Below are 144,179 nucleotides of genomic sequence, written 5' to 3'. Positions count from 1 at the left end.
ATATTACTCTTGAGATTGGAGACTATATTGCATGATACATAAAGAGGGTCCCAACTAAATATCCTCGTTCTTGAACTATGTCACCCCATAGGAATACTAGCTAGTGGATCCACGTAATTGCTATGTTTCATGTTTTGGTACTACCTTGGCAAGTAGTCCACCTTCTTTCGGTCTAGGGTTTTATGACACCGGATTCCACACTAGCTCATGTGGTCTATGTTTGTTAGGGCAAGATGTTCCCAAAAGGTAAAATGAATTAACGGACTTGAACTCTAACTTGGACAACGTAAGAGGTCTAGCTTAGTCTAGGTAGGGGTATGGGACTCTACTTAAATATTTCACCAGTTAGCCTTGAGGGGAGTCTTAGGAGGAGGTTCTTATATATGTGTATTTTATGATTATATATGATCTATATATGATGACCTTGGCACATTATTGATACTGTAGATTGATTAGTTCACTTATGAGTATGCTTTGGGTTATAATGTTAACATAAGATGAAATGTAAATCTACACGTATGTTATGTGAAGTTGGACATTGGTTATGGTTTCTTGTTGAGGCTACTTGATTGATTAAGGTTATAGGGCTTTGCTTGGTCATTGCACTTGTTGACTTGATAAGGGTTCATGAATAGTTGTCTTTCTTATGATGATATGATTGACCCTTATTCATTCTTGTGATGTTATTCCTTTATGATATGGTTGTACTAAATCATGGTTTCAAGTATGTTGGAATACGTATTATTAGTTGATTTAGTAAGCATGTTTGGTTGATTGATATGACTTTGCTTGGCTGTGTATTAGAATCCTAAAGGGGTAAAATGGCATGTTTTGACTAAAAGTCCCTTTTTAGCATGTTTTTCTTGTATATGTGTATAAGGTCTCATCCTTAGTACATGTGGAGTACTAGCCTAAGTTTCTTCCCCTTTTCCCAAACATTTTATGTTTCGATCATTGAAGAGTTTTGAAGGAGACATTGTTGAAGGCTTGTATTCTTCATTTTATCCAAGTAGGGTAAGTCCTCAACTTCAGAGGGCAATGCCACTATCTAGCTTACGGACTTGTGATTTGCTTGAAAACCCTTTCATTTCTTTGCTTTTGAATTGAGTACTATACTTTTAAATGACTTATATGTGGTCTTGTTGGATTGATGTAAGGGCTATGCTTATAATGTGATAATCGTTTAGATGGTATGAGATGAGACAATCTTTGAGACTATTTTTCTATCTTATATATGTGTATGTGCAATAAAAGTAGAAGGCTATGTAACCTTCCTATATGAAGGGTCTATGTATACTCAATACGACTATATATTATGTGTATGTAGAGGTCTATGTAAATATCCAAGTAGTTGTTATGAAAGTTTTAAATTTTTCCGCATTTTCAACCTATAAATTTAATGACATGAGACTAAGAGGCTAGTCTTAGTCCTTAAAAAGTACTACGCCGCCGGTTACTTCTGGGTGGGGAGAGGGTAACCCGGATGTGACGAACTTTTTATTAGAACATGAGGTTGAATATTGTTTAGTTATTTCACTCTCTCTCGCTGCCACGTCTATGTAGGTTTGTATTCATAATTGTGAAGGGATCCACAGTTATGAGTAGGAAGCTATATGATGTTTAGGAATCACTCTCTTTCTTGAAAATCTTATATCGTTCCATTAGAGTATACTTATGGTATGATTTTGTACTAATCCTATTGTTGTGCGTATAGGAAGCATGAACACTCGGAAAGAATGTGGCTCGAAGACATCAAGAGGAAATTGCCAATGCGGAAGCTCCTCAAAATGGTGAGAAAGTTCCTCCACTTGAAGAAGATTCTAATGTGGATCAAGCACCTGTCAATCCTCCTCTTTTGACAGATGATAATATAAGAACCACTATTCTTCAAATGGACCAAGCTATCACCAATCAAACACAAGAGGCCACGACTCAAGCCCAAGCTATGAAGGCTCAAGCAAATTGGTAGGTTGTTCCCCGTCCTCATCAACAAATCACTACTATCGCTTCCCGTCTAAGGGACTTCACTTGAATGAACCCTCCTACTTTGTACGGGTCTAAGGATGATGAATACCCCCAAGAATTAATCGATGAAGTCTCTAAAATACTTTTGGCTATGGGGTTTTCCACAAGTAAGAAGCATGATTTGTCAACATATCAACTCAAGGACGTGGCAGAAGCTTGATATGTGCAATGGAGGGATAATAGGCCATTAAGGGGTGGTCCAGTGACTTGGGAGATCTTTAAGGTGGCTTTTCTAAATCTGTTCTTTCCTAGAGAGATGAGGGAGGAAATAGTGGTGGAGTTCATTAACCTTCACAAAGGATGAAGGAGTGTCCATGAGTACTCTTTGGAATTCATTAAGTTTTCCAAATATGCTCCTTCTCTGGTCTCCGATCCTAGAGACAAAATGAGCCATTTTGTGACAGGGGTGTTAGAGGACTTATAAGAGGAGTGCCATTCGGGCATGCTACATGACAACATGAACATTTCCTGTCTTATGGTGCATGCAAGAAGGTTTGAGGAGGCAAGGGTTAAGCGAAAGAGTAGAGATGCTAAGAGAGCAAGATAATTTGATGGAGGTTCCTCAAAGAGTAGGCTTGAAATACAAGACAAGCCTATATTTAAGAAGTGGGTTTCAAATCAAGTCCCTTCCAAGTTCCTAAAAGTTAGTGGTGATAGGGTGTCTAACCCGAAATTCAAGAAGGGAAAAGGTAATAAATCACCAAATGAGAAGCCAACTTGTGGAAAGTGTTGTAAATACAATGGTGATTGCCTTAAGGGAACGGATAATTGCTTTAGTTGTGGCAAGAGTGGTCACAATATCAGAGATTGTCCAAACTTGAAGGGTCAATACAAGGTTAGTGGTCAAGCTCAAGCAAGTGGTTCCAATGATGCTCCAAAGAAGAACCGCTTCTATTCTCTCCACTCTAGGGGTGAGCAAGAGACTTCTCGCGATGTGGTGATCGGTATGTTGAAAGTCTTCTCTATTGATGTATATGCCTTACTTGATCTCAACGCTACTTTATCATTTGTTACCCATCTAGTAGCCAAAAAGTTTGATATTTTATGTGGTATTTTGCATGAACGTTTTATTGTGTCTACTCCTGTGGGTGAGTCGGTTGTTTGAAAAAGGGTGAATAGAAATTATCCAATAATGTTGCCCAATAGAGTTTCTTATGTTGACCTAGTATAACTCGATATGCTTGATTTTGATGTTATATTGGGTATGGATTGGTTGAATGCAGTTTTGCCTCTATTGATTATACGAAAGGAGTGGTGAGATTTTTATCTTCCCAAATGCACTCGTTGTTGAGTGGAAAGGTGGAAATTCTATTCTTAGAGTTCATATTATCTCTTGTCTAAAAGCATGTAAAATGATCTCGAAAGGTTGTCTATATCATATTGTAAGAGTCCAAGATCTAGACTCTGAAGTTCCTCCCATTAAGTCGGTCTCCGTAGTGAGTGAGTTTCCGGAGGTCTTTCGAAATGACCTTCCTAGTATTCCTCCCGAACGGGAAATTGACTTTGACATTGATTTGCTACCGAATACAAATCGGGTTTTATTCCTCCTTATTGGATGGCTGCGGCCGAGTTGAAGGAGTTAAAGGCTCAATTCAAGGATTTACTAGATAAGGGTTTCATAAGGCCTATTATTTCTTTATGGGGTGCTCCGGTTTTGTTTGTGAAGAAGAAGGATGGGTCCTTGATAATGTTTATTGATTACCGCCAACTCAACAAGGTCATTATTAAGAATAAGTACCCTCTCCCTTGGATTGATGACTTATTTGATCAACTCCATGGGGCGAGTTACTTTTCAAAAATTGACTTGAGATCGGGGTATCACCAACTTAGGGTGAGAGGTGAGGATGTACCAAAGACAGCCTTTGGGACTTGGTATGACACTATGAGTTCTTGGTAATGTCTTTTGGTCTCACTAATAAACCGGCGGTGTTTATGGACCTAATGATAGTATTTTGAAATTACCTAGATTCGTTTGTCATTGTCTTCACTGACGATATCTTGGTATATTCGAAAAATGAGGGTGATCATATGGGTCATTTGAGGGTGGTATTGCAAACCCTTAAAGAACACCAATTGTTTTACAAATATAGCAAGTGTAAGTTTTAGTTGAGGTCAGTGACATTTCATGGACACATCATCTCTAGTAAGGGAGTTCAGGTAGACCCAAGGAAAATGGAGGCGGTGAAAAATTGGCCTAGACCTTTGACTCCAACCGACCTTAGGAGTTTCTTGTGTTTAGCAGATTATTATCGGAGGTTCGTGGATGGTTTTGCGTCCATCGCATTTCCTTTGAATACTTTGACCCAAAAGAGTAAGAAATTTGAGTTGTCGGATGCATGCTAGAAAAGTATCCAATTGTTGAGAGATACTCTTACTTCCGCTCGGGTTTTTACTTTACCGGAGGGTACAAAGGGTTTTTTTGTATATTGTGATGCATCCCGAGTGGATTTGGAGTATGTCCTTATGAAACATAGGAAAGTGATAGCCTATGCCTCTAGGCAACTTAAGGTACATGAGAGAAACTATCCCACTCATGAACTTGAATTAGCGGCTGAGGTGTTTGCTTTGAAAATTTGGAGGCATTACTTGTATGGGGTTCATGTTGATGTTTTTACCGATAATAAGAGTCTCCAATATGTGTTTACCCAAAAAGAGATGAACCTCCGTCAAAGGAGGTGGTTAGAGTGTTTGAAAGATTATGATATGAGTGTCCTATATCACCTTGGCAAAGCTAATGTGGTGGCGGATTCCCTAAGTCGTATGACTATGGGTAGTGTATCTCACATTGATGAAGCTAAGAAAGACCTAGCAAAGGAAATTCAGAGGTTGGCTAGGTTGGGGGTGAGGTTGGAAAATTCTCCGAATGGGGGTGCTGTAGTTCATCATAACTCCGAGTCATTTTTAGGGGTTGAGGTGAAGTCCAAACAACACCTTGTTCTAACCTTAATGGAGTGAAAAAATCTTTTCTCGGCAAGTTGAATGAATCATTCTACTTAGTGGGGGGATGGTTTGTTAAAGTACCAAAGGATATTGTGTGTTCCCGATGTAAATGGGTTGAGGGATCGGATCCTAGAAGAAGACCATGGGTCTCGCTACTCAATTTACCCGGGTTCGCCAAAAATGTACCACGACCTAAGGGAGATATATTGGTGGGAAGGCTTAAAAAGTGACTTAGCGGAGTTTGTCACTAAGTGTCTGAATTGCCAACAACTAAAGGCCGAACATCAAAAGACGGGTGGCTTACTACAAGAGATCCAAATTCCTACTTGGAAGTGATAAAACATCAATATGGACTTCGTAGTAGGTCTATCTCGGACTCAAAAGTCATATGATTCCATATGGGTATTTGTGGATCGATTTACTAAGTCCGCTAACTTTATTCCCGTTAAGTCTACATATTCGGTGGAGGATTATGTAAGAATATTCCTAGATGAGATTGTGTGCCGTCATGGCATTCCGTTATCCATCATATCGGATCGGGGCGCACAATTCACATCTAAATTTTGGAGATCATTCCAAAAAGGGTTGGGTACTACGGTGAAGTTGAGCACCGGTTTTCATCCCGAAACGGATGGTCAAGCAGAGCGTACTATACAAACCCTTGAATATGTGCTTAGGGCATGAATTATTTATTTTATAGGGAATTGGGATAAAGATTTTCCTTTGGTGGAGTTTGCCTATAATAATAGTTTCCATTCATCCATTTCCATGGCTCCCTATGAAGTTTTGTATGGTAGGAGGTGTAGATCTCCAATTGGATGGTTTGAAGTGGGTGACCCATCGCTTCTTTGCCCCGAGTTAATTTGTAAGACTTTGGAAAAGGTTCATATACTAAGAAACCGGTTGAAAATGGCCTATAGTCGGCAAAAGTCTTATGCCGATCATAGGAGAAGGGACTTGGAGTTTCAAGAAGGTGATAAGCTGTATTTGAAAATTTCACTAATGAAAGGGGTGGTTCTATTTGGCAAGAAAGGGAAGTTGAGTCCTATTTATATGGGTCCCTATGAAATCTTGCAAAGGGGTGGTCAGGTTGCCTATGAATTGAAAGTTTCTAGTGAATTGGCTTCGGTTCATCCAGTTTTCCATGTTTCTATGTTGTAGAAGTGTATCGGTGATCCCGAGTCCATTCTTCCTATTGAGGGTCTTAGTGTTAAGTATAACCTCTCTTATGAGGAAGTTCCGTTTCAAATTCTTGATGGGCAAGTCAAGAAGTTAAGGAATAAAGAAGTGGGTTCCGTGAAGGTGTTATGGCAGAATCATCTCGTTGAGGGTGCAACATGGGAGGCCGAGGCCGACATGAACTACCGTTACCCTCTTTTTTTAATAATTAAGGTTAGTGATTCTTTTTAATAAAATAAATATGACCAGAAAGTGAAGTTTTTTGATTTTTGGGTGAAGTTTTGCAAAATGTGCATTTTTGATTACCTCAAAGGGAAGTTGCAGTGAAAATTGGTGCCTTAAAATATTTATTTTTTTCTTTTGTGTTTATTTGAGCTATGTTGTGGATTTTGGTATGGTGAGCATTTATGAAATGATATGTAGCATGTTGTTAAGTTGAACTTTATGCTATTTGACTCATGTAATATAAGATGAGCTCATAAGTGTTGTGAGAAGGAAATGTCTCATGATGAAGTGTTTTGAGCCTTATGTGTGAAAATTTGCTTTTAGAAAATTGCCTTGTTGAGATGATATGATTTAAGTTGATTTGATAATGTTGATTGGTTTGGCTGCTAGAATTGAGTCTATTTCTTTCTTTAAAAGAGTTTTGGTGTCATTCAGGGACGAATGTTCCTAAGGGGTGGATAATGTTACACCTTGATAATTCAAGACGTGTAAGATATAAGTACTGTTTTTAAGACCATTGTATTGAATAAAGGTCATTAAGGAAGTTTAAGAACCAAAACGTCCAAGAACGCCATGATGTCCGGGAAGTTGTATCAAAGGGATGCTAGTGTACCTTTGCCGATTTGACTATCTTTTAAGAGTTGAAAATGTAAAAAAATTGGTGGAAGGGAATATAATAGTTGTTTGAGTTGTTTCATGGTTGAAACGTTTGGGTAAGACTCCCCAAGGACCAACCAAAGGCCCTTGAGATGGACCCTTGCGTTTGAAGAAATATTGCCTGGGAAGTGAGCATCGACATGACCACCTAGAATCCGTGTGTGGACTGACAGTGCGTTGATGCAACCGTCGTACCGTACTTAGAAAATTTGAGGAAGGATCCCGGCTGCACAGTCTTTGAACTCATCGACAGAGTGCAGGACGGAGTGGTGAGGGTCCGTAAGTTCACGAACGGCCTGTTGGCGGGGTTACGCCTTTGAAGGGTGAGTTTCTTTCACATTTTTATATTAATTGATTTAATTGATTAAGTGGTTTAGGTGTTATTTAGGTATAAAGGGGATAATGATTAACTAACTTAAAACCCATAAAAAAGGCCCCAACCCCAATTAAACTAATTAGAACTTTAAAACACAAACTCTCTTCCTTCTTTTTTCTCTCTCTCTCTACTTGAACTCACCATTGAAGACTAGCAACGAGAAGGGTTTGGGGGCTTGAAAGGGGCGAATTCACCATCAAATGGTTATCCAATGTTAGGGTATGCGATCTAATTCACCTTTGATACTCTTTCCTCAAAGGGTTCCTTCAAAATGGATTTCAAAAGTTGAGTATTCTTATATGTTTCATCCAATTACAAAATTGAAGATATGGATTAAGTTTTTGATGGTTTTTTTATGTTATATTGAATATATTAACGTGTAATTTATCTTGATTATTGAAATTTTTGATGTTTTGGTCTAAATTGAAGAACATGATCCTCAATCCCTAACCCTAGGTTGTGATCTTTACCTATATTCTATTATGATCATTCAATTAACTTGGTTATTGATTAGATTACTATCCTATGGTGTTTTTATGAATAAATTAAGATGAATTATACGCCTATCATTCTAGTTCTTGAGATGTGATTTAGGTTATGAAGTATATTGTGAAATTAGCCTATGAATCTTGTCTTAAGCTATAATCTAGTGTTGAATTGTGTTATAGAGGTGCAATTGCCCTTGTTATCTTATTATTTATCGTTGTGTTATGATGTTACTCCCATAATTGGGTTTAATTATGGGTTGATGGTAAGACCTTGATGATGAACTACAAGGAGGACTTGGTAAGTCTAAGAATCTCTATCTTTACTTCCAATTGTAATTAGGTCATGATGTTACGTTAAAGTATTCCTTATACTAGGATGATAGGGTGGTATGATGTTGAATTGAAATGTCTTTACTATGATGTGACGTTGATTAAGGTGTACGTGATATAAATATGGTGAAAACTATCATTTTTCCTTGATATGCTATGAAATGCTAATGTGTTAACCTCACTTTTATGAATTGTGATGAAAGGACTTATACTCATACAATTCTTGTTGAGCTATTGATGATGATGATTATACAAGCGGTAGACCCTATGACCTAAACTAAGCTATGATTGATAATTAAAATATTAAAGACAATTCAAAAAGGGACTCTAGCTTAGCACTGAGCGAACTATATTGAGGAGTGTCCTTTCCCACCTAGGGAAGGTAGGAGCCCTAAATTACTCTAGAGATTGGAGACTATAATGCATGGCGCATAAAGAGGGTCCCAACTATATCTCCTAGTTCTTGAACTATGTTGCGCCCATAGGAATACTATCTAGTGGATCCACATATTTGCTGTGTTTTATATTTTGGTACTACCTTGCCAATTTGTCCACCTTATTTAAGTGTAGGGTTTTGTGACACCGGATTCCAGACTAGCTCATGCGGTCTATGTCGGTTACGGTAAGATGTTCCCAAAAGGTAAAATGAATTAAAGGACTTCAACTCTAACTTGGATAACCTAAGAGGTCTAGCTTAGTCTAGGTAGGGGTATGGGACTCTACCTAAACATTGCACTAGTTGGCCTTGAGGGGAGTCTTAGGAGGAGGTTCTTATATATGTTTAAGTTATGATGATATATACTATATATATGATGACCTTGGCACATTGTTAATACTATATGTTGATTATTTCACTTATAATTATGCTTTGGGTTATAATGTTAACATAAGATGAAATGAAAATCTAAACATTATGTTGTGAAGTTGGACATTGATTATGGTTTCTTGTTGAGGCTACTTGATTGAGTAAGGTTATGGGGCTTTGGTTGGTCATTGCACTTGTTGACTTGATAAGGATTCGAGTAGTTGTCTTTCTTATAATGATATGATTGACTATTATTCATTCTTGTGATGTTTTTCCTTGATGATAGGGTTGTAGTAAATCATGATTTAAAATTTGTTGGAATACGTACTATTTGTTGAGTTAGTAAGCCTGTTTGGTTGATTGATATGACTTTCTTGGATTTGTATTGGGTTTCTAAAGGGGTAAAATGGAATGTTTTGACGAACAGTCCCTTTTTAGTATGTCTTACTTGTATATGTGCATAAGGTTTCATACTTAGTACATGTGGAGTACTAACCCATTTTCTTCCCCTTTTCCCAAACATTATAGGTTCCGATCGTTGAAGAGTTTTGAAGGAGACATTATTGAAGGCTTGGATTCTTCATTTCATCCAAGTAGGATAGGTCCTCAACTTCTGAGGGCAATGCCACTATCTAGCTTATGAACTTTTTACGAGCTTAATGACTCTTTCATTTCATTCCATTTCAATTGAGTACTATACTTTTGTATGACCTATATGTGGTGTTGTTGGATTTATATAACCTCTATACCCATATTGTGATAATCGTTTAGATGGTATGAGATGAGACAATCTTTTAGACTCTTTTCCTATCTTATATATGTGTACGTGCAATAAAAGCAGAATGCTATATAACTTTCCTATATGAAGGGTCTATGTATACTCAATACGACTATATATTATGTGTATGTAGAGGTATATTTAAACCTCCAAGTAGTTGTAATGAAAGTTTTAAATTTTTCCGCATTCTTCAACCTATGAACGTAACGACATAAGACTAAGAGGCTAGTCTTAGTCCCTGAAAAGGACGACGACGACGATTACGTCTATGGGTTAAACCCGGATGTGAAAATGACTTTTGACTTCTAGATTCATAAGCTTACCACTAGGTTAAAGGTTTCACATAAAAGACTGTCTTAGCATCATTTAAGGTCTCAAGTCATTCATACATACAAGACTAAGAGGATTTAGCATCCTAAGTCAAGACATCTCATATTCACATTGATACATGCATCAAGTAAGGGACACAAGTCAACCAACAAAAGACACAACATACTTCACTTTAACACATATTACATGATATTCTAGAGGCACATAGAAATAACAATTATAATATTTAAGCCATCCTATACACTACCATATCATTATCAATATGACCATCATAGACGCACATAGTCAAGTAGGAATAACCATGCATCAACTTTAAGACTAAACACATAATGATATAGTCATAATCTAACATGATCACCTAAATAGCATGAAAAACATATATACTTTAACATTACTTATCATGTAGATAAAGATTATTTAACTTAACATAATCAACTACACAAATCATCAAAATACTTCAAGTAGTTGCCGACAAGGCCATGATCATCATATTACATAAAATAACGCCGACAAGGCCACATCAATTGCAAGTAAAGCACATTACACCACCACCATAAGTGAACCATAGCAACCACAACATAATTGAAGTCTAATTAACATAAAAATAAAAGGGAATTAGGGCCGTGTACCACCACTCCTCCCTCAACACTTCAATTAATACTCAATAGCATAAGGCTCTTATCCATGGCCATAACAAATAAATCAATACATTAACTCAATACTCAATGAAAATTTGTCAATTCACTATATATTCATCAATCTAATACAACCTAGATATCAATGCAATATAATTATCACATCAAACAACAGCCCATAAAAAACTACACTAGAATTCATAAGCATTAGGTCAATATAAGGTAACACATAAAGTAGTCAAAAACTAGGGTTCATCAATTGCACGGGTTAATAGGTTAATTCAATTAAAATCATCAAATTAATAAAAATTCAATCAATGTATAATTCTTAAAAACCTTTGCACGAACCCATGGATAGATCATGAAATTTTACAATTCAATGAAGCTAATTCTTCACTTTGATGAAGAATCTCCACTCAATTCTCCAATCCAAGACCTTCCTTGAATTTTTTTTTGCTCCAATGGAGTTCTAGAGAATTTCTAATGGAATTTGGGTTTTTATCTTGAAGAATGAAATATTCTAATTGTTTTAGGCTTATAAACATAATTAAAATACCACAAAGACCCTTAAGGAACAACCCTTTCTCTTATTTGGAAGTGGGGTGAATTTACAACTTCACCCCTTAAACTTATAGTGACTGCATGCAGGAACAGACCCATCGACGGAGGACCGTCGACGGTCCGTCCCTTGACCAACGGACCGTCCTGTTGGTCCCTAGTTGGAGATTGAGACTTGTCTTTGTCCCCTCCTTCCCCACGCCTAAGTATGCACCAACAAATCCCCACCTGCGGGGCGTCGATTTCCTCCGTAGGTTTGGGATGTCTTGGGCAGTCATGGCACTCATGAAGGGTCCTTCCTCGAGGACCTTTGGATGGTCCTTGGGGATTTTTCCTTGGACGTTTCCAACCCTAATATTCTCTTATACGAGTTTAGGACCTATTACATGAATTTCAGCAAAAACGAACACGTAAAACTCAACAAAACATGCCTAGACACACAAGGTCATTTCAAGCCAAACCTTTCGAACGTCTTGGACGTTTGACCGCCATACTTCACGAAACATGACACACACCCTATATATATCATAATAAGTCATTTAAGGACCTTATAGACTCAATAATCACATATAAACACATATATTACATATGAGATTCATAGGTGACTTAGTCGTCGAACGTCTTGGTCATCCCTTGACGTTTGACTTTGAATGAACCTAAACTCTTAGAAACTATCTCAATACCATATTTAAAACAATTTTCGGACATTATACACTCATGACAAACATTTTAGGAGCTATTTAACCTAATTCATTTTTGGGATTTTACATTCTCCCCCACTTGGACAACATTCATCCTCGAATGACACTTGCCACTCTCCGAAAACTTCCAAGAATAGAGATTCAATTAGAAACTCATGAACATACCATATAACATCTCATAAAATAAAACATCACGAGAAAATCGATTTCCACATAACCTAGAGACTCACAACACAACAAGAAACTAGAATAAATTCCATAACTCATCCTGTTATAAAACTCACATGCTTCATTCCAATCAGCAAAAAATCATTTTATATTCAATATCATGATCATATACATCAATTCTAACTACATTATAAAATTTTTAGACTAAACAATGAATTAGTCAAAATCTTAAATTTTTCACAGTGAGTAGACATCATTATAGTGAATTTTGTCAAATTTTCCAAAAATACAACTGTTAGCCAATTAATGATAGAAACATGTTCATATGCAATGTAGAACCACATAAACACATCCAACAACAAAATCATAAATTCATAAAATGCACAATGCAAGGAATCAAAGAAATTTAATTTCAACAAGACCCCTAAACACAATGCACATGCAACTTACTTCTATGACTTTCTACTGTCAAGCTTGAGTTGAATAGAGAAGACGAAACAATTAATCAAAACTCACCATACTCGCCAACCTAGAAGGAACTCATACACTAAAGAAACACAAGGACTTACTATCATTCCTCATCAGTCTTTGATCCTTTAGTCAGGAGTGCATAGAGACGCCTCTGATTTGTAGCATCTTCATTTGGAAAATTAGGAGCAACTTGATTACCCTATCTTTTTCTAGAAAAAATGGTAGGATAATCTCTCATCTTGTGTCCTTCTTTATCACAACCAAAGCAACTCGCGGTACCCTTTAGGCATTCTCCGTAGTGCCACTTTCCACATGTGACACATGTAGGTTTTCCATTTTGAGAACCACCTTATACCTCAAACTTCACCTTAGCACTCCTAGGTTCTTCAAGAGTTTGAGCCCTCTTCTTAAACCTAGATTTATCTTTGTCACTAAAACCGCTTCTCTTCATGTTTCTTGACATCCTCTTATGTTTGGACTCTTCAATTGATTGGGCGTACACCGCGAGTCTAGATAGGGTCATGTCATCATGTATCATGTACGTACGACATTCCTCCCTCACTAGATTATTGACGCCAGTCACAATTCTACTCATCTCATTCCTCGGATTAGACAAAAGGGTGGGGCATATCTAGATATAATTGAGAACTTCAAAGAGTATTCCTCGACACTAATATTTCTTTGATTGAGATTGATAAACTCCTCTACATTAACTTCCCTCCTCTCTTGGGGAATGTACTTTCCAAGAAAAGCTTCCTTAAATTCTTCCCACTGAATAGGACCCGACTCCACCGGCCTATTATCCTTCCATTGAGTGTACCACACATGCGAAACATCCCTCAATTAATATGAATCTAATTCCGCCTTCTCCCTAGATATAACCCCGACAACACTCAACACCTTGTATGCTCCATCATAGAACTCTTGGGGATCCTTTCCTACCTTAGAGCCAAGAAAGATAAGAGGATTCATCCTCACAAAATCTCTTAACCTAGAGGTTATAATGCTCTCCAAAACATTCACCCTAGGAACCATACTCAAATTCGCTTGAGTAGTCACGGCTCGGGCTGAAGCAATCAAAGCCTCTCTAATATAACTATTACTCAACTCTTGGGGAACCACCGGAACATCATTACCTTGACCTCCAATAGGGACTTGGTCACCTTGAGAACCTTGAGTTCCTTGAGGAACTTTCTCAAATTCCCCAACTTGAGGAGGAATCTCCTCATGTACATCCTTCTCTTCAACTCTGCTAGAAGGTGTCCTCCTCGTATTCATCATCCCAAAAATACAAGGAAAACTATAAGAAAAGAGTACTCATAACTTTTATTCTACGGAACTACATAGGAGTAGAAAAAACGGGAAATTCTATCGTCCTATAGCCTCTCTCCCATAGATGTGTCGTGACTCACTCCGATGGTCAAGACTCTACTAGCCGTGACTTGATGAGATTTTTTTATTCCTATGACTACTTTCATAATCTATGCTCTTATACAAAGTTTTCACATCCTGAAACCAAACCCTAGAAGTTAGGGACATATTCGGATTGCAACCGGCGTACTTGACCTCTCGGATGTCTTGTAGAAGTCCTTTCCATATATTTTATCGCATATACATAATGAAAAGTAGAGCGGAATTAAAACTTTTATCAAAACATTAGACTAACTTTAATATAATTTTTCATTAGAAATCATAGGAAATACTAAGTATCAATCTCATCAAACGTAGACACGAGAATACTTTGGGACACGGCCCATACTTTGGAATATAGAAATACTTAGTCTATTACAATACTTTGAAATAAAAGACATGTACGTATGACCTCGACTCAATTGAAAACATACTATAACTTTGATTAAATGGCTCTAGAACAAAGCTCTCCTTCACGATCCTTCTAAGTATTTTTTTATGCATAAAATCATGAAAACAGAAAGTTATTAGAAATATGCATCTTTTTACTTAAAATCATAACATTATAATAAGAACAACATTTAACACCTTAGAAACACATAATATAAAATTTAATCAATTTATATCTTTTGTAAACCAACTTTACAGTGACCTATATTCACTATACAATGAATTGCTTCACTGTTATAATGTAGTGCCTTCCCTTCCCTTTTGACACTTCCTAGCATGTAATTTTCCCGCTAAAAGCTATCCTAAGACTCACTTAATCAACACAAAGAGAGACCTCCCATACACCCTCTCTAAGTATGCCTAAATAATCCTCAAGACTACTTAGAATGACACACATACACCTTTCAAAAACACCAAATTACATAACATGTAAAATATGACATTTTCCTTACCTAGACTTTCAAAAGACTTACTAAGTAAATCAAGAAGATAAAATCAATGATTGACCTCTATCAGACAAACTAAATAATCTTTAAGACTACCTAAGGCTTATATTATGTCTACATAATCAACATCTTCCCTTACTATAGTCATCCTTAAGACTTATCTAGGTAAGATACGAAGTGATCATTCCTATGCCCCCTTCTTACCTTAACTAGATAACCCTTAAATATTCTAGGTAAGTACTTATTCATTTAATGTACTTTCTTAACCTAAGCGTTACATTAATTAGTTAATTTAAGACTCATTCATCACATAAAGACATTCAAGTAATGGTCTTGGACATGACCTAAGGACTCTAACTAACACCTTCAAATCCTATTGTGCAATGTCTAGATAGCGTCCCATCCCATATAATGAGAATAGGCAATAACCGACATACACCATTGTAGCAAAGCATGGAATACAGAGTTTTATCCTACTCCGTAGGGTGTTCTACTTGCAAATGGTAGAACTTGGACACATCCCATGTAGGCACATGGTTAAGGAATATGAAAGGCGTGATTTGTACTCTAGTCACATTCTTTAATTAGAACTACTTCCCGTACCATTGTCATGACCGGGGTCTAGACCCTAGTCAAAATCGGCGTCATTGACCTATTAGAGGTCGCAGACAAGCGTACATACCTCATCATTACATCGTACAGGTTAATTTTAGCGGAAAAGTTAAAAACCTTTGTTTGCTTTGAAGTACACATAGACTTCATAGTAAGAATTCCATTATATCAAATCAGTTCACAACAGCCATCTAATAATAAGATAATCCAATGAAGGAAATAGTTCATAACTGCATAAATATAAAGTTTCCAAAATGGCACCAATACGATGTCTGAAAAATAAGTAAGAAAGAAACGCTAGTGGAACAACCTCCACTAGCTCATGCCTATGTCTAAGTTGGAATATAATAGATAAGCATCCTCGAAAGCATGAGGTCCTACCAAGTTCAGATGAATGCTCCACGTCCGGATAGCTTCAGCGTAGTCTCGTAAGCTCTAGCGTCCACCTGCACCTGCACCTAAAAGTAAAGGGTTGTATGGGATTAGTACACACTTGTACTAAGTATGGGTGTACTCAATTACACACCATGGACATGCATGATTAAGAAGATATCTCTTCTAACGATATGATTTATGGAAATCCAAGTTAGTTGGACTTGCCAAATCAGATAAGGAAAGTCATGCTATGAGAGTAACATGTATCATCATTCTTTTCATACTGCACACAACAAATAACACACATAATTTAGCACATCCATATGTCATATATCATTCGTTCATATGCCGTGAGACCTTGGAATAACGGACTTAACATTAGGACTTCCCAAACGAGGGCTCAACATATGGGACCCCAATAAGGGAGCCTTCTTTAGCAAACACAAAGTCTGCTTCATTTATTCATACGTACTTCATATTTTTCATTCATTTATATACCTAGGATGTTATTTAGTACTCGCTTCGGGTTCACTGTGCAATGACCAAGAATGACCAAGTGTCATTATTTGAGTCTAGTTCACCTCTTGATTATCCTGTCCAAACACCTTTGGTATCATTCATTTCATAGTGTACATTACATGAGCATGACCTCATTCTTTCTCTGGGAACTTTAACTTTAACCGACATAGATCATGTGAGCTCCATGAAATAAAGTTTCTACACCACACGGAAAAGAGGTGGAATCACCGGCCAAAGTGAAATCAATACATGCTAGCGTATATAGGGAATTGAACGCTTCTAGATCCCTATGTTGGCTGCAAAGTTTCAAAGACTAGAAGATATAAGGAGACCCATACCTGCCTTAATGAACAGTGTCATGTCATGAGATTTACACGAACCTCTGCCTTCCCAAAAGAAGAAATCGCGACTCATAGCCAGCCTATCGGTGCTTCATATAAAGTTCATTACATTCATCTCACAAATCATAGAAGTTGGGTTCTGGCATGAGGCATCATTGCTCATTAGATGATTTCTCATTTCAACATTAGTATTAAGCGTATATTAATGTCAATACTTTTATTAGAGTGTTTCTTAGAGACTGGTCTCTTTATTAGTTTTACACTCTCATAGGTGAGTATGGTTTTTGGTAACACTTATTTAGGCGCGTTTGAGATTGATCTCATCTTTCATATTAGCCTCTTATCATGTTTTCACCACATTCATTAACTTTAGCATATTATTTCTTCCTATCTACTCACCCCACTACGTGAATGTTCATCTCATCATATGCCAATGCACTTGGCCTTTTAGTGTATTTCACACTCTTACTTAACCCTCTTGGGATTACATCATCTCATCATGTACATCTTAGGTTCACTAACTTTTAAACGTACGCTTGACTTATGAACCCATACGTACAAGCCTTGAGGCTTCATTCATTATTCGTTTTAGTGACTTATACTTACCCAAGATTATATGGTAAAAGACTTATGTATTTTGTAAATATGCCAAGGTCTATATTTTAATTCCCATAGGCAGCATTCATTAAATATTTAATCACGTAAGACTTATGTATCAATATGAAATTGGGCAAGGGAACCCAATTTTTAATCCCTTGAGCAGCACTTAGTCTGATATTTCATTTGTTTTGGCTTCTATTTTAGGTTTGGGGACCCGAGGTCGATCCCCATTGCCCACACTTCTTTTTTTTCTTTTCATTGCTCTCTATTTTCGTTTGAGATCAGAAGGATGTGAGATCGATCCCCCACAACCTCATTTTATTTTTTTCTAATTTCTCCTACTTCACTCACATATCCTAGGGGTTGTGGGTTCGATCCCCACACTCCCCATTTTATTTTATTTTCCTTTTTCTTTAGTTTCTTCACCCAACCTTACCCCATTTCGAATCCCCCTCACCTCACATTAAATATTAAAATTTTCAGCAGCCTACATATAGTGAGGTCTCAGGTTCAATCCTTTATAACCTCACATATTTAAAGATGATTTTTAAATCTCCAATTACTCAAGTTACAAGCCGAACAAAATTTCAAGAAATCTGGAAATTTGATTACATTTTCCAATCCAATTTCTCTACATTTTATACGTTAGATTGTAGAACAATTTGAAGAGCATTTCGTACATTTTTAGGTGCATTTTTGTGGTTACATTTAGTCAAAAGTTTTCACTCTATTCAACAACCTAACACCTCATATGAACATCAAGAAATTTTTACAAGCATTTGCACATAAAATTCAACATGCCGTTTTCACACATCAATTTGTGACACGAGTTACGGCCTACACAATGCACACACATACTTTATCATATAACTTCGGACAGACATTATTATCAGTCACATAAATCCGAACATACATACATGAACATAATCATCACGAAATCACTTTACATCACTAAATTCTACCAGCACTCATACCTAACCTACAAGAATCGATGGGAGCTAGTGACAGGGACATGTAAATGGGAACATTCCTAGTTAGAATTCGACTGAATCTTAGGGGTCTCTTAGTAAAGGGATCAAGAGGAAAAAAACACATACTTTTTTCTTAGTTTAACACCTTTCAAACCTGATCTCAAGTGCTTCAAACTCCCACAAAAAACAAATGCTTCTTCAACAAAAATTCACGCGCAAACCGTTTGAAAAAAGATTGCGGTTTTCGTTTTTAGTTTAGTTTTTCTTTTGAGTTTTAGTGTACAAGTTCTTCAAGAGTGATGAACTTTAATTTTTACTCTTTTACTGATAATGAAGCGTGAGAATGAGAGTGGAGAATCGTGAGAACGAGAGTGGAGAGATGTTATAGTAAACTTAGGAGTATGAGTTTTAGGTAAGGACATAGTGAAACTAGGACTCTTTGTTATTTTAATTAAAAATCTGATTTTTAAGGATTAATTGACAAGGCTAAAATGCTCTTACATAAATCAAATAAATAAATACCAATTAATTCATTTTAAATGTTGCTCCCACCAAGGATCGAACCCGGGTGAAAACCTTCTCGCGAAAATGAGTCAATTGGGGTCAACCCTACCCGAATCGTCCACTCCTTATATTAATTAATTAATTAATTAATTAAATATTTAGGGTAATCACAATACTAACCTTATCTTGGAGAAGACCATTTTACCCTTATACTCTCCAAACATAAGATTACCCCTTTCAAGTCCGGTTAAAACTCATTCGGGTGAATCTCTTCAATTCGGGTTCCCTACATGGCTGGACCCAACCTTGCCTTGATAAACTAACTCACCAAGTTGGTTGGCTTGGCTGGTGCATATGTTTTGAGGTTTGGTTCCACGCGCATCAATCCGTGTGAACTCGGTCAAATCTAGGCATTCTTGGTATGCTTAGGCATTACTTAGCATAGTCAGTTTCGGGTTGTTACATTATCCCCCCATAGGAACATTCATCCCCGAATGACACTTCTAATTATCTAGAAAAATTCCAATCATATCATAAGATAAGTACTTTACACCGTCAAGCAATAGCAACAAAGAATAGAGGAGATAAAGAAACTTAGACTTAAGAGTAGGAAGTCTAACTTCAAGAGCTTAAAAGATGAGGATAGCGGGATATCATATCGGCCTTGGCCTCCCACGTAGCACCCTCAACAAGATGGTTCCTCCACAATACCTTAAATGTGGCAACCTCCTTGTTTCTTAGCCGCTTCACCTGCCTGTCTAAAATCTCAACAGGAACCTCCTATTAGGACAAGTCTTCATAAACCCCAAAACTTCAACATGAAGAATCGATGTTGGATCACCAAGGAACTTCTTTAAAATAGAGACATGAAAGACTGGATGAACAGAAACTAGTTCTGCAGGCAATGCCAACTCATAGGCCACCTCTCCCACACACTGTAGAATCTAGTATGGCCCATCGTACCTTGGATTCAACTTCACCTTCCTGCCAAACCTCATCACCCCCTTCATGCATGATATCTTACAGTAGACCTGGTCACCATCATAAAACTCTAAGGGTCGCTTCTTGTAATCAGCATAAGACTTCTGCCGACTGTAAGCTGTAGCCAACCTGTCCCTAATCATCCTGACCTTCTCTAAGGCCTCATGAATTATCTCTGGACCCAAAATGGATGACTCTCCAACCTCGATCCACCCAACTGTAGACCTACACCTCCTACCAATACAGTGCCTCAAACTGTGCCATCCCAATGCTTGAGTGATAGCTGTTATTATACGAGAACTCTAACAATAGCAGATGGTCGCCCTACCTACCTCTGAAGTCCATCATACACGCCCTCAACATGTTCTCCAATTTTTGAATGGTGCGCTCTGCCTGCCCATCTGTCTGAGGATGGAAAGCAGTACTGAGCTTTACCTGCGTGCCTAAGCTCTTCTGGAAGGATCTCCAGAAATGCAAAGTGAACTGAGATCCTTTATCCGAAATGATAGACAAAGGAATCCCATGCCACCTCATAATGTCATCAATGTAGAGTCTCACACAATCCTCGGCCCTGTAAGTAGACTTCACAAGGTTAAAGTTGGCAGACTTAGTCATCCTATCCACAATAACCCATATTGAGTCATGCTATCTCCTAGTCTTCGAATAACCAACCACAAAGTCCATTTTAATGGCCTCCCACTTCCAAGTTGATACCGTAATCATATTAGTGAGACTGCCAGGCTTAAGGTGCTTCGCCTTAACCTGCTGACAATTAGGCCACCAGGCCACATATTAAGCAATGTCCTTCTTCATGCCATCCCAACAGTAGACTTGCTTGAGGTCATGATACATCTTGGTGGAACCTGGATGTATCGAATACCTGGGACCATGAGCCTTTGCAACAATCTTGGTCGGCAAATCATCCACGTCTGGTACACAAAACCATAGCCTAGTACCTAAGTATGTTTTCACCTCCCAAAGCAAAGGACTCATTCATATTTATCATCACTGAGTCCTTCAACTCCGTCAACAAATTCTTGACTTCAACTACCAAGGATGATTCAGAACTAGGTTTTTCTGAAACACCCCCACTAGTAGAATCCATCAACCGCACACCCAGTCTGTGTACATCCTTCACCAAGTACTTCTTCCCATCATCAACGTGGGTTGTTTTCCCCATGCTCATCCTGCTAAAAGCATCAGCTACAACATTTGCCTTCCCTGGATGGTAGTGGACACTCATGTCATAGTCCTTTAGCACCTCCAACCATCTCCACTGACATAGATTCAACTCCCTCTGCGTGAACACATCATGGAGACTCTTGTGATCTGTGTACACATCAACATGCACCCCGTAAAAGTAGTGCCTCCACAACTTCAATGCAAACACCTCACTTGCCAACTCCAAGTCATGAGTGGGATAATTCTTCTCATGAACCTTGAGTTGTCTGGACTTATAGGATATCAATTTCCAACCCTGCATAAGAACACAACCCAAACCAACCTTAGATGCGTCACGAAAATAGTGTAATTCTCACCACATTAAGCCAATGTAAGCATTGGGGCTGAAGTGAGTCTGTCCTTGAGCTCATAGAAACTTTTCTCACAAAGCTCCGCCCATTCGAACTTGGATTTCTTCTTAGTCAAAGCTGTCAGTGGGGTAGCAATGGAAGAAAAACCCTCCACAAACCTGCGGTAGTAACTATCCAATCCAAGAAAGCTACAAATATCAATGGGAGTAAGAGGTCTTGGCCAGTTCTTAACAGCCTCAGTCTTTTAGGGGTCCATCTCCAAACCCTGAACGGACATAACATGACCTGGGAAGGTCACTTATCTAAGACAGAAATCACACTTGCTGAATTTGGCATAAAGTTGATGTTGTCTAAGAACGTGCAAGGTTAGTCTCAAATGTTGTTCATGCTCTTCGTTGGTCTTAGAGTAGATGACGATGTAATCAATGAATATGACAAAAGAATCAAGGTATTCACGAAAGACGCGGTTCATGAGTCCATAAATGCAGCTGGTGCATTAGTGAGACCAAATGACATGACTAGGAACTCATAATGACTTTAACAGCTACGAAAGGTTCTCTTTGGGATATCTTTATCCCTAACCCTATGTTGATGATACCCGGAACAAATATCAATCTTCGAGAAGAAAGTATACCCTTAGAGATGATCAAATAAGTCATCTATTATGTGAAGTGGATACTTGTTCTTTATAGTGACTTTGTTGAGATACCGATAATAGATACAAATCTAAGGGTTCCATCCTTCATTTTCACAAACAGCACTATAGCGCCCCAAGGGGATATACTCGGCTGGATGAAGCCCTTATCAGTGAGATCTTTTAACTGTAGTGTCAACTCTTTGAGTTCAGCTGTAGCCATTCTTTAGGGAGGAATTTAAATCAATTTGTTATCTGGATAGGCCGATACCAAAAGCAGACTCTCGAGGGGGAGGGACTCTAGGCAAATTATAGGGGAAAACTGTAACAACCTTAAAAATGGATATGCTATATAATGCTTATTGTGTCTACAATGCCTAAGATTAGACCGGGTTCACATGGATTGATGCGCGTAGAACAAGACCTCAGAACCTCTGCAAAAACCAAGCCAAATAACTTGGTGAGTTAGTTGAGCTAGGAAAGGTTGGATCAAGCTAGGCTAAGGGTAGTATAGTAATTACCCTAAATATTTAATTACTTATTTAATTAATATTGTGGAGGGGCATTTTGGGGAGAAAAGGCCGAAATTGACCTTTGAGCAAAATCTTGCTCCACCGGGGTTCGAACCTAGGTGGGAGCAACGATTTAATTTGATTATTTAATTTTGTGAATGAATTTAATATATTAATAACTAATGGCTGATTTATGAAAAAGGAAAATCAGATTTTTATTATTAATTATCAATTATTAATTATTTAACCTTATTTGACTAAGTCTTGCCTAAAGTCCTAGCCCTAAGGAAACACTCTCTCTCACATCTATCCACTCTCACGTTTATCTCCCTCTCTTTACCACTCTCTTTTACGGTCTCTGTGCTGAAAAAAACAGAAACCAAAAATCAATATAATTACAAAAACAAAAGATCTTCAAGAATGAAGAACTTACACACAAATTAAAAAAGAGAAGGAAATCCGAAAACGTAAAGCAAAACGTTATATTCTCGTTGGGTAAGGTGTTAGATTCGTTGGTTGACTTTTGGTTTGGGGTGGATATGGAAGAAAGTTGAAGTGTTGAATGACGTGAAATAAGGTATTGGTTTTCTTCCCTCTTGGTCCCTTTCCCAAGAGACCCTTAAGAGTCAGATGAATCTACTCAAAAACTAGGGTTGTTCCCCGTTGCATGTCACTGGCACTAGCTCCCTATGAGCTAAGGTTGTTATGACTTCTGGTAGATGATTTTTGGGCTGGTTGTGATTAGGTTTTTGAATGTGTACTTTGAATTATATAGTAATGAAGAGAATGTCTCCGAAAATGTGTTATATGTTGACTTGTGAGTGCACGTGTGTACTGTGACTTGGTCTCCGCTAAGAGCATGAAGTTTTGTATGATTAAATAGTTTTATTTAAAATGTATGAATATGTTAAAAACGTGATGTTCATATAAGTTCAAGGTTGCCGAATTAAATGAAAATTCTTAATTGAAAGTAATCTTAAAAATGCCCCTAGAGATCTCCCTAAACACTACTCAAAATATCTTGATGTTTAACGTGAAAGAGGGTGAGAAAATGGACTGCAAAAAGGTGATTAAATTCTAGAAAGTAACCATGAAAACTCACCTTATGATGCATTAGATTTTACACGAAATTTTATCCTAAATCTAACATCTAAAAGTTGAGAAAATGTAATGCAAAGAGGGTGAACAAATTTCCAATATTTTGAAATTTTTTCTTGGGAAGCTTACTGTAAAAAAAATCACGTTCTAAAATATTTTTTTTAAATGCTTGAGGTCAGTGGGTATCGAACCCAAGACCTCACCATATACACATCATAAAAAATTAAACAACATAATGTAGTATGGGGGATTCGAAATGGGGCAAAGCTCAAGTGAAAACTTAGGAGGAAAATGAAAGGAAATGAAGTGAGGCGTGTGGGGTTTGAACCTAAACCTCTTGGACAGATGAAGGATAGAGGAGAAGAATGAAATAAAGAAATAATAAAAATGAGGTATGTGGGGTTTGAACCCACAACCTATTGGCAGAATGAGAAGTTAAGGAGAAAATGTAAATTAAAATATGGTGAGGTTATGGCGATTTGAACCCTTAACCTCTTGGTAGATGAGATACTTAGGAGATAAATAAATGACAAAAAAATAGATGTGGTGAGTGGGGATTGAAGCCACAACCTCTTGAATAGATAAGAGAGTTAGGAGAAAAACAAAGAAGGAAAAATAGATGTAGTGAGTGGGGATTGAACCCACAACCTCTTGAATAGATGAGAGAGTTAGGAGAAAAATAAATGTGGTGAGTTTGAACCCACAACCTCTTGGATAGGTGAGAAATTTAAGAGATAATTTAAAAGAAAAAGAGTTAGCTTGTGGGGGATTGATCACACCACCTCCTCGACTTAAACAAAAAAGAGAGGAGAAAAAGAAAGGAAAATATTATGGGAGTGATGGGGATCGAACTAGGATCCCCCAAATATGAAAAATGCAATTATCAAGTTTACTATAAACTTAAGTGTTACTCAAGGGATTTGAAATCGGGTTCCCTTTCCCAATTTCGTATTGACACATAAGTCATATATAAATAAATACCTAATGAATGCTGCCTCTAAAGATCGAAATCAATATCTTGGCATACTTACAAGATGCATAAGTCTTGTACCACATAATCTTGGGAAATATGAATCTCTTAAATGAACTATGAATGAATCCTAATGGCTTGTGTGTATGGACTCATAAGTCAAGCATACGTTATAAAGAAACTGAACCTAAGATGTTATATGATGAATGATGAGAGACTAGAAGGGTTAAGTAAGAGTGTGAAACACACTAAAAGGCCAAGTGCATTGGCATATGATGAAAAGAACATTCACGTAAAGCGGTGAGTAATTATGAAGAGCTAATGTGCTAAAGTTAAAGAATGTGGTGAAAACATGATAAGAGGCTAAAGCGAAAGGTGAGTGGAATCTCAAATGATCCTAAGTAAATGTTACCAAGACGTACTCACCTATAAGAGTGTTAAGTTAAGGAAGAGCCCAGTCTCTATGAACACTCTAGTAAAAGTATTGAAGTTAATGCATACTTAATACTAATGATGAGATGATAAATCATCTAATGAGCTATGATGTCCTCATTCTAGAAGCCAACTTCCATGATGTAAGAGTTGAATGTAATGGAACTTTATATTAAGCACCGGTAGGCTAGTTATGAGTGGTGATGCCTGCCTTCGGGAAGGGCGGAGGTTCACGTAAATCTCATGACATGAGACTGTGTGTCATGCCCTGTATAGGTCTCCTTATCCCTCCTAGTCTTTGAAACTATATTGCGAATATAGGGATCTGGCAGGTTCGACTCCTTATATACGCTAGCATGTTCGGGTCACTCTGGCCAGTGATTCCACCTCTTTTCGGTGTGGGGCAGAACTGCATTTCATGATGCTCACTTGATCTATGCCGGTTAAGCTTAAAGTTCCCAAAGAAAGAATGAGGCCAACCTCAAAGAATATAGATAATGAAATGAACGATACCAAAGGTGTTAGGATAGGATAATCAAGAGGTGAGCTAGACTTAAATAATCACACTAGGTTATTCTTTGTCATTACGCAGCGAACCCAATGATAGTCTGAAACTACATCCTAGGTATGACTGGTGGTTGCACTAGTATGTGAAAGAATGAAAATGAAGTACGTATGAATGAATGAAGCACACTTTGTGTTTGCTAAAGAAGGCTCCTTAGTTGAGGTACCATATGTTGAGCCCTCATTTTCGGATGTCCTAATTTCAAGTCCATGATTCCAAGGTCTCATGGCATATGAAAGAATGATATGAACTATGTGATATGATACGTGCAATATGTTATGTGCTGTTTGCAAAATGATAGGTATGATGATGCATGTTACTCTCGTGGCATAATTTTCCTAATCCAAATTTGGCAAGTCCACTGACTTGATTTTTCATAATTCATATAGTTAGGAGAGAGCTCTTCTTAATCATGCATGTCCTTGGTGTGTTTTTTCTTATACCCTTACTTAGTACAAGTATGTACTAATCCAATACAACTCTATACTTTTAGGAGCAGGCATCAGTGGACGCTATAGCTTACGATACGATGCTGCAGCTATCCGGACGTGGAGCATTCATTTATATTTGGAAGGCCCTCATGATTTCGAGGATGTCTGCTGTTATAATACAACTTATATTTATGTTTTAGATAGTGGAGTATGTTCCACTTGCATTTCTTTCCCATATTATATCAGACATTGTATTGGTGGTCGTTTTGGCAAGTTCACGTTTAATGCATTATTGAACTATTTCTTTCATTTGATGATCTTAATGTAAGATGGTTGATCGTGAACACCTATTTTGTTAAGTAGAATATGTTTCATATGAAATAAGTAAACAAAAAGTTTATATTTTTCGCTAAAATTAACCTAGATGAAGTAACGATGACATATGTAGGATTGTCTGCGATCTCTAAGAGATCAACAACACCGATCTCATCTTGGTCTAGACTCTGGTCGTGACAAAGTTTGTATCAGAGCGCTAGGTTATATTACGAGGATAATAAGTTCATATCAACCACATTGAATTATTTCAAAGTCATGGTAAGGAAGTGCACCACTATCCTTAATTATTGACTGCATGATGCTTAGGAAAAATTCCCTTCTTCTGATCTTATCGTGCCTCTTGCTAATGTCTGATTTCTTGGTGTTACCTAAATTTCTAACATCAATTCTTATTTCTTTTCAGTAAATGAACAATAGAAGGAGCGATGGTCAGGGAGAGGATGAGTAGCTGCTGGGGGTAACCAAGTTCAACCACAGGCTCAGCCTAAAGGAGTGGCCAAGCCAGTGAACCAAGTTGGGTTGACTGATGCAGAGTTGCGGACCTCTATGGCTAAGATGGATCAAGACATCACTATGCATGCCCAGGCTATGACGACCATGGATAACATACAAGATGTTCAGTGGGAGAACCCACCCGTAAGTAGCATGGCAGACAGACTATGGGATTTTACGAGGATGAATCCTCCAATTTTCACAGTGTCCAAGACTTCAGAGGATCCCCATGAGTTTATAGATGAGGTACATAAGATCTTGGTGGCCATGAGGGCCACAGATACTAAGAAGGTTGAGCTGGCTTCCTATCAGCTCAAGGATGTTGCACAGTCTTGGTGCAAGATGTGGAAGGATAGCCGAGCTTTGGGCGGAGTTCCAATCACGTGGGAGCTGTTTAAGACAGCCTTCCTGGAGAGATTATTCCTAGGAAAATGAGGGAGGCCAAGGTTGAGTAATTTATAAACCTTAATTAGGAATCAGTGACAGTCAAGGAGTATTCTCTGAAGTTTGTGAAATTATCCAGGTATGCCACTTCCCTTATATCTAACAGCAGGGATGATATAAGTAGGTTCCTCACAGGAATCACAGGAGATCTGGAAGAGGAGTGTCGGGATGCGAAGCTCCACGATAACATGGACCTCTCTAGGTTGATATTGTATGTCCAGCAAGTAGAGGAAAGCCGGAAAAAGAGGGGCGTTCGTGATGTTAGGAGGCCTAAACCTTCTGATTATGAAGGTCCTAGTAATGGTGGCAATGGGAACAACTTCAGCGTCCGTGAGCAGTCCATATTAAAAAAGGGGCATCAGTGTTCGGGGAACTCTAACTTTCAGAGGAGTGCAGCACCTAGAGGAGGAAGACCCGAGAGACGGGCAATGGAGGTGATGTGCAGCGTCCTAGAAAGGACTTTGCCAAATTTGGCCGTGCTGACATTGGAGAGTTCAGACAAGGCACTAATGCCTGCTTCAGTTGCTGAAAGAACGGGCACGTGATCAAGGACCGCCCACAGAACAAGGGTTAGGCTATAGGTAATGCTCAGCCTAGGTCTTATCCACAGGGTGCAGCAGTAGCCGAGTCTCCTAAGAGGAACAGGTTCTACGCCCTGAAGGGCAGGGAGGAGCAGGGGAAGTCCGCTGATGTGGTCACAGGTATGCTGCAAGCATTCTCAAATTTTGTTTATGCCTTACTTGATTCAGGGTGTACTCTTTCCTTTGCAACTCCTTTGCTTACTCCCACTTTTGAAATATTGCCTGAATTTGGATGATCATATAGTGTTTAGTACACCTTTAGGAGATAATGTAAGAATTGATAGAGTATACAAGGATTGCCCTTTAGTTTTATGTGGTGAGACTATGTGCACAGACTTGGTTGAGTTACCAAAGAACGATTTTGATGTTATTCTTGGCATGGTCTAGCTTCATAGTTGTTATGCTTGTAAGGATTGCCGTAGTAGGGTTGTGAGATTTTGTTTCCCTAATGAAGTAGAGTTGGTCTTGGAGGGGTACAATTCGAGTGGTCCTAATCCGTTTTTTTCTAACCTTAAGTCCCATAAAATGACGTCCAAAGGATTATTGTGTTATCTTGTGAGCGTTAATGATTTAGATCATGATATTCATTCCGTAGACTAAGTGCCTGTAGTGAATGAGTTACCAAATGTGTTTCCTAATGATTTGCCTGGAGCTCCTCCCCCTCGAGGGATTGACTTTGGTATTGACTTAGAACTTGATACTAAACCAATTCCGATTCATCCTCACAGAATGGATCCACCTGAACTCAAAGAGTTGAAGCTGCATTTAAAGGATCTCACTGATAAGGGTTTCATTCAGCCGAGCATATCCTCTATGGGCGCTTAAGTGTTGTTTTTGAAAAAGAAAGATGGAAACCTTAGAATGTGTATCAATTATTGGCATCTAAACAAAGTTACTATCAAGAATAAGCATCCACTTCCTAGAATAGATGACTTGTTCGACCTACTACAAGGGTCTAGTTTCTTCTCGAAGATTGATTTTCGTTCAGGGTACCATTAGCTTAGGGTTAGGGATAAGGATATCCAAAAGACAACCTTTTGTACCTGTTACGGTCATTACGAGTTTCTAGTTATGTCATTTGGTCTCACTAATGCACCTGCTGCATTTATGGATCTCATGATCATATTCTTCCATTAATACCTTGACTCTTTCATCATAGTATTCATTGATGACATTCTTATCTACTCTAAGACCAAGGAAGAGCATGAACAACATTTGAGACTAACCTTGCAGGTACTTACACAACATCAGCTGTATGACAAATTCAACAAGTGTGAATTCTGGCATAGATCAGTGACCTTCCTGGGTCATGTTGTGTCCGACAAAGGTGTGGAGGTAGATCCCAGGAAGACTGAGGCTGTTAAGAACTGGCCAAAACTTCTTACTCCCACAGATATCCGTAGCTTCTTGGGATTGGCTGGTTATTATTGCAGGTTTGTGTAGGGTTTTTCTTCCATTGCTGCCCCACTCACAGCTTTGACAAAGAAGAAAGTCAAGCTTGAATGGGCGAAGACTTGTGAGAAGATTTTCCAGGAGCTAAAAGATAGACTCACTTCAGCCCAGTGCTTACTTTGCCTAAGTGTGGTGAGAATTACACTATTTATTGTGATGCATCTAGGGTATGTTTGGGTTGTGTTCTTATGCAGGGTGGTAAGGTGATAGCTTATGCGTCCAGAGGTTCATGAAAAGAATCATCCCACTCATGACCTGGAATTGGCAGCTGTGGTGTTTTGCACTGAAACTGTGGAGGTAGTACTTGTATGGAGTGCATGTGGATGTGTTCACAGACCACAAAGTCTCCTGTACGTATTCACACAGAGGGAGTTGAATGAACATCAGCGGAGGTGGTTGGAGTTGTTGAAGGACTATGACATGAATGTCCACTACGATCCAGGTAAGGCTAATGTTGTAGTGGATTCTTTGAGAAGGATGACCATGGGAAGTACAACCCATGTTGAGGGTGAGAAGAAGGAGTTGCTGAAATAAGTACACAAACTTGCCAGACTGGGTGTGCGGTTAGTTGACTCTTCTAGTGTGGGTGCTTCAGTTCATCCTAGTTCTGAATCATCGTTGGTAGTTGAAGTCAAGAAGGGTTAGCATCTTGATTCGGTGTTGATGGAGTCGAAGGACACAGTGTTGGTAATGATGAATGAGTCTTTTGTTTTGGGAGTTGACGTCGTACTTAGGTTCCAGGACAGGCTCTGTGTACCAGATGTGGATGATTTGCAGACCAAAATTGTTGCAGATGCCCATGGTTAAAAATATTTGATACGTCCAGGTTCAACAAAGATGTATCATGACATTAAGCTTGTCTATTGGTGGAATGGCATGAAGAAGGACATTACTGAATATGTAGGCAAGTGTCCTAATTGTCAACAGGTTAAGGCAGAACATCTTAAGCCTAGAAGTCTAACTCAGATGATTGACGGTTCAACTTGGAAGTGGGAGGACACTAATATGGACTTCGTGGTTGGACTTCCAAAAACTAGGAGACAACATGACTCCATATGGGTTATTGTAGATAGGATGACTAATTCTTCCCACGCTCTAAAATATTTTTTAAATGCTTGAGGTTAGTGGGGATTGAAACCATATACATGTAACAAAAAAATTAAATAATAAAATGTGGTAAGGGGGATTCGAAATGGGGTAAAGCTCAAGTGAAAAGTTAGGTGGAAAATCAAAGTAAATGAAGTGAGGCGTGTGGGGTTCGAACGCACAACCTCTTAGACGCATGAAGGAGAGAGGAGAAGAACTAATTAAAGAAATAATAAAAATGAGGTATGTGGGATTCAAACCCACAACCTCTTGGCAGAATGAGAAGTTAAGGAGAATATGTAAATTAAAATAAGGTGAGGTTGTGGGGATTCGAACCCACAACCTCTTGGCAGATGAGAGAGTTGGGAGAAAAATAAAGGAGAAAAAAATAGATGTGGTGAGTGAGGATTGAACCCACAACCTCTTGAATAGATGAGAGAGTTAGGAGAAAAATAAAGGAGGAAAAATAGATTTAGTGAGTGTGGATTGAACCCACAACCTCTTGAATAAATGACAGAGTTAGGAGAAAAATAAAGGAGGAAAAATAAATGTGGTGAGTGGGGATTGAACCCACAACCTCTTGGATAGGTGAGAAAGTTAAGATAAATTAAAAGAAAATGAATGAGCTTCTGGGGGATTGATCCCACAAACTCCTTGCCTTAAATGAATAAGAGAGGAGAAAAAGAAAGGAAATTATCATGGGAGTGATGGGGATCGAACTAGAGTCCCCCAAATCTGAAAAATGCAATTATCAAGTTTACTATAAGCTTAAGTGTTACTCAAGGGATTCCAAATCGGGTTTCCTAGCCCAACTCCGTATTGACACATAAGTCATATGTAAACAAATACTTAATGAATGCTGCCAAGATGCATAAGTCTTGTACCACATAATCTTGGGCAATATGAATCTCTTAAATGAACTATGAATGATGCCTCATGGCTTGTGTGTGTGGACTCATAAGTCCAGCATACGTTATAAAGAAACTGAACCTAAGATGTTATATGATGAATGATGAGAGCCCAGAAGTGTTAAGTAAGAGTGTGAAACACACTAAAAGGCCAAGTGCATTGACATATGATTAAAAGAACATTCACGTAAAGTGGTAAGTAATTATGAAGAGTTGATGTGCTAATGTTAAAGAATGTGGTGACAACATGATAAGAGGCAAAAGCATAAGGTGAAAGGAATCTCAAATGAGCCTAAGTAAATATTACGAAAACGTACTCACCTATAAGAGTGTTAAGTTAATGAAGAGACCAGTCTCTATGAACACTCTAATGAAAGTATTGAAGTTAATGCATACTTAATACTACTGATGAGATTAGAAATCATCTAATGAGGTATGATTTCATCATGCTAGAAGCCAGCTTCCATTATGTATGAGTTTAATGTAATGGAACTTTATACTAACCACCGATAGGCTAGCTACGAGTGGTGATGCCTTCCTACGGGAAGGGAGGTTGTTCACGTAAATATCATGATATGAGACTCTTTGGCATGCCGGGTATGATTCTCCGTATATGTTCCAGTCTTTTAACCTACACTGCCAATATAGATATCTAGCAGGGTTCGACTCCCTATATATGCTAGCATGTTTGGGTCACTCTGGCCGGTGAGGTGTGGGGCAGACACTGGATTTCATGATACTCACATGATCTATGTAGATTAAGGTTAAATTTCCCAAAGAAAGAATGAGGCAAGCCTCAAAGAATACACATAATGAAATGAACGTTACCAAAGGTGTTAGGATAGGATAATTAAGAGATGAGCCAGACTTAAGTAATGATACTAGGTTATTCATGGTCATTGCACAGTGAACAAGATGAGACTGTTAAACTACATCATAGGTATGATTGGTGGTTGCACTAGTATATGAAAGAATGAAAATGAAGTATGCATAAATGAATGAAACAGACTCTGTGTTCGCTAAAGAAGTCTCCCTAGTTGACGTCCCATATGTTGAGCCCTCATTTGGGGAAGTCCTAATGTCAAGTACATGATTCCAAGGTCTCATGGCATTAGAAAGAATGACATGAACTATTTGATATGATATGTGCAATATAATATGATGATGCATGTTATTCTCATTGCATGACTTTCCTAATCCGATTTGGCAAGTCCACTAACTTGACTTTCCATAAATCATATCGTTAGGAAAGAGCTCTTATTAATCATAGATGTATTTGGTGTGTGGTTGCATATACCCATACTTAGTTCAAGCGTGTACTAATCCCATACAACTCTATACTTTAAGGTGCAGGTCCAGGCGGACGCTAGAGCTTACGATACGATGTTGCAACTATCCGGACGTGGAGCATTATCCGAACATGGTAGGCCCTCATGCTTTCGAGGATGTTTTCTGTTGTAATCTAGCTTAGATGTAGGTTTTATCCAGTGGATTATATTCCACTAGAGTTTGTTTCCCATATTATTTCAGACATTGTATTGGTACTGTTTTGGCAAGTTTACGTTTAATGCATTACTGATCTATTTCTTACATTTGATGATCTTAATATTAGATGGTTGATTGTGAACGCCTATGATGTTAAGTAGAATATGTTTCATATGAAATAAGTAAACATAAAGTAAAAATTTTTCACTAAAATTGACCTAGATGAAGTAACGATGACGTAAGTAGGCTTATCTGCGATCTCTGAGAGATCAACGATGCCGGTCTCGTCTAGGGTCTAGACTCCGGTCGTGACAAAAATATCTTGGAACTCATTGACTACAGGCACAGAGTCTATGGAAGGAATGTTATGATCTAGAGCGTTGACACTCACAAGATGGCATAACAATCCCGTAGACATCATTTTATTAGTTTTTAGGTTCGAAATCAACGGACCTGAACGACTCGAATTGTACCCCTCCCAGACCATCTCTAATTCATTAGGGAAATGGAATCTCACAACCCTACTATGACAATCCATGAAGGCATAACATTTATGGAGCCAGTCCGTACCAAGTATAATATCGAAGTCATTCATGGGTAACTCAACATGGTCTACACACATAGTCTTACCACATATTACTATTGGGCAGTCTTTATTAACCCTATCAGCTCTCACATTTTCTCCTAAGGGAGTACTAACTACGATAGGATCATGCAATACCTTAGGTAGTGTTTCAAAAGTAAGAGCAAGCAAGGGAGTCACAAAAGAAAGCATAGAACATGGATCAAGTAAAGCATAAACAGTGGTTGAGAAGACTTGCATCATAACTCTGACCACATGAGCGGACTTCTTCTGCTCCTCCCTGCCCTTCAAGGCATAGAATTTGTTCCTCTTAGGAGGCTCAGCTGCACTAGCATTCTGGGGATTAAGCCTAGGCTGAGCAATACCTCCAGCCTTACCCCTATTCTGTGGACAGTCCATGACCATGTGTCCACTCTTTCCACAACTGAAGCAGGCATTTGTCCCTAGCCTGCACTCTCCACTATGAATACGGCCACACTTGCCACATTCCTTTCTGTGACGCTGCACATCACCTTCATTTCCCTTTTTGATCTCGGGTTTGCCTCTACTAGGTGATTCACTCCTCTTACAGTTAGAGTTCCCTGAACTCTGATGCGCCTTCATAAATCTGGGCTAATCACGAACTCCAAAAGTGCTCCTGCCACCACCCCTGCTGGAACATGTCTTGTATGAACGGTTAGGCCTCCTTACCTCACAGACTCTCCTCGTTTCCCTACTATCCTCAACTTGTTGGACATGCAGCATCAGCCTGGATAAGTAAATGATGTCATGGAGCATCGCAGCCTAACACTCTTCATCCAATTCCTCTGAGATCTCTGTAAGGAACCTGCTCATATCAACTCTGTTGTTCAACACAATAGAAGTGGCATACTTGGACAATTTAACGAATTTCAGGGAATACTCCCTGACAGTCATCGATCCCGACATAAGGTTGATGAACTCCTAAACCCTTAGCCTTTCTTATCTCTCTTGGGAAGAACCTCTCCATAAAGGCTGTCTTAAATAGCTCCCATGTGATCGCATCTCCGCCTAACGCCCTGTTATCCTGCCACATCTTGCACAAAGCCTGTGAAACATCCTTTAGCTGGTAAGAAGCCACCTTAGCTTTGTCAATCTCTGTGGCCCCCATTGCCATTAAAATCTTCTTGACCCCCTCCACGAACTCCTGAGGATCCTCTACAGTCTTAGATGTTGTAAAGATTAGAGGATTCATCCTCATAAAATCTCACAACCTTTTCGTCATGTTGTGGGTTGGAGGGTTCTCCCGTTGAACCTCCTGTCTGTTGGCCTGGGTCGTCATAAGCTGATCCTGCACTGTGATGGCTTGAGCCATCTGTCCGAAATTTGTCCCCACCTCAGCATCAGTCAACCAAGCTGGGTTAACTGGCATAACCACTCCTGCACCTGGAGCCTGGGATGGAACTTGGTTGCCCCCAGTAGCTGCTCCTACTCTTCCCCTACCAGCGTTCTCCCTTCTGTTCATTTTCTAAAAAAATAAAAATTGATGTTAGATATGCTCATAACACCAAGAAATCAGGCATTAAGGAAAGAAGGATAAGATTAGAAGAAGGAAAGTTTTCCTATACATCATGTAGTCTCTAATTCATGATAGTGGTGGACTTCACTACCATAACTTAGAAACTACCTGATGTGGTTGATGTGACCATTATTATCTTTGGAATTAAACCTAATGCTCTGATACCACGTTTGTCACGATCGGCGTGTAGACCCTAGTCAAAACCGGCATCGTTGACCTTTCAGAGGTCGCATACAAGCCTACATCCATCATTATTACATCGTATAGGTTAATTTTAGCGGAAAATTTAAAACTTTTTTTTCTTTGAAGTATTCATAGACTTCATAGTAAGAATTGCATTATATCACATCAATTTACAATAGCCATCTAATAATAACATTTTCAATTGAAAGAAATAGTCCATAACTTCATAAATATAAAGTTTCCAAAATGGCACCAATACGATGTCTGGAAAATAAGTAAGAAAGAAACGCTAGTGGAACACCATCCACTAGGTAATGCCTATGTGTAAGCAGGAATATAAGAGATAACCATCCTCAAAAAAATGAGGGCCTACCATGTCCGGATGAATGCTCCACGTCTGGATAGCTTCAGCATAGTCTCGTAAGCTCTAGCGTCCACCTTCATGTGCACTTAAAGTAAAGGGTTGTATGGGATTAGTACACACTTCTACTAAGTATGGGTGTATGCAAGTACACACCAAGGATATGCATGATTTAAGAAGACCTATCTCCTAACGATATGAGTTATGGAAATCCAAGTTAGTTGGACTTGCTAAATTTGATTAAGAAAGTCATGCTATGAGAGTAACATGCATCATCATTCTTTTCACATTGCACACAACACATAACACACATCATTTAGTACATACATATGTCATATATCATTCATTCGTATTTCGTGAGACCTTGGAATCACGGACTTAACAATAGGACTTCCCAAATGAGGGCTCAACATATGGGACCTTAATTAGGGAGCCTTGTTTAGCAAACACAGAGTCTACTCATTCATTCATATGTACTTAATTTTTTTCATTCATTTATATACCTAGGATGTTGTTTAGTAATCTCTTCGGGTTCACTGTGCAATGACCAAGAATGACCTAGTGTCATTACTTGAGTCTAGTTCACCTCTTGATTATCCTATCCAAACACCTTTGGTATCACTCATTTCATATTGTTCATTACATAAGGCTGGCCTCATTCTTTCTTTGGGAACTTCAACTTTAACCGACAAAGATCATGTTAGCTCCATGAAATCAAGTGTCTACGCCACACTGAAAAGAGGTGGATTCACCGGATAAAGTGAAACCAAAACATGCTAGCGTATAAACGGAATTGAACCCTGCTACATCCCTATGATGTATGCATTGGTTCAAAGACTAGGAGATATAAGGAGACCCATACCCGCCTAAATAGACAGTCTAATCTCATGAGATTTACATGAACCTTGACCTTCCCAAAAGAAGGAATCGCGAGTAATAGCTAGCCTATCGTCCTCCGAATAAAGCTCTATTACATTCATCTCACACATCATAGAAGCTGGCTTCCGGTATGAGGACATCATTGCTCATTAGATGATTCCTCATTTCATCATTAGTACTAAGTGTATATTAATCTGAAACTTTCATTAGAGTGTTTCTTAGAGACTGGTCTCTTTATTAGTTTTACACTCTCATAGGTGAGTATGGTTTTTGGTAACACTTATTAGGCTCATTTGATATTGATCTAGTCCTCTATATTAGCCTCTAATCATGTCGTCACCACATTCATTAACTTTAGTATATTATTTACTCACCCCATTACATGAATGTTCATCTCATCATATGCCAATTCACTTGGCCTTTTAGTGTATTTCAAACACTTACTTAACCCTCTTGGTATTACATCATTTCATCATATACCTCTTTATGTTCAATTAATTTTAAACGTACGCTGGACTTGTGAACCCATGTGTACAAGCCATGAGGCTTCATTCAATATTCATCTAAGTGAATTATACTTACCCAAGATTATATAGTACAAGACTTATGCATCTTGTAAATATGAAAAGGTCTCAATTTTGATTCCCATAGGCAGCATTCATTAAATATTTAATCACGTAAGACTTATGTATCAATATGGAATTGGGAAAGGGAACCCGATTTCGAATCCCTTGACCAACACTTAGTCTCATAATTAATTTGTTTTGGCTTAGATTTTCGGCTTGGGGACCCGAGGTCGATCCATAATGCCCACACTTTTTTTTTCTTTCCTCTCTATTTTCGTTTGAGATCAAGAGGATGTGGGATCGATCCTCCAAAACTTAATTTTATATTTCTCTAATTTTTATTAATTATCTCACCTATCCTAGGGGTTGTGGGTTCGATCCCCACACTCTTCACCCAACCTTAACCAATTTCGAATCCCCCTCACCTCACATTAAATATTATTTTTTTCAGCAGCCTACATATAGTGAGGTCTCAGGTTCAATCCTTAATGACCTCACATATTTAAAAATGATTTTTAAATCTCCAATTACTCATGTTACATAGCCGAACCAAATTTCCAGCAATTTGGAAATTTGATTACGTTGTCCAGTCCAATATCTCCACATTTTATACGTTAGATTGTAGGACAAATTAAAGAGCATTTCGTACATTTTTAGGTGCATTTTTTTGTGATTACATTTAGTCAAGAGTTTTCACTAAATTCAACAACATCACATCTCATATGAACATCACACCTCATATGAACATCACAAATTTTTTACGAGCATTTGCACATAAAATAAAAGGATTCAACATGCCGTTTTCACACTTCAATATGTGACACGAGTTACGGCCTACAACATGCACACACATACTTTATCACATAACTTTGGAAAGACATAATTATCAGTCACATAAATCCGAACATACATACATGAGCATAATCATCAAAAAAGTACTTTACGTTCCTAAATTCTACCAGCAATCATACCAACCTAAAACAATCGATGGGAGCTAGTTAAAGGGACATGCAAAGGGGAATATTCCTAGTTTTCGATTATAATTCGACTGAATTTTAGGGGTCTCTTGGGAAAGGGACCAAGACGAAGAAAACCCATACCTTTATCGTCGTTTAACACCTTTCAAACCTGATCTCAAGTGCTGCCAATTCCCACGAAAAATAAATGCTTCTCCAACAAAAGCTCACGCGCAAACCGTTTGAAAAAAAATTTGCTTTTCATTTTTAGTTTAGTTTTTCTTTTGAGTTTCAGTGTACAAGTTCTTCAAGAGTGATGAAGTTTAATTTTTGATCTTTTACTGATAATGAAGCGTGAGAATGAGAGTGGAGAATCGTGAGAATGAGAGTGGAGAGATGTTATAGTAAGGTTAGGAATAGGAGTTTTAGGTAAGGATTTCATCAAACTAGGACTCTTCGTTTTTTAAAATAATAATCTGACTTTCTAAGGTTTAAGTGACAGGACTAAAATTAACTTACTTAAATCAAATAATGAAATACGAATTAATTCAATTTAAATATTGCTTCCACCAAGGATCGAACCCGGGTGAAGCCCTTCTCTTGAAAATGAGTCAATTCGGGTCAACCCTACCCGAATTGTCCACTCCTTATATTAATTAATTAATTAATTAAATATTTAGGGTAATTACAGTACTACCCTTATCCTGTAAAATATAATTTTATCCCTAGACACTCCAAACCTAAGATTACCCCTTTCAAGTCCGGTTAAAACTCATCCGGGTGAATCTCTTCAATTCGGGTGCTCTACATGTTTGGACCCAAACTTGCCTAGGTAAACTAACTCACCAAGTTGGTTGTCTTGGACGGTAAATAGGTTCTGAGGTCTGGATCCACGCGCATCCAGCCGGGTGAACATAGTCTAATCTAGGCATTCAAGGTACGCTTAAGCATTACTTAGCATAGTAATTTTCGGGTTGTTACAACCATATTTACTCGGTGCTAGCCTTTGTTCTTATAGAGTAATTTACATTAAAGGTTCGTATAAAGGGGTTCCATATCTAGTTCGTAACCCAATCACATTTACCCTACCAAAGAAAGGTCCACTAGGGATACCATACAATGGCGACAAGAAGCTCATAATGACATTACCAAGGTCAGATTTGATGTCGTTCCACACAATCAACATTAAGTCTATTATTACTTTACTAGGACGATACAATTACGACTTTCGACTTAAACATTCATAATTTTACCACAAGGTTCAAGGTTTCACATAAAGGACTCTCTTAAAATTATTTAAGGTCTCACGTTATTCATACATACAAGTCTAAGAGGCTTTAGAATCCTAAGTCAAGACATCTCATATTCACATTCATGCATGCATCAAGTAAGGGACACAAGTCAACCAAGACAAGACACAACCTACTTCACTTTAACATATATTACATGTCATTTTAGAAGCACATAGAAATAACCATTATCCTCTTTAAGCGATCCTATACACTACCATATCATCATCAATATGACCATCATAGAATCACATAGTCAAGTAGGAATAACCATGCATCAACTCTAAGACTGAACACATAAAGACATAGTCATAATCTAACATGATCACCTAAAAAATAGCATCAATAGAAGAACACATATACTTTCACATTACTTATCATGTAGAGGAGATATTATCCAACTTCACAATATCAACTATACAAATCATCAAAATACTTCAAGTAGTTGCAAACAAGGCCATGATCATCGTATTACATATAATAACGCCGACAAGGCCACATCAATTGTAAGTAAAGCACATAACACCGCCACCATAAGTGGACCATACTAATCACAACATAATTGAAGTCTAATTAACATAAAATAAAAGGGAATTAGGTCAGCGTACCACCACTCCATACTCAACACTTCAATCTAAAACTAATCCATCCAATTCAATACCATAAGACCCTTACCCATGGCCATAACCAATAAAACAATGCATAAACTCAATAATCAATGAAACTAGGGTAATTAACTATATATTCATAAATATAGGACAACCTAGATATAAATTTAATATAATTATCACATTAATCGATAGCCCATAGAAAACTACACTAGAATTCATAAGCATTAAGTCAATATCAAGTAACCCATAAAGTAGTAAATACTAGGGTTCATGAATTTCATGGGTTTACATGTTAATTGAGTTAAATTCATCAAATTAATAACAATTCAATCAATATACAATGCTTAAAAACCTTTAATGCAAGAACCCATGGATAGCTCATGAAATTGGACAATTCATTTTTGAAAACATTTAGAAAACTTTTTTGAAAGTTGGGATCCTTGATGAATAGAGCTTCAAGGATCAAAAACCATACCTCAATGAAGATAATTTTTCACTTTGATGAAGAATCTCCACTCAATTCTCCAATCCAAGCCCTTCGTTGAGTTTCTGGCTCCAATAGAGTTCTAGAGAATTTCTAAGGGAATTTGGGTTTTGATTTTGTAGAAAGAAATATTCTAAGTGTTTTAGTCTTATAAACATATTTGAAATACCCAAAAGACCCTATATAAACCTCCCTTTATCTTATTTGGAAGTTTGTTGATTTTACAACTTCACCGCTTACACTTATAGTGACTACACGTACGAACAAAGCCATCGATGAAGGACCATCGACGACCCATCCTTTGACCAACGGACCATCATGTTGGTACGTAGTTGGGGGTGAGGCTGGTAGTTTGTCCCTCTTTCCTCACACCTAACTATGCACCAATGACTCCGCACCTACAGGCCGTGAACTGACCCACAGGCCCTCGATTGCCTCCGTAGGTTTGGGCAGTCTTTGCACTCATAAAGGGTCCTTCCTCAAGGACCCTTGGATGGTCCTTGGGGATATTTTCCGGACGTTTCAAACAAAAAAATTCTCGTATAAGAAATGATTACATTTTACATGAATTTCTTCAAGAAGAAACACGTAAAACTTGATGTAACATGCCTAGACACACAAGGTTGTTTCAAGGAAAACCTTTCGAATGTCATGGACGTTCTTGGACGTTTGACCTCCAAACTTCACAAAACCTGACAAACTGACTATATACACTATAGTAACTAATTTCTGGACCTTATAACCTCATGAATCACACATAAAAACATAAAACCATATATGAGGCATATATGTGACTTAGTCATCGAACGTCTTGGTCGTCCCTTAAAGTTTGACTTCCAATGAACCTAAAATCTTAGACACTACCTCAATACCATATATTAAACCATTTTAAGAATTTCTAAACTCATGACAAACATGTAATACTCTAGTTCACCTAAGTCATTTTCGCTATCTTACACAGGAGAGAGGGAAAAATCGACAAGCACCCGATATGAGTCTTAACTACATGGTTAACCATAATATTATAGGATTAATGGTTAACATATTTGTACCTCCATTGCCACTCAGTATTACATTTATTGTCACCAACATTTGATGCGAATTCTTACATCTAGAGTGTTGTTTGCTAGGCTACTATCTGAGTAACCATATGCTCATCTATGTAAATTCAACATTTGTATGTGTAATATGGGAAGATCAGATCTTGAAATGGAATATGGCTAGAGTGTTTCCAGTGTCATTGACTAGTGATGCATGCAGATGGTTATCTAAGCTACCTCATAACTCAACCACCACTTAGGACGAGCTACACCAAGTTTTGTTAGATAAATATTTTCCGGTGTCAAAGAAGATGTAGCTTAAGGAAAGAATCCACAATTTTGTGGATTGTATTGGAGAATCAATTAGTGATACATAGGAAAAATTCAACAGTTATATGAGAACTGTTCCAAATAATCAAACTAATGATAAATCACACAAGGAGTTCTTTTACTGAGGATTAAATGAAAATTGTAAAATGGTGTTTTAAACTATATATGGAGGATCTTACGACCTAAAACATTTATGCAAATAAGAGAGAAGCTCGAGAAGATAGGCAGAAACAATCGTCTACCACAAAGAGAACTTTTTCTATAAAGCCACAAAAAATCAATCCAATGTCTATATTCTTGAAGAGATTGCACAGTTGAGAACAAAGGTTGTCTTAGTTATGAAACATGTGAGTGGGAATGCAGAGAAAGTTAATGTAGTACATTATCAAAGTAGAGTTTCACCGCCTGATTAGAATATATACAAAGAAGATGCAAATTTTATGAATGATCAGACGGTGGTTTAAGGACAAATGCCCAAGCATATGATTAATAACGTTTCAAAGATACACCTCTAATTCTAAGCCTCAAAGATTTTTAATCAGTATATAACCCAACTAAATGAGTTGGGGTCGAATCAGACAGGGAGTGGTACGCATATAAGATTCGATTGGGTATTATAAACATGTTCAAATCAGTCATAGGATTAAAAATTATCGAATAAAAACATCATTCAAATCGGAGGTGACACGAATGTCAAAAAGGGGGGGTTTTGTTTTTATTATCGTTATCAAACAAAGGTAAATAGTAAAACTTAATAAGAAATGAGACGGGTTTTTAGGATGTGATTTGATTATAGGCCAATATAGACTGATGGGTTGCAACTATTAGTAAATCACTAGATATTAGTGAGCAAACTAGGCTATAGAGGAGGTAAACTTTCAGTTAAACAATTTACCCTGAACCAAGTTGATTTCTCCTGGACATCACTAAGCATTCAAAATGAGAACCACCCACACCTTAGTTGATTCACACTCTCGAGATGAATATGTGAAATTGGGTTTGGGATTCACTCTGTTGAGCTGAACTCAAGTCAACCAAATACTAACATACAATCAATTAATAAGTTTAGTTTTAAAACCACTCTCTCGAGCAAGCTAAACACATAACGGTAGAACTGCATTTACAACAACAATTCCTAAATTAAACCATAATTAAGGATTGAAATCACTTTTAAATAGCATTCAAACAAACAATTAACAACACTCATAAATTAAATCAACCCATAGTCACATAATCACACCCCAATAATTTGGGTTTTAGCTAGACATCATACAAATGTAAAAATAGTGATCAAATTGATTATCCATCGTCTAGGTAAGAGTAAATTTGTACTTACAAAGCTCCGATTCACAGAATCTCAAAGACCCACTTCCAATTTCTCAAAAGTTAAAAACTTCAATTCTTCATAGATTAGGAAAATCTAGAGAAAATTGTCTCTAGAGCTCAAAACATAATAATTGATTAGATAAGAACGATTCTCACGGTAAAATAAATCTTCAAAAAGGTATTTATAGTTGCACAAAATGTGCTGCGAAGAGTAACTGGAAGAAGTAAGTCGGGCTCACCGAACCACTTGGTGAGCCGTCCTTTGGCCACTTTTATTGCCCTTCTATCTTGGAATTTAACATCCTGAAGGTTCTGTAACATTGGGCGATCTAATATTGAATCGTGGAACTACTCGACAATAACCGATTTCTCCTTTCTCTAACTAACTTGTCTTCTTCACTAAGGGCTTGGCACACTAGAACTTTAGGCGGTCTAATTAGCCGATGGTAAATCAGTTAGCCCATCTCTTTTGGTTAGTCACCAATTTGTTCATTAGTTCACTGACTTGCCTTGTTGAATAATATTCAATTATGAGCATTGTCATTTTAATTGAGGTTAGTGCATTTTGGATATTTCCCTTATGGTTAGGCGTTTTCCAATGTGAAGTTTACAATTCTTTCCCTATTTTTATTAATTATTTTAAGTATTCATTTGTGCGTTGTTCCTTAACCTTCATAGCTGCAAATCATAAAAAAATCTTCAGAAGATGACATAATTAGGTATTGAGGAAACTAAATGTGTATCTAAAAAGGCCTCAAATGAGTTTAAATTTACCCCTCATCAACACCCCTAAATTAAAGTTCTGCTTGTCCCCAAGTAAATAAAGAACACAGTTAGTTCACCAAGGGTTTGTACAAGAGTTCTCACTAAGATTATGTAAAAGTGACACAACGAGAGTAATATCAAGAAAATGCATCACTCAATCATGATAAAAGAGCTTCAAATGATAACTTATCACTATCAATTTAAGATCAAGCTCACTATTGCTTCTTCTCTAGTGTAAAACCATATTTCGACACATGTATTAAAGTGCCCTCAAATAAAGAACGATTCCATGCTCTGACAAAGCAACTAAATAAAGAAGTTAGGAATTAATACAACTCTCACTCTCTAAAAAAGACATATATGCAAGATTCATCCCATAGGTTTACCCATATTTTTTAATTATCACACAAAATCTTGTTCATACAAGTATTTTAGAATTGTAATAGGGATGAGTGTAAATGTATGGTCAAATTCACTTAGTGACTTGACCTTTTCAAAGAACTGTTGCAATTATCTACATCTCTTCTCAATTTCTTACTATTCTCTTCACTTGAAGACTGAAATTTCAAATTGTCATTCAACTTATTGAATAACTGATGAGTGGTATATTTATATTCATTTGAAGCCTATGTAGTCCAACAATTAGAGTCCACAATGCCTAATTTTCCATATTCTAATAAACTTTTTATTATTTCCACCTATAAAGGCTGATTTGATTAACATTATCAAAGACACTTTATTTGATTCTAAGCATCAACATTGTTAGTCAGTATATAACCTAACTGAATGAGTTATGATCGAATCCCATAGGGAGCGGTACGTATTTTAGAATCAATTAAAAAGTATGAATATGATAAAAAATTTCATAGGAATAAACATTATCGAATAAAAACATGATTCAAATAAGGAAGTGACACAAGTGTCAAATAACAATGGGTGTTTTGGTATGAAATTATCAACTACAACAAATAACAAGGAATGTAATTCAATTATAGGCTAATTTATATAAATGGGTTATTGCAACTATTAAGCAACAAATATATATCACTGATTAAACTAGATATACTTGGGATATATTTTCTTTTGAACAATCTACCAAAATAAAGTCGGTTTCTCTCGAACACCAACAAGAAGCAAATAAGAACAACACGTGCTTTAGTCCATTCACTTTATCGAGCTAAATGTGTTGAAAAAGGATTTAGGATTCACTCTTACGGAGATCAATTTCATCTTTACAAAGGTCCAAATTGAAGAATCTCAAAGATCAACTTCTAATTTCTCAAAAATGGAAAAGTTTAATTCTTCAAAGCTAATGAAAACTTAGTCTTAGTACTTAGTGTTCAATGTCAAAGACAAAAGTACGATAGATTATGAAAATCCAAATCCAATAATGATAGAAAACTACATGTTCAAAAATGTATTTATAGTTGCCAAAAATATATTACGAATGACCATTCAGCGCAGTGGGTTGGGCTTGCCGATCAGTTCGACGGTCCACTCTTTGGTCAATTTCATCGTCTTTTTGTCTTTGGACTTAAGTATCCTCAAGTTCTTTAACTTTGGGAGATCTAACGCTGCATTACAGAATCACTTAGTGACACACAAAGTTCTCCTCTCTTTCAAACTTGATTTTCTCCTTCAAGGCTTGGTACACTGGAACTTTGGATGAGACAGTGGCGATTTGGCGACTCGTCAAAGGGACTTCTTTCTTCCTTCTTTCATCTCGCTTTATTTTATTTTGCAAAATATTATGCTTGTTCTTTAGTCTAAATACCTAGAAATCAAGGATTTTACATCAGCTATTGGCATATAATGGGAATTTGAGGATGCTAAATCTATCAAAATAAATCACTAAATGATTCCAAATCTATGACTCATCAACACCCCCAACATAAACTTTTGCTTGTACTAAAGTAAAACTCAAGTTCAGTAGTTCAAAAAGGATGTCTGAAGCAACACAAGAGTCAATCATGAATGCATAGAAAAAGACACAACTTACTCATGCAAGGATAAATTATGCTCTAAGAGATTGAAGTTGCGACTCACCATTACAAAAGATTCTCAAGCTCACAAGTAACAATACTTTCTTAAAAATGTAAATTCAAGCTCAACAAAAGTGCTCAAATGCCCTCAATCGAAGAATGATTCCATATTCACACACAATGGTTCAACAATTCATAGTTCCAGAATCTAAAACAACTCTCAAGCTCACAAAAATGAACATATGTTTGCCCTTATTTTCCAATAAATACTTGTTTCAACTCCCTCAACATGAAAAATGTCTTTTCAAGGCTTTTAACATGGTCGACTGTAAATGTGCGGTTATTTAAGCTTAGTGGGTGCTATCCTCATGAAATGTGGTATGAAAAATAATTTTCTTTCCTTTTCATCAACAATTTCATTCAGATTATCACCCCATTATTCATTTCCCCAAACCTTTGGACACCCTATTTCTTTTTCTAGCTTAATTTACCTTTTTCATTCTTTTTCTTCTTCTTTCTTCTTCTATTCTTTTTTTTGTATGGAGGGGTTCCATTGTTTTCAAGACCATAGGTAGAGGGGAATTTCTTCACGTTTCTTGATTAACCTTCTCTTTTCACCACACCCCTACATAGGCTTTTGTATTTTTGCCTAAGTTGGGTATTAAAACAAACCATATATCAGGAGGACTAAGGGTAAAGGGATAATGAAAGGTCACAATTTAATCAAGTTTCATCCAAGGAAAGTCTAAGTCTCTAAAGGTGTTTAAGAGAAGTTCACACACACACGAGGTAGGACACAAAAGAGGTATGATGTCAAATTGTTTCATTCTTTAAAATTGTTGCCTAAGATAATTTCAAAAGCTTGTATAACTTAGTCAACCGGACCAATAGGGAAAATTGTAGGTGTCATCACACATGGTTCACAGTAAGCTTATCGCACTAAGCATAGACACCAATGTAATAGAAGAATCCATACTTTTTGTAGTGTGTAATATTCATCACAAGAGACTCAATTTGATAATCGGCTAGTCATAATGAGATGTAAAAAGTTCACACATTGCATATGCAACTTCATTTGGCCTCATTGTAACTGCACATTCATTTTTGTTCGATAATAAACACTATGCAAATCATCAGTATTGATCAAGACTGATACTCAAATTTGTAGCGAACATCCACATTCAAACACAATAAACAGGTAACACAAAAGTTTCAAAAAGGGCAAAAAATTAGTTACATTATCCAAGCTCAAATATCCGCCAAATATTACAGAAGCTCAAATATCCACCAAAACAAGGCCAAAACACAATACCCAATAAATCTGAAAATATCAACAAAACCATAGGTAGGTAAGAGAGATAACTCACAGTACCACAAAACAAAAGTTATTTGTCCTCAAACACAAGAAAAATATCCAGAAGTCAATAAAAAGATAGAGATGGAGGTAAAAGGTCATGAGTGGGGAGGACCTCCTAGAAATAACGTGGCGTGCTTGACCGCTTGGAGGTCTTATACAAGCCCATAGATATTATTCATCGCATAGTCATAAAAATACCAGAAATTTTTAAACTTTTCACAGCACATCGTATTCTAGAACATCACTTCATATATATAAAATATCATAAATACATAATTGGACTCTAAGGATATTTTGCCATCTTAGACTCCACATCAGTAAATTAGAATAGGGACACAACCCTTAACAACATAAAATGATAATCTAAGTTATTACATAAACATCAATAACATCCTTGACATAATAAATCCTTGAATATGGAGGATCCTTTTTTGGAGCTTGGGGAACATCTATCAAGCTATTAACCTTAGGATACATCCTCTAGCGAATACCACTACACTTTTTGTAAAAAGATGAAGAAGAATGGTATTAGTACAAGGTGCACTAAGTATGACAAAAATGCAAAAACATGCATTTAAAGAGGACATTTAGTTAGAAACCATGCATCGTGTATTTTTAGTAAATTTCATGAATATTGATACTATAAGTACAATATAGCTCACATATATTTATACATTATTCATAATAACACCGAAATCCACTTATCTCATGTTGAGGCACATTCAATATATACAACACATTACCTCTCTTTTACCTTAAATTCTTTCCTTAAGAAACCCCCAAGTGGTACTTAGTACAATGTATCACCTTAAGGTCACCAAAGGTGGTCTTTCATAAATAGTTTTCATCAACACAACCATATATATTCATAAATTCATGAGTACATCATAGGAAACAAGTTCACATAAGAACAATCACCTAATACAACCCCCAAGTCACATTATTGCAATGTGTAGGTAGCATCCCATAATACTATTTACGCCAAGTGTCCCTAAGGAGTCACCCTAGACTAGGAACACTGTATTCAATAAGTCATAACACCTTCAATTATCACTATACATAAGACTACATACTTCGTAGAATCATATAAGGACTCATTCCATTACTACACATTTATCCATAACTCATTTAGTTCATATCATAGGTAAACAACCCTCACAACCCTTTCACAAGCTTACTTGTGCAATGTACACATGAAGTCCCACACCCCCTACCACATACCAAGGAAATTCAATTGGAAGCCATAATTGTAATTCACATTCATAGTCATAATTCATATCTTGGTATAGCAAAATTACTTCAACATGAATTAATACAAATCATACATAACATACGTCTTCATTTCATAAAGGTTCTAATCTTATCCTTTATTGAGGTTCACTTGTGCAATGGATGGGTAGGGTAAACTTCTCAAGGAGTTATGATTAGGGTTCATATTCTTATCTTAGTTAATTTCTTACTTTTGAGATATATAGACATCACCAATATAGACCATGTGAGCTACATGATATCCAGTGTTCTGCTCCCACACCAAAAAGAGAGTGTACTACTTTCCAAGGAAGAACCTTCAGACATCATAGCTATTCTAGTGGATCCACTAAGCTATGATCAACAACAGAATATTGTTACTACAAACTTTGACTTGCTAGAAATGGAGGTTTCCATCTCATGAGATAAAATCTATGTTGGAAAACTGAACTTTTTAAATGGGAAGGTTCTCTTGTGGGAAGCCGGAATAACTAACCTACTAGATGCTAAGCTCAAAGTCTCTTTTAAAATATTTTTAAGACTTCAATTAACATTAGTTCATAAGGTAGGCTCGGGACTTGCTCCCTCATACATCATATATCTCATGGTTTCTATGTTGAGAATGTCCTTTCATCATGGAACCCATATTATGTGAGAATGTACTTTAACATTATTCTACCATTCATACATTCATATGTGTGTGCATATATATATATATATATCTGTGTGTGTGTGTGTGAGAGAGAGAGAGAGAGAGAAGAGAGACCTATTTTCACATAAAACCTCTACGCACACATGCTTAGAATTCATTAATCATATAATTTACATGCACATTAGTAGAAAATGGTTCACATGAGAACTATCCTTTCCTTAGCACCATAATTCTATCCTACTCATAGATATGCACGAGGTGTGTGTGTACATTGGTCAACATGATCACGTAATGGCAACAATAAAGTATTTGAGGAAGACACCCTCTAAATATCACAACTTATGTACAACATCCCTCAAGTCTTAAGACACACACATATAGAGTATTAATGACCATATACTACACACACTAACATTATATCACAATAGAGAAGAACATACCTCTTATTAGAATAGAGACTCCTAACATGCATAAGATCCCATATTAATATAGGTGTCATATATGTAGGAGTCATGCTATAATGATATTGATCATCATTAACCATATAGATCCTACCTTACCCTAACATGATCATCCCTATACATACAGAATCATGCACAAACCTAGATCATTCAACAATAATTGAAGATTTTACATATCACTTCACATATGTGATCATCATAACCACACTTCACAAAAACTCAATTGCCTTCAAGGACATGATCATAACATATAAGTATATAGAAGAATGTAAATACCGCCACCATAAGTGGACCATACCAATCAACACAATTCAATATCCATTCTATGCTAAATTAATTAAATAGGTCAACTTACAAACTCTATAAGATATGATCAACATTAATCAATTCTCGAGAACTCATAATTAATTGATATATATAAGACTGGTTAAACAATGCACTACAATCTAATCACAATTGAATCATCATCTAATTAAGATCACAAGACCCACATTATATCATAAAGTGAGAGGTTAAGAGATCATGGATTCTTCATGGAATTGTATTGAAAATCATAATAAAATCATTGATTAATCATATATTCATCATTAGAATTATTTTGAAATCAATTTGACAATGAACCCATGACTAGATTTGTAGGATATAATTTTTGAACTTAGAATCATATTGGAAAACCTTTGAAAGAATTCCTTAGATGAATGGTTAACTAAGGATAAAGGGTTACCATAACTTAGAACAAGAGAACCCACAAAATTTGGAGAAGAAAGCACCAAAAATCCATCTCATTAGCTTGTTCTTGAGCTTTGTCTCCAATGGAGGTTTTGGGTGTTTCATATTTTGGAGGGAAGGTTTAATTTGAAGAATGAGTTCTAAATTACGTTTTAGGCTTATATATTAACTTAGATTTCCTAAAAACACCTAAACTAACCGCCCATATTTTAATTAGGACTGGGGTGAATTTCCCAATTAAACACTTAACTTGGATGGGTGCACGCAGATAGTGCATGTTCTAAATGACGACCCCAATGACAAAGAATCGATGGAGTGACCGTCCGTCCTGCATTCTATCATTTGGGGAAAGAGACTTTACCATATGGGGTATGATCTCCCATTCCTAAGTGTATATCAACGCCTCCAATAGATGGTCCGTTGACCAAACTATTGGACGTCTATTGCCACTACCTAGGAAGTCTTTTTGCCAACCTTTGTTTCTCAAGGAACCCTAGGGTGGTACTTGGAGAGTTGTGACCGGATGTTTAGACCCTAAATACGTTCATATATGTATTAGAAACCTATCTTATCAATTTGAACACCAAAAAACACGTAAAACACACTGGTGCTCTTAAAGGCTAACTTTCGAACGTCTTTGTCGTTCTTTGACGTTTGACTCCCAAACTATTTAAATCTACTATCACATGTTGTGAAACTATTAATTAACATGTTATTAACTCTTTAAGGCACATGTGAGGCTCTATATACCTTATTTCATTATGAGGGTCTTGCCAATATCCCCTACTTGGGAACATTCATCAACGAATGATACATTGAAATTTGTAGACACTTTCAAGAACTTAATGACCCATATAGAAGACAACAACATTCAACATATTATCATATAATAGTCAATGCACCAAACATGCAAGGAGGCACTAACTTCATTCTCTCATGCAATTAAAGCAACATAATCAAATATGGCCTACTCCTACAAACATTTTCATGTATGTATACTTCTTCATACTCATTGACATTTGGAGGAACTACCTTCTACAACTTTAGGCATGCTCATTATTTCATCATAAGCTCATACATACAATAGATTTGAAATGCACACGTAGGCATAATCCCCATTACAACTCATGACAAAATTAAGCAACCCATACTAGATATACTTCAAATCCCTTTTTCATGCAATAATGACCTTTCAAAACATGCATAAGACAGTGTCATTAAAAACATTCATAACATATGGAGAACATACCTCTTATATGCATATTCAAGAATCTCATCATGAACAAGTTACTTCAAAACTCTTTGGTTTCAACCTTGAGCAAGAATAGAAGGAAACTATAGGGACATCAACAACCATACTACACACATCATCATTGCCCACTTAAGGTAAACTCATTTAAGGCTTTTTGTAGTCCTCATCTTATGAGAAACCATGGGGTGAACATGCCTTCCTCTTTGTGAAGGGCCACCTATCATTGTCAAGCTCACTCGGTGCCAAGCTAAGTTCCCTTTTTGGAAAAGCCTTTATTAACAATACTTTCATATTAATAGGCTTAAGGAGATTAACCCCTCATATGCATAGCTCATAAGTTATTGAGGAGAATGTCCTTTCATCAACCTAACTCATGTGAGAATATCCTTTCACATGGACATAACCTATTCATAGAATAATCTAGTTTAGAGTAAAATTGAAAAACCATTCAAAGGACTCTACTTAGTAGATTATCATAACATGCTTCATTCACGCATTCATGTGTGTGTATGTGTACATATATGAGGAAACCTTTCACATAAACATATTTAGACACTACTTTTATTCTATTATATAATACTCCGGAAATCTAAAGCCTAATCTAGAGTCTAACATGAGATTATAAGAGTTGAAACACTGTTTTAAAGTCAAATATAATGTATATAAATCGTTTAAGAGGTCTTAGAATAAAAACGTCAAGGAACGTCCATGTCGTTTAGAAACTAGTTCAAGAGGTGCTTGTGTGACTTAGTCTATTTGACAAGGTTCTAAGTGTCCTAAAATGATGAAATTTTGTGGCAAGGTGTATAACACATATTAGAGTTGGTTTGTTGTCAAAAGGTTCAGGTACGGACTCCCAAGTACCAACCAAAGGGTCCTTGAGTAGGACCCTTGCATTTTGGTCAAAAAGCTGTCATTGAGGAAGTGTCTATCTACGTGTTGCAGGCGACAGGGTGTAGTTCAATCTTCGGGGAGTCAATTGCCTCCGTCAACCAACACTTATCCATTTTCCAAAATGGCCAATTTGACATCTCTAACCAAGACAACGGATGTACAGCACGGAGGAGGTCTTGGCTGTCGACTGACCTACGACCCGTAGTTTGGGGTCTCATAGGTCAGGTCAGTGGTTGCTGCCACGTCTTAAGGTTAGTTAAATTTATTAATTAACTATTTAGTGAATTAGTTAGGGTCTAATTAAGGTCTAATTAAGTTAGTTAATGATTTCTATAAGTACCCCAAACCTAGTTAAACTAAACCCAACTCTCATAATTCCTAAAATCCAATTGCTCTTCCTTCTCTCTTCTTTCTCTCTCCCAAAAAAAAGAACTCTATTCAAGGCTAGGTAAAGGTATAAGGAGTGAAATAAGGGGATTTTATTCATCATTCTCCATCAATTAACAACTTATGCGATTACATTCCCCAAAGGGTTCCTCCAAATTGATTTAAAAAAGAAGAGTTTTATATGTTTTTTTTTCTATTACGAAATTAATCCTCTAGTTAGATTTGTTTATGATTTATTTAGATAATTATGAGTATATTATGATGTATTGTAATCCAATTATTCTAGTTCTTCATTAATTAACCTAGGTTGTAAAGTAGATCATGAATTTTACCTAAGTCCCTAACTCTAGGTTATGAACTACTGTGAATTGTTGTGTAGTGATCCACTTTACTTCATTATTATGTTAATTACTATTGTTTGATGATATCAAACCAGTTGTTGGGTTGAATTAGAGGGTTTATGGTAAAACCTTGATGATGATGACTTGTGAAGGAGATTGGGGTAAGTCTTGTGATCTCAAACCTTTATTTCGATTATGATTACTTGTGTTTAGCGATGACGTTGTATTGAAATATACATTATGAAAATATTGATTAGGTTTTGTATGATATTGAATTTGAAATTTCTTTAAGTATGTGATTGTGAGATTATGCTTAAGATATATTCATATAAGGTTGGTGATGAAGTTCCTATGTGCCTTAGTATGATATAATTATGTTAATGTGCTAATCTCACATATGATGGTTGTAATGAAAGGTGTTCTCATGAAATTCCTATTGAGCTATGACTATGACTATATAAGGTATATACCCTATGACCTAAACTAATTTATGATTATTAATGAATGACATTTTCAAAGGGACTCTAGCTTAGCACCGATTGAACTAGAGTGAGGAGTGTCCCTTCCCACATGGGGAAGGTAGGATCAATAATGTATTCATGAGATTGGATACTTTAATTCATGTAGCATAAAGAGGTTCCAAACTCACTAGTATAAATTAGACTTACTACAATGCTTATGTAGCAACGGTTATACTATCGTAGCAATAGCTCACCTAATCTATGTAGTGAATAGACTTGATGTTTAGTGAAACAAGAAAAGAAAACACTTTGAAATTCAAGTTACACTAGAATATTTACGATTAAACTTGAAGTGGGTTTTGGTTAAACTTGAAGAGTATTTGGGGTTGAGTAAGACTCTAGATTCAAAACACTAATGCTTTCTGATTGTTTGTGCTTTATGTAAGCTAGTTTATTGTGACTAACGACTTTAGGATAAGCTTGATTCTTCTTGAATATGCCCTCTTTATCATTTAAGAGTTGCATTTTATTTATTGAAATGAATTTTATGGAAAACCTTTGAATGTATGGTTGTCAAATATTTATTTGTATTGCAGAAGATACAAAAGATATAAGAAGCCAGTTCTTTGATAAAGTAGAATTGTAGAAGAATCTGTTAGAAATCTTCATGTGTTCTCGTCTCAGTGTCACTGCCCCAAAAAGGTAATTCTTTTGACCTCAACTCTTTTTAGCCTGCATTTTGTTTTGATAATCTGAAGCTTATTGTTACCATTTCATCTCCTTCGCTCGAATGCTTATTTTCTTCTTTGATTTACTGCCGATGCCTAGTGATGTGCTGCTTCATTTGGAATCGAGTGCATATGATTATTAAAGGTATAAGTTATGCTCTTGTGTTATTTGTTGTTTTATTCGTGAGTGATATAGCTTCAATCATTGGTTCCGTCGAATGGTTTTAGTCAATTATATTAAAGAGTTATCTATTGATTTTATTTAAGTTTGGTTAGCATGGTTTCTAGTTTTCTGGTTGTTTTATTGTTCCTATAGTTCAGCTTGTGTGCTTGCTTCCTTTTACTTACCATATTAATTTGAGTAATTGTTTTTCTAAGTCCTGTGATATGTGGAGCTTCATTTTTCCTTTTTAACAAAGTCAGATTAGTTGAAAAAGTGAAATGGGAGGTTGTGACTATCCACCTAGTTGTTTATGCGGTATAGCAAGTATTTCTTTGAAGTGGGATGGGACTGATTTTATTGTTATGTTTTGTCTTTGGCATCCTTATATATAATTCTTCCTTTCTTCAATATTGTAAATTATTTGGCTTGATCATCGAGTAGTTTGTTTTGTGCTTTGTTCCCTGGAAATTTCACATTAGATCTATTGGCTCTTAATTGTCAAACGACGTAAGATATTGTTGACAGATACAGATATGTTCAATAATTATGACTTGAAAGAGATGTCATTTTTTCGAACAGTAGATCGACATAAATATCTAGACCTTGTGAGCCAGACTTCTCTAGATGCCTGCTAAGTGTCCATTTCATTTGAACTTCTGAGGGAGAAGGTCTCTTAGCTAAAAATATTAAAAATATACTTTAATACTCTCACAGAACCTTTTCCAACTAACCTGAGCCTGTATGGACACGACCTCTTTACCGCTCATTATTATCCAACAAGACTCTCTCCAGGGACTTCTGAAATATATTCTCGCTGTCTTACTCATTTATCCAACTAGTCCATATACCCATTAGTAGTGAATTGGGTTACATTGGTTTTGTTGTTAACCTCTAGGATTAGAATGGAAAGGTTATAGGAGTTATAAACAACAACAATGACTGTTACTATGCGATTGATGGAAAGAAATAGGAGAAAAGTTAGAGGAGATATGAACTTGTTAATTTTGGGTGTAAGGCAGAGGATCTGTAAAGAAGGAAGATAAAGGTTGGATTCTCGAGATGGTATTCAATGCATGCTTTTTTTATAGTTTAATGTCTGTATTTTGCAAGTCTATGTTTATATTTGCTTGATGAAAAAATACCATGTTTCCAATTGTTAGGTTGATGTGTTTTTTGGTACTTGCTGCTTGTATAAGTTGTATTGAGTGAATGATGTATGTGTTCCAACAAATAAAGTTCTGATTTATCAGTGAAGCTAAATGTGGTTTGGTTTCTTGTTTCTGTTGATTAAATATGTCTCTTTGTCTCCCTTTTTATATTTTCCCTTCTTATCTAAATTTTGCTTAATTTGGTTGGGGTTCTGATTTATTGATCTAATTTGCGACAGAAGTTATGAGACAACTGGATAGATATAAGAATTATCATATCTTATAATGATAGCGTTGAATCCTAAAATATACTTTATATGGTCTCAAAGTGGACTAGTGCAAACAAAGTTTAATAAGTAGATGCATAGATCAGTACATCTTCACTCTTTGTACGTAGTTCATGTGCTTTAAGATAATCTTCAATGACCTGTATATTATTAATAATAATGGTGAAACTATGCTTGGAACCAAATCTAACAATCGAGTGAAGTCATAAAGAGAGAGTAGCATAGATAGTGCTACAAGTGTAACATCACAATAGTTTACGATAAAAATATAATCTAGAAGTATAACTTCCAATTATAGCTCACAACATAATGCTAAATACATGCTTAGAATCAAATCTAAATAATTGAGTGAAGTATGAAAGAGGGTCAAATAACATTATAAAGTAATATCACAATAAACAATAAAGACTACAAAATATGACGAGCAAGGTTTCATAGGACAAGACACATTATCTCTAGTCATATACTAAAAAAGAGATAAGGATGAAACCACACTCTCTGGGATATGTCACTTCTAGCTTAATAACATTATCTGTATTCATATACTAAAATTAGTTTGTATGCGCAACCTTCTAGGTTAATCACTTATCAAGGCTGCCTAAGGATGTTACTCTACTTAATTCCCAAATCCTCCCATATCACACTCATCACAATGAAACATGAAATACTAATGATTAGATTAGTCCATAATAGTTTAATGTTATTTGAGTTAATTGAGTATATACATGTATGTCTTATATATAGAGTAATAACTTTGTAATTTATGATTACTATGAATCCATTAAGATTTTGCGAAAAATTTGCTAAATTATTTATATTTTTTCTAATTTTATGTAGGTGATAAAATAGAAAAAGGCGATGAAAGAAGTAGTGAAGAATGGACATAGAAGCTGAATTATTTATGTTTAACTTTATTTATGTTCTAAAAATGTTATATTTTTGAAGATTGAAAGTTGTGTGGTGCATGTGTTTCACAGTGTTTTTAATGCTATAAAAAGATTTGTTTGCTTTTATTGATATTAGAACCACGAATCTTGAATTCAAATTTTTGTAATGAATATTTATTCTCGTGAACGATTTATGTGGATTTTGTGCTATAAAATCACTTCAGAAGCTCAATAATATAATATTTTTGAAAGTGGACCAATAATATATATATATGTAGTAATAACTAAACTATAAATGTCGCAGAAGGTAAGAATGGTTGCAGTACCATGTAATAATCATTGAAATAGACATTCAACGACATTCTTGTAATTGTTTAAAACTGTTGCATTACCCTATAACAACTGCCACAATAGAAAGAAATAGTAGGTTGAATAGAAAGAAAAACTGTAGTCATAGCCTCAATTAAACTGATGCATAGACCATAACCATAATAATAGGACACTAACTGTTGGTAATTAATTCTAGTGAGAACCGTGACATAGGTCCATCTATGATTACAATTATATAAACTGTTGCACCAAACCGTAGCAACAGATCTATTACTAAGCAACATATTTTAGCAGTTGACGTAACCGTAGCCTTAGAACTATGACTACGGTAAGAATGTCTATTGCAACAGTAAATGAACCGTGACAGTAGATCAAATTCCAAGTAGTGACTATATCTCCTAGTTCTTGAACTATGTTGCCCCCATAGGAATACTAACTAGTGGATCCACGTAGATGCTATGTTCATGTTTTTGTACTACACTGTCAAGTAGTCCACCTTCCTTCGGTGTAGGGTTCCATGACACCGGATTCCACATTCGCTCATATTGTAAAATCCCAAGACCACACCAAAAAAGTTAGAGTACAATCTCAGATTGTAACCGGCATACTCGACCTCTCGGAGGTCTTATACAAGCCCTTTCGTATCATTAATTGCATAAACATACTGAAATGTAGTGCGGAATTAAAACTTTTCACAAAATATTTCATAGTCTTCAAAATCTCTTTCATATAAAAGTAATAGGAAATACTAAGTCTCAATCTCATCATATTAAGACACAAGAATACTTGGGACGCGACCCATACTTCAAAATACGAATATAGAAATACTTAGTCTATTACAATACTTTGAATGAAAACATAAAAGACATATATGCCCGCGAATAAAATGAGGACATACTTCAAATTCTCTTGTATGATCTTCTAAGGCCAAGTATTCACTTCTCAAAGATGTTCACCTACAAAGAACTATATAGATAGATAAAAGCATAGAGTTAGTACAACCACATGTACTAAGTATGGCTTTATGCATAAAAATAATTAAAACGGATATTTATTGAAAAATATGAATCTTTTCATTTAAAAGTCATATTATAATAATAAAAACAATATTTAACAAGTTATAAACACATAAGGAAACATTTAAACAACAAATCATAATTTTTAACTCATTTAACTGTGAGGTGCATTCACTGTACAGTGACTAAATTTACTGTTATGATGAATTGATTAAACCTCACTTTAGACACCCTTTAGCATGTAATCTTCTCACTCTAAGCTATCCTAAGATTCACTTAAGTCACAGAAAGAGAGACCGCCCATACACCCTCTGTATATGTGCCTAAAAGACCATTAGGATTACTTAGAATGAGTAACATATACACTTAAAAGACATCAAACATCAACGTATAGGTGATATGACATTCTCCTTCCAAAGGCTATCAAAAGACTTACTCAAGTAAATCAAAAAGATAATGTCCATAATTACCTCTTCATGATTACCTAACTAATCCTTAAGACTACCTAAGGCTTAGATAATGTCCACAAAATCAACCAACTTCCCTAACTAGAGTCATCCTGAAGACATCCAAAGATAATTCATGAGGAGATCATCCTTTATGCCCTTTTGATACATTAGCTAACGGATCTTTAAGTCATTCTAGATTAGGTACCCATTTATTTACATACTACTAAACATAAGTCGTTAGTTCATTAGTTCATTAAGACTCATACATCACATAAAGGACATTGAAATATTGGTCTGGGAAAAGACCTCGGAACTCCAAGTAACACCTTCAAAGTCTATTGTGCAATGTCTAAATAGTGTCCCATACCACCACCTAAACCTCATAAACTTCTCCAATGCTAATAGTTATTCAACATGATGAGAATATGTAATAACTGATATAGACTATGATCGCAAGACATTGAAACCGAAGTTGTATCCTACTCCGATGAGGTTGTTCTACTTGCCAATGGTAGAACTTAGACACATCACATGTAGGCACATGGTTAAGGAATATGAAGGGCATACTTTGCAATCTAGTCTCATACTTAACTATAACTACTTTCCCTTACCATACTCACTCGGTACTAGCGTTAGTTCTCATAGATCAATTCTCATTCAGGTTCATATAAATGGGTCACATATCTAGTTAATGACCCAATTACATTCAACCAACTAAAGCAAGGTCCACTAGGGCATATTTCATTATGGATACAAGAAGCTCATCGCTATTTTCCGAAGGTATGATATGATGTCGTTCCATACAATAAACCTTATGTCCATAACTCATTACATGAAGGATACGATTACGGCTAACTACTTCACGATTTATAACCTTACCGCTTCGTTTAAGGTTCCACATAAATGACCTTCGTATCATCATGAAAGGTCTCACATATATTCATTTATTCAAGACTAAGAACCTTTAGGTTCCTAAGTCAAGACATAACATATTCACATAAGAATCAAGTAAGGGACCCAAGTCTACCTAAACAAAACACAACATACTTCTATTTAAAACAAATTGACTATTTTCCTTTGGTCTCTTAGGAATGACCCTTAACCTTATTTAGTCAACCTATTCATTACCTTAACATTATCTACCTAACCATTTTAGACTCATGTAGCCAATTTTGGATAAACTATGTATCAACTCTAAGACAACACACTTAACACATAGCCATAACATAATATAATTAACTATATAGTATCAATAGCCTAACACATACTTTCACATATAGGTATATATGATCACACATCATCAAATCAACTACAAAAATATCCATATAAGTTAAAGTAGTGCCGACAAAGCCATGATCATCAATATTCTTGAAAGTAACGACAACAAGGCCACATTAATTCACATAGCACCGCCACCAAAGGTGGAAAAGACCAATCATTGCATAATTACAGTACAAATAAAATCAAAATAAAGGAAAAGGGGCATCATACCTCCACTCCATCATCAACACTTCAATTCAATGCTAAATTACTCAATTCGATAACACAAGACCATTACCCAAGGCCATAACCAACAATTCAACATAAAAACTACGATGATCAATAAACTAGGTTAATTAGATATAAATTCATCAATCTAATACAACCTAGATATTAATTTACTACAATTATTACATCAATGAATAGCCCACATAAAACAACATAAGAATTCGTCAACATTAGATCAATATCAAGTAATCCAAACTTAGTCAAAAACTAGGGTTCATCCAATTCATGGTTTCATAGGTAATTTAGATTCAAATAATCAATACAATATCAATTAGATCATAATTCAATGTTTAGAAATCATTTATGTAAGAACCCATGGTAGAATCATGAAATTGGACAATTCAACTTTAGAAAACATCTTGAGAGTTTGGATCCTTGATAAAATAAGTTTCAAGGATCAAAAGACATACCTCAAGGATGATAGTTCTTCACTTTGATGAAGAATTTCCACTCAAAACGTTACCTCCAAAGTTTTCTTCAATTTGGACTTAAATGGAGTCTTTGGGACTTCTTAAGGGATTTTGGGGTTTTGATTTGGAAGAATGAGATATTCTAAGTGTTAAACACTTATATACACATTTAAAATACCCAATATACCCCTAAATAAACCTCGAATACATCCATTTAGAAGTGGGGTGAATTTACAATTCACCCCTTGACTTGGCAGCAGACCTGCACGCAAAGAGAGCTTCCACTGACGACTACCCGCGACGGGGAGTTACCCCACTGACGGGTCGTGCTGGCAACCGTCAGTGGGTTCAGAGACTTGAACAGTCTCTCTTCCTTTACCCAGGACAAGTCTCCATCGAGGAAACCCATTTATGGGGCGTCAATAGGCCTACGAGCCGTCGACTACTCCGTCGTTTTTATAGATGTTGAGGTTGAGTAAGGGTGGCGGAGCTTGAAGAGCGAAGCGAGCCGCGCTAGCCTAGCAACGTTTTTCAGCAGCAAGCTATCTTGGGCAGCCTTGCCAACAGGTTTGGGTCCTTCCTCAAGGACACTTTGATGGTCCTTGGGGATAATTTCCCGGAATTTTCCAACCCAGATACAATATTCTATGAGTTTAACACCTCTCACATAAATTCATAAAAAACTAACACATAAAACTGGATGAAATATGCCTAGACGCACAAGGTCACCTCAAGGCATATCTTTTTCGAACGTCATGGACATCTTGGACATTTCACCTCCAAACTTCATGAAACTTGACACACTGCCTATAAATCATATAATAATTCATTTAATAACCTTAAAACCTCATGAATCACAGATAAGCATATAGAACCATATTACGAGGCACATAGGTGACTTATTCATCGAACGTCTTGGTCGTCCCTTGATGTTTGACTTCCAACACACCTAATACTTTAGCTACGGCCTCTATACAATATATGATACATATTTAGGACCTTATAACATCAATACCAACATTTTATGCTCTATTTAACCAAGGTTACTTTCTGGGTCTTACACATATGGTCTATGTCGATTAAGGCAACATGTTTCCGAAAGTAAAATGAAGTAATAAAGTGGACTCTAACAAGGATGACTTGAGGGTTTTGACTTAGTATAGGCAGGGTATGGGACTCTACCTATATATTGTACTAGTTATCCTTGAGTGAAATCTTATAAGGATGTTCCTATATGTTTACACACTTATAAATGTAAATGATATGTATATGTTGATCTTACATGTTAATGACTCTATGTGATGTTGGTTTCAGTTATGAACATGTGATTAGCCTCTATTTCTAAGGTATGATGATGTTTACACTTAATGATATAATATGTGAAGTTGAGCATTGCTTATGCTTCTTATTGAGTTTACTTGGTTGATTTAGGTTATGGGGCCTTACTAGGCATTGCACAAGTGGACTTAATAGGGGTGTATGAGTGATGGTCTTTCTTTTTTTATGATGTTATGAACTCTTATTCATGATTGTGGATATTATAAAATGATGATAGAATTATTTTTAGTATGTTCTTAATCATGTTGAAATGCATGTTACTTGACTAGGCTTAGTGTTGTTGGTCTTGTGATGTACATGGTCTTGACTTCATAAAGATGTACTATTGACTTGTATTTGTTCTTGATTGTGCATAAGGTATTTCCAATGTAAAGTAGCATGCTTTAATGAAATACCCCTTTTTAGCATGAAATTTATGTTGTATGTTCATATGGTCCTATACTTACTACAAGTGATGTGCTAACCCCGTTTCCCCCATTTTCCCCCAACATTTTAGGTTTTGGTCGTCGAAGGGTTGGTGAAGATATTTGAAGAAGACTTGGATACTAATTTTCCATGTTGGGTAGGTCCTCACCATTTCTAGGACAATGCCACATTCAATGTATGAAGGCCCAAATGAATATGGATTTTGGATCTCTATTACCTCAACATGCTAACAATATGGCCTATCGTTTGACAGACTTTACTAGGATGAACTGACCTATGTTCTTGGGGTTGAAGTCAGATGATGACCGAAGATTATATTGATGTGGTATATAAGATTCTCTATTCTATTAGTGTGACTTCAATTGAGAAGGACGAGTTGGCGGCCTATCAACTCAATAAATGTGGCCCAAACATGGTATGTGCAATGGAGGGATAATAGGGCACTAAAGGGTGGCCTGGTGACTAAGGAGATCTTCAAGAAGTCTTTTCTTGATAGGTTATTTCCTAGAGAAATGAGGGAAGCTAAGGTAGAAGAATTCATTAACCATTGTCAAGGAGGTACGAGTGTACTTGACTACTCTTTGAAGTTTACTAAGTTTTCCAAGTATACTATAATCATGGTTTCAAACTCAATGGACGATATGAATCATATTCTGACTGGGTTGTCCGATGACTTGGCGGAAGAATGTCATTTGTCTATGCTTCATGATAATATGAATATATCTCGTCTCATGGTTTATGCTCAACAAGTCGAAAGAACTAGGTTAATGAGAAAGAGTAGGGAGTCCAAGAAGGCCAAGTCTTATGAAGGTGATTCCTCTAAGGGTAGGCTTGACATTCAAGCCAAGCCTAGGTTCAAGAAACGGTTTTCTAGTCAAGTTACCAAAAAATTTCCCAAGGCTCGTGATTGTAAGGTGTCTAACCCAATGTCTCAAAAAGGAACAGGTACTAGATCACCAAGCAAGAAGCCAACTTGTGGAAAGTGTGGCAAGAAACATTATTGTGATTCCCTTGTTGGGATAGACAATTGTATTGGGTGTTGAAAGAGTGGCCACAAGGTCAAGGATTTCCCAAATTTGAAGGACCAAAAAAAGGAAGTGTTCAAGTTAAAGCTAGTTGTTCTAATGTGGATGCTCCCAAGGAGAATCACTTTTATGCACTTCGTGTAGGGTGTGAGAAAGAGATTTCTCCTGATGTCGTGACATGTATTTTCAAGACTTATCTATTGATGTCTATGCTTTAATTGATCCGGTGCTACATTATCTTTTTTTACTCCCTTGATAGCTAGAAAGTTTGACATTTTACCCGATATCCTAAATGAACCTTTCATGGTAACTACCCCGATAGGTGAGTCGGTGGTTGAAAGAGGGTATATAGAAATTGTCCTATTACGTTGCCCAATGTAGTTACTTATGTTGAATTAGTAGAACTTGATATGGTCGATTTTGATGTCATCATAGGGATGGATTGGGTGCATGATTGTTTTTCTTTAATTGATTGTAGAACAACAATTGTCTAGTGCAACTTTCCAAATGAACCCATTTTAGAGTGGAAGCGGGGAATTCTATTCCTAGACGTCGTATCATATCTTGTCTTAAGGCTCTTAAAATGATCTTAAAAGGGTGTTTATATCATATTGTAAGAGTCAAAGACTTATACTTTGAAAATCCTCCCATTGAGTTAGTCCGTGTAGTAAAGGAATCTCCAGAGGTATTTCCTAATTATCTTTCCAAAATTCCTACCTAACAAGAAATTAATTTTGGTATTGATTTACTACCGGATACAAACTCCATTTCAATTCCTCCTTATCAGATGGCTCCGGCCGAATTGAAAGAGTTCAAGGCTAAAATCAAAGACTTAATAGACAAAGGCTTTATTAGACCTAGTATTTCTCCATGAGGTGCACCGGTGTTTTTTTATAGAAGAAGGATGGGTCCCTTAGAATTTGCATTGGTTACCGCCAACTAAATATAGTCACTATTAAGAATAAGTGTCCTCTTCTACGGATTGAGGACTTGTTTGATAAACTCCAAGGGGCAAGCTATTTTTCTAAGATTGACTTGAGATCGGGGTATCACAAACTTAGGGTGAAAGGTGAAGGCATACCAAAAATGGCATTTCGGACTAGATATGACCATTATGAGTTCTTAGTAATGTCCTTTGGTCTCACTAATACCCCGGTGGCATTTATGGACTTCATGAATAGGGTGTTTCGAAGTTACCTAGATTCATTTGTCATTGTCTTCATTGACTACATCTTGGTATATTCAAAAAATGAGTGTGAAAATATAGATCATTTAAGGGTGGTTTTGCAAGTGTTTAAGGAGAATCAATTGTTTGCCAAGTATAGCAAGTGTGATTTTTGGTTGAGGTAGGTGACATTTCTTGATCATATCATCTCTAGTGAGGGATTTGAGGTTCATCTAAGGAAAACCGAGGCAACCAGAATTGGTCTAGACCATTGACTCCAACCGACATTTAGAGTTTCTTGGATCTAGTGGGTTATTATAGGAGGTCTGTGGATGGTTGTGCATTCATTGCATCTCCCTTGACTTTTTTTACCTAAAAGAGTGTGAAATTTTAGTGGTCTGGGCATGTGGAAGAAGCTTATAAATCTTGAAAAGAAGGCTTACCTCTTCTCTGGTGTTGACTCTAACGGAGGGTACTAAGGGCTTCGTTGTATATTGTGATGCATCCCAAGTGGGCTTGGGGTTTGTGCTTATGAAGAATGGGAAAGCATTAGCGTATGCTTCTAGACAACTTACGCTGCATGAGAAGAATTATCTAACTCTTGTTCTTGAGTTAGAGGCTATTTTATTTGCCTTGAAAAAATGGAGGAATTATTTGTTTGATGTCCATGGTGATGTTTATACTGACCACAAGAGTCTCTAATATGTGTTTACTCAAAAGAAGTTAAATCTCCGACAATAAAGGTGGTTGAAATTATTGAAGAATTACAACAGGAGTGTTCTCTAGCATCCCGACAAGGGAAAATGTGGTTGTGGATGCTCTATGTCAAATGACCATGGGTAGTGTGTCTCATGTAGATGAATCCAAGAAAATCCTAATTAAAGATATTCATAGGTTCGCTAGATTGGGTGTTATATTGGAAGATTCTCCAAATGGTGGTCTTATACTCCATCATAACTCCGAATCGTCTTTAGTGGTTGAGGTGAAGCCAAAAAAACACCTTGATCAACCATTGATGGAGTTGAAAGAATCAGTTCTTGGTAAGCTTAATGAGTCATTCTCCTTGGGAGGGGATGGTGTCTTGAGGTATCAAGGAAGGTTGTATGTTACTATCGTTGATGACTTGAGAAACTGGATCAATGAGGCAGCTCATGGTTTGCGTTATTCCATTCTGACAAGTTCTACAAATATGTATCATGAATTTAGAGAAGTGTTTTGTGGGAATTCTTGGAAGAGACATAGCGGAATTTGTTGCAAAATGTCCAAATTGCAAACAAGTGAAAGCCGAAAGACAAAAGTAGTGTGGTTTACTCCAAGAAATTCAAGTTCAAACTTGGAAGTAGGAAAACGTAAATATGGATTCTATTGTATGTTTGCCTCTGACAAAAAAGCAACATGACTCCATATGGGTGGTTGTGGATAAGTTGACCAAATCTGCTCATTTTATTCCCGTCAAGTCCATATACTTGGCAGAGGATTATGAAAAAATCTTCATAAATGATATTGTGTGTTGCCACGGTATTTCGTTATCCATCATATCGGATATGGGTGCACAATTAACATCTAGATTTTGGAGATCATTCCAAAAAAGGTTGGGTACCAAGGTGAAGCTAAGCATCGCTTTTCATCCCCAAATGGATGGTCAAGCGACGCGTACTATTCAAACCCTTGAGGATATGCTGAAAGCCTATATAATGGAATTCAAGGGGAATTGAAATAACCACTTTCCATTAATTGAGTTATCCTATAACAATAGTTAACATTCATGTGTCTCTATGGCTCCTTATGAGGCCTTGTATTGTGGCAGATGTAGGTCTCTTATTTGATGGTTTGAAGTACGTAAGTCTTCACTTCTTGGTCCCGAATTTATTTATAAGAATTTGGAGAAGGTTTATGTATTAAGTAATAACTTGAAAAAAACCTATATATGTCAAAAGTCATATGACAACTATAGGAGAACAGAACTAGAGTTTGAAGAAGGTGATATGGTTTATGTAAGACCCCGAAATTGACTTTGGTGAAGCGAGAAGATAACAAGGTTTTCATGATGGTATAACGTCCTAAAATGGTCTATATTGTGTGTTTGAGGCAGTATCTAAGAGTTTAGGATCATTGGAAGTCCAACGTCAAGGGACGATCAAGAAGTTCGACGAGTAAGTCACCTATGTGCCTCATATGTGGTTTTATGTGTTTATGTGATTCATGAGGTTATATGGTTCTTAAAGGATTTATTATAGTTCATATAGGAAGTGTGTCATGTTTCGTGAAGTTTAGAGGTCAAACGTCCAAGAACGTCCATGACATTCGAAAGGTTTTCCTTGAAATGACTTTTTGTGTCTATGTTTGTTTTGTAGAGTTTTACGTGCTCATTTTGGATGAAACTCATGTGGTAGGTCCAAAACTCGTGTGCGGAAAAATTTCGATAGTAAACGTCGTGTACATATCATCAAAGGACCCACAAGGGGCCCTAAAGTAGGACTCCATGTTGGAGCTCAACAGTGCCATGCAGTGCCAATAGACGACCCAAATGATGACAAGTCGACTAGGCGACGGCCCTTTGATGAGTCTCATCGATGAAGCCCCTTGGACTGCAGGTTGAGGAGTTGCAGCTGTAACCCACGAGACCCCATTCACGGGGCATGGGTGAGACCACGGTCCGTCGATGCTGGCGTCGATGATGCTGTGTGTTTTCCAGCTAGTTTTCTGTTAACTTGAGGGGTGAAGATGTAAATTCACCAAAGCCCCGATAAGTCTTTGGACGGTTGTTTTGAGTGTTTATGGGTATTTTAAGAGTATATAAGTCATTAAACTCTCATTATAACCCTAACACCTAAATCAAAACAGATTCCCTCCAAAAGTTTCTTCAAAAACCTCCATGAGAGTTCAAGGTGAAAATGAAGCATAAAGATGGTTCTTCAATGGTGTTTATTCTTCAATTTTCATTGGGTTATACTAATAAGGTACGGGAGTTCTTCATTTAAAGCTTGATATCACCTTAGAGCCAATTTAAAAGATGATTTTCAAAGATTTCAAAAACAAGAAAAGTCCAATTTCTACTCTATGTCTTGGGTTCATTCATGAAACATTTTCAAACAATAAGATATGATGTTATTGATGTTAATTAATGTTTTACAATGAAATTCTCCATGAACCCTTCACCCTCACAAATCTAATTTGACTAAAATATGGGTTATATGATCATGCTTTGATACTGATGAATTCATGTGTAGATCGTTATGGGCTTTTGATTCATGTATATATTATGGTTAAATGGTTTCTATGCTGTTTCAATTGTGTAAATTGAATATCGTACATTATTAGATCTATTGAATATTAAGCTTATTGAATTGATATTGACTTAAGGTTTATGAATTCTAATATAGTTTTATATAGTCTTTTGATTAATATATTTATTATACTAAATTGATATCTAGGTTACATTAGATTGATGAATGTGTATTAATTGACCTAGTTTCATGAATATCGTTATAATTCTGTTGAATTGTTGGTTATGTCCATGGGTAAGGGCCTTGTGATGTTAGATTGGATGATTTAGCATTGAAATCGAAATGTTAAGATGTAGTGGGTGTATGCTGCCCTAATTCCTTTTATTTTATGTTAATTAGACTGTAATTATGTTGTGATTTGTATGGTCCACATATGGTGGCGGTGCTGTGTGAATTGGTGTGGCCTTATCGGCGTTACTTTATGCAATATGATGATCATGGCCTTGTCGGCACTAGTTGAAGTACTATGATATTTTGTGTAGTTGTTTTATGTGAATTATGAGTATACCTATCTATATGTAAAGTGATGTGAAACTATGTGTTCTTTCTATGTATGTTGGGAAATCATATAGACGATGACTATGTGCTTCTATGTGTAGTCTTAGGGTTGATGCATAGCTGTTCCTACTTGACTACATGAGTATATAATGGTTATATTGATGATGATATGGTAGTGTATAGCATGACTTAAATATGATAATTGTTTTTCCTAAGTGGCTTAAAGAATGATTGTATTATGAGTGAAAGTGGAGTATGTGGTGTATAGTCTTGGTTGACTTGTGTCCCTTGCTTGATGTATGTATAAAAGTGAATATGTGATGTGTTGAATTAGGATGATAAAGTGTCTTAGTCTTGAATGTATTAATGACATGTGATCTTGAATGATGTTATAAGGGTCGTTATGTGAAACCTTGAACCTAATGGTAAGGTTATAACTTTTGAAGTCGAAAGTCGTAATGGTATCTTACAATTAAAGGAATGATAGACTTAAGATTGATTGGATGGTACAACATCATATAAAACTTAGGAAAGTCATCATGAGATTCTTGTCGCAATTAAAAGGTAGCCCTAGTGGACCTCTTTGATAGGGAAAATGTGATTGGTTTATGAACTAGATATGGAACCCAATTGTATGAACCTTTAATTTTAATTACTTTATTAGAACGAAGGCTAGCAACGAGTGAGTATGGTAAGGGAAGTAGTTCTAGTTAAATATGAGACTAGATTACAAAGCATGCCTTTCATATTCCTTTACCATGTGCCTACATTGAATGTGTTGAAGTTCCACCATTGGCAAGTAGAACACCCTCATCATAGTAGGTTAGAACTGCGGATTCCATGATTTCTACCATGATCTATGTAGGTTATTTCCTATTCTCATCATATGGGATACCTACTCGCATTAGAGAAGTTCTATAAAGTTTAGGTGGTGGTATGGGACACTATCTAGAAATTGTACAATAGGTTTTGAAGGTGTTAGTGAGAGTTCGTAGGTCTTGTCCAAGACAATTACTTGAATGTCCTTTATGTGAAGAATGAGTCTTAAATGAACTAATGAATGTAATGAATTAAGTTAAGAAAGTATGTTAAATGAAGTAGTACTTATCTAGAGTATTTAAGGATTTTCTAGTTAAGGTGTGAAGGGGGCATAGGAATGGTCACTTATTATTTTACCTAGATAGGTCTTAAGAATGACTCTAGTTAGGAAAGTTGGTTGATTATGTGGACATTATCTAAGACTTAGTTAGACTTATGGATTACATAGGTAATCTGGAAAAGGTCAATCATGGACGTTATCTTTTTGATCTACTTAAGTAAGTCTTTTGATAGCCTTTGGAAGGAGATTGTTATACCATCCATGTGGTGATGTATTACGTGAGCATGATTCTATCCTAGGTAGTCTATAGGATCTCTTGAATATGTGTGTAATGGATTGTATGGGCGGTCACTTCAAAACTCATTCAAGTGAACCTTAGAATCACCTTTGGTAGGATGATCTCATGTTCATATGTTTGATGTCTTGTAAATGTATGTTGATCTTATTATGGATTTTCTTAAGGATCATTTAGGTGTGCTTAGAGAGGGTGTATGAGTGGTCTCGCTTTGTCTCAATTAAATGAGTCATAATATAGCTTTAAGAGAGGGAATTATATGCTAAAAGGTGTGTACAATGAAGCTAACAACCTTCACTGTACAGGAATTCACGGTAATAGTGAAGTAAATTAACTATATTGTTTTCCAAAAATGTGATAATTACTTAAATGATTTCTTATGTGTTTCTAAGTTGCTAAATGTTATTCTTATTCTTATAGTGTGATGTTTTAATTGAAATTCGTGAAAAACATGTTATTTACTAAATGTCCCTTTTTCATGTTTTTTGCATGGCCTCCATACTTACTACATCTAATATGTTAATCCCTTCTTTTCCCTTTTTGAATAAAGTGTAGGGAACTGGAAGTCTTGATGTGCCATAGAGGATGGATAGGTTTCTAAGGCTTGTAGATGAAGTATTGGTGAGTCCTCATCGAATCGAGGACAATATCCACATGCCTCTTATGTCATAGTCTTTATTTTATGTCTTGTATGAGATTAGTCCCAAGTGTTGTATACTCTAAAGTCTAGATGGTTCAAGTAGATGTTGTAAAGATTTAATGTTTTAAATGAAAGGCTTCCTCTTGTGTATTGTTTATGAAAGAGTTATTCGTGTGTGAAGAAAGTTAAAAATTTTACTCATTTTAGCATGTTTATCATGCAATGAATGATACAAGAGGCTTAGATGAGACTTCTTGAAGTCCCATTTTTTGTGTGAAGACACAAGAATGCGCTAACTTCTAGGTTGTACTTTTTGGTCCAGAGAAGCGTGGTATAAGAGCGTAAGGTTTAGGAAGTATCTTAGTTGTCTAGTGAACCACATCTATTCGAGTCTTGTTTATAATATGAAGCGCGCCACATTATAAATATGAGTCTATTAGGTACTAGGAAAAGTCTCACTTCTTCATTCATCTAATCATGCCTAAGAGCATTGTATATGGTGTGTTTCCCTTGTTTCCTTTATGTGTTGTAAGACCCCGAAAATGACTTGGGTGAACTAGATCCTAACATGTTGTTATTGATGGTCTAAGTTCCGAAATAGGTCTAATATGTGGTATAGAGGTAGTAGCTAAAGTATAAGGGGTATTGGAAGTCAAACGACACCGGACAACTAAGACGTTCGACGACTAAGTCACCTATGTGCCTCATATGTGGTTATATGTTTTGATGTGTGATACATGAGGTTTTAAGGTCGTTAAATGAGTTATTATAGCATGTATGATCAGCGTGTCGAGTTTCATGGAGTTTGGAGGTCAAACGTCAAATAATATCCATGACGTTCGAAAGATGCTAATTGAAATGACCTTGTGTGTCTAGGCATGTTTCATCGAGTTTTACGTGTTCGTTTTGGATGAATTTTATGTGAGATGTGTTTAACTTATAGAGGATCGTATTTGGGTTGGAAACATCTTGTAAATTATCCCTAAGGACAATCCAAGGGTCCTTGAGGAAGGACCTAAGTTGGTTGCCAAAACTGCCAAAAGGAAGTTCACCTATAGAAGCCAATTGCCGGACAGTAGCCTGGTCGAAGGACTGTGGCTGATGGGCGTGGGTAGATACCTATCCTGGGTGGCAAGTATACCTTTTGCAAGCTTCTGAACCCATCGACGTTTTCCAGCACGGACCGTAAGTGGGCATACGCCCTGTCGATGGGGAAGTCGTCTGTGGGCTATCCCTGCGTGCAGTTTCACTGCCAAGCTAGGGGTAAATTTGGCAACTCACCCCACTTCCAATAATAGACTTTGGAGGTTCCTAAGGTATATATTGGGTATTTTAAATGTGTATAGAAGTGTTAAACACTTAGAAGATTTCATTCTATCAAATCAAAACCACAAAATCCCTTAAGAAATAAAAGTCTCCATTGAAGTTCAAAATCAAGGAACAGATTGGAGGTGACATTTTGAGTATAAATTCTTCATCAAAGTGAATAATTAGCTTCATTAGGTATGGATATTGTTCCTTGAAACTCTCTTCATCAAGGAGCCTCAATTCTCAAGATGTTTTTAAAGTTTCTAAAGTTGAATTGTCCAATTTCATGACTCTACCATGGGTTCTTGCATTAATAATTTATAAACATTGAATAATGGTTTAATTGATGTTTTATTTATGATTTTAACCTAAATTACCTATGAACCCCTGAATCGGATGAACCCTAGTTTTTTACTAAGTTTTGATTACTTGATATTGATCTAATGTTGATGAATTCTTATGTAGTTTTATGTGGTCTATTCATTGATGTAACAATTGCAGTAAATAGATATGTAGGTAGTATTAGATTGATGAATTTAAATTGATTTGACCTAGTTCATTGATTATTGTAGCTTTTATGTTGAATTGTTAGTTATGGTCTTGGGTAAGGGTCTTGTGTTTTCTAATTGAGTAAATTGACTTTGGATTGAATCGTTGAGGATGATGTGGGGGTATACTGCCCTATTTTCTTTAGTTTGATGTTACTTATACTTTGATTCTATTGTGATTGGTATGGTCCACTTATGGTGGCGGTGTTATGTGTTTTACTTGCAATTGATGTGGCCTTGTCGGCGTTACTTCATGCAATATGATGATCTTGGCATTGTTGACAACTACTTGAACTAATATTACTATTTATGTAGTTTGATTATGTGAAGCATGACAATTTCTATCAGCATGTAGAGTCATATCTGTATTTTTCTATTCATGTTTTCTTAGGTGACGATGTTAGACTATGCCTTTTACATTTGGGTGAATAGTGTTAGGGTTGAGTTTTGGTTATTCATACATGGCTATATGAGTCTATGTTTATTACATTGATGATGTTATGTTAGTATATAAGATAATTTGAAGATGTTAGGGTTGTTTCTAGGTGCTTCTAGAATGACTTGCATTGTGATGTAAAAGTGAAGTATGTGGTGTGTTGTCTTGGTTGACTTGTGTCCCTAGCTTGATGTATATATGATTATTAATATGTGATGTCTTGATTTAGGGTTGTAGAAATCTTGGTCTTGAATGTATGAATGTCATGTGACCTTAAATGTACTTAAGATGGTCCTTTATGTGAAAACCTTGTCTTAGTGGAAAGGTTAATATTGTTGAAGTCGTAGGCCGTGATGGTATCCTTCAAAGTAAAATAGTGATAGACTTTAGGTTAATATGCTGGAACGGCATCATATTAATCCTTAGGAAAGTCTTCATGAGCTTCTTCTCGCAATTGTGAGGTAACCCTAGTAGACCTTATTTGGTAGGGTAAATGTTATTGGGTTATGAACTTGTTATGGAACCCTCTTATATGAACCTAATGTGTGAATTACTCTATGAGAAAGAAGTCTAGCACCGAGTGAGTATGGTAAGTGTATGTATTTCTACAAAAAGAGTGAGACTAGATTACAAAGTATGCCCTTCATATTCCTTAACCATGTGCCTACAGGGATGTGTCTAAGTTCTACCCTTCGCAAGTAGAACAACCTCATTGGAGTAGGATAGAACTCCAGATTAAATGTCTTTCTATAGTTGTCTATGTCGGTTATTGCCTATTCTCATTATATGGAAAACCTATTAGCATTAGAGAAGTTTATGAGGTTGAGGTGGTGATATGGGACACTATCTAGACATTGCACAATAGACTTTGAAGGTGTTATTTGGAGTTCCAAGGTCTTGTCTAAGACCAGTACTTGAAGTACTTTATGTGGTGTATGTGTCTTATAATGAACTAATGAACTAATGAATTATGTTAAGAAATATGTAAACGAATAAGTACCTAATCTAAATTGACTTAAGGATTCCTTAGCTAAAGTGTGAAGAGGGAATAAGCGATAATCTCTTCATGTCTCATCTTTAAAATTATTGTGGATTACTCTAGTTAGAGAAGATGTTTGGTGTTGTGGACATGATATAAGCCTTAGGTAGTCTTAAGGACTATTTAGGTAATCTTTAAGTAGGTCACTATGGACGTTATCTTTTTGATTTACTTAAGTAGGTCTCTTGATAGCCTTTGGAAGGAGAATGTCATATCATCTATGTGTTGGTATGATAAGTGAGAATAATTCTATTCTACAGAGTCTATAGGATCTCTTAAGTGTGTTTGTAAGGAATTGTATTGGCGGTCGCTTCATAACTCACTCAAGTGAGACATACAGTCACCTTTCCTAGAAAATCTTACCTTGATGTTTATGATGCTTCGTAACTATGTATGTGACTCATTATAAGTAATCTTAAGGGTCGTTTAGGCACATCTAGAGAGGGTGTATGGGAGGTCTCTCTTTGTGTGACTCAAGTGAATCTTAGGATAGTTTTTAGTGATGGAATTACATGCTTGAAGTTTGTTAATGGAAGGTAAAGTGATTTACTGTAACAATGAAGGAATTCATTGTACAGTGGTTCGAGTTCACTGGAAAGTGTTCTCTAAAAATGTTATATTTTGTTTTATTATTTTCCTATTTGTTTCTAAGTTTTTAAATGTTGTTTTTATGATTATAATATGATTTTTTAATGTAAAGATGCATATTTCTTATAAAAATCCATTTTCATGATTTTTATGCAAAATGTCATATTTAGTACATGTGGTTGAACTAATTCTATGCTTTTTATTTGTGTATATAGTTCTTGGTAGGTGAGGATCATTGAGAAGTGAAGACTTGGACCGTAGTATTCATTCAAGAGAAGTTTAAGTATGTCGTCACTTGACTCGAGGGCATATATGTCTTTTATGTTTTCATTCAAAGTATCTTAATACACTAAGTATTTCTATATTCGTAACTGAAGTATGGGCCGTGTCCCAAGTATTCTTGAGTCTTGAGATGATGAGATTGAGACTTAGTGTTTCCCATTACTTTTATATGAAAGAGTTTTTAAAGACTATGTTATGTTTTGTGAAAAGTTTTAATTCCGCACTACTTTTCAGTATCTTTAGGCGATGAATGATATGAAGGGTCTTGTATAAGACCTTCGAGAGGTCGAGTACGCCGGTTACAATCCAATATTGTACCCTAATTTCTAGGGTGTGGTCCTTGTATGTGACATGTGTTTGTCCCTTGAGGGTTACATTGTGAAGTTTGGGTTAAGGAAGAGAAAAGATGAGATGTAACTTGTTAGATGAGGTATGATAGAAGGTCGTTTTGATATTAGATTGGTTTGGTTACTTTTTGAAGTGTAGTTAAGTTAGAGAAGAATGGTAAGGTATATTGTTAGGAATGTGAAGGAGTGGTTGTTGACATAGTTAGAAGTTGTTTAAGACCCCAACTATAGAAAGGTAGGTGATGAGATTTGAAAGAGTAAAGGTGAGTTATCCTAGTAAGGGGGATGTAGTGGTTAGATGATGAGTCTTTTGGGAGTTTTTAGTCTCCATGAGGTAGACTTTGGTAAGAAAATATTAGTAAGGTTTAAGGTGCCATAAGGGAATTCCATGAAGTGGATGTTCTGATAACCTTAGAACGGGGTTCTCCTCAATGGGGAAGTTTGGTGAAGAGCATTGTTGTTGGGAGTAAAGTACCCTTAACCTTTCTTTATGTGTTTATTCAAGCCTAAAACAAAGAGTTCTTGCTAACTTGATTTTATAGAAGTTTTGTTGAAATTGAATTTCATTAACTTCTTGCATTGTGTATTTTGTGAAGCAATGATTATGTTGTAAGATTTGTTTATATGATGTACCTTACATATTAGCTTGTTTCTATCATGATTTACCTAAAGTTGCCTTTTTTAAAAATTGCAGAAATTCACAGTATAACACTGAAAGTTCACTGTGGAGATTTTCAAATTTTGATTAATTGATTCTTTTGTCTGAAGTTGATGTAATATGGTTTGAACTGATGTATATGAGTACGATATTTAATATAAAATGATTTTTAGCTATTTTGAATGAAGCATGTGAGTTTCATAGCATAATATGTTATATAATGTCTTCTAGTTTCTTGTTGTATTGTGAACCTCTTGATTTTTTAAGTTGATGTTTTCTTCTTGATTATGTGCTATATGATATTGTCATGAGTTTTCAAGTTGAGTCTCTACGCTTAGAAGTGTTCCAAGTGGGGGAGTTGTAAGACCCCAAAAATGACTTAGGTGAAGCTATAACCTAATATGGTTGTCGTGATTGTCTAAGGACATAAAATAGTTTATAATGTGGGTTTGAGGCAGTGTCTAAGAGTTTAGGTGCATTGGAAGTCAACGGTCAAGGGATAACCAAGACGTTAGACGACTAAGTCACTTGTGCCTTATATGTGGTTTTATGTGTTTATAAGTGATTCATGATGTTATAAGTTCCTTAAAGAAGTTATTATAGTGTCATATTTCGTGAAGTTTGGAGGTCAAACGTCCAAGAACATTCATGACGTTCCAAAGGTTTGCTTTTCAACGACCTTGCGTGTCTATGTATATTTCGTCGAGTTTTACGTGTTTGTTTTGGATAAAAATAATTTGGTAGGTACTAAAATTGTATGAATACATATTTGGGTTGGAAAAGTCCGGGTAAGACTCCACATAGGACCCACAACGGTCCCTAAAGGAGGACTCCCAACTTGGAGCTCAACATTAACAGGCAGTGCAAATAGACGACCCATACTACGGCTAGTTGACCAGGCGAAGGCCTGTCGATAGGTCTTGTCGATGGATATACTTGGACTGCAGGTTGAGTAATTTTAGGTGAAACCCGCAAGACCCCATCGATGGGGCGTGGATGAAACCACGGACTGTCGATGTTGGCGTCGATGGGTCTGTGTTTTTTCCTGCTAGTCCTCTGTTAAATTGATGGGTGAAGTTGTAAATTAACCCCAAGACCCAATAAGTGTTTGGAAGCTTTTTTTGAGTGCTTATGGGTATTTTAAGAGTATCTAAGTCATTAAAAACTCATTATAACCCTAACACCTAAATAAAAACACATTCCCTCTCAAAGTTTTTTCAAAAATCTCCATGAGAATTTATGGTGAAGGTGGAGCTTAAAGATGATTCTTCAATGGAGTTTATTCTTCAATTTTCATTGGGTTCTTCTAAAAGGTATGGGAGTTCTTCATGTAAGCCTTGCCATCACCTTAGATCCAATTTCAAAGATGATTTTCAAAGATTTCAAAAAGATGAAAAGTCCAATTTCTACTCTAAGTCTTGGGTTCTTGCATGAAACGTTTTGAAACAGTAAGATATGATGTTATGTATGTTTAATTTATGTTCTACAATGAAATTATCCATGAACCCTTGACCTTCACAATTCTCTCAGTTTGACTAAAATATGGGTTAAGTGACCATGCTTTTATATTGATGAATTCATGTGTAGATTGTATTGGGCTTTTGATTCATGTATAGATTATGGTTAACTAGTTTATAGGATGTTTCAATTTGGTCGATTGAATATTATTCATTCTTAGATCTATTGAATATTAAGCTAATTGAATTGATATTGACTTATTATTTATGAATTGTTTATGTAGTTTTATATAGGCTTTTTATTGATGTAGTGATTATAGTAAATTGATATCTAGGTTAAATTAGATTTATGAATGTGTTGTAAATTTACCTAGTTTCATGAATATGTTTATAATTATGTTAAACTGTTGGTTATGACCATGGGTAAGGGCCTTGTGATGTTGGATTGGATGATTTAGCCTTGAAATCGAAATGGTAAGATGGAGTGGGGGAGGGGGTATGCTTCCCTAATTCCTTTTATTTTATGTTAATTAGACTTTAATTATGTTGTGATTGGTATGGTCCACTTATGGTGGCGGTGCTATGTGAATTTATGTGGCCTTGTCAGCATCACTTTATGCAATATGATGATCATGGCCTTGTTGGCATTAGCTTAAGTACTATGATGTTTTATGTTAAGTATGTGTATATCTATATATATGTGAAGTAATGTGAAAGTATGTGTTCTTTCTATGTATGTTAGGAAATCATGTAGACGATGACTATGTGCTTCTATGTGTAGTCTTAGGGTTGATGCATAGTTGTTCCTACTTGACTATATGAGTCTATAATGGTTATATGGATGATGATATGGTAGTGTATAGGATGACTTAAATATGATAATTGTTATTCCTAAGTGTCTTAAAGAATGATTGTATAATGAGTTAAAGTGGAGTATGTGGTGTCTAGTCTTCGTTGACTTGTATCTCTTGCTTGATGTATGTACGAAAGTGAATATGTGATGCCTTGACTTAGGATGCCAAAGTCTCTTAGTATTTAGTGTATTAATGATATGTGACCATGAATGATGTTGAGAGGGTCTTTATATGAAACCTTGAACCTAGTGGTAAGGTTCTGAATTTTTAAGTCGAAAGTCGTAATGGTATCCTTCAAGTAAAAGAATGATGGACTTAAGGTTGATTGGCTGGATCGTCATCATATCAAACCTTAGGAAAGTTATCATGAGCTTCTTGTCGCCATTGGAAGGTAACCCTAGAGGAACTCTTTGGTAGGATAAATGTGATTGGGTATGAACTAGATATGGAACCCAATTGTATGATCCTTTAATGTGAATTACTCTATGAGAATGAAGGCTAGTAGCGAGTGAGTATGGTAAGGGAACTAGTTCTAGTAAAGCATAAGACTAGATTACAAAGCATGCCCTTCATATTCCTTAACCATGTGCCTATAGGGGATGTGTCCAAGTTCTACCATTGGCAAGTAGAACACCCTTATCGGAGTAGGTTAGCACTCCGGATTCTATGATTTGCTACTATGTTCTATGTCTATTATTGCCTATTCGCATCATTTGGGGTACCTACTAGAATTAGATAAGTTCTATGACGTTTAGGTGGTGGTATGGGATGCTAACTAGACATTGCACAATAGGCTTTGAAGGTGTTAGTGAGTGTCCCTAGGTCTTGTCCAAGACCATTAACTTAATGTCCTGTATGTGAAGAATGATTCTTAAATGAAATAATAAATGTATTGAATTAGGTTAAGAAAGCATTTTAAATAAAGTAGAACTTATCTAGAGTAGATAAGGGTTGTCTAGTTAAGATGTGAAGGGGGCATAGGAATGGTCACTGCTTATCTTACCTAGATAAGCCTTAAGAATGACTCTAGTTAGGGAAGTTTGTTGATTATGTGGACATGATCTAAGACTTTGTTAGTATTATGGATTACATAGGTAATGTTGAAGAGGTCAATCATATTCGTTATCTTTTTGATTTACTTAAGTAAGTCTTTTGATAGAATTTGGAAGGAGAATGTCATACTATCTATGTGTTGATGTACTGTGTGAGCATGATTCTATCCTAGGTAGTCTATTGGATCTCTTGAATGTGTGTGTAATGGATTGTATGGGCGGTCACTTCACAACTCACTCAAGTGACCTTAGAATCATCTTTGGTAGGACAATCTCAATTACATATGTTTGATGTCTTGTAATTTTAGGTTGATCTCCATATGGATTGTCGTAAGGATCATTTTGGTGTGTTTAGAGAGGGTGTATGGGCTGTCTCTCTTTCTCTCACTAAAGTGAGTCTTAGGACAACTTTAAGTGAGGTAATTATATGCTAAAAGGTGTGGAGAGTGAAGATAGGAAATTTCAATGTGCATTGAATGAATTTACTGTAAAAATTAATTAAGTTCAGTATAATGTTTTCCAAAAATGTGATAATTACATAAATGATTTCTTATGTGTTTCCAAGTTGCTAAATGTTGTTTTATGCTTATAGTATAATGTTTTAATAGAAATTCATGAAAAGCATGTTATTTACTAAATGTCCCTTTTTCATGGTTTTTTCATTGCTTCCATACTTAGTACATCTAATGTGCTAACCCATTCTTTTCCCCTTTTTACTTACGTGTAGATAATTGGAAGTCTTGATGTGCCATGGAGGATGGATAGGTTTCTAATGCTTGAAGACGAAGCATTGGTATGTCCTCATCGATTCGAGGACAATATGCACATGCCTCCAAAGTAATTGTCTTTATTTTATGTCTTGTATGGGATTAGTCCCAGGTGTTGTATACTCTAAAGTATAGATGGTTCAAGTAGATGTTTTAAAGATTTAATGTTTTAAATGAAAGTATTCCGCTTGTGTGTTGTTTATGAAAGAGTTCTTCGTGTGTGAAGAAACTTTCAATTTTTACTCATTTTAGTATTTTTTTTAACCATTAATGATACGAGAGTCTTAGATGAGACTTCTTGAAGTCCCATTTTCCGTATGATGACACAAGGTTGCGCTAACTTCTAGGGTGTACTTATGGGTCCTGACACTTTATCTAAATGTTTCACATATGAAAGGGGTGGCGAGATATGGCAAGAAAGGGAAATTGAGTCATCATTATGGGGGTCCCAATGAAATCTTGCAAATAGTTGTTAAGGTTGCATATGAGTTGAAGTTACCTACTGAATTGGCTTCGGTACATCCGATTTTCCATGTCTCCATGCTCAAAAAGTGTGTCGGTGATCCCGAGTCCATTGTTCCTTCAGAGGGTCTAGGTTTTCAACATAACTTCTCTTATGAGGAGGTTCCAGTTGCAATCCTTAATAAACAAGTAAAGAAGTTAAGGAATAAGTAGGTGGCTTCCATAAAGGTGTTATGGAAGAACCAGCTAGTTGAGGGTGCAACATGGGAGGCCGAGGAAGACATGAAGTCTCGTTACCCTCATCTATTTGATAACTAAGGTTATTTGTTCCTATTTATAGTGGAAATGATGAGTTTATTCCAACTTGCCTTGATTTTTTGTAAAATAGTGAATTTCATGCTTTATCACAGTAAGTTACAGTGAATTATGCCTATTTAAATGAAAGCTTACAATAAAATTCTCTTTGACTTGATTTGAACTTATGTGGTGTATTTTGAATATGTTGATATGTGTTAAAGAAAGCCTTGGCATAGAAAATGAGCATATAATGAATGTTTAACTCTTATTAGTTGGAAATAATGCTTTGAGTTGAATTGTGAAAAATGTCATGTGGTTATGTTGATTCGACTTATAACTCATGTGTTCACATATTGTTGTTGGTTGGGCTGCTACTCTTGAGTCTATTCCACCCTTTCAAAGAATTCTAGTGTCATTTGGGGACGAATGTTCCTAACGGAGGATATTGTAATACTCCGGAACTCTAAAGCCTAATCTAGATCCTAACATGAGAGCCTAAGAATTGAATCACTTTCTTAAAGTCATCTATAATGTATACGAGTTATTAAGGAGGTTTTATAATCAAAATGTTAAGGAACGTCATGACATTCGGAAACTAGTTCAAGAGGTGCTATTGTGCCTAATTTTATTAGACAAGGTTTTAAGGGTCAGAAAATGATGAAATTTTGTGGGAAAGTGTATAACACGTATTAGAGTCGGTTTATAGATGAACTTTCCAGGTACGACTCCCCAAGGACCATCCACCGAATCCTTGAGGAGGTTCTTTACATTTTTGTCAAAAAGCTATCATTTAGGCATTTTCTATGTATGTGTTGCAGGCAACGGGACATTGGTCAATCGATGGGGAATCGATTGCCTCTATCGACCAACAATTAGAATTTTGCAAAATGGCCAATTTGACAAGTCTCGGACCAAGACAATGGATATGCAACACGGAGGAGGGCATGGCTTTGACTTACCTATGACTCGTAGGTCGGGATCTCTGTCATGACCCGGAAGTACCCCCTACAAGTTAGGGCGGACCGTTGGGTCATGATCGGGCATACATGACCCTTTGGGGTCTTGTACTAGCCCTTTAAGTATCCTTCATTACATAAGATATGAAATGTATTGCGGAATTAAAACATTTCACGACATTTAATATAAAAAGGAATCTTTTATAAATACTAAGAAAGTCTCATCGTCACAAGCCATCTTAAAGACACGACATAAAAATCACAGGGACACGGCCCTTTACATTTGAAAGGGATATATAATATGAACTTATAAAAAGGTAAAACAATTACGAACAATGCACCCAAATATATGAGGAAATACTTTGTCTGGATAGAATATTTCCTAAGCTCTGCCTTCTAAACTTCTACCTTTCTTCCAAACCTATACATAGAGTATAGAAAAGTATGGGGTTAGAACAAATAATGTACTACGTATGACATATGCAAAAACATGCAAAAATTGACATTTTAGTATAAATATACTTTCATGACAATTGAGTAAAACATTCATGAATATAGAAGTAAAACAACATAATAATCATCATTTTACACTTAGAGAAGAAATTCCATAATTTTAATAGAAGAAGCATTTTACAGTAAGCTTTCAAAATTAACAATGAACGCTATTTGGACATTACAGTGAACTAATTCATTCCCAAAACAGTGAACTTCCAAGGCCAAGCAAGGAGAAAGTGAAATCATTTCCTTAGGAGTTTCCCTATATAAGGTTATCCTAAGATTCAGCAAGGAAAGACATAAGGAAGTGCACATATACCTCCTTCATTGAACAACAAAGTGATCCTCAAGACTACCCTTTTAAGCTTACTCACCTCGGGAGAACAAGCCCCCAATTAATGACAAGACATTAGAAGAACACTCAAGGAACACCCTTTCAGAATGCCTACATAGTGCAATGAGTAGATAGCGTCCCATACCACCACCTACCCTAAGTAGTACACTCTTTAGAAGGCTTAGCACCAAGACTCCCCTTTCGTAAGGTCTACATAGTGCAATGGATAGATAGCGCCCCATTCTACTACCTCCCTAAGAAGTACTTTCTTTTAGGAGACTTAGTTCATTCAATTCATATAAGACTCACAAAGACTCCCCTTTCGGAATTCTTACCTAGTGCATGGATAAATAGCATCCCATTCCACTACCTATTCTAAGTAGTACACTCTTTTAAAAGACTTAGCACTTTCATTACTTATGTGGGAGTTATATTAAATGACATAGACCATGAGAGCTAAATATGGAATACCGATATTTCCCTTATTGGAGAAGGGTCCCCTCACTTGCCTAGAGTGAGGTCTTACTTTTTAGATTTTACATTGATTTCCCAATAGCTACACCTACACTGGCGCATAGTTAAGGGATAAAGAGATTTCTACTAAGTAACTCATTCTTTACTTAGGAGGAGTACTCATCTCAAGAGGTACATTGGAATACAACTTCTCTACTCACGAAGTGTTACAACCCCTTCTTGATATCCTCTCGGTGCTAGACATAACACCCCACGGATTCTCAACATTATAAACTATATGTTATGTATAATTAGTGAAAACCACATCTCAACTCACGAAGGTTATTTATCCTCCAACCTATATTACAAAGCTCTTAGGATGTAGTGAGGTTGCTACAAAACACTTCATCTCATGTCACGAAGAGTGTTCACCCAAAAACTACCCTTTTTGACTTAATTTAGCTTCATTCATACATTCAAGTGTGAGTATGTGTGTACATGTGAGAATACCTTGCACCTAAGAATTATTTTATATACATTTAACTTATATACATGCTTAGCCATTTATTTTTCACATCAGACACTTTGACATGCTTCACATAGTCATATTAGTCTTTTAAGCAGACTCTCTAGCCTACTTCACATAATAATTTTATAAAGCACATTTTACAAGAACAACATCATTATAATTTTACTTCACATATTAATCCTCTAGGGACTCATTAATAATAAACAAGTAACTTCACATTCATACAATTGAAGTAAACACCACCACCAAGAAGGTGGACCATACCACTCAAGAGCATTTCAATATTAATGTTAAACCACAAAACAAAGTTACCCTTTTATCCAAGCTTCCATCACCTATAACATTTTACTAAACATTTCATCACAATATTGCCCTTAGGGCAGTATCTAAACAACAATATAAACCATAAGAAACCAAAGCTCAAAGATTACCAATTCATGCTCATTTAACTTATTCCTTAAGCCAAAATTTGATAAATAGAATTAACATGTTTTAATTGAAGTTTTAACATTTAAATCATCAACTAACATTACAAACATCATTTTTAAATCATTCAAAACGTTTTCATGCACGACTCATATTTAGAGTTTAATATAGAGAAAACTAGGGTTGGACACTTTTTTTTGAAAATCCATTCGATGGGACTCCTTGAATTGAAGAGTTTTCAGAATGTATACCAGACCTCACGTAGAATAAACCCCAATAATTTTTGACGAAGAAATTTACCACCAACATCCCTTTCTAGCTGTTATTGACTTCTAGTTTCAATGGAGACTTGAGAGAGAGTTTTAAGACATGGGGGTTGTGGGTTTTAGGAAATGGCTTCTAAAATTAGGTCTTAAGATTTGGAACTCTTTAATATATCTAAATAACCAAAAAACGACTTCCTAGATTAATAAAACAGTTGGGGTGAATTTACCAAAAACACCAATGAGAAAGGACAACTTTTTGGTAGGCTTTGAACGACGGATGTAACCAATGAACCGTCTGTCCAACAACGGTCCGTTGGTGGGTTTTTGTGGGTGCACACTTAGCTTTATTTGAGGTCTTTATAGCCTACCTTTCATGTCAAAATGATGGAGAAAGTCGACAGGCCGTTGGTTGGACCACTGGCCTTCGTTTGCTCTCGTTAGTGGACACTGCCGAGGCAGTTTTGGGTCCTTCTCTTGGGCCCTTCTCTAGGGCCCCTTATTGATCCTCGGTGGGGTCGTATCTAGAATTTAAAACCCTAAACATAGTATTATAGGTCATAGGAACATCTCACAAAAATTTCAATTAAAAATAACACGTAAAACTCCCTTAAACACATATAGACACATGAACACTTTCTAAGACACACCTTCCCAATGTCATGAACGTTCTTGGACCTCCAAACTTAACAAAACAGCACACACTGCCTAAGAACATCAATATAACTCATTTTAGCTATACATTAACTCAAGATGAAGCTCTAGTTCACCGTAATTCATTTTAGGGTGTTACATTCTCCCTCACATGGAACCACATTCGTCCTCGAATGACACTAAAATCTTTATGACCATTAAGGACTCCCTTAGCAACACATAAAACGTTACAATCATGATCAAACATTCATAATCAAAGAATCAACTAACAAGGAGCACAATCTCACACTTTCACTTACTTTGAATCATAAGCAACTTTTGCATCAACTTCACAATTTCAAAACTCACCGTTATCCTTCTTTTATAGAGGAACTACCTTATACAACATTAAACATGCTCATAAACATAATTTTTAAACACATTGAAACCATTGTTCATGAAAAATGCAATTTTCTCAAAATTTTGACTTCTTTACAGTGAACTCAATACATCACTGTGTCACTTTCTTAAAAATTCTATAATGCACCTTTGAAGTAACTTTAACAAGATGGCATGAAAATATGAGAGGAAAGACCATAATAACTTACTCCAAAGAGACTTGGTAAGTTATACTAAGTGCAATGTGAGAGTAGCATCCCATACTACCACTACCACTTAGTGACCTTTAAGGATTCTCTTGGTCTAAGTACACTACATTCAATTCTACTTAAGATTCATTATGCAAAACTTAGCTTTAACTTGCTTCTTTAACATTATACCTTAAGTCAATTAACTTCATATACAACACATGATAACTCGTACTATTATGCAAGACTCTTAACCATTACTAGACCACTAAGGATTTGGTCTCAAACTTGAATAAGAACAAAAGAAAAGATGAGGATATCAACTACCTTTGTACACACTCATCCTCCCCCACTAAGGGCAAATCCATATTCAAGGTCTCATACTTCAAAGTACCATTATACCTCTCACAAGGTAGGAACTCACACTACCCTTAACTTATGCACTTCAAGACTTAACATCAACCTTACAAGTTAACCATAACACTTTCCTCTTAGGACTGAAGCCTAGACAAAATCTCTCAAACATCACCTCATTCAACTCTAAGGCACCACTTAACTCAATCTCATGGAACCGAACTACCATACTAGGTATTCATACCACATTTCCTCCTTAGAGTAAACTTACACAAGAACTTCAACCCAATCATAAGAAGAACTATGAAACATTAATCACACAAGAGGGTTTCCCTCAACACCTACAAAATCTTCACATCCTCTCAACATTCATATAATTTACACCTTAAAGCATTTCTACCATCATTGAACATAATCACAAGATAGCTCATTGAACATAATACCTACCATGCTTCTAACTACATCCCCATAAAGTTTCTCATCACAATACTTACAACCTCATAAGTCACATAACAATAAATGACTTGACATCACAATTCTCAAAACTAACCTTTCATATCTACCCTTCTACCCACAAAACCTTCATAAGCATCAAAACTCACCCTTTTCTCTCCCTCAAACTTAAAAAACAACTCCCCTTCAAAGTAATCACATCTAGAAGACCACAGGACAAGGGAACATAAGAGAGAGAGACCTTATGGAGTTAAGTTCTATCGTACGATTCAAGAGTAATGAAGAAAGTGAAAATCTAACATACTATAGACTCTTGTCCATGGATGTGTCGCGACTCACACGAATGACCAAGACTCTACTAGACGTGGCCTTTACGACTTTTAGACCCTAATCTATTTTCCATAACCTTATGCTCTGATACCAACTCTTTCACCATACACAAGTACCCGCTAGAATTTAGGGAGGACCCTTGGGTCATGAAGAGACGTACTTGACCCTTCGTTGTCTTGTACAAGCTCTTTAACTATCGTTCATTACATAAGACATGAAATGTATTGCGGATTTAAACATTTTCAAGAATAATTTAATAAAAAAACATTTTTTTATGAAATACTAAGGATGTCTCATCGTCACAAGCCATCTTGCAGACACGACATAAAAATCATAGGGACTTGACCCTTTTACAGTGTTGAAAGGTATACATAATAAGAACTTATATAAAATTAAAAGAATAAAGAACTATGCCCTCGAATATATGAAGACATACTTTGTCTTGACAGAATCTTTCCCAAACTTTGCATTTTAAACATCAACCTTGCTTCCAAACCTACACTTAGTATAAAAAAGTATGGGGCTACTACGAATAATGTACTAAGTATGAAATATGCAAAAACATGCAGAAAAGAGACATTTTAGTATAAATACACTTTCATGCCAATTAAGTAAAACATTCATGAATATAGATGTAAAACAATAAAAGAATCATCATTTAACACTTACAGAAGAATTTCCATAATTTTAACAAAAGAAGCATCTTACAGCAAGCTTTAAAAATTTACAATGAACTATTATTTGACATAACAGTGAACTACTTCATTTCCAAAAGAAGTGAACTTCCAAGGCCAAGAAAGGAGGAAGTGAACTCATTTCCGTAGGAGTTTCCCTAACTATGGTTATCCTAAGATTCACCAAGGTAAGACAAGAAGGAAGTACACATATACCTCCTTCTATGCACATCGAAGTGACCCTCAAGACTACTCTTTTAGGCTTACTCACCTCGGAAGAACAAGCCCCCCACTAAATGAAAAGACATGAGAAGAACACAAAAGCAACACACCAAGACTTCCCTTTTGAAATGCCTACTTAGTGCAACGAGTAGATAGACTCCCATAACACCACCTACTCTAAGTATTATACTGCTTAGCTTCAAGACTCACCGTTTGGACTGTCTACTTAATGCTGGATAGATAGCGTCTCATTCCACTTTCTACCTGATGTAGTATGTTCTTTTAGGAGACATAGTTCATTCAATTCATGTAAGACTCACAAAGACTCCCCTTTAAGAATGCCTACCTAGTGCAATGGATAAATAACGTCCCATTCCACTACCTACCCTAAGTAGTACACTCTTTTAGAAGACTTAGCTCTTTCATTACTTTTGTGGGGGTTAGCTTAATTGACATAGACCATGATATATAAACATGGAATCCCGATACTTCCCTTAAGGGTCCCCTCTCTTTCCTAGAGTGATGTTTTACTTTAAGCTTTTATATGACTTATCCAATGCCTACACATATGCGGGCGCATAGTTAAGGGATAAGGAGATTGCCACTAAGTAACTCATTCTCTACTAATGTAAAGTACTCATCTCAAGACGTACATAGGAATAAAACATCTCAACTCATAAAGTATAACCACCCCTTCTTCATATCCTCTTTGTGCTAGACATAACTCCCCATGGATTCTCAACATTATAAACTATAGGTTATGGATAACTAGTGAGCACCACATCTAAATGCACGAAGGTCAGTCATCCTCCAACCTATCTTAGAAAGCTCTTAGGATGTAGTGAGGTTTCTACTAAGCACTTCATCTAAACTCACAAAGACTGTTCACCCCAAAAATACCCTATTTGACTTAACTTAGCATCATTCATTCATTCAAGTGTGTGTGTGTGTACATGTGAGCACACCTTGTACATAAGAATCATTTCATTTACATTTAACTTCTGTACATGCTTAGATCTTCATTCAATACATCACACACCTTAATATTCTTCACATAATCATATAATTCATTTAAGCATACTCTCTATCCTACTTCACATAACAACTTCATCAAGACCATTTAAGAAGAATAGAATATATATCATCTTACTTCACATATAAATACTTTACGGCCTCATTCAAAATAAACAAGTAACTTCACATTCATACAATTTAAGTAAAGACCTCCACCAAGAAGGTGGACCATACCACTCAATAGCATTTCGAAATTAAAGGTAAATAACATAACCAACTTACCCTTTAATCCAAGCTTCCATCACTTGTAACATTTTACTCAACATTTCATCATAATATGTACATCAGGGAAGTATCTTTAAAAAAATATCAACCATAAGAAACCAAAGCTCAAATCTACCATTTCATGCTCAATTAACCCATTCCTTAAGCCAAAATTTGATAAAACGATTTTCATATTTTCATTGAATTTTTATCATTCAAGTCATCAACCAACATCGAAAACATAATTTTTAAATATTTTAAAATGTTTTCATGCAAGACACATATTTAGAGTTGAATATAGAGAAAACAAGGGTTGGATACTTTTTTTTTCAAGATCCATTAGAAGGGACTCCATGAATGGAAGAGAGTTCAAGGATGGATACTATACCTCATATATAAGAAAGCCCAATTATTTTTGAAGAAGAAATTGACCACCAACAGCCCCTTCTAGCTCTTCTTGACTTCTAGTTTCCATCATGACTTGAGAGAGAGTTTAAAGTGAGAGGGGTTCTGGGTTTTAGGAAATGGAGTCTAAAATTAGGTCTTAAGATTTTGAAATCATACCTAAATAAACATAAAAATGACTTCCTAGGTTAAAAATGTCACGACCCGGTTCTGGAATCCCGGTCACAACCGGCGTCGTTGACTTCTCAGAGGTCGCAGACAAGCCTCATCTTGCATTCATCACATTCATCTAGTTAAATTAGCGGAAAATTTAAAACTTTTTATATGTATGAAGTATACATAGACTTCATATAATTATTAACTATATACATAATATATTAAGATCAACATAAGAGAACAACCATCTAACATAAATAATCAATTCAAAACTGCAGACGAATATATCATAAATAGTTTGCCAAACATGGCCTTATTACAAAGCTTCGAAATGATGGTGCGAAAGAAACGTTAGGGACAACATCCACTAGCTATGTCTAAAAAGAAGTCTAGAATAAATCTTTAGCATCATCGAAATCACGAGGACCTACCAAATGGTATGGAGAAACGCTGAAGTCCAAACCGCTGCAAGTGTCGTCAACTTGTCCTTTGACCTGCACCTAGAAAATTGAAAATAGTAGGGATTAGTACACCACTTGTACTAAGTATGGGTGTATTCACACATACACATAAGGCTATGTATGATCAAAGAAAGCTCTACCTAAAACAACATGCTATTTCTGGAAAGCCTAGTGACTAGACTTTCCTAAATCGTTAGATGTGAATTGTGGTATGAATATGATGTATTTTAATGAATTAAAAGCACACAACTCATTTTATATATAATTACAAAACATTAGTATTATCCACGTAATTTTAGAAAAACTCCGGCGAATATTTGAGATTTTAATCCTCTTAGGACGAGAGCTCCTCTTTGTACACTTAGATTATTTTTCACTCTTATTCTTCATCTTGTTGTGTAGTTCAATAAATACTTTGGTCCTATGTTTTAGTTTCAAGTTCAATGATTCGTTGTAGTCCCATACCGATAATGAATCGATGTAAGTAATCCAAGGACTAAGGATTGATTTCACTGCCTTATAGTGAGTCATTCTTTACACTATATATTCATTACCTTTCATAAGCAATTCTCTATTGATCATGCCATTAATTTCATTACTTTCATGTTTTTTTTAATATACATTTCATATGCACGAGACTTTGGAATCGTTGATGTAGCATAAGATATCTCAAGTGAGGGCCCAACATATGGGACCTCAACCTGAGGGCCTTCTTTAGCAAACACAAAGTCTGCTTCATTTGTTTATTCATACTTAACATTATTCGTTTAATTCATTCATAGGTTGATGTAAACACCAGATATACCTAGGATAAAGTTTAAGACTCTCATCGGGATCATGAAGTGCAATGACCAAGAATGACCTAATGCCATTACTTGAATTTGATTTCACCTCCTGATTGTCTTGCACAAACACCTTCGGTATCTTTCATTTCATTATCTTTCATACATTGAGGAACTCCAACCTTAACCAACATAGATCATGTGAGCATCATGAAATCTAGTGTCTACCCCACACTGAAAAGAGGTGGAATCACCGGCCAATGTGACCCAAAACATGCTAGCGTACATGGGAATTGAAACCCGCCAGATCCCTATATTGGCATTATAGGTTCGAAGACTAGGAGATATAAGGAGACCTATACATGGCATGCCGGACAGTCTCATATCATGAGAGTTAGGCAAAACCTCCGCCCTTCCCGAAAGAAGGCATCACCGCTCATAGCTTGCCTATCGGTGCTCAGTATGAAGTTCCATTTCATTCAACTCATACGTCATGGAAGCTTGCTTCTAGTATGAGGACATCATAGCTCAATAGATGATTTCTCATCTCATCATTAGTATTAAGTATACATAAGTCTCAATACTTTCATTACAGTGTACATAGAGACTGATCTCTTCATTATCATTACACTCTCACAGGTGCAAACATTTTAGTAAAATTTACTTAGGCTCATTTGAGATTTCTATCATCTTCCACATTAGCCTCTTATCATGTTGTGACCACATTCATTGACATTAGCACATTTGTTTTCATAATTACTCACCCCTGTACGTGAATGTTCATTTCTTCTTTATCCTCAAGTATTGACTAAAGCATTATGGAGGCTTGCTTCTAGATTGAGATTTACTTACTCTATGATTATTGGTCATCCTTACTTTACATTTATGAGATGTGAATTTTCCCTAAATATTATCTTTTTTTGTTAATGAGACTGGCTCACACCTTCATACGTGAGTATTCTTTTAACATAGTAGCTTAGGTGTAAGTGAGACTTGTCTCACTTCCTTTAACACTCCATTCTGGTAACTTAATTACTCTAGACCCCTTTAATTATGTTATAACTCAGGCTACTTACTTACTTTAGTGTAGTTGATTCATATCATCGTTTATGGACGATGAGCACGTCATTCAATGAATTTCAAAGAGTTTCATGAGTTCATATGTCATTCTTTTGGAGCATGTTGAGAGTTGTCCCAATGAGTGGCATGCCCTTGATTATGGTTTCATTGAATTAGTTTAGAAGTACTTATAATATCATTTGATACTCCAACTACACAAGATTGGCATATGATTAGTATTGGCCTCAACCTTGAATATTAAACTACGTAACCATTTTTGTTGGCATGTGACAATTCTATGTATGTTCTCATTTAAATTTAATATATATGAACCATTAGCCAATATTTTTATTATTTAACATAATATAATAGAAATTTACATACATCACTTTTAGACAATGTATTGTTAGCCATTTTATTGGCATACGATTAGTATTGGCATAAACAATTGGGCATAGATTTCATTACTATTTTAGTCGGCATAAGCCAATTTTCTTGTGCAACATGCTTAAGTTTTTATACATTAAACATTAGCCAATCTTTTACTTATTTAGAGATAACATTATAGAAAATATCCATTTAAATTTAGAACAATGTTTTTCTTAGCCATTTTATTGAAATAAGACAAACCTTCACTCAAATTATTATTTCACAAAAAATCTTGTTTAGCTTACATTATAACATAACTTTAGGCATAATGTTTTTTTTTAACATCTTGGACAGCATCGTATTAGCATTTTATGAATATATCATCTTTATAACGTCATATTAACAGCAAGTGTGCACTACAGACCGTAACATCTTCATACAGAACATTTCCGGACATATCTTTAACATAGTATCATTCTTTTAATTCACACAATAACACTTAGCATCAAACCAGTCCAATAAATAGATTCATTCAATCATTATTTAATCAAATACACATTAAGATAAGCTAGCACCACATACCAACAACATGATTTCTATCCTATTCAACATTGAAATAGTAACAAGGATACTAGGGAAAGGAGTTCAACAAGAATGAGGAGAAATAACCCTAGTTTTCAAGATCTTTGAATTATTCGAAATAAACTTCTCTTGGAGAAAGATGTCCAGGAGAGAAACCCATACCTTAAGTAGAACTTAATCTACGAATACCCCTCCTAAGTTGACTAAGCATAGGAGAATGTTGACATGACCGAAAATCTGAAATTTTGGTGTTTACTATGGTTTTGGTAAACATTTTGACTTTATATTATTTAATTAAATCCTTAATTAAATTAATTTAGGGACCTAGGGTAAGTACTAAAGTACCCCTAAGTCATTGAAATCATAATCAACCCTTTAGGCACATCCGAGGTTAAGTACTAGGATGTTTCTTGCATTATACTAGGTTAGCATAAGAATTTCGGGTTGACCCCTTTAATTTAATTATTTAAATGGATAATTTAATTAATTAAGTTACTTAGGGTAATTACTAAAGCAACCTTAAGTCTTTATAACAATAACTAGTCCTTTGGACTATTCTAGGTTAAATACTAGGTTGTCTTTCCTGTCTCAACCGAAATCTTGAAACTTCTTTGTGATTTAGGTTTTTACCCTTTAAATTAATTAATTAAGATTCTAAATTAATTAATTAATATCCTAGGGTACTTAATAAAGTATCCATAAGTTGTTAGGACCTTAACTAACACTTTGGACCATCCTGGGTTAGATACTAGGTTGTCCATTTCTTGTCTTAACCCAAATGTGAAAATTTCCTTTGTAGTTTTGGTTTTATCCCTTCTAAATTAATCAATTAATTTTTTAAATAAATTAATTAGGTAACGTAGGGGAATTTTTAAAGTACCACTTAGTTTACAAGAACATAACTAATATTTTGGACCATCCTAGGTTAGGTACTAGGTTGTCTCTTTAACTAGTACTAGGTTAGTGTCAACCCGCTTTTGGTCCTAGGTTGTCGGGTGCACTAGTGGGTCCATTTCTGTTAGTCATAGATTAGTTAGCTATTTGTGGAAGTAGGTTAAAGTCTAAAATTTTTTAGGAAGTTAGGCCCTACATGGACCCTTATGCACGTTTTTGTCCCCTTAACTACCCTAACTGAATTCGGTTTGGGTGGTCCCCTCCTTTGGTGCTTCTACACATGTCTTGAACATGTGTTTGCACATGGGTTGGTTGTACTTTCCTAACTAACTACTATTTATGGTTCCATTGGGAATGTTTACTTATTGTCCCAATGATCCTCACTATTTCCTTGGGTACTACTTACTCTACATGATCATTTTAATTGATCATGTGACATGGTATCTAGGCTTGACACTTGGATGCCTCATACCTTTTTGTGTGTTAAAGGACAAAACATTTTAGTTTAGGGTCTTCATTGAAGGTACATTTATTGAACATTAATCTTTGATTGGGGTATGACAACCCAAAAAATATATTTCTTATTCGTATATACAAAATTGGCTACTATCCATTAGCCAATTTTTCTAAACTATGCCCAATATTTCTCAATATTGGGCCTTGAGGTGCCTATGTACCCCTAATAGGATATCCTAAGGTCATATTGGCTTTTGATTAGACATATTATTTTCCAGAATGTTACATTATCCCCCCCTTAGGAACATTCGTCCCCGAATGACACTCAATATATCATTTAAACAAAGAGGGTGACTTAGTTTGTCGTACTTAAACGTTTCTCTTTTGTGAATATCTAATTCACACTTATTTGGATGATGCATATGATTCAAGATTATTTGATGATTTTTATTTTGATTGAAGAATTTCATTCTCAATCACACTTAACTTAATGCACATCACTAATCATGCAACACAGGAAAGATGTCCATGCTGCACAAAAACAGCACATGAAATGCAAACATAACTTCATTTTAACTCACATAGTGCTATTATAAGACATACAATTAGTAACCTATTACACCAAATCGACTGAAGCACTTAAACTTAGAGTTTCTTAACATAAATTTTACTTAGGAAGAGTATATATAACCTCTTAGATAAAAATATCGTGGCCTTAAGATTTGAACCTATTGACGCCCAAATTAATATCAAAGGGACTTGCCACTATGCCATCTATCTCTCTACATACCCCTTCGGCCTTAGGCCACTGTCTCCCATTGGAGTACTAAACTAGAAACTGTTCATGTAAGATCTCAGGAAGTAAGTCAAATTGATTAGCCACAAAAAGAAGTTACCATAGACAAGGTAGATCCTTGATTTAACAATGCATAAATAGGAAAGGAGGAGACAAACAACTGACCATTATCCACATCAGTGGACTTCTTTTGTTGCTCTCTTCCTTTCAATGCATAGAACCGGTTTCTCTTGGGGGGTTCGGCTACAAAATTTGGCCGAGGCTGAGCATCTGCGTTGGCCTATTAGATTTGAACCACGCCCTTCTCATGTTAGCCCAACATATTTTGAAGTTGAAGCCTTACTACCATGTTACTATAGTCTATTATAGCATAACACTTATGAAGCAAATCCATGTCTAAGCCATATTCTTGAGTTGATATGCAGCCAACTTAGCCTTCTCCTCCTTATCAATACTCATTGCAGGCTTTTAGACATTACCATGCATTCACCTCGATGCAAACAACCACATTCACCACACGTCTTTCGTCCACGTTGGGCATTTCCATTGTGGCCCCTTCCTGGGAAGTCCAGATCTTGAGCCTGACGCCTTAGACCACTTGACCATCTTAATTATTGTGTGTATTCTTCTACGTATTCACACAATAAGGAAGTTAGATACTTATAATTACACAAAAGCTCTAGATAGCACGATAAAGTGTTTAATAAGGGAGAATTTCCTAACATCGCGTAGTCTGTAAGTCATGATTGTGGCGCGCTTCACAACCATAAGTTAGAATCTACGTAACGTGGTTGTGTTGAGCTTTAGATCCTTGGTAATTTAACCTCATGCTCTGATACCAAGTTTTTCACGACCCGAATTCTGGAATCTGGATCACAACCGGTGTAGTTGACCTCTCAGAGATCGCATACAAGCCTCATCTTGCATTCATCGCATTCAGCTAGTTAAATTTGCGGAAAATTTAAAACATTTTATATGTATGAAGTATACATAGACTACATATAATTATTAATTAGATATCACATACTAATCTCAACATAAGAGAACAACAATCTAACATAAAGAATCAATTCAAAACTGAAAATGAATATATCATAAATAGTTTGCCAAACATGGCCTAATTACAAAGCTTCAAAATGAAGGTGCGAAATAAACTCTAGGCACAACATCCACTAGATATGTATATAACTAAGGCTAGACTAAATCTATAGCATCCTCAAAATCACGAGGACCTAACAAATGGCTTGGAGAAACGCTGAAGTCCAAACTGCTGCAGGTGTCGTCAACCTGTCCTTTGACATGTACCTCAAAAAATAGTATATATTAGGGGTTAGTACACCACTTGTACTAAGTATGGGTGTATGTAAACATACACAAAAGGCTATGCATGATCAAAGAAAGCTCTTCCTAAAAAACCATGCTATTTAGGGAAATCCTCGTCACTAGACTTTCCTAAATCCATAGATGTGAATTGTTGTATGAATATGATGTATTTTAATGTATTCAAAGAACACAAATCATTTTCTATATGATTATAATACATTAGTATCATCCACATAATTTTTGAACAACTCGGGCGAAGATTTGAGATTTTGATCCTCTTAGGACGAGAGCTCCTCTTTGTACACTTAGATTATTTTTCAGTATTTTTCTTCTTCTTATTGTGTACTTCAATAACTCCTTTGGTCGTATGTTTTACTTACAAGTGCAATGATTCATTGTAGTCCCATACCCATAATGAATCGATGCAAGTAATCCAAGGACTAAGGAATGATTTCCCTGGCTTATAGTGAGTCATTCTTCACATTATCTATTCATAACCTTTCATATGCGATTCTCTATTGATCATGCCATTTATTTCATTAATTTCATGTTTTATATTTTATACATTTAATATACATGAGACTTTTGAATCGTTGATGTAGAGTAAGACATCTCAAGTAAGGGCCTAACATATGGGACCTTAACCTGAGGGACTTTTTTAGCAAACACAGAGTCTTCTTCATTCGCTCATTTGTACTTAACATTACTCATTTCATTCATTCGTAGGCTGATGTAAACACCAACTATACCTAGGATGAAGATTAAGACTCTCATCGGGATCATGAAGTGTAATGACCAAGAATGACCTTATGTCATTACTTGAATCTGATTTCACCTCCTGATTGTCCTGCACAAACACCTTTGATATCGTTCATTTCATTATCTTTCATACATTGAGGAACTCCAACATTAACCGACATAGGTCATGTGAGCATCATGAAATCCAGTGTCTACCCCACACTGAAGAGAGGTGGCATCACCGGCCAAAGTGACCCAAAACATGCTAGCGTACATGGGAATTGAACCCTGCCAGATCCCTATATTGGCAGTATAGGTTCGAAGCCATGGATATATAAGTAGACGAAAACCCGGCATGCCGGACAGTCTCATCTCATGAGAGTTACATGAACCTCCACCCTTACCGAAAGAAGGCATCACCGCTCATAGCTAGCCTTTCGGTGCTCAATTTAAAGTTTAATTTCATTCAACTCATACGTCATGGAAGCTGGCTTCTAGTGTGAGGACATCATAGCTTAATAGATGATTTCTCATCTCATCATTAGTATTAAGTATACATCAGTCTCAATACTTTCATTAGAGTGTACATAGAGATTGGTCTCTTCATTATCTGTAAACTCTCATAGGTGAGTATGTTTTGGTAAAATTTACTTAGGCTCATTTGAGATTGATCTCATCTTTAAAATTAGCCTCTTATCATGTTTTCATTACATTTATTGACATTAGCACATTTGCTTATCATAATTACTAACCTTTTTACGTGAATGTTCATTTCTTATTTATGTTCTAGTATTGACTTAAGCATTATGAACGCTTGCTTCTAGGTTGAGATTTACATACTCTATTGATGACTGGTCATCCTTACTTTACATTGATGAAATGTGAATTTTCCGTACATATCATCCTTTGTTGTTAATGAGACTAGCTCACACCTTCGTACACTTTCATACATGAGTATTCTTTTAACATAGTAGCTTAGGTGTAAGTGAGACTTGTCTCACTTCCTTTAACACTCCATTCTGGTAAATTACTTACTTTAGACCCCTTTAATTATGTTATAACTCACGTTACTTACTTACTTTAGTGTAGTAGATTCATATCATCGTTTATGGACGATGAGCACTTTATTCAATGAGTTTCATGAGTTCATATGTCATTCTTTTAGAGCATGTTGGGAGTTGTCCCAATGAGTGGCATGCCCTTGATTATACATTCTTTGATTAGTTTAGAAGTGCTTATATTATCATTTGATACTCTAACTACACAAGATTAGCATATGATTAGTATTGGCCTCAACCTATGAATATTAAACTACATAAACATTTTTGTTGGCATGTGCCAATTCTACGTATGTTCATATTTAAATTTAATATGTATGAACCATTACCCAATCGTTTAATTATTTAACATAATATTATAGCCATTTACATACATCACTTTTAGACAATGTATTGTTAGCAATTTTATTGGCATACGATTAGTATTGGAATAAACAATTGGGCACAAATTTCATAACCATATTTGTTGGCATAAACCAATTTTCATGTGCAACATGCTTAAGTTTTTATGCATTAAACATTAGCCAATCTTTTAATTATTTAGAGATAACATTATAGCAAATTCACATTTAAATTTTGAACAATGTTTTAATTAGCCATTTTATTGACATAAGACAAACATTTACTCAAATTATAATTTCACGGAGATCCTTTTTAGCTAACCTTATAACATAACTTTAGGCATAACGTTTTTTTAAACATCTTGGACAGAATCATATTAGAATTTGATTAATATATCATCTTTATAACGTCGTATTAATAGCAAGTGTGCACAACAGACCGTAACATCTTCATATAACATTTTCGGACATATCTTTAACATAGTACTTTTAATTCTCACAATAACACTTAGCATCAAACGAGACCAATTAATAGATTCATTCAATCATTATTTAATAAAATACACATTAACATCATCCAGAAAAACATACAAACAACATGATTTCTAACCTATTAAACATTGAATTCGTAACAAGGATACTAGGGAAAGGAGTTCAACAAGAATGACGAGAAACAACCCTAGTTTTCAAGATCTTTGAATCATTCGAAAGAAAGTTCTCTTGGAGAATGATGTCCAGGGGAGAAACCCATACCTTAAGAAGAACTATATCTACGAAGACCACCTTGAATGAACCTTGAAGAAACCTGGAAAATCGTCTAAGATATTTTCTATTTTTTTCTTGCGTTTTTTCACTGTTTTTCTTACTCTTATTTTCTGGTTTTAGTCGTGTATTTGTTTGAGATTGAACATGGTTTTTTGGTTTACGAACTGATATTGACTTATTCAACTCAGGGTTTAATAATTTAATTAAATTAATTAATTAACTAATTACTAAAAAACCCATCCTAAGTTGACTAAGCATAGGAGAATGTTGACTTAACCGAAAATCTAAATTTTTTGTGTTGACTATAGTTTAGGTAAACATTTTGAATTTATATTAAATAATAAAATCCTTAATTTAATTAAATTAGGGACATATGGTAAGTACTAAAGTACCCCCTAGTCATTGGAACCATAATCAACCATTTAGGAACATCCAAGGTTAAGTACTAGGATGTTTCTTGCATTATACTAGGATAGCATAATAATTTCGGTTTGACCCCTTTAATTCAATTAAATAAATGTATAATTTTATTAATTAAGTAACCTAGTATAATTACTAAAGCACCCTTAAGTCGTTATAACCATAAGTAATCCTATGGACTATCCTAGGTTAATTACTAGGTTGTCTTTTTCTTGACTCAATTGAAATCTTTGTCACTTCTTTGTGATTTCAGTTTTGACCCTTAAAATTAATTAATTAATGTGCTAAATTAATTAATTAAGTAGTACAGGGTACTTACTAAAGTATCCCTAAGTTGTTAGGACCATAACTAACTCTTTGGACCATCCTAGGTTAGGTACTAGGTGTTCACTTTCTTGTCTTAACCCAAATCTGAAAATTTCTTTTGTAGTTTTTCTTTTATCCCTATTAAATTAATTAATTAATTTGATAAATAAATTAATTAGGTAACCTAGGGTAATTACTAAATTACCACTTATTTTACAGGACCGTAACTAACATTTTGGACCATCCTTGGTTAGGTACTAGGTTGTCTCTTTAACTAGTACAAGGTTAGTGTCAACCCGGTTTTGGTCCTAGGTTGTCGGGTGCACTAGTGGGTCCATTTCAGTTAGTTCTAGATTTGTTATTGGGTCAGTAGGTTAGAGTCTAAAATTGGTTAGGAAGTTAGGACCCACATGTAGTGGTCCCTTATCCACGTTTTTGTCCCCTTAACTATCCTAAGCAATTTCGGTTAGTGTGGTCCCCTCTTTTCATGCTTCTTCACATGTCTTGCACATGTAATTGCATATGGTTTGGTTTTACTTTCCTAACTAACTATTATTTATGGTTCCTTTTGTAATGTTTACTTAGTGTCCCAAGGATCCTCACTATGTTCTTGGGCCCTGCTTACTCTACATGATCATTTTAATTGATCATGTGACATGGTATCAGGCTTGACACTTGGATGCCTCATACCTTTTTGTGAGTTAAAGGAAAAAGCATTTTAGTTTAGGGCCTTCATTGCAGGTACATTTATTGAACATCAATCTTCGATTGGGGTATGACAGCCCCAAAAGTATATTTCTGATTCGTATATAGAAAATTGGCTAATATCCCTTAGCCAATTTTCCCATACTATGCCCAATATTTCTCAATATTGGGCATTGGGTGACTATGTACCCCTAATAGGCTATCGTAAGGCTTACTGGCTTTTCATTAGACATATGATTTTCCTAAATGTTACACATAAAAAACTTGGGGTGAATTTACCAAACACCCCAAGTTATTACAGGAAAAGACAGCTTTTTGCAGGCTTCAAACGACGAATGTAAGCAACAGTCCGTTGATGGGGTTTCGTGGGTGTACACTTAGCTTCATTTTGGGCCTAGCTAGCCGAAATTTCAGGTCCAAATGATTGGGCATGTCGACGGCCGCTGGTTAGACTGTTGGCTGTCGTTTGCCCTCGTTGGAGGACGCTTCCAAGGAAGTTTTGGGTCCTTCTCTAGGGCCCATTGTTGGTCCTAGGTGGTTCGTACCAAGACATTAAACCCCTAAACATAGTTTTCTAGGTCTTATCAACATCCCACACAAATTTTGATTAAAACAAACATGTAAAACTCACTCAAACACATAAAGACACATGAACACTTTTGAAGACACACCTTTCGAACATCATGGATGTTCTTGGACGTTTTATCTCCAAACTTCACCAAACATCACAAACTGCTTAATAACATCAATATAACTCATTTTAACTTAAAATTAACTTAATAAACATTCACGAAGCTCTAGTTCACCTTAGTTTGTTTTATGGTGTTACAGTCTCGTAGGTCAGGTCATTGGTTAATTGATTTGTTAGGGGTCAAGGGAGGCCTAATTAAGTTAATGACATCTATAATTAACCCAAACCTAATTAAAGTTAATCCAAATCTCATAATTCCCAAAACCCAATTGCTCTTCCTTCTCTCGTCTTTCTCACTCACAAAAAGAAGAACTGCATTGAAGGCCATCCCAAGATCTAAGAGATGCAATAAGGGGAATTTCTTCATCATTCTCCATCAATTAAAAATTGATGATATCCCTTTCACCTTTTGGATTCCTTTCCCCAAAGGGTTCCTCTAAATTGATTTCGATAAGAAGAGCTTTAGATGGGTTTTCTTCTATTACGAAATTGATCCTCTAATTATCCTTGTTTATGATTTCTTTAGATAATTATGAGGATATTATCATGTATTGTAATATAATTGTTCTATCTTTTGATTAATTAACCTAAGTTTGAAGTATATTATCAATTTGACCTAAGTCTCTAAGCCTAGTTTATAAACTAGTGGTGAGTTATTCTGTAGTGATTCAATTGACTTCATTATTGTGTTAATTATTATTGTGTGATGTTATTACACCCGTTTTTATGTTGAATTGGAGGGTTGATGGTAAAACCTTGATGATGGCTTGTGAAGAAGATTGGGGTAACTATTGTGATGTCAAACCTTTATTCCAATTATGATTACTTGTACTTAGAGATGAAGTTGTATTGAAGTATACCTTATGATAAATATTTATTAGGGTTGGTATGATGTTGAATTGAAATGTGTTGAATTATCTGATTGTGAGATTAAGCTTAAGATGTAATTATATAAGGTTGGTGATGAAGTACCTATGTGCCTTACAATGATATAATGATTTTCATGTTCTAATTTCACATATGAGGGTTGTAATGAAAGGTATTCTCATGCAATTCCTATTGTTCTATGACTATCACTATATAAGGGTTAGACCCTATGACCTAAACTAAGTTATGATTATTAATTAAAGTCATTTCAAAAGGGACTCTAGCTTAGCACTGAGTGAACTAGAGTGAGGAGTGAACCTTTCACACCGTGAAGGTAGGATGACTAATGTACTCAGGAGATTGGAGACTATAATGCATGTAGCATAAACAGGGTCCCAACTATATATCCTTGTTCTTGAACTATGTTGCCCACATAGGAATACTAGTTAGTGGATCCATATCAATGCTATGTTCATGTTTGGGTACTACCTTGGCAAGAAGTCCACCTTCCTTCAGTGTAGGGTTCAATGACAAGGAATTCCATATTGGCTAATGTGGTGTAAGTCAGTTATAGAAAGATGTTCCCAAAAGTAAATTAAAGTAATAAAGTGGAATCTAACTAGGATGACTTGAGGGGTTTGACTTTGTCTAGGTAGGGGTATGGGACTCTGTCACGACCGTTATCTAGACCCAGACGAGACCGGCGTCATTGACCTCTCAAAAGTCACAGAGAAGCCTACATACGTGATCCTTACTTAATCTAGTTTAAATTTAGCGGAAAATTTGACATTTATGTTTTGTAATATGCATGTAAGTCATTCTCCTTAAATTCATATACGTTCCTCATCAACTATCTAACATTAAGAACATCTAATGAAAGAAATAGTTCAATACTGCATTAAGTGTAAACTTGATAAAAGGGCACCAATACCATGTCTTAAATAAAACGGGAAAGTAATGCTAGTGGAACATACTCCACTAGCTCAATCCTATAACTAAGCTAGAATATAATGGGCAAGCGTCGTGAAATGCATGATGGACAACTCCGGATGAATGCTCCACGTCCAGATAGCTTCAGCGTCGATCTGTATTCTCTAACGTCCACCTGTACCTGACCTAAAAATGTAGAGTTGTATGAGATTAGTACATACTTGTACTAAGTATGGGTATATGCAAGCGGACACCAAGGACATGCATGAGTAAGATAACTCTTTCCTAACAACATGATTTATGAAAAGTCGAGTCAGTTGACTTGCCAAATTGGGATTGGGAAAGTCAGGGGACTTGCCAAATTTTTATTAGGAAAGTCAGGGAACTTGCCAAATTTGAATTAGGAAAGTCAGGGGACTTGCCAAATTTGGTTAAGGAAAGTCATGTCATGAGAGCAACATACATCATCATACTTATCATTTTGCAAACAACACATTACATATTGCACATATCATATCGCATAGTTCATACCATTCTTTCCTATGCCATGAGACCTTGGGATCATGGACTTGACATTAGGACTTCCCAAAATGAGGGCTCAACATATGGGACCTCAACTAGGGAGACTTCTTCAGGAAACACAGAGTCTGCTTCATTCATGTATATGTACTTCATTTCATTCATTCATAATCTAGACTAAACACTAGCCATACCTAGGATATAGTTTAAGACTCTCATCGAGTTTGTTGTGCAACGATCAAGAATAACCTAGTGTCATTACTTGAGTCTATCTCACTTCTTGATTATCATATCCTAACACCTTTGGTATCGTTCATATAATTATGTGCATCATTTGAGGCTGGCCTCATTCATTCATTTGTGAACTTTAACTTTAATCGAAATAGATCATGTGAGCATCATAAATCCAGTGTCTATCCCACACTGAAAAGAGGTGGAATCACCGGCCAATATGACCCAAAACATGTTAGTGTATATGAGGAATTGAACCCTGCTAGATCCCAATTTTGGCAGTATAGGTTCAAAGACCAGCAGATATAGGGAGACCCATACCCGGTATGGCGGACAGACTCATCTAATGAGAGTTACGTGAACCTCTTCCCTTCCCGAAAGAAGGAATCACCACTCATATCTAGCCTATCGTTGCTCAGTGATAAAGTTCCATTACGTTCAACTCATAGGTCATAGAAGCTAGCACTAGTATGAGGACATCATATCTCAATAGATGATTTCTCATCTCATCATTAGTATTAAGTATACATTATTCTCAATACTTTCGTTACAGTGTTCATAGAGACTGGTCTCTTCTTTAGCTTTACACTCTCATAGTTGAGTACGTTTTGGTAACATTTACTTAGGCTCATTTTCGATTGCTCTCATCTTTCACATTAGCCTCTTATCATGTTGTCAGCACATTCATTAGCTTTAGCATATTTGCTCTTCATAATTACTCAACCCTTATTACCTAAATATTCATTTTATCATATACCAATGCACATGGCCATTTATTGTGTTTCACACTTTTACTTGACCCTTCAAGGGTTTCATCATTTCGTTACATACATCTTAGGTTCACTAACTTTGCACGTATGCTAGACTTCTGTGTCTATACATACAAGCCATGAGGCTTCAATCATAGTTCGTTTAAGTAATTCATATCTTCCTAAGATTATGTGGTACAATACTTATGCATCTTGTAAGTATGCCAAGATCTCGATTTCGATCTATGTAGGCAACATTACTTTTGAACATTTATTCACATATGAATTATGTATCAATACGGAATTTAGTCAAGGGGACCCGATTTCGAATCCCTTGGACAACACTCAGTTTTTTTTATTTTGGTTTGATCCACACGGCTTAGGGACCCAAGATCGAGCCCCAAAGCCTTTATTTAATTTTTCCCTTGATTTCTCTCCATATTTTTCGTTCATTGGGACTGAGAGGATGTGGAATTTAACCCCCACAACCTCATTTCCTTTTTTTTTAATTCTATCCTTCTTGGCAGAGATTGTGTGGGATCGAACCCCCACAGCCCCACTTTAATTTTCTCCTTAAATTCCTTTTATTATGACAAGAGGTGGTTGGTACGATTCCCACATGCCTCAACTTTTATTTTTATTTTAATTCTTCCTTATGTCTGATGAGAGGTTGTGGGTTCGAACCCAACACCTCTCATTTTTATTTTTTCATTATCTTTTTCTTGTTTTGGTCATGGCACACGGGTTCGAATCCGACATGACACATTCTTTTTCTATCACTTTATTTCTATGATTTTTAATATGGTGAGGTCACGGGTTCGATTCTCAGTGACCTCATTTGTTTAAAATTTATATTATATACCATGAAACACCACTTTGCTTGGTCGAAACTCATCAACAAGATGCTGGAAATTATGTTCGTTTTTCAGCCCATTTTCATGCACGTTTACACGGTAGTTCTTAGGGTGATTCTTGGATAATTTAGTACATCATTAGGAGCATTTTCATGTATTCATTTATCTAGTAGTTTCAATTAAAATCAGCCACCTAATACTTCATATGAACATCACGATTTATTCAAGTTTGTGCACGTAAGAATACAACCATAACATGTCATTTTCGAACTTCAAACCAAGAGTATATGTCACGGCTACACATTGTACACACATAAACACATAGTTTAGGAAAGTATGCTTAATATTCAAATAACTCCGAACGTACATACATGAACATAATCATCACGAAAACACATTACATCCCTAATTTCTACCAGAAAACATACATAACCTACAAATAAATGGGATCTAGTGATAGAGACATGCAACGGTGAACAACTTTAGTTTTTGGAATAGATTCATCTGAGGCTTAAGGGTCTCTTGGGAAAGGGAACAAGAGTAAGAAGACACATACCTTTTCATCCTTTACAACAATCCACAATCACACATCCTAACCCACGCCCAAACCTCTCTTCCGAGCATTGATTGTTGTTCACATGTGAAGTTCTTTACGTGTAATGCTTAGGCATACGAATGTTTCTTTTTATTTTGATGGATGCAGAGAAGAATATGTTTAGAACAGTAGGATTATTTTATTTTTCTGTTTTTGAATGGTAAAGTAAACTAAACATGTTGTAGGAGTAATATAAAGAATTAAGGAGTGGGCATGAAGCACACTCCTAGTGGGAGTCATGTGCCCCTTTTTGCGGGAATTGTTGTTGACGTATTCAACACAATTAAAATGATAAAATCAGATTATAAAAAATATATTAAGTTATTATAAGACCCTCCTTATTTTAATTAATTTTATTCAATTAATTTGTGCCTCATTATGCCTCCAACTCGGCTGGAACCCGAGTGTGGAGGTAAGGTCAATCTCGGGTTTTACCACCTAGATTTAACTTATTTTTACTAATTAATAACTTTATTTAATTAATAAAATATAAGACTAGGGTAATTAATATACTAGCCCTAGCCCCAAAATTACCTTTATACCCTAGAACCCTTAAAACCTAGGACTAACCCTCTATGTCCTGTTAAGACTCATGCGGGTGAATCCTATTATTCGGGTACACTAAATGGCAGGACCCAACCTTTCCTAGCTCAACAAACTCCGCAAGTTAGTTCGCTTTGATGTTGCAAGGGTTCAGAGGTCTTGTTCTACGCACATAAATCCGTGTGAACCCGGTCTAGTTGTAGGCATTCTAGACACATTAAGCATTACTTAGAATATCCATTTTTAGGGTTGTTATATTATCACCCCCTTAAAAACATTCGTCCCCGAATGACCCTACTAACTATCTAGCACAATGCCAATCATAACATAATATTAATCACTATGTTAAGTCAAGCAATAACAACAATGAATGGTGAGATAAGGAAACTTCGACTTAAGAGTAGGGAATCTAACCTCAAGGGCATAAAAGATGAGGGTAGTGGGATGTCATATCGTCCTCGGCCTCCCACGTAGAACACTCAACAAGATAATTCCTGCACAATAGCTTTACTGTGGCAATCTCCTTGTCCTCAGCAGCTTGATCTGTTTGTCTAAAATATCAACAGGTACCTCCTCATAGGACAAGTCTTCTTTGACACCCAAACCGTCAATAGGTTAAATCGATGATGGATCTCCTAGTCACTTCTTCAACATAGAGACATGAAAAGCTGGACGAATAAAAGCTATCTCCGCAGGGAATGAAAACTCATAGGCTACCTCACCCACACGCTGTAGGATCTCATATGGCACAACATTACCTCGAACTCAACTTCCCCTTCCTGACAAACCTCAACACCCCCTTCATAGGTGATATATTTAAATAGACCTGGTCACTGACATGAAACTCTAAGGTCCACTTTCTGTTGTCTGCATAAGACTTCTGCCGACTGTAAGCAGTAGCCAACCTGTCCCTAATCACCCTGACCTTCTCTAAGTCCTCATGAATGATATCTTGACCCAAAATGGATGACTCTCCAACCTTGAACCACCTAACTGGAGACCTACACCTTCTACCATACAACGCCTCAAACGGTGCCATCCCAATGCTGGAGTGATAGCTATTATTATACGAGAACTCTATTAAAGGCAGATGGTCGTCCGAGCTACCCCCGAAATCAATCAGACACGCCCTCAACATGTCCTCCAATGTCTGAGTGGTGCTTCTTGCCTATCAGTCTGAGAATGAAAGTCAGTACAAAGTTTTACTTGCGTGCCTAAGTTCTTTTCAAAGGATCTCTAGAAATGTGAAGTGAATGGAGCTCCTCTATCTGAAATCATAGACAAAGAATTCCCATGCCTTCTCACAATCTCATCAATGTAGTGCCTCGTATAATGCTCGTCTCTCTAAGTAGACTTCACAGGAATAAAAGGGAAAAACTTATTCATCATGTCCACAATAACACACACGGATTCATGCTGTCTCCTAGTCTTAGAAAGACCAACCACGAAGTCACTATTAATGGCCTACCATTTCCAAGTCGAAACCTTAATAATCTTAGTAAGATCGCCAGTCTTAAGATGTTCTGCCTTAACCTGTAGAAAATTAGGACACTTGTCCACATATTGTGCAATGTCCTTCTTAATTACATCCCACCAATAAATCTGCTTAAGATCATGATATATCTTGGTGGAACCTGGATGTATGGAAAATCTGGAACGATGGACCTCTGCAATGATCCTCGTCTACAAATAATCCACATCTGGTACACACAACTTGTCCTGGTACCTATGTATATCGTCACCTGGCAAAGCAAAGGACTCATTCATATTAACCAACATTGAGTCCTTCAGCTCCATCAACATAGGATCAAGATGATGACCATCCTTTACTTCAACTACTAAGGATTCTTCAGAACTAGGATGAATCGAAACACCCCCACTAGTAAAGTCAACTAAAGGCACACCCAGTCTGGCCAGTCTGTGTATATCTTTCACCAACTCCTTCTTCTCATCCTCAACGTTGGTTGTACTTCCCATGCTCATCCTACTCAAAGCATCAGCTACAAAATTAGCCTTACCTGGATGGTAGTCGACATTCATGTCATAGTCCTTCAACATCTCCAACCACCTCTGCTGACGTAGATTCAACTTGTGTAACTTGTACTTGCCTATCCTCATGTAGTCACTCTTTCTTTGCTTGTTCATCATTTAGCATAAATATACTCTCCTAGTCATTTAATTTAGTGACATTGATTTTTAGGTGTAGATGTAGCTTGTCTCACTTGCACTAGCCTATAGTCATGAAGTTATTCTTTTATTTACAGATTAACTATGAATTCCTTCTTAACACTTTCTTTTGGAGTATGCAGCCAAGAACATGTTTAGAACAGTAGGCTTATTTTATTTTTCTGTTTTTGAATGGTAAAGTAAAGCTGAAAAACATTTTAGGAGTAATATAAAGAATTAATAGTGGGCATGAATCACACTCCTAGTGGGAGTCATGCGCCCTTTTTGTGGGAATTGTTGTTGACTTATTCAACATAATTAAAATGGTTAAATCAGATTATAAAATATATATTAAGTTATTATAATGCCCCTCCTTATTTTAATTAATTTTAATCAATTAATTTGTGCCTCATTATGCCTACAACTCGGTTCAAACCCGAGTGTGGAGGTAAGGTCAATCTCGGGTTTGACCACCAAGATTTTACTTATTTTGACTAATTAATAACTTTATTTAATTAATTAAATATCAGGCCACGGTAATTATTATACTACCCCTAGACCCAAAATTACCTTTATACGCCTAGAACCCTTAAAACCTAGGACTAACCCTCTAAGTCCGGTTTAGACTCTTCCGGGTGTATCCTTGTTACATGGCAGGACCCAACCTTTCCTATCTCAACTAACTCCGAAGTTAGTTGTCTTGAATGTCGCAAGGGTTCAGAGGTCTGGTTCAACGTGCATCAATTCGTGTGAACCCGATATTATCGTAGGAATTCTAGACACATTAAGCCATTACTTAGCATATCAATTTTTAGGGTTGTTACAGACTCTACCTTACATTGTACTAGTTAACCTTTAGAGAAGTCTTAGAGAAATGTTCATACATGATTACATGCTTATAAATGTAAATGATATGTATATGTTGATCTTGCATATTAATGACGCTATGTGATGTTGGTTTCACTTATGAATATGTGATAAGTGTCTATTGCTAAGGTATGATGATGTTTACTTTTAATGATATAATATATGATGTTGGGCATTGCTTATGCTTCTTGTTGAGTTTACTTGGTTGAGTGAGGCAATGGGAACTTACTTGGATATTGCACTACAATACTTAAAAGGATTGTATCAGTAATGGTCTTGCTTTGGTTATTATGTTATGAACACTTATACATGCTTGTTGATGTGATATCTTGATGATAGAGTTGTCTTGATTATGTGCTTAATCATGTTAAAATTCATGTTGAGTTGACTAGACTTAGTGTTGTTGTTCTTGTGATGTACATGGTCTTGACTAAATAAAGATGTGCTATTAACTTGAATTGGTTCTTGATTGTGCATAAGGTGTTTTCAAAGCATTTTAGCATGACTCAATGAAATGTCCCTTTTTATCATGATTTCTATTTATGTGCATATGGTCCTATACTTAGTACAAGTGATGTGATAACCCTGTTTCTCCCTTTTCCCCCAACATTTTAGATTTAAGTCACTGAAGGGTTCTTGACTATATTTCAAGAAGACATGGATCCTCGTTCTCTAATTTAGATAGGTACTTACCACTTCGGGAAAAATGCAACTTTTTACCATTGGATGTTGATTAGTATTAACGACACTTTGTTCATTATCTTTCATTTGAGTACTATCATTGTATAACCAATATGTGGTTTTATTGGTATTGAAGTATGGGTTATGCCTAGTTATTATACTCTTGTTTAGATGGTTTAACATGAGATATCCTTTTTAAGACTATGTATTCTTCTTATACGATGGGTTTATGTATACTCGAGATGAATATATTATGTGTAAGGGAGAGGTCAAAGTAAACGTCATGAAGTAGTGTAGATGAACTTTTTCATATTTTTTTAACTATGAATTGTAATTATGAATGATAAGAGGCTAGTATATTCCTCTTCGAGGACGACCACGATGATTGCGTTTAGGGGGTACTTTACGGATGTGACATATTTATACTTCATCATTCATACACTTGACATCATAACATATACTTCATGTTCATATTTTTATCATGCATTCATACATATGTACATGGAGGAATAACCTAGGAATTATTTTATCAAGGTAAACACGTGTAATGTATGATAAAAGTCCCATACCCTTGCCTATACTAGTAAACCTATCAATTCATCCTAGTTAACATACATTTTCCATCCTTTCATGAACATATTATACATCACATGCATTGTAGTACACAATGGTGCATATGAGAACAATCCTTTCATTTGTTACCATGAATCTATCCTACTATAGATATGCATGAGGTGTGAGTGTGTGTACATTTGATCAACATGATCACATAATGCCAATGAACATACTATTGAGGTAGCCCTCCGCTAAAGTTCAGAATACATATTCACCCATAGACCACACACCACATTATAGCATAGGAGAAAAGACATCTTCATCATTTGCATCTAAGAATCCTAACCAAACTTTAGTCCACACATTCATATAGGGGTACTTAGGTAGGGGGTCATTCATCATTAGAACTTCATCATTGTTAAACATATAGTCCACACTAAACCCTAACATCTTCATTCAATATAATACTAGTATTGGAGACTACACAACTCCTTCACAATCATGATAATCATCAAATTGAATCATACTACACATACTGCCTTCAAGTCCATTATCAAAACACATAGATATTGACGAGAAAGTAAACACCGCCACCATAAGTGGACCATACAACACAATGTCATTCAAGGACAATTCTATACTGAGTAGAGGATTCTAGATCAACTCACCATGTTCTCCAAGCTATGATCACCTTTGATAATTCCTTCACAATTCATATTCCATTCACATGAATAACAATAATAATAGGCCATTCAATACAATCTATCACAATTCACATAACATAGAATCAAGATCACAAGAACAACATTATAGGCCAATTTTAGAGTATACGAGGATCATGGGTTCTTCATAAATTTGGGTTGAAAATAATCATAAAAACACTAGATAATCATAAATTCATCATGATAATGCTTTTGAAATCAATTTGACAATGAACCCATGGCTATATGAAAGATAGGAATTTGGATAGTGAAATCTGATTGAAAACCTTTGAAGGAACTCCTTAGAAGGAATATTAAATAAGGATGAAGGAATACCATACCTCATTACATATGAAGACCACGAAAACCTGAAGAAGAAATCATGACCCCTAGGCTACTCTTGAGCTTTGTCTCAAATGAAGGTTTCTAGAGATAGTTGTTTTTTGCACAAGGAAAGTCTAATTTCGAAGAATGAATTGGAATAGGGGTTTTAATATTTTTAAACAACATAATATACCCAAAAATAAACTAAATTGCTTCCTAGACTTTATTTGGAACATGGGGTTAATTTCCCTTTCACCCCTTACGTTAACAACATCAAGGATAGAAAGTTGCAGGCCCAAACAACGTGTAGACTAATGGACCGTCGTTGGAGCGCTGCCTCTGTACTCCACGTACGTATTGGTGACTAAGAACTCCATTTTTGGGTCTGAGCTCACACGTCTAAGTTTTGAGCAACGCCCCCAGTCAATGGAGCCTGGACCATAGTATGTTGCGTTGTTTAGAACGTTTTCGTTTTGACACTACCAACACAGTGTACTACAATGTTTTGGGTCCTACTCAAGGACCCTTTGGGTGGTCCTTCGGGAGTCGTGTTCGGACATTTCAAACCTAATTAAGGTCCTATCCTATCTATTTGAGAACCAATCAGCACGTAAAACATACCAAGGCACAGGAGAATACACTAGCATGTCTACAGACAACCATTCGAACGTCTTGGACTTTTTTTCTCCAAACCACTTCACATAAACTATGCAAGCTGTAAAACACTTTATTAAAATTTACTAACCTTTTTAGGAACGTGTGAGTATCTATACACCTTAATTTAATTTGAGGGTCTTACAATATCTCCCACTTGGTAACATTAGTCCTCCAATGACACTTGGAATACGTCAACCATTTTGAAGGACTCAATGACCAATATAGAGGCTAATAACATGCAACACATCATCACTTAATACTCAATGAACCAAACATACAAGGAACACCAACCTTATACAATCATGCACTCAATGCAAAATAAGAAAGTAGAAACCTTCATTCACTCACTCCTTAATGCATCAAGTTCATAGTCATTTATCATGTTCATAAGAGGACATCCTTCTCCTAATCATGAAATGTTCCTTAATTTTTGTTCTTTTAAGAGATCAACATGCAAAAATCTTTTAACCACACATAGTCATGCTCAACATTATCATTTAAGAGGCAAATAAGCAAATCATACAAATTTCTCATAGGCCATAAGTAAGGCAGATAAACAAGGATCCACATCACTTAGACTAAATACCAATTAGTCCATACTTAACTTCTTCAGTTTTAGTTATGTTTAAGGAGGAATGACCTTCTCCATCAACAAACTAACATTTCATTAGAGAGCTCATACAAGCAATGCACAAATGTAAATTCATTTTAAGGAGAACTTCTGTCACTACCGGGGAACACCCCCTAGAAGTAATATGGCGTACTTGACCTCTCGGAGGTGTTATAAAACCCCATAGTGATCATTCATCTCATTGTCATAGGTAGAATTTGTAGAAAATCTAAATTTTTCATAGCACATAATATGATAGAAACATCACTTTATATGTATATATATATATATATAAATATATATATATATATATATATGTGTGTGTGTGTGTGTGTGTGTGTGTGTGTGTGTGTGTGTATATATATATATATATGTCATAATAATAGACTATAAGTCTCCTTTTGGTTTCATAGACTCAACATCATTAGAGTAGAATATGGACACGACATTTACAACATAGAATAACTACTAAACTACTGCATAACTTTGACATTAACATGACATAGGGAATCATTGAATCATAAGTACCCCTTCCTTGAGCTTGGGAAACACATATCAAGCACTTCATTGTGGAGATATCCTTTAAGCATCCATGACCTACACTTTATGTAAAAAGGTGAAGAAGAATGGTGTTATTCCAAGAATGCACTAAGCATGGCAACCATGCAAAAACATCCATTTAACGAGGACATTTTACTTTGAAACGATGCATCATGCCTTTTGGAAAAACATTGTGAACATTAATACAATGAGCTCATCTAATTCACATACTACATATAGGCATATACAATGGTGACAACATCACAGAAGGTCACATATTACATTTAAGGCACATTTAGCATTACTTTATAATAACCTTGTTTTGTTTAATTCATTAACCCCTTAAGTAACTCTCTAGTGATACTTGGTGCAATGAATGAATTGTATCCCATTCCACTATCCACACTCAAGCATCACCTTAAAACCACCAAGGTGAACATTCACATAACCTTAATTTACTCAAACGTACACATTCATAAAAGAATATTATAACATAAGATACATACTCCACATTGGACCTAACATACCACATGAACTACATAGTAGACTCATTTAAAGACCTTACATAAGTCAAGACTTCAAATACAATCATAATGAAAGAATAGTCAACATTGACATCACTTCACTTCACATAAAACATCATAAGACCTTACTCATAATCCCAATCTAAGCTTACTAGTGCAATGTACATGTAAAGGCCCATAACCTCACACATAATTAGTAAAACTATCAAGAACCAGAAGCATTATAATTTACTTCATACATCAACATGATACTTTAGTCAACTACATTTATATCAAGTAGGACCTTAATCATATATCCAATACGACCAACTTTATTCAAATAAGGTAAGACCTCCTCATATAAAATATATAGGAATCATGCCATACATATTACTTTAAGAAATAGACAACTCTATAATGTCATGCATAAGGAACATAACCATACACATATACATATAGAACACCTTCTTATAAATCCCTTGAAGAGCTACTTGTACAATGCATAGTTAATTTCCGATACCCTTAGCTATACTAAGAAATTCCCTTAGGTTATCCTAGTTAGGATTCATTACTTTACTTCCATTTTCCATTTTACTTTAGGGAAATCATATACTTAACCGACAATAACACCATATAAGACAAACATGGAATTTGGTGTAATCCCCTCACACCAAAAGAGTGTATCCCACTTGCCAAGTCAAGACATGAGTATCATTGTAGAAATTTAGGTGGATCTACTAGATAGGTCCTATGGGGCAACATAGTTATGGAAACTTGGATGTATATATGGAAACCCTCTTTATTCCTTTTGGGCATTGTAGTTATCTACCTCGTGAGGACTATGGTGAACAAGCTTTCCCACATTGTGAAAGGGAACCCCTCATCATCAAGTTCACACGGTGCTAAGCTAACTTGCCTTGATTTAAAAGTGTTTATTGACTTTCATAAAAAGGCTTTAGGAGGTCTACTCCTCATATACTTAGCTCATAGGTTATATATGAGATTGTCCTTCCATCAACCTAATTCATGTGAGAAAACTTTTAACATGGACATATCATATTCAATAACAACCTAGTTTACAGTACAATTGAGAATGCCTCTCAAGAGAATCCCTCTTTACTGTATCATCATGCATGCTTCATAATATACATCAATGAGTGTTTATGCGTACAATTGTATGTTATCTGTATTCAATAATTTCCTTGTATTATGTATGTTCTTGACTAACTATATGTTTATTAACATTTGAGTTTTTATTATTGAAGTTCATCATGTTGTTGTGCACTAGATTTAGTTGCCTGTTTGATTTCATGAGATGCGTTAATAAATATGCTATTGTTTGATTTTATTATTAATTACATATTGTCTCCATGATTTTGTGTTGAGAACTATTGTAGTTGGAGAAGTGAGTTCCGCCTATGAAAAATGAGAAATATTGTGTTTCATGCATATTTGGGTTGTTAGATGTAGTTCTACTCCCTTGTGTTGCATTGATTATGTTTTGACATGGAGTTTATATTTCCTCCTTTAAATGATGCATTGTTTTGATGTTTCATGCATGATTGGCTGCTACTGCTGAGTCTTATATTTTGTAAAATGTTTAGAAATGTCATTCATGGATGAATATTCCCGAGGGGGAGATATTGTAACATCCGGAAATCTATTAGGTGAAACTAGAGCCTTACATGAGAGTTTTAGACTGTAGTGTGTGGTTTGGAGTTGTAAAATAGCTTCCCGGAATAGAATGAGAAGTTTTGGGGTTAAAAATCAAAGTACGTCTCCCCATAGACCAACCAAAGGGGTCCTTGAGGAGGACTCTAAAACATAACCAAACGTAAATATTAACCCACGGAGGAACCTACGCCACATAGGGTTATCCATGTTCCATGGGTGGTACCTTGTGGATCGAGGGGTAATACTCCAAAAGTCTAAGCCGTTTTCTAGATCCTAACATTAGTGTATAAAGGTTGTGTCACTGTTTTAAGGCAAAAAATAGTGTACATTAGTCATTAAGAATGTTTAGGAATCAAAACATCAAGGATAGTCCGTGATATCAAGAAACTAGTTCAATGAGGTCCTAGTGTCACATCCCAAAACCACACCCTAGAAGTTAGAGGTAATCTCATATTGAAACCGGCGTACATGACGTCTCGGAGGTCTCTTACAAACCCTTACATATCATTCATCGCATAAACATAGTGAAAAGTAGTGCGGAAATAAATCTTTTCACTAAACATATCATAGTCTTTAAAAAAAAATTCATATAAAGCAATAGGAAATACTAAGTCTCAATCTCATCATCATAAGACACAAGAATACTTGGGACATGTCCCATATTTAAAATTACGAATATAGAAATACTTAGTCTATTACAATGCTTTGAACGGAAAACATAAAAGATATATATGCCCTCTAGCCAAATGAGGACATACTTCAACTTCTCTTGAACGATGCTAGGGTCCAAGTATTCATTTCCCAAAGCTCCTCACCTACCAAGAACTATATATATAGATAAAAGCATGGAGTTAGTACGACCACATGTACTAAGTATGAAATTATGCATAAAAATCATGAAAACGGACTTTTATTGGAAATATGCATCTTTTCTTTTAGAAATCATATTATAATCATAGGATAAACATTTAACAACATAGAGATACATAAGATAACAGTTAAACAAAGAAACATAATTTTAGAAGTCACTTTGCAATAACCTTATTCACTGCTACAATGAATTTCTTCACTGTACAGTGAAATCACTTATTCTTTACTTTAGACACCCTTTAGCATGTAATCTTCCCACTTAAAGATATCCTCATATTCACTTAAGTTACACAAAGAGAGACCGCCCATACACCCTACGTAGATGTGCCTAACGACCCTTAAGATTTCTTATAATGACTCACATACAAACTTACAAGCATCATAATCATCAAGGTAAGATTCTTCTACAGAAGGTGACTCTAAGTTTCACTTGAGTGAGTTATGAAGTGACCGCCGATACAATCCCTTACACACACACTTAAGAGATCCTATAGACTCCCTATAATAGAATCATTCTCACTTAACACACCAACACATAGATGATATGATATTCTCCTTCCAAAGGCTATCAAAATCCCTACTTAAGTAAATCAAGAAGATAGTGCCCGTGATTGACCTCTTCAATATTACCTAAATAGTCCTTAAGACCACCTAAGGCTTTGATCATGTCCACAACACCAAAAATCTTCCCTATCTAGACTCATCCTCAAGAATTCCAAAGATAAGACATGAAGAGATCATCTCTTATGCACTCATCACACTTTAGCTAAGGAATCCTTAAGTCACTTTATCTTAGGTACTTATTCATTTACATACTTCTTAACATAAGTCATTAGTTCATTAGTTAATTAGGAGACTCATACATCACATAAAGGACATTCAAGTAATGGTCTTAGACAAGACCTAGGAACTCCAAGTAACATCTTCAAAGTCTATTGTGCAATGTCTTGGTAGAATCCCATACCACTACCTAAACCTCATTAACTTCTCTAATGCTATTAGGTATTCCATATGATGAGAATAGTTAATAACCGACATAGACCATGATAGCAAGACATTGAATCCGGAGTTCTATCCTACTCTGATGAGGTTGTTCTACTTGCCCAGGTTAGAACCTAGACACATCCCATGTAAGCACATGTTTAAGGAATATGAAGGCCATACTTTGTAATATATTCTCACTCTTTCACTAGAACTACTTTCCCTACCATACTCACTCGGTGCTAGCGTTCTTTCTCATAGATTAATTCACACAGTAGGTTCATATAAAAGGGTTCCATAACATGTTCATAACCCAATCACATTTAGCCTACCAAAGAATGTACACTAGGGTTTCCTCACAATGGAGGCAAGAAGCTCGTGATGACATTACTAAGGACGAATATGATGTCATTCAAGGAAATTAACCTTAAGTCCATCATTCCATTACTTTGAAAGATACCATTACGGCTTATGACTTCAAAAATCATAACATTACCACTAAGTCAAGGTTTTCAAATAAAAGACTCTCTTAAGTTCATTTATGGTCACATGTAATTTATACATTCAATACTAAGAGTTATAACACCCTAAATTAAGACATCAAATTTTTGTAATCATATATACATCAAACAAGGGACACAAGTCAACCAAGACAAGACACCACATACTTCACTTTTAACTCATAATGCAAGTCATTCTACAATCACATAGGAACAAACCTAACATCTTCAAGTCATATTATATATTATCATAACATCGTCAATGTAACCAATATAGACTCATATAGTCAAGTAGGAGTAACCAAGACTCAACCCTAACACTATACACATTATGTCAAAGTGATAGTCTAACATGATCACCTAAGACAAAATGAATAGAAGAACACATATATGACTTCATATGTGGATAGATATTATCATGATTCACATAAAAAAACCTATAAAAATAGTCATATTACTTCAAGTATTTGCCAAAAAGGACATGATCTTCATATTGCATAAAGTAATGCCGATAAGGCCATATTAATTGCAAGTAAAGCACATAACACCGCCCCCATAAGTGGACAATACCAATCACAATAGAATTGAAGAATAAATCACATCAAACTAAAGGAAATCGGGAATCATACCCCCACATCATTCTCAACACTTCAATCCAAAGTAAAATTACTGAATTCGATAGCACAAGGCCCTTACTCAAGGCCATAACTAACAATTCAACATAAAACCAACAATAATAAATAAACAAGGTTAATTAAATGTAAATTCATCAAAACAATACTACCTATATATCAATTTACTACAATCATTACATCAATGAATAGCCCACATAAAACTACATAAGAATTCATCAACATTAGATCAATATCAAGTAACTCACAACATAGTCAAAATCTATGGTTCATCCAATTCATGGGTTCATAGGTAATTTAGGTTGAAATGATAAACACAACATAAATTATATAATTATTCAATTATTATAAATCATTAATGCAAGAGCCCATGGTAGAATCATGAAATTGGACAATTTAACTTGAAAACTTTTGAAAACAACTTGAGAATTGGGGCTCCTTGATGAAACGAGTTTCAAGGATCAAAATCCATACCTTCATGAAGATAATTATTAACATTCATAATGAATATCCACTCAAAACATCACACCATGATCTTTCTTGACTTTGGACTTTAATGGATTCTTTGAGAGTTCTTAAGGGAGTTTGGTATTTTGATTTTTAAGAATGAAATATTCTAAGTCTTAAACACTTACAGACATGTTTAAAATACCCAAAATACCCCTAAAAACCTCCATTACTCTTATTTTGAAGTGGGGTGAAATTACAACTTCACCCCTCAACTTGGCATTGAACTGCATGCAGGGTTAGTGCCATCGACGGACAGCCATCAACGGAACGTCCCTTGACAAACGGAGCATCATGTTGGTAAGTGGTGTGGGATTGAGGTGTGTCCTTTTATGATATTCACACAGGAATAACTCCAACTAGATGATCCACCACCAACGGGGCGTCGACTGGACCACTGGGCGTATATTGCCTACCGTTTGTTGGACTGTCTTGGGCAGCCTTGGAGACCATGAAGGGTCCTTACTCAAGGGTCCTTGTTTGGTCCTTGGGGATGCTAGACCGTACGTTTTCAACCCAAACATGATCGACTATGAGTTTAAAACCACTCACATGAATTTCACCAAAAATGAACGCGTAAAACTCGACCAAACATGCCTAGACACACAAGGTCATTTCTAGTCACATCTTTGAACGTCATGGACATTCTTAGATATTTCACCTCCAAACTCCACAAAATTGACACACTGATTATAAATGCTATAATAACTCATTTAATGACCTTAAAACCTCATTAATCACACATACATACGAAGAACCACATATGAGGAACCTAGATGACCTAATAGTAGAACGTCTTGGTCGTCCCTTGTCGTTTGACTTCCAATGCGCCTAATACTTTAGACACTTCCGCAATACCATAAAATAGACCTATTGATGACCTTATAATATCACTAACAACATGTTAGTCTCTATTTCACCTAAGTCATTTTTGGGGTTATACAACTAGTGTGTCTTAAACTATTTGGTTAAGTTTTAAGAGTCGGAAAATGATGAATTTTTGTGGAATGGTGTCTAAAAAGTTTTAGAGTAAGTTTGTTTTCGAAACATCCGAGTACAACTCCCAAAGGACAAACCAAGGTCCCTTGAGGAGGAGCCTTGCAATTTGAGAAAAAATCTAACAAAACATAGTGTGCACAAAGAAGTGCAGTCAATAGGGCGTCGATGGCCACCGTCGATGGTCATTTAGACAAATACATGGGAGGCATGTTTTGGAAAGTCACTGATCAAAAGGACATACCAATAATATGGTTGGTCCCTTGGACCGTCGATTGCAAAGGGGGCGTAGACGTGGTCTCATCTATGAGTCCACTAGTTTGGTGCATGTTTCTAGTCAGTGAAATTAATTAATTAGGTGATTAGTTAATTATTTAGGGATTAAAGGATGTCTAATTACGTTGTTTAATGACCTATATAGATACCCTAACCTAATTAATCTAAGCTAACCGTCCTAATTCCCATAACCCAAATTGCTCCTCCTTCTTTTTTCTTTCTCTCTCCCAATGAAACCTGACAGAAGACAAAGATAGAGGTGGGTTCTGGGGATGCAAAGTATAAAGTTTCTCTATAAAACTTTATCAATTAATGAGGTATGAGATTCCTTTAACCTTTAAGAATTCTTTCCCAAAAGGGCTCTATCAAATTAATTTCAAAAGTATGATATTCAAGTGGGTTTTCATCCAATTCGAAATTGATCAGGTGAATTGCTCATTTTATGAATTATTTTTGATATTATGAGTTGACTAACATGAATTATGATTCAATTATACTACTTCTTGATATTTTGGTTTCAATTGTAGAAGATGATTTATTCCCCTTAACCCTAGGTTGTGATCTTGAATTGAACTGTATATATTGACTTAATTGGTTTGGTTAGATTGTGAATTACCATCCTATGTTGATACTATGATAATTAAGAGTACATTTTTATAATATTGTAATCCAATAATTCTAGTTCTTGAGTAACTTGCCTACGTTGTGAAGTAGGTTATGAAATTGACATAACTCTCTAATTCAAGTCTATGAACTAATTATGAATTAATGTATAATGATTCAATTGACATTGTTATTATGTTTACTACTATTATGTGATGCTATTATACCATTGTTGAGTTAAAAGGAGGCTGATGGTAAGACCTTGATGATGGCATTGTGAAGGAGATTGAGTAAGTTTTGTTATCTCTATTCTTTACTTCAATTCTGGTTACTTCGATTTAAGTGATGATGTTGTATTGAAATATACCTTATATTATTATTGATAGGCTTTATTTGGTGTTGAATTTAAATGTCTGGAACTATGTATTGTTAGTTGTTGGGTAAAGCTGTAAATGTTATAAGGATAGTGATACTTTACAAATGTGCATTATTATGATGTGACTATGTAAATGTGCTAACCTCACTTGTATGTATTGTAAAGAAAGGACAATACTCATGCAATTCTTACTGAGCTATGATGATGATGATTATATAAGGGATAGACCCTATGACCTACATAAAGATATGATGATTAATAAAGACATTAAAGGCATTTTAAAAATGACTCTAGCTTAGCACCGAGTGAACTAGAGTGAGGGTGTCCCTTCCCACACAGGGAAGGTAGTATCAGTAATGTACTCATGATATTGGAAAGTACAATGCATGTAGCATAAAGAGGGTACCAACTATATCTCCTACCTCTTGAATTATCTTTCTTCCACAGGAATACTAGCTAGTGGATCCACAATAAATGTTACGCTCATGTTTTAGTACTACTTGGCAAGTATTCCTCCTTACTTTAGTGTAGGGTTCCATGACAGCAGAATCCACATTAGCTCATGTGGTCTATATCGGTTAAGGCAAGATGTTCTAAAAAAGGTAAATAAATAAACTAGAGGAATGAACTCTAACTAGGATGACCTAAGGGGTTTAGCTTAGTCGAGGTATGTTATTGGACTCAACCTAAACATTGCACTCGTTAGCCTTGAGGGAAGTATTTGGAGGATGTTCTTATATATGGTTATAATTGTACATGAGATATTTATGATAACCTTTCATATTGATGACTCTATATGAACATTTATTTGCTATCCATTATTAAGGTTTGATGATATGTAATCTTAGTGATATGCTATGTGAAGTTGGACATTGGTCATGGTTCTTGTTGGGTTACTTGATTGAGTAAGGTTATGGGGATTTGCTTAGTCATTGCACTAGTGGACTTAATGAGGGTTCATGAGTAATTTCCTTATTTTGGTTATGGTGTAATGAACTCTTGTTATACTTGTTTATGTTATGACTCTCGGATAGAGTTGTCTTGACTATGTATCATTTATATTGATATGCATGTTGGCTTCCTTAAAATTAGTATGGTTAGTCTTGTGTTGTACATGGTCTTTTCTTAATGAATATGTATTATTTATTGGTATGATTTCTTGACATGTGAATAACACTTTTACATGTAAATTGCATGCTTTAATGAAATGTCCCTTTCTAGTATGATTTTATGATATGTGAGCATATGGTCTCATACTTAGTACAAGTGGTGTACTAACCCCATTTTTTCCCTCTTTCCTGAATATTATAGGTTTCGGTCGTTGAAGGGATTTTGAGACGACATTGAAGGAAGACTTGGAATTCTCACTCATCCAAGTTGGGTAGGTCCTTACATTACGAGGGCAATGCATTTATCATGTAGTTGAATGTTGTTCTAATTATAAGACATCTAGTTCTTTCCTTCTCATTTTAGTACAAAAGATTTTATAACCTATATGTGTGTTTATTACATTTGATGTATGGGATATGCCCAACTGATATTCTCTTGTTAGATGGTTTAAAAGATGAGACACTCGTTTAAGACTATGTTAAGTATCTTATATACATATATGTGCAACAAAAGTAGAAAACTATGTAATCTTTTTATACGAAGGGTCTATGTATACTCGATATGAATATAGTACGTGTATGCGAGAGGTCTATCTAAACCTCAAGATAGATATAGAAAAGTTTTAATTTCTCAATGTTTTAACCTACGATTGCAATGATGTAAGCTAAGAGGCTACTCTTAGTCCTCGGTGAGGACGCTGACGCTGGTTACATCTACGGGGTGCTTCTCGGATGTGACAAACATAGTATCAGAGCATGAGGTTGAATATGTATAGAGAATATGTCTCACTTAACCACGTTTGTGTAGATTCTTATTCATAATTGGGAAGCATGCCACACTTATGAATAGGAAACTATAAGATGTTTACGAAATTTTCCATTTCTTGGAAATTCAACATATTGCCTATAGAATCTTGACTCTATGTGCCCTTAGTATCTAATCCTTTTATTGTGATTATAGGGAATAAATATTCGAAGAACAGCCTCTCGAAGACTTGATGAAGAGATTACCAATGCACGAGCTCCTCCACGAGGCAATCAAGTCCTTCCTCTTGAAGAAGTTGCTAATGATGTCTAAGATCCAGTCAATCCTCCACTCTTTACGGATGGTGACATAAGGGCTGGCTTTCTCCAAATGGCTCAAAACATTACTACTCATGTAACACCCTAAAATGAACTAAAGTAAACTAGAGCATCGTGAATATTTCTTGAGTGAATTTTAAATTTAAATGAGTTATATTTTATGTTCATAGGCAGTGAGTGAAGTTTTGATATGTTTGGAGGTCAAACATTCAAGAACCTTGATGACATTCGCAAAGTGTGCCTTAGAGAGTGCTTGTGTGTCTTGGTTTGTTTGAGTGAGTTTTACGTGTTCATTTTAATCAAAATTGATATGGGATGTTCCTACAACATAGATGACTGAGTTTAGGGATTTAACATCTGGGTACGACCCTATCTAGGACCCATAAGGGGACCTAGATAAAGGCCCAAGAGAAGGACCCAAATTGTCTTGACAGTGTCCACCAACGAGGGCAAACGACAGCCAGTGGTAAAATCAATGGCCCGTCCACTTGCCCCGTTAATTGGACCTGCAAGGTAGTTTGTCCAAGATACAAATGGAACTAAGTACCAAACCACGATACCATACGAATTGACCATTGATGGACAAACAGTCCGTTGGTTTGCATCCGTTGATGGCGCTATCCAAAAAGCTATAATTTTCTACTAAGTCTTGGGGTGTTTTGTAAATCCTCCCCAAGTATTTTATGAATCATGAACGTTTATTTTAGGGTTTATTAGGTATATTAAATTATTTTAAACCGTAAGACCTAATTTAAGACCTCATTTCCTAAAATCCAAAACCCCTATCCCTTAGAACTCTCTCTCAAGTCTCCTTGGAAGATAGAAGTCAAGAAGAGCTAGGAGGGCTGTTGGTGGACAAGTTCTTAATAAAAATCATTGGGGTTTCTCTTATCTAAGGTATTGTATCCATCCTTGAACTCTCTTCCATTCAACGAGCCCCATCTAAAAGATTTCAAAAAGAGTTTTCCAACCCTAATTTCTTTTATCTTTGACTTTCAAAATGGGTCTTTCATGAAAACGTTTTGAATGATTCAAAAATGATGTTTGTAAGTTTAATTAATGATTTTAATGCTAAAACCTTAACGAAAACATGTTAATGCTTTTTATCAATTTTGGCTTAAGAAATGGGTGAATTGAGAATGACTTGTTAGTCTTTGAGCTTTGGTTTCTTATATTTGATATTATTGTTTAGATATCTCCCTAAGGGGTATATTATGATCAAATGTTGCATAAAATTGTAAATAGGTGTGAAGTCTTTGGAAGAATGGTAAGTTAGTTTAATTGTTAACTCTCTTTATGATTTTCTCTTGAGTGGTACGGTCCACCTTCTTGGTGGCGGTGTTTACTTGATGAATTTGATTATACTTAGTATAGATTGTAAATGTTTCTTTGAAGGCCTAATATGTGAATTAAAGTGATATTGAATATGTTCCTTGTATTGTGTATTATTAAACTTGAATTGCATGTTTTCCTTAGATTATGCCTAAATTAAGAAATATATATATGTGAAGCATGTAAAATGCGTGATGTTATGAAACAACGTTTTAGCATGTGTAGAATGAAATTTAAATGAAAGGATGCTTATGCTCAAGGTGTGCTCGCATGTACACACACTCTGACTCGAATGAATGAATGAAGCTAAGTGAAGTGAAAAAGGGGAGTTTTGGGGTGAACGCTCTTCGTTAGTTGATATGAAGTGTTTAGTTGCAATCCCATTACATCCTATGAGCTTTATAAGATAGGTTGGAGGATGAATACCTTTCGTGAGTAGAGATGTGGTGTTCACTAGTTAGCGTTAACCTACACTCATAACATTGAGAATCCGTGGGAAGTTATTCCTAGCACCGATAGGGTATGGGGAAAAGATTGTTACACTTAGTGAGTTGAGATGTTGTATTCCAATGCACCTCTTGAGATTACTAATCCTCGTTAGTAGAGAATGGGTTACTTAGTAGCAATCTCCTTATCCCTTAGCCATGTGACCACATAGGTGTAGCTATTGGGCAATCAATGTAAAATCTATGTGAATGAACTTACTCTAGGCAAGTGAGAATCCCTCATCCTATAGGGGTTAATATCAGAATTCCATTTCCTGCTCTCATAGTAAATGTCGGTTAAGCTAACCTCCCACAGTAGTAATGAAAATTCCAAGTCTCCTAAAAAAGTGTACTACTTAGGGTAGGTAGTAGAATGGGTCGCTATTTATCAATTGCACTAGGTAGCCATTCCGAAAGTGGAGTCTTGGTGATCCTTATGTGAATTGAATGAACTATGTATCCTAAAAGAACGTACTACTTAGGTACGTAGTGGAATGGGATGCTATCTATCCATTGCACTAAGTAGACCTTCCGAAAGGGGAGTCTCGGTGCTAATCCTTCTAAAAATATGTCCTACTTAGGGTAGGAGGTTGTATGGGACGTCATCTACTCATTGCACTATGTAGGCATTCCGAAAGAGAAGTTTTGGTGGGTTATTTTTGTGTTCTTCTTATATGTTGTCTCTGAGTGAGGGCTTGTTCTCCAAGCTGAGTAAGACGAAAAGGGGTAGTCTTGAGGATCGCTTTGGTGTGTATTGAAGGAGGCATATGTGTACTTCCTTCATGTCTTACCTTGGTGAGTGTTAGGATAATCCTTAGTTAGGGAAACTCCTATGGAAATGACTTCACTTCATCTTTTGTTTGCCTTGGAACTTCACTGGTTAGAATATGATAGTTCATTGTAATATCCAAAATGATTTCACTATAACATTTGAAGGCATACTTTACAATGGTTCTTTTTGGTTAAATTATGGAAATTCTTCTCTAAGTGTTAAATAATGCATCTTATGTTGTTTTACTTCTATATTCATGAATGTTTTACTTAATTGGTATGAAAATGTGTTTTTACTAAAATGTCTCTTTTTGTATGCTTTAGCATATGCCATACTTAGATCACTGTTTGTACAAACCCGATACATGTCTATACTCTATAAGTATAGGTTTTGGAAGCAATATTGATGTCTAGAAGGCAAACCTTGGGAATATTCCTCTTAAGAAAAAGTGTGTCCTCATATATCCAAAGGCATAATTCCTATCTTCTTAGTTTCCTTATTTTAAGACTCATTCTGTATTTCTTTAAATGTAAAGGGCCGGTCCCTAAGTTACTTATGTCGTGTCTTTGTGTTTGACTTGTGACAATGAGATTTTCTAAATATTTACAAAAGAATTCTTTTTTATATGAAATGTCTTGAAAAGTTTTACTTCCGCACTACTTTTCATGTCTTATATAATAAATGGTAGTTAATGGGCTTGTACAAGACCCCAAAGGGTCAAGTACGCCTGGTCTTGACCCAACGGTTCTCCGTAACATCTAGGGGGGTACTTTCGGGTAGTGACAGACTTGGTATCAGAGCATATGGTTAAGGGTAATATTTTAGAGTCTAAAAGTCTCACAAGCCACAACTAGTAGTTACTTGGTCATTGGTGTGAGTCGCGACACATGCATGGACTGGAGGCTATAGGAAGATAGAGTTTAACTTTCTTTATTACTCTTGAATCGTGCCATAGAACTTTACTCCATAAGAACTATCTCTCTTATGTTCCCACTGTCCAGTGGTCTCCTAGGTGTGATTGCTTGAAAGGGGAGATGTCTCTATGTTTGAGGGAGAGAAAAGGTGAGTTTGATGTTATGATGTTGTTGTGGCTAGAAGAGTGTATATGAAGGTACTTTCTAAAAATGTTATGTGATGCCATTTATTTCTTTATGTTGTTTTACTTGAATTTCTTGAAATGTTATTTTATTAAAATGTACCTTTTCGCATGTTTTTTGCATGTGCCATACTTTAGTACATTATTTGTACTAACCTCATAATTTTCTATAATCTATAAGTATAGGTTGAAGACTTTATGGAAGATTCGAAGGCGAAGCTTGGGAAATTCACTCTCTAAAGAATTGGTATGTCTTCATATATTCGAGGATATAGTCTATCATTACCTAGTTTTATTATTAAGACTTAATATGTATTTGATTTCATTTTAAAGTGTCGTGTCCCTAAGATATTATATGTCGTGTCTTAAGTTTGGCTTGTGACTATGAGATTTCTTGAAGTATTTATGAAAGATTTCCTTTTTATTAGTTTATTTGTGAAAATTTTTAACTCCGCAGTACTTTTCATGTCTTATGTAGTGAATGCTAGTAAAAGGGCTTATACTAGACACCAAAGGGTCAAGTACGCCTTGCCACGAACAGAGGGTTCTCTCTAACTTCTATGGGGTACTTCTGGGTCGTGACAGAAATCCATGTGGTATACTTAGTCCCAATGAATCCTCAAGGGACACTATGTAAGAGTGGTAGTATGGGATGCTACTCTCACATTGCACTTAGTGAAACTTACCAAGTCTCTTTGGAGTAAGTTATCATGGTCTTGTCTCTCATGTTGACATGCCTTTTTGTTAAAGTTGCTTGAAAGGTGCATTATCGACAATTTAAGCATGTGACATAGTGAAGTCTTGAGTTCACTGTAAGTAAGTCCAATTTTTGAGAAAATTGTGTTTTTCATGAATTATTATTTTAATTTGTTATGAGATGAGTTTATATGGTTTGATACTTCATATGATCATGCCTTCTTGATGAATTTCTCATTGAATGGATTTTTCAAATTTTAGCATGTTTGACAGTATTACAGTGATGCTCATCATAAAATTTTTGGTTTTTGAAAAAAAAAATTGTTTTGTCTTGAATTTCAGTTTCAATATGTGTAAAATTGTTTTATATGAGAATGTTTAATATTGGAGAAGGTGGTTCCTCCATAATTGACGGATAAGAGCATATTTTGAAATATGAAAGTTGTTACAAAGTTCTTGTGTTGCAAAGTGTTTTAAAGTGTGAAATTGTGATCCTAGTTAGTTAGTTCCTTTACTATGATCTTTGAGTATTGAGTATAATGTGTTATGTGATTCTCAGTGAGTTCTTTTTGATCTTACAATTTTTGTGTCATTCGAGGACAAATATTATTCTAAGTGGGGGAGAATGTCACGCCCTAAATTGAACTAAGGTTAACTTGCGTTTGACGAATATTACTCGAGGTAATTTTCAGTTAATATAAGTTATATTGATGTTATTAGGCAGTGTGTGATGTTTAGTTAAGTTTGGAGGTCAAATGGCCAAGAACGTCCATGACGTATGCAAAGTGTGCCTTAGAGAGTGCTTATGTCTCTTTGTGTGTTTGAGTGAGTTTTCTGTATTCCATTAAAAAGAAATTGATATGGGATGTTCCTAATACCTAGACAACTATGTTTAGGGGTTTAACGTACAGGTACTACCCCACTTAGGACCCACAAGGGGCCCTAGAGAAGGGCCCAAGAAAAGGACCCAACCTACCTTGGCAGTGTCCATCATCGAGGGCAAACGACAGCTAGTGGTCCAACAAACGGCCAGTTGACTTGCCCCGTTGATTGGAACTGCAAGGTAGGTTGTCCAGGATCCAAATGGAGCTAAGTATCAAACCACGAGACCATACCAATGGACCGTTGATGGACAGACGGTCTGTTGGTTTGCATCTGTCGATGGTCCTACCCAAAAAGCTGTAATTTTCTTCCAAGGCTTGCGTTGTTTGGTAAATTTACCACAAGTATTTTATGAAACATGCACATTTATTTTAGGATTTATTAGTTATATCAATGTGTTTTAAATCCTAAAAACTAATTTTAGACCTCATTTCCTAAAACCCAAAACCTCTCTCCCTTAGATTTCTCTCTCAAGTCTCCTTGGAAGTTTAAAGTCAAGAAGAGCAAGGAGGGATGTTGGTAGACAATTTCTACATTAAATTCATTCGGGTTTTTCTTATCTGAGGTATGGTACTCATCCTTGAACTATCTTCCATTCAGGGAGCCCCTTTCTAAATGATTTCAAAAAGAGTTTTCCAACCCTAATTTCTTCTATATTTGACTCTAAATATGGGTCTTGCATGAAAACGTTTTAAACGATTTAAAAATGATGTTTATGAGGTTAGGTTATTATTTTAATGTTAAAAATTCAATGAAAACATATTAAAGTTTTTTATTAAATTTAGGCTTAAGAAATAGGTAAATGAGCATGAATTGTTAGTCTTTGAGCTTTGGTTTCTTATGGTTAATATTGTTGTTTAGCTACTGCCCTGAGGTCTATATTATGTTGAATTATGGAGTAAAATTTTAAGTAGGTATGAAGCCTTTGGATGAATGTTAAGTTGGTCCCATTATTAACTCTCTTTATGAATTTCTATTGAGTAGTACTGTGCACCTTCTTGGTGGCGGTGTTTACTTGATGAATTTTATCATACTTAGTATAGATTGTAAGTGTGTCTTTTAAGGCCTAATATGTGAAATGAAGTGACATTGAAGAATTTCCTTGTATTGTGTATTATTAAGCTTGAATTTCATGTTTTGCTTACATTATGCCTAAATTAAGAAATGTATATCTATGAAGCATGTAAAATTTGTGATGTGATGAAAGAAGGTCTAAGCATGTATAGAATGAAAGGTAAACGAAATGACGCTTATATGCAAGGTGTGCTCACATGTACACACATACACACACTTGAATGAATGAATGATGCTAAGTTATGTCAAAAAGGGGAGTTTTGGGGTGAACACTCTTTCTGAGTTGAGATTAAGTGTTTAGTCGAAACCCCACTACATCCTAAGAGCTTTCTAAGATAGGTTGGAGGATCAATGCCTTTCGTGAGTTGAGATGTGGTGTTCAGTAGTTATCCATAACTTATAGTTTCTAATGTTGAGAATCCATAGGAAGTTATGCGTAGCACCGAGAGGATATGAAGAAGAGTTGGTTAAACTTTGTGAATTAAGATTTTGTATTCCAATGTACCTCTTGAGATGAGTACTCCTCGTTAGTATAGAATGAGTTACTTAGTAGCAATGTCCTTATCCCTTAACTATGCGCTAGTGTAGGTGTAGCTATTGTAAAAGCCATGTAAAAGCTAAGAGAACAACCTTACTCTAGGCAAGTAAGGATCTCTCATATGATAGGGGTTAATATAGGGATTCCATATCTAGCTCTCTTGATCTAAGTCGGTTAGGATAAGCTCCCACAAAAGTAATAAATATGATAAGTATCCTAAAAGAGTGTAATTCCTAGGGTAGGTACTGGAATGGGACGTTATTTATCCATTGCACTAGGTAGGCAATCCGAAAGGGGAGTCGTGGTGAGCCTTATGTGAATTGAATGAACTAAGTTTACCAAAACAATGTACTACTTAGGGTAGGTAGTTGAATGGGACGCTATCTCATTGCACTAAGTAGACCTTCCGAAAGGGGAGTGCTGGTGTCGAGCCTTTTAAAAGAGTGTTCTACTCAGGGTTGTTGGTGGAATGAGACACCATCTACTCACTCCAATAAGTAGGCATTCCGAAAGGGAAGCTTAGTGGGTTTTTTGGTTGTTCTTCTAATGTCTTGTCATTGAGTGGGGGCATGTTCTCCCGAGGTGATTTTGTCGAAAAGAGGTAGTCTTGAAGATGGATTTGGTGTCTATTAAAGGAGGCATATGCGTACTTCCTTCATGTCTTACCTTGGTGAGTCTTTGGATAATCCATAGTTAGGGAAATATCTACGGAAATGAGTTCACTTCCTCTTTGATTGGCGTTGGAAGTTCACTCCTTAGAATATGATTAGTTCACTATAATGTCAAAAATGAGTTCAGTGTAACATTTGATTGCTTACTATAAAATGGTCCATTTTGGTTAAATTATGGAAATCCTTCTTTAAGTGTTAAATAATGATTCTTATGTTTATTTAGTTATATATTCATGAATGTTTTACTTAGTTTGCATGAAATGTGTTTTTACTAAAATGTCCCCTTTTGCATGCTTTTGCATATTTCGTACTTAGTACATTGTTTGTACTAACCCCATATAGATTTTGGAAGCAAGGTTGAAATCTAGTAGGGAAAGCTTTGGAAATTTCCTCTCAAGACAAAGTGTGTCCTCATATATCCGAGGGCATAATTCCTATCTTCTTAGTGTCCTTATGTTAAGACTCATTATGTATTTCTTTAAATGTAATGGGTCGTGTCCCTATGTTATTTATGTCATGCATTTAAGTTTGGCTTCTGATGATGAGATTTTCTAAGTATTTATAAAAGAATTCCTTTTTATATGAAATGTCTTGAAAAGTTTTAATTCTACATTACTTTTCATGTCTTATGTAATGAACGATAGTTAAAGGCTTGTACAAGACCCCAAAGGGTTAAGTACGCCCAGTCATGACCCAAGGGTTCTTCGTAAGTTCTAAGGGGTACTTTCGGATCATGACAGGATCAAGTACGAGCTGCCACTATTCAAGCTCAAGGCATGACGACCCAAGCTAATTGGGAGGTTGTACCCCGAGCCAACAAACACGTTGACACTATGGCCTCTAATTTGAGGGATTTCACAAGGATGAATCCTTTACTTTATATGGGTCGAAAGTTGAGGAATACCCCCAAGGGTTCATTGATGAAACCTACATGATTCTTTGTTCTATGGGGTTGACAACTAGTGAGAAAGCCGAGTTAGCCACTTACCAACTGAAAGATGTGGCATAAACTTGGTATGCTAAATTGAGAGACAGTGGTCCTTTAAGAGGTGGACCGTTGACATGGGAGATTTTCAAGAAGGCTTTTCTTGAAAAGTTCTTTCCTAGGGAGAAGAGGGAAGCAAAAGTGCTGCAATTCATCAACATTCGTCAAGGAGGTACGAGTTTACTTGAATAATCTTTGTAATTCACTAAATTTTCAGAGTATGCTCCTTCTTTCGTTTTCGATCCTAGAGATGAAATGAGCCGCTTTGGATTGCAGTGTCGGATGACTTGAAAGAAGAATGTCATTCCTCTATACTACATGACAATATGAACATTTCTCGTCTCTTGGTTCATGTTCAACAAGTGGAAGAGTGAAGGGCTAAAAGGAAGAGTAGAGATGCCAAAAAGGCAAGGTCTTTTGATGGTGGTTCTTCAAAGAGTAGGTTTAATTTCCAAGACAAACCTAGGTTTCAGAAGAGGTCTTCTAATCAAGTTCCTAAAAAATTCCCCAAGGCTCGTGATGATAGGGTGTCTAAACCTCAGTATCAAAAGGGAAGAGGTGCTATCTAACCAAACAAGAAAGCCGACTTGTGGAAAGTGTGGCAAAAAACATTATGGTGATTGACTTATTGGGACGGATAAATTCCTTGGGTGTTGCAAGGTTCGCCACAAGGTTAGGTATTGCTCTACTGTGAAGGGGCAACAAAAAGGTAGTGGGCACACTAGTGGTTTTAATGTGGATCCTCAAAAGAAGAATCACTTTTATGCACTTTGATCTAGGGGTTAACAAGAGATTTCTCCCGATGGGTGACCGGTATGTTACAAGTCTTCTCTATTAATGTACATGCTTTACTTGATCCAGGTGATACACTATCTTTTGTTACGCCCTTGATAGATGGAAAGTTTGATATTTTGCCTAATATTCTAAATGAACATTTTATGATAACTACCTCGGTAGGTGAGTCGGTGGTTGCAAAAGGGTATATAGAAAGCTTCCTATAATGTTGCCCAAAAGAGTTACTCATGTTGAATTAGTAGAACTTGATACGGTCGATTTTGATGTAATTTCGGGGATGGATTGGTTGCATGATTGTTTTGCTTCCATTTATTGTAAAACTAGAATTGTCAAGTCAAATTTTAAAAATGAACCCATTTTAGAGTGGAAGGGTGGAAATTCTGTTCCTAGAGATAGTATCATGTCTTGTCTTAAGGATTGTAAAATGATCTCTAAAGGGTGTCTATATCACATTGTAAGAGTCAAAGACTTAGATTCCAAAAATCCTCCCATTGAGTTAGTCCCCGTAGTAAGGGAATGTCACATCTTAAGACCACATCCTAGAAGATATGGCACTCTCGGAGTGCAACCGGCTTACCTATTCATTTAACATGCTTTCATAACTTAAGTTATTACATTCATTAGTTCATTTATGAATCATTCATCACATAAGGACATTCAAGTAATGGTCTTGGACAAGGCCTAGAGACTCTAACTAACACCTTGAAAGCCTATTGTGCAATGTCTACATAGCGTCCCATACCACTGACTAACTTCATAGAACATCTCTAATGCTAGTAGGTATCCCATATGATGAGAATAGACAATAGCCAACATAGACCATGATAGGTAAACATGGAATCCGGAGTTCTGACCTACTCCGATAAGAGTGTTCTACTTGCCAAGGGTAGAACTAGGACACATCCCATGTAGGCACATGGTTTAGGAACACGAAGGGCTTTTATGCACTCTAGTCTCATTCTCAATTAGAGGTACATCTTACTCTACTCTCCTTATAAAGTAGAGCTACTTTTGATAACATAATCACTCAGTGCTAGCCTTTGTTCTCATCGACTAATCGACCTTAAAGGATCAAATAAAGAGGTTCCTTATCTAGTTCATAACCCAATCATATTCACCCTACCAAAGAGGTCCACTAGGGCTACCATTCAATGGTGACTAAGATAGCTCATCATGACTTTTATAAGAATGATATGATGACGTTCAATCCAATTAATCCTAAGTCCATCATTTTTTACATGAAGGATACCATTACGGCTCTCGACATGAAAGTTCTTAACATAACATTACCACTAGGTTTAATGTTCCACGTAAATGACCTTCTTAACATAGTTTAAGGTCTCACCTATCACTCATTCATAAATGAAAAGTGTGAAGTAAGCTTACATAGTAAAGATGTCACGACCAGAGTCTAGACCACAGATGAGACCGGCGTCATTGACCTCTCAAAGGTTGTAGATAAGCCTACTGACATCATCGTTACTTCAACTAGGTTAATTTTAGCAGAAAATTTGAACTTTTTGTTAACGTATTTCATATGAAACATATTATACTTAACATCATAGGCTTTCATAATCAACCATCTAATATTAAGATCATTAAATGAAAGAAATAGTTCAATAATGCATTAAACACAAACTTTCCAAACGACACCTATACAATAACTGAAATAATATGGGAAAGAAACGCTAGTGGAACATACTCCACTAGCTAAAACCTACATATAATCTATATTATAAAAGCAGACATCCTCGAAAGCATGAGGGCCGACCATGTCTGGATAAATGCTCCACGTCCAGATAGCTGCTGCGTCGTATCGTAAGCTCTAGTGTCCGCCTGTGCCTCCACCTAAATGTATAGAGTTGTATGGGATTAGTACACACTTGTACTAAGTATCGGTATATGCAAGCATACCCCAACTAATGTATGATTAATAAGAGCTCTCCGCTAATGATATGAATTATGGGAAGTCCAGTTAGTGGACTTGCCATATTCAGATTAGGAAAGTCATGCCATGAGAGTAACATGCATCATCATATTTATATATCATTTTGCAAAGAGCACATAACATATTGCACATATCATATCACACAGTTAATATCATTCTTTCATATTCCATGAAACCTTGGAATCATGGACATGACATTAGGACTTCCCAAAATGAGGGCTCAACATATGGGACCTCAACTAGGGAGCCTTCTTTAGCAAACACAGAGTCTTTTTCATTCATGCATACATACTTCATTTCTATTCTTTCATATACTAGTGCAACCACCAGTCATACCTAGGATGTAGTTTAAGACTCTCATCGGATTCACTGTGCAATGACAAAAAATAACCTAGTGTCATTACTTAAGTCTAGTCACCACTTAATAATCCTATCCTAACACCTTTGGTAATGATCTTTCAATATGTGTATTCTTTGAGTCTTACCTCATTCTTTCTTTGGGAACTTTAACCTTAACCTACATAGATCATGTGAGCATCATGAAATCCAGTGTCTGCCCCACACAGAAAATAGGTGGAATAACCGGCCAGAGGTACCCGAACATGCTACTGTAAATAGGGATTCGAACCCTACTAGATCCCTAAATTGGCAGTATAACTTCGAAGACTAGGATATATAAGGAGACTCATACTCGGCATGCGAACAGTCTCATCTCATGATATTTATGTGAACCTCCGCCCTTCCAGAAGGAAGGCATCAGCACTCATATCTAGCCTATCGGTGCTTAGTATAAAGTTCCATTACATTAAACTCATACATCATGGAAGCTGTCTTATAGCATGGGGACATTATAGCTAATTAGATGATTTGTCATCTCATAATATTATTAAGTATGCATTAAATTCAATACTTTCATTAGAGTGTTCATAGAGATTGGCCTCTGCATTAACTTAACACGGTTATAGGTGAGTACGTCTTGGTAACATTTACTTATGATCATTTGAGATTCCTCTCACCTTTTGCTATAGCCTCTTATTTTGTTGTCACCACATTCTTTAAATTTAGCACATTAACTCTTCATAATTACTCACAGCTTTAAGTGAATGTTCTTTTAAACATATGCCTATGCACTTAGACTTTTAGTGTGTTTCACACTTTTACTTAACTCTTCTGGGGTCTCATCATTCATCATATAACATCTTAAGTGAGTTTTCATGGTTATTTTCTAGAATTTAATCACCTTTTTTCAGTCCATTTTCTCACCCTCTTTCACGTTAAAGATCAAGACATTTGGAGTAGTTTTTAGGGAGATATTTAGGTGCATTTTCAAGATTACTTTCAATCAAGAATTTTAATTTAATTCAAAAACCTTGAACTTATATGAACATCACGTTTTTAACATATTCATACACTTAAAATACAACAATTTAATCATGCCAAATTTCTTTCTCTTAGCCGAGACCAAGTCACAGTACACACGTGTACTCACAAGTAAACATATCACACCTTTTCGGAGACAATTTCGTCATTCCAATATAATTCCGAATACACATTCAAACACGTAATCGCAACCAGCCCTAAAATCATCTACCAGAAGTCATACCAACGTAAGATCATAAGGAGCTAGTGACAGGGACATGCAACGGGGAACAACCCTAGTTTTCGAGTAGATACATTTAACCCTTAAGGGTATCTTGGGAAAGGGACCAAAAGGAAAAAAACCCATACCTGATTTCACGTTGTTCAACACTTCAACTTGCTGCCAAATCCAACTAAAACAAAACATCCACCAACAAATTTCACACCTTACCCGACGAGAATATAAAGTTTTGCTTTACGATTTTGGATTGCCTTGTTGTTTTTAGTTTGCGTGTAATTTCTTCAAGAATGAAGAACTTTTGTTTTAGTTATTATTCTTATTTTTGGTTTCTGTTTTGTTAAGCAGAGAGAACATGAAAGAGAGTGTTGAAGAGAGGGAGATAAACGTGAGAGTGGATAGATGTGAGAGAGAGTGTTTCCTTATGGCTAGAACATTAGGCAAGACTTAGTCAAATAAGGTTAAATAATTAATAAATAATAATTAATAGTAAAAATATGATTTAAATTTTTCATAAATCACCCATTAATTATTAATTTATGAAACTAATTTACAAATTTAAATAATAAAATTAAATCATTGCTCCCAACTACGTTCCAACTCTGGTGGAGCAAGATTTTGCTCAAAGGCCAATTTAGGTCCTTTCTCTGAAAAATTACCATCCACCATATTAATTAAATAATTAATTAAATATTTAGGGTAATTACGGTACTACCCTTAACCTGGAAAAAGACCATTTTATCCCTAGACCCTCCAAACCTAAGATCTCCCCCTTTTAAGTCCGGTAAAGACTCTTCGGGGTAAATATTCATATTCGGGTTCCCTACATTGCTGGAACCAACCTTTCCTATATTAACTACCTCCACAAGTTAGTTTTCTTGGCTGTTGCAGAGGTTCAGAGGTCTTGTTCTACGCGCATCAATTCGTGTGAACTCGATCTAATCGTAGGTATTCTAGACACATTAAGCATTACTTAGCATATCCATTTTAAGGGTTGTTATAAAAGACATATAATATTAACGTATAATTCATACATGTATCATGTAAAGGACACATGTAGACCAAAACAAGACACAACATACTTTACTTTATCATATATAGTATTCTTGGAAGCACTCAGGAATGACCATTATCATCTTTATGTCATCCTAAACATTACCATATAATCATTAATATAATTTTAATAAACTAATATAGTGGATTTGAAATAATCATGCATCAACCCTAAGACTACACACATAAGACATAGTAATAGTCTAACATGATCACCTAACAACAATAGAAGAACTCATATTTTCACTTAATCACATGTAGATATATATGATCATACTTCTCATAAATCAAGTACACAAAGTATCAAAATAGTTTAAGTAATACCAACGAGGCGATGATCGTCGTAATATATAAAGTAAAGCCGATAAGGCCACATCAATTACAAATAAAGCACCTAGAACTGCCACCATAAGTGGACCATACCAATCACAACATAATCGAAGTCTAATAAGCATAAAATAAAGAGAATTAGGGAAACGTACCACCAATCCATTCTCACCACTTCAATTCAAAGCTAAATCATCCAATTCAATATCATAAGGCCCTTACCCATTGCCATAACTAATAATTCAATTCATAAACTATGATATTCAATGAAACTAGGTAAATTCAATATAGATTTAGCAATCTAATACAACGTAGATATCAATTAAATACACTTATTGCATCAATCAATAGCTCATAGAAAACTACACTAGAACTCATAAGCATTAAGTCAATATCACTTAACCGATAGAGTTGTCAAAAACTAGGATTCGTCAATCACATGGGTTCATATGTTAATTGAGTTTAAATCATGTTATTAGCAATAATTAAATTAATATTCAATGCTTTATACTCTTTAATGAAGAACTCATAGATAGATTTTAATTTAGAAAACTCAGCTTTTGATTAACCATTGAAAATCACTTGGAAGATTGACTCCTTGATGAATAAAGTTTCAAGGATCAAAAACCATACCTTACTGATGTTAATCCACCAATTTTATGAATAATATCCACTCGAATCTCCAATCCAATCCATTCCTTGAGTTTTGGCTCCAATGGAGTTCTAGAGAATTTCTAAGGGAATTTGGGTTTTAATTTTAAAGAATGAATTCTTCTAAGTTTTAAAGGCTAATAAAAATGTTTAAAATATCAAAAAGAACATTTTAGACCTCCAAATATCTTAATTGGAATTGAGTGAATTTACAACTTCACCCTAATATTACAGTAGAGCTGTACAGAAATAGCCTCAACCCACGAGTGGCCATCGATGACCCGTTTCCCAACAAATACATCGTCTTGTTAGTCTGTGGTTTGGGAATGAGGCTTGTATTTGGACGTCTCTCATCCCACACCTATGTTTCAACCTAATACCCTCACCTACGGTGTGTCGATATATCCACGAGTCATCTACTGGCATCCGTAGGTTGCACTTGTTTTTGATAGTTTTGGCTTAGGAGGGGGTCCTTCCTCAATGACCCTTGGATGGTCCTTAGAGATGTTTGACCGGCCGTTTCCTACCCAAATATGCTCGTATAAGAGTTTAATACCTCCCACATGAATTTCATCAAGAATGAACATGTAAAACTCAATGAAAAATTCCACGACACACAAGGTCATTACAAGGTAAACCTTTCGAATGTTATGGACGTTCTTAGATGATTGACCTCCAAACTTCACGAAACTTGACACACTACCAATTAAGACTATAATAAATCAAATAAGGACAACATTTACTCATGAAAAACACATATAGTCACATAACCAAACATCTGGCACATAGTTGACTTAGTCGTCGAACTTCTTGGTTGTCCTTTGATGTTTAACCTCCAAATCATCTAAAACACTATACACTACCTCAATACCACATTATAACAATTATAGGACCTTAGAAAATAATGACAATAATTTTAGGATCTAGCTTCACCTAAGACATTTTCGAGGTATTATAGGGAATTTTCAGAAGTCTTTCCTAATGATCTTACCGAAATCCTTTTCGAATGGGAAATTGATTTTGGTAATGACTTGCTACTGGATACTAACCCAATTTCAGTTCCTCCTTATCGGATGGCTCCGGCCAAATATAAAGAGTTGAAGGCTCAACTCAAAGATTTACTAGATAAAGGCTTCATTAGACCTAGTATTTCTCCATGCGGTGCTCCAGTTTGTTTGTGTAGAAAAAGTATGTGTCCCTTATAATGTTCATTTATTATCGCTAAAGCATCCTCTCCCTCCGATTGACGACTTCTTTGATTAACTCCAATGGGCAAGCTGCTTTTCTAGAAATGACTTGAGATCTGGGCATCACCAACTAACGGTGAGAGGTGAGTATATACCAAAAATGGAATTTCAGACTAGATATGGTAACTATGAGTTGTTAGTAATGTCCTTTAGTCTAACTAATGCCCCGATGACATTTGATGGATCTCATGAATAGGGTGTTTCAAATTACCTATATTCATTTGTCATTGTGTTTGTAGACCACATCTTGGTATATTTAAAAAATGAGGGTAAACACATGGATCACTTTAGGGTGGTGTAACAAATTCATAAGGAGAACCAATTATTTGCCACATATCGCAAATGTGAGTTTTGATTGAGGTCTGTGGCATTTCTTGGTCATATCATCTAAAGTGAGGGACTTGAGGTTGATCCAAGGTAAACTAAGGCGGTGAAAAATTGGCCTAGACCATTGACTCCAACCAACATTAGGAGTTTCGCGGGTATAGAGAGATATTATATGAGGTCTGTTGATGTTTTGCATCCATTGTATTTCCTTTGATGTCTTTGACCCAAAAGAGTATGAAATTTTAGTGGTCGGAGGCTTGTGGAATAAGTTGCAAAATTTTGAAAGATAGGCTTACTTCCGCTTCAGTGTTGACTTTACCAGAGGGTAGAAAGGGCTTCGTTTTATATTGTGATGCATTCTGAGTGGGCTTGGTGCTTGTTCTTATGCAACATAGGAAAGTATTAGCCTATGCCTCTAGAAAACTTAAAGTGCAAGAGATGAACTATCCAACTCATAACCTTGAGTTAGCGACCCTGATATTTGCCCTGAAAATATGGAGATATTACTTGTCTGGTGTCCATGTTTATATGTATACGGACCTCAAGAGTCTACAATATGTGTTTACTCAAAAGGAGTTGAATCTCCAACAAAGAAGGTGGTTGGAATTACTCAAAGATTACGACATGAGTATTCTCTACCACCCCGGCACGGCCAATGTGGTTGTGGATTCTCTATGTTTTGACCATGATAGTGTTTCTTATGTAGAGGAATCCACGAAAGACCTAGTAAAAGATGTTCATAGGCTGGCTAAATTGGGTGTTAGATTCGAACAACACATTGATCAACCATTGAGAGAGTTGAAGGAATCGGTTCTTGGTATGCTTAATGAGTCATTCTCCTTGGGCGGTATAGTTTATTGAGGTATCAAGGAAGGTTGTGTGCTCCCAATCTGGATGGCTTGAGGAACCGGTTTCATGAGGAATCTCATGTATCCGATTAATCCATTCATCCGAGTTCTTCAAAGCTTATATTTGGGGAGGCATGAAGAAGGACATAGAGGAATTTGCTGCAAGGTGTCCGAAAACCAACAAGTGAAGACGAAACACCAAAAGTCGGGTGGTTTACTTCATGAAATCCTAGTCCATATTTTGAAGTGAGAAAATATTAATATGTCTTTTGTGGTAGGTTTGACTCGGACTCAAAATCAATATGCTCCATATGGGCGGTTGTGGATAAATTGACCAAATACGCTCATTTTACTACCGTCAAGTCTACTTACTCGGCGTAGGAATATGCAAGGATCTTCATAAATTAGATTGTGTGTCTCCATACTATTTTTTTATCCATCATATCGGGTAGGGGTGTACAATTTAAATCTAGGTTTTGGAGGTCATTCCAAAAAGAGTAGAGTACCAAGGTGAAGCTAAGCACCATTTTTCATCCCAAGCTGATGGCCAAGCGTAGCGTACTATTCAAACCATTGAGGATATGCTTAGATATTGTATCATTGATTTCAAGGGACGATTGGATAAGCACTTTCCTTTCGTTAAGTTTGCTAACAACAATAGATACCATTCATCAATATCTATGGCTCCTTGTTAAGCCTTGTATGTTAGGAGATTTAGATCTCCAATTGGATGCTTTAAAGTGGGAGATTCTTCACTTTTTTGTTTCGATTTGATTTATAAGACTTTGGAGAAGGTTCATATTATAAGAAATCGCTTGAAAACAACCTATAGCCAATAAAAATCTTATGCCGACCATAGGAGAAGGGAATTAGAGTTTGAAGAAGGTGATAAAGTGTATCTAAAAATTTCTCCTATGAAAAGGGTGGTATGATTTGTCAATAAAGAGATTTTGAGTCCTCGTTATGTCGGTCCCAATTAAATCATTTAAGAGATAGGTGAGGTGGCATATGAATAGAGGTTGCTTGGTGAAATGGCTTCAGTTCATCAAGTGTTCCATGTTTCCATGCATAAGAAGTGTATCACTAATCCCAAGTCGATTCTTCCTTATTGAAGGTCTACGTGTTCAAGATAACCTATCCTATGAGGAGGTTCTACCTCAAATCCTTGACAGACAAGTAAACAAGTTAAGGTGTTATGGAAGAATCACCTAGTTGAGGGTGCAAAATTAGATGCAGAAGCCGACATGAAGTCCCGTTACCCTCATCTATTTGATAACTAAGATTGGTTATACCTACTAATAATGAAAATAATGAGTAAATTTGATTCTTTTTTGTTTTTTTTGTGAATTTTTGCAAAAATGTTTTAGTTACAGTGGAATTACAGTGAAGTATGCCTATAGACTTGAAAATTTGCAATTCTTATTGTTTTGACTTAGGCAGTGTACGTTGATATGGTAAGTATTTATGAAATGACATTGAGCATGTTGATAGTTGATGCCTTTGCATAATTGACTCCTTAATGATATGTTGAGCTCATGTTGTTGTTTGAATGAAATTCCTCATATTGTAATTTGAACCTCTTATGTGTAGTAATTGAAGTTTTGAATTGATATATTTAAATTCCATGATTGATGTTCTAACTCATATTTAATGTGTAATTTTTGGTTGGGCTTATTGTGTTGAGTCTATTCCTTTTTCTTAAAGAATTTTAGTATCATTCGGGGACGAATGCTCCTAAGGGGGGATAATGTAATACTCCGAAAGTATAAGACATTTTCTAGATCCAAACATGAGTGTGTAAAGGGTGTGACACTGTTTTAAGGTCCATAATAGTGTATATAATTCATTTAGGAAGTTTGGGAATCTAGTGGTCAAGGAATGTCCATTACGTCTGGAAACTAGTTCAATGAGGTGCTAGTGTGCCTTAGACTATTTGACTAAGTTTTAAGAGTCGGAAAATGATGAACTTTTTTGGAAGGCAGTCTAACAAGTATTAGAGTTAGTTTGTAGTCGAAACGTCTGGGTACAACTCCCCAATGAACAACCAATGTCCCTTGAGGAGGACCCTTGCAATTTGACAAAAAGCTGCCAAAAGGCAGTGTACACAAAAGAGTGCAATCGACAGATCGTGTACCAATCAATGGGGCATCGATGGTCACTTATCCAAATCCATGGTAGGTTTTGGACTGTCTCTAACCTAAACTACAGACCAAAATAGGACGGTTGGTCCCTTGTTTTATCGATTGATAAACGGGGCGTAGACGTCGTCTCGTCTGTGAGTCCATTGGTTTTGCTGAACGTTTTCGGTTTGGTCAAATTAATTTGATTAGGTCGTTATTTAATTAGTTAGGTGTTAAGGAGTTTTAATTAAATTGTATAATAACCTATACAAATACCCTAACCTAGTTAAGCTAACCTAACCCTCATAATTCCCACAACTGAAACTGCTCCTCCTTCTCTCTTCTTTCTCTCCAAAATAAACCCCATTGAAGACCAAGCTAGAGGTGGGTTATAGGGATTCAAAGGATAAAGTTTCTCCATAAAACTTCATCAATTAGTAAGGTATGGGATTCCTTTAAACTTTGGGACTTCATTCCTTAAAGGGTTCCATCAAATTGATTTCAAAAGTATGAAATTCAAGTGGGTTTTCATCCAATAGGAAATTGATCTTGTGAATGGCTTTGTTTATGATTTATTTTGGATATTATGAGTATATTAACATGAATTATGATTTCATCATACCACTTCTTGATATATTGGTTTGATTTGTAGAAGATGATCTATTCCCCTTAACCCTAATTCATGATCTTGAATTGAATAGTATAGTATTGACTTTATTGGTTTTATTAGTGTGTAAATTACTATACAATGTTGGTATTATGCTAAGTAAAAGTATATTTTGATATATTGTAATCCAATTACACTTGTTCTTCAGTAATTGACCTAGGTTGTGATATAGGTTATGAAATTGATCTAATTCTCTAATTCTAGGCTATGAAGTAGTGATGAATTGATGTATAATGATTCAATTGGCTTTGTTAATATGTTGTCTACTATTATGTCATTCTATTATACCATTGTTCAGTGAAGTTGGAGGTTTATGGTAAGACCTTGATGATGTAATTGTGAAGGAGATTTAGTAAGTCTTGTGATCCCTATTCTTTACTTCAATTATGGTTACTTCGATTTAGTTGATGATGTTGTATTGATGTATACCTTATATTTATATTAATAGGGTTTGTATGATGTTGAATTAAAATTTCTCAAACTATGTATAGTGAGTTGTCTGATAAGTTGTGAATGTTATAAGGATGGTGATAATTACCAATGTGCCATAGTATGATGTGACTATCTAAATATGCTAACCTCACTTGTATTAGTAGTAATGAAAGGACAATACTCATGCATTCTAATTTAAATATTATGATGATGATTATCTAAGGGATAGACCCTATGTCCTACATTAATGTATGATGATTAATAATGACATTAAAGTTATTTAAAAAGGGACTCTAGCTTAGCACCAAGTGAACTAGAGTGAGGGCATCCCTTCCCACATAGGGAAGGTAGAATCAGTGATGTACTAATGCTATTAGAGATACAATGGATTTAGCATAAAGAGGGTCCTAGCTATATCTCCTAGTTCTTGAACTATGTTGCCCCCATAAGAATACTAGCTAGTGGATCCACAATCGATGCTATGTTCATGTTTTGGTACTAG

Source organism: Solanum pennellii, chromosome 9, assembly GCF_001406875.1.
Source record: "Solanum pennellii chromosome 9, SPENNV200".
NCBI classification, from domain to species: domain Eukaryota; kingdom Viridiplantae; phylum Streptophyta; class Magnoliopsida; order Solanales; family Solanaceae; genus Solanum; species Solanum pennellii.
The sequence above is the reverse complement of the archived record's forward strand: the minus strand, read 5'-3'. Positions refer to the sequence as shown.